A 144,179-nucleotide genomic window follows, 5' to 3' on the forward strand; every position below is an offset into this window, starting at 1 on the left:
AGGCCTCTTTGGCAGTAGTGCAAGTATTTATCAACCTGAAGACATCTTTATCGACACCGTTAAATATAGCATTTAGAGCACGGGAGTTACCAAGGGCCGCCTCATCTTCAGTGAGGGTCCAGTCCTTTTTCGGGTTTTGTGCCAGTACGAGCTTCTTTGTCATCAGTCGTCATAGGAGCTTCCCACCCGTGTATCACAGCTTTCCATGTTCGGCTATCAAGGGACTTCAAGAAAGCGGTCATGCGTGCCTTCCAATATCTATAGTTGGTTCCGTCGAGTACTGGAGGGCGATTGATAGAACCTCCTTCTCGGGAACTATCCATAATAGGCAATCAGAAAGAAATACAGGAAACCACCTAAGAGATCAAGGTGCCTGCTCTGATACCAATTGAAATTCTGATTAGTTGCAAAGGCAAGATGTCGCACACAATGTGTTGACAATGTGTCCGACAACTTGCTTGAACACAGATATGGATAAACAACAAAACAGTGCAGTAAACAAAGTACACAAGATATGGTTACCCAGTTCGGTGAAACACACCTACATCTGGGGGCACGCTGCCAGTGGAAAGGATTTTCACTATCTTGTTGTCAATAGTACACACAAGGTTTATATCTGATTACAATCAACAAATCAATAAAACCTAGAGACTATTACTACCAGTGATCACCTAGACAGGGACTCCCCCTGAATTTGAGCTCCGTCTCAATTCCACTCTTCGAGCAACCTCCTGGCTCGGATGACCTTAAGTCTTCAGCAGTACGTGAACCTTCAATCACGAGAACACAAGACCCAAACTCTCACATACACTCAATCTGTGGAACAGTGTTTGAGAGAATACACCACTTAAAACCAAAACACACAGCCTCCCAATCCGCCGGTCTTGCACGTCTAAGAGCTCTGAGTGTTTGATCAAAAGTCTCGAAGCTGCTAAGGGAGAGCGCATGGCTTTTATAGCAGCGGACAATCCTAGAAGATATCTCGGGTTTCCTTACCCGGCCTCAAGCGAATATCTCATAATAAAAACCTCCATCAAAGCGAATATCATGCAATGAAAAACAGCAGCGAAGGATATCTTGCAATGAAGGCTCCAGCGAGGCAGATATCATGTAATGAAGACAGCAGCGAGGCAATAACTCAGCAATAAGTCACCAGCAAAGCAATCTGTCAATACTGGAAACTTGCCAGAAATACTGTCTGCACACAGGAGGAAAGATGTCAAACCAGAAGTGAAAACATAACAACCGACATCTTTCCATACCACTTGCACTAAAAAATAAAGCCAACAAAACAACGTATCAACACGATGCACATTCCACAACAGGGCCAATGACTGTGGCAACAATCTCCATTCTTGCCTATATACTTGTCACTGGATCATTGACATTTATATTTAAAATTAAGATATATAATTATATGAAAACTCAAGTTTTTTAATATAACCAACTTTTAGTAAATTTGAAGTAAATAGTCAAAAGATTTTATTAACAAAGTTCACAAGTCATTAATAGTTGTAAATAATCTATAATAATTGTAAGTAAATCAACAAACTCCAATGACATAAATAGAATGCTAAAAACGTTCAAACAATACCACATCACTATAGTGACTATTTACTTAAAATTTACAAAAAGTTGATTATTTAACAGACAAAAAATTAGGTAACTAGCCAACTAAAACTTTTGGAATTGCTATAGAGCCAACGTTTCGTAAATCTTAAGTAAATAGCCACAAACATGACGTTGCATTCCTGATTTCCTCTTTCATTGAAATAAAATGGTAGAGTATTTACGTCAATTTACGCGTGTAAATATATGGATGTGACTATTTACCTAAGATTTACGAAACGTTGGTTATATAGCAATGTGAAATTGTAAATATGGCTATATACTTAATGGACCCAATCTCCAAATTTTGAGGGCTTTATTATAAATTTGTTAAAGTAATACCTTAGAACTTTTAAATTGCTTAGCTTTAGTTTATGTTTTTGGGGTAAAAATGTAATTTAATTATTTTCTTTCAAGATACTAATTGGTTTGTAAAATATGTTTTTGGTGTTGAATTTCATAAATCAATAAAAGTAAAAATAAACTGAGTAACTAGCTAAAAAACTTAATGAGTTTTGTACCATTTTATGCTCAAGAAAGATTAAGGACAGAATGGCACAATCATATATTGAAGGACTATTTGTTTCACTAAAAAAAAGCCTAAATAAGTTCAAGAACTTACAACACGAATATAAGTTGATTGTCTGATGATTCCCAGAAGGTATACATGTGTGGATCACTGCGAATAGGGAAGAAAAAATATGACATTTAAGTTCATATCTAATAATATGCAACCAGGACACATTTAGGTAGGGGTCAGAAGGAGCACTCAACTAAAAAATCGAGATAAAAAATTAATTTATATGTATTTTCATATAATTATGCATATTGTTTTAAGTATTTGCATCAAATACCACAGTTTGACATTATTTATCCGTTCATTAACGTAATTCTCTTGAATATATTCTTAAAAGAGTATTAGTAATTATGAAGTCCCTTAGCTTTCAATCTTTGGGGTCGTCGCTTCCCCTGAAAGACAAAGACTTTGCTAGTCTCGACTATTGGAGAACTCTCGATGTAAGGGAAGGTACTATTTATCTTTTATTTTATTCTTCATGTTTTGCTTTTTTTATTTTTAATTATTATGTTTCAATAATCTAGACATATTAGATTTGGCTTTTGTACCGCTCGATCTTTAATCGGAGTGGTTTTGAATGTTTCTTCAAATCTGAATCTTAGAATTAAGATATGATTTTCTTTGGGCGTGGATATCAGTCGGGCAAGACCCCTTATACAACAATCTGCAACAGACAAAGACCAACGTTTCCGCTCATGATTTGTGTAATAATTTGATAATGACTAGTTACTTGTATAGACGAGTAACCCACAAGTTATTTTGTTGTATTTATGATTGTTTGTGATCTACTTTTCATCTTCTTCTTGTAGAAGTTTTTGAATTTTCTTTGCACTATTCTTGTAATCTAAGCAAATGACTTTTATCAATGATGAGCCATTTATCAATGCAAAAAATTATGGTCTCCTAAGTATGCAAACAATCAAATAATAGGATCATATTAAATATTAGTGGGAGAGCCTATTGTTTAATTTTTTTTTATTCAAATTGGAATTCTTCACAGCTTCTACGTGCTAGCCCTCTTCTGGACATCCTCTCTCCATGCTAGCCCTCTTCGTACGAAGTCAGCTTGGGTTCGTCCGTCATCCCCTCCACTTTGGCAACGGTCTCCTCTTGTACTTGGACCTACATCTTGTGATTCATAGGTGGCTCGGTGGCTCGCGGTAGGAGATATTTAGTTCAAAAAATTGGCTACGTAAGCCACCTAAACTATAAGAATTGTAAATTAGCCAACCTTTGGTAAATACTTTGTAAATAGCCAACTTGCATATGTGGCAGCCTATTAACTACCTAAAATATATGTTTGACTGTGTTATATAAGTCTTTTATTAATTAGTTAATAAGTTTACTTGGCTATTTACAAAAAATTAACCAAAGGTGAGCTATATCTCAATCCACTATATTCGTGTGGCTATATAACTTAATAACCCTATTTAGTTTCTATCGGTGGATTGTTGTGTGTGGCACGCAACAACGAGGTCCGAGTGTCTCATTGAGGGATCTACAGTGGTGGGCAAAGGTGTAGCACCGGCGAGCATGGGGATGATAACTTTACCCGCGTATGGCATAGCCACGTAGCCGCAAGACCCGATTTTACCCTAATAAATAGGTAATGGGTAGGGTACAAATATTACCCATTATAAAAATAATATGGGTATGGATAGAATATGATTTTTAAATACCCTACCCCGAACTCTACCCATACAATACCCAATATTTATGAATTTAAGCAAATTTTGGCATATGCTTTTAATAATTTAAGTATTTTTATTAAATTTGCTCTTAAAAATACAATATTAAATGGGCAAAAAATGCATGTGAGTTACCTTGAACCCTATAAGGTCTTACCCACACCCAGACCTGGACTCATTACAAATAAATGAGTATGTGTATGGTATAATTTTTTCGTGGGTAGGGTCTGATTTTGCACGACCATACCCATTGTCATCACTAGGGGAGTGATGGTAGATCACCGGAAGTGGTATTGTAGTGACGCTCATTGGCGGGAGTGTTGGGACCTTGGTTCTCGTCGCTGGTGTTTTGGCGAGATTCGCCCCCGGTACTTGTATGGCTACTAAATCTCCATCTTTCACCAGCATTCTCTATTTTTATTCATGTTTTTCTTTTATGATTTCAATTTAATTTTTTTTATTGGAGATAAATTAGACGCCTATTCATTATCTCAATTTGGATTTCCTGTAAAATTGTTATCTATATAAGCTGAAGAATCATAAGTTGGAATATTTGTTAATGAAGAGTATTTATTAACATATGAGTGGATGATTTGTGGCTCATATTTGAGTGGGGTCCACACATTAGAATTGAATAGTTCCAACATATTCGTAATTCTCATAGCTGAGGGGGATAAGATCGAATATTTATTTTCCAAAATCAGAGTTAAGATGAATAAGAATGATTCTCTAAGTGTGTTGGAAAACTGTAAAAATTGTGAAGTAAATATGAAAGTGTTGTAGTTGGTAGTGCATTTACAAAATTCCTATATGTAAGAGATACGTGACTTTTGTAATGCTTGTACGTGGAAATATTTAATAAACTTTGGGCTCACGCAGAGTGACCCAGTTTTGTAGAGAGTATAGGGCGTAAGCAAGTCCAAGTCCACCATACACATGCGCCGCTGTCTGGCCGGGGTGGGCGGGGTTGATAAAGTTGGCCTAACTAAATTGTGTCCTTCCATAATTTTTTATTTTAATAAAACAATATTCTTTGTATTAAAGCTACGGTTTGAACGCGTAACCGAGCAATTATAAGTATCAGTTGGAAACGTAGATAACATGCGTTAACCATGTAATAATTCTCTGAACGTTTTTGTCTATTTGGCTCTGCCTATAAAAGGAGATTCTAAGCTTTCACTTTCTCCCTCCTAAATTGTTGTTTTTTCCCTTTGTAGTACGGTGATTTATTCTGACCATGGTCCTATTTTGCCAAAGTTGAACCTTGTGGTGCAAAGCTCGCTTTATACATCGTTGCCAAATTGTACTTAATTATACAATTATAAAAATAAATTAAAAACTAAAAAAATTAGTAAAACGTGGTTCCCATTTTCAAACCTTACGCAATTTTTATAATAGACCGGTCTTAAAAAATCAATCGGACTGGTGGTATGAAAAAACAAGGAAGACTGATATGATTTACGATTTGTTTGCAATTCTTCTCAATTTTAGTTTTTCATCAATTGATTTCGATTCCCTCTCATATTATTTGTAATCATGCTAGCAAATAACTATCTAAATTAATTGAGAGTAAAAAATAATAATAAATTATCATTATATAGATCACGAGGTGTATATGATAATTAGGCGATAGAAGTATGGCTGACCTTATTACTTGTTGACTTGTAGATCTGCTTCATAGCCTCTTCTTTATATAGTTCTGTTACGATTATCGATTTTGAAGAATCAAAACTAGAACTTAGCTGCAAAAATAACAAAGTCAACCGACCGATGATTCTGAAGGACTTTGGATCACGATCAGCTGGTGAAGAAATTACTGAAGAAACTAATTGCGAATCACTGATGAGCTGAAGAAAATATATGAAGAACTCAAGAAGCGAATCACTGATGAGAGAAACACAGGCTAACGGAAGTTCCAATATACATATTTATGTATACACACACGTATATATAGATAAATTTTCTGAGTGACATTAAATTATTGTCATAAGTTAAATTCACGTAAGCTGTTCCCGAGCCATTACTGTTATAATAAAGACTAGCCATAAGGCCCATAACTGTTATAATGAACAGCTGTCATAAAGAAAGTCAACATACCACATCAACATGTATACATGAAGAGATATAAAGATTACATATATTTATATATATATATATATATATTATATATTATTTTCACATGTCCTTAAATTATTATTTGCCAAAATTAATTAAATTATAATGTAAGCTGGCGAAACCTATAAAGAACCAAGGTTCAAGATTATAACAGTTGTTATAATAAAGAAAGTAAAACATACCATGTACATCCTCATGTATGATGTCGTGGAGACATACACATGTGAACAATCAAATATTATTTCATCAAAAAAAAAAAAAATTCAAATTCAAATTCAAATATTATTCAGTGCTTCATTAGGCGTTCAGAGAATTTGCATTTTCCATAATCAGAATAAGCAATTACGGATTTCTTAGCCGTATGCTAAAAATAAAATTTGAACAAAATTACCATTTTCAATTTAGGAAAATAATATGCAGACCAGCCATTGTAAACCAAGATTTTATAACATATGACAAAATAGTCAATTCTAATTCGGAATGACAAACCTATCCTTCCTTATTACTTTTTAATCCCACCAAAAGAATATTAACCCCAAGAATCACCAAACCCTGGCCGCCTAATTGGAGTTCCCGATCTCCAACCCGGACGAGAAACCGCACACCCTTCCGGGCGATTGATTACCAAGTCTAGTTATAATTTTGTGTCTTTTATGTTCTCTTTTTGACCTGGTAACCAATATTTGGTTGAGATATTAATATGGTTTAGAAAAATAAATCGATTTATATACAATTTATTTATAATTTGACTTGAATAAGAGTTTCTTTAAAAAAAATTAATATAAAAAATCGAACTTTTTGGCAAGCAACTACCATAATATCGGACAAAACGATCTATGGGACATAGCTAACTCATGAGTAACCTTATTTTATTGAGAAATTGCCTCAATTACCACCATTTGATAAGTTTTTTTCCAATTTCCCACCAAAAATTTAATTTGACCAAAAATACTAGTAAACCACTTGTACAAATACAATTTTACCCTCAATATGATGTCAACAATTGACGTATATTGTTCACATATATGAGTTTTGGGTTCTTTGTTTGTTGATATAGATGTCAACAATCAACATCTATTTTTACTAGGGATGACAATTTCGTTTTCGTGTCGTAATCGTGTCGTGTTAATCATGTTTGTATAAATAATTGCTAGAACCAAATCCGACCATTTATTAATCGTGTTTGAAATCTAGATCCAAATCCGACCGTTTACTTCTTTTACAGATACATAACCGTTTAAATTAAACCGTTTAATAGTCGTGTTAAATGGGTATTTAACCGTGTTTTAACCGTGTTTAGACATTCGGACTCAATTAGTTGCGATATAATTATAAAAAACATAACACTCATAAGATCAGAATTGTCCTCCTTATTTTTGTACTAACTTCCGATACATCGACACTGTTTGTTCAACTGATTTAGAATCACAATCCATTTATAGCATGTAAAAAAATAAAAATAAAAACACTTACACCAAAAACAAACTGTCACGACCCGCGACCTCTCGTCGGCGGCTCACGGGTCGAGACGGTGGGGTTACGTCTCAGATCTCAACATCAACATATATATATATAACAATATATCTCATATCAACATAATCAGAATAAATACTCATAATACTCATAACGCTTATATTAAACATATTACGATGATATATAATTGTTAGAAGTGGTTATACGAAAAGTTGGGTAAATTTTTCTCGTTTAGAGTTTAGGATTTAGAGCCTTATAGCGACTCTTATTTATACACAAGCGCCCGAATTTTAAGTATATATACGAGAGATAGTTTGGGGAGCATAGTTTACGGAAGGGGTTCAACAAAATATAGGTATTATTATAGAAGGGTTTGAACCCGGGTGAGTTCCCATTAGCCCAAAGGTCAAGAGATACACGTCTCGTCTTCATCTTTAACTTCCTTGTTCACATCGACGCCTTCCCCTTTTCTACATTACCAAGGGTCATAAAACTATGAGTCGATTGACTCAGTAAGTTGGAGTCTAACCTATGAAAGGAAAACATCTAATGCAGAGCCATGTGACGTGCAAACAAACACATAAGAATGCAATGGATGCAAATCTAACCATTCTAGAGCATGACTAATGTGTGCACACTCTAACTAGCACTTGTCGTCTTTAAGGTTACACACATCCCCCGCTATAACCTCTAGAACGACAAGAGACCAGCCTTAGACTTCGAGCAGCAGTCGTCCGGCGGCCTAAGAGTTTTAACGTCTGTCTGAGATCCACTAATGGTACCACTTCATTCGACGTCGGCGCCACCCCCAGGCCCTCATAGCCCGTCAAGGTCTTCAGGCCTTCATAGCCTGGCAACAAAGTCAGGTACGACTCATGGTCGACTCCCCAAGATATGAGTACTCAGCGCCATCCCCCAGGCCCTCATAGCCCGTCAGGGTTCAATTCCTTTTGGTACCATCGACACATCAATTCATTAGGTTCGGGTACTCTGCAGCACTCAGAGTACACACCTATGCTACTTACAGGAGAGCGACTCGGGACAAATCCCGAAAGAATTATCATTTCCCTTTTATGCTCGTTAGTTTTTTAAGTTGAAGACTCGGGATATGACTCCCGGTACTTCTACCCTCGGCTTGAATCCGAGAGTCTAACATGTTCTCCTGTCACCTCAGATCTAGCTAAACTCTATGGTTAGCAGAGAGATCTAACTACAACAAAGTAGCAACGTGGCTGGTTCAAGTTAGCATTTGAACTTATGGGTATAAACCCAACTAAATTTTCCAAAAAGAGTGGCCGAAGCCTTAATCTTTGGTGTTTGTGTCTTTTAAGGCTTTTCATACTCTTTATTATTATTAACACGTAAATGCACGTAAACATGATTATTCCCTTGGTAAGTAGTTGACTTATGTCTCCACACTTATCTGAAATAGCTCGACAGAAAGTTCGACGACTTCCAACGATGTCTTGATTTTCACGCTCTCCGTGATACTTGACACTTGTCGAAACGTCAAAAGAAGAGTTAATCGAGTTTTAATTTTGATAACTCTATTCTTGAAAACTTCAAAATCCGGCTTCGTCACCTTTGACTCGTCCGGTTCCCGCTCGTCTGTCCAAATCTGTCATCAAACTACGGAATCCGACATCGAGTTAATTCCTTAAATCCAACTCTTATCAATTTCCAAAATTCCAAATCTGACATCTCGACTCAAAAATCCGAGTCCAACCAAGTCGACAACCGAACACGAATCCAAACTAACTTGTCACAAAATCCTTAGACTTGTCATGAAAATTTCTAGACTCGTCATAAAAATTTCTAGACTCGTCATAAAAATTTAGACTTGCCACAAAATTTTCTAGACTTGTCATAAGATTCAAATCTCAAATCTCAAAATTCAAATTCACTTCCAAATCAAATCCCAATTAAAAATCTCAATTCTCAAATCAACCAAAACATTTCCGAATCCACACCGGATTAACAAGTAAATCACATATTCGACACCCGGTAAAGAACGGGTCATAACTTCCGCTACACAACCCGAAAACCAACGATTCCAATTTCAGAATGAAATTAACATCCACATCTTTCTAACAAGGTATTACAAACCAATTTTGGACCAAAGCAGCTAACTCAAAAGCATCTCACAATTTCAGCTTATCAATTCGGTATACCCATTTTTCCCAGCTTTCAAACACAGATTTCAAAAATGCATAAGTCACTCAATTCTCAACGGATTAATCGTTCTTGGTCATTTTAGAAAGCCCATAACATCTACTTTTCAGGAAAAATATCAACAAATCCAAATTAAATCAGTACCGAACTGTCCACGTCAATTTACAGAGGCTGTTCACAGCGAGCTCAAAAATTCTCAAATCATTCAAAATCGACTCAATTACGCAAATCCGAGCTAGGAACGTCATTAATCAAGTCCAACAACCAAATAAAACCCATCAATTCCACTGATTTTAGCTCGGATCAAAAACCCCCAAATTGAGCTATGAACCCTAGATTTCGAAATCTTCACTTTAGCCCAAGAAATCCATACGTCACTTGAAGAGTCGGACCATTTGGACCGTCCTCACCCTCTTTTCCCCAGCCGGAGGTGCTCGCCGGAGCTCCTAGGACGCACGGCGACCTTCTCCTCTCGGCTGGTGGTGTGCGCGCGACTCGGAGATGGGCGGCTGGTCGAGCGCAAGCACGGAGAAGAAGAGATGAGGAGAGGGTGGTGATGTGCTTTGGTCGGCCGGAAGGAATTGCTCTCAAAGTGTTGTGGTTGCCGAATTTTTTTTTTTTTTTTTTTTTCTTTTGCAGGTGAAGCTCGCGTGCGGTCAGGAAGAAGAAGAGGAGAAGAGAAGATATAAACGTGAAGAAGATAAGGAACCCTTGATGATGTGGCAACCTAATACTTATCCTCTTATCTACAAATTAACCCATTTTCTTTGTTTTCTTTCAACTGGGTCCCTTAAAAATCATTACAACCAAGTCCTCTTCATATAATTATTTAATTAAACCCATAACCAAAGGGATTATAATTATATGATTCGAACCCAGAATTTTCTTGTTCGTTCTAAATTAATTAAAATATATTTAAGGTTTCTCGGAATTAATTCTCGTTCTTGAGAATTTATTTCTTAAATTAATTTCCGGAATATTTCCTCGGAAATAATTTATTAGTCGAGATAAACTCGATAATTCATTTATTCATTCCGAGATTTCTCCTTACCTTAATATATTTTAGATTAACTCGAGAAACTTATACGTCCATCATTCACTCAATAACATAATTGTAACAAACGGGAGCTCGTTTATTTTATTCAAATCCACAAGTCGAGCGTTACAAAAGATTGTATATTACACAAACACACTTTAAACTCAAGCCAAAATCAGAAGTTCAACAATGCTCAAGACCAGAAGTTCAACAATGCCCAAGACCAGAAGTTCAATAATACCGAAAATCAAAAGTTCAACAAGTACATAATCAATACCCAAATTCACATTCACATATTCAACAAATACACTACGAGTGACTCTCTAACCAATACTCATATGATTTAAAGAAACTGAATATGATACGTTATAATGAGACTATAGTTATTGTGACTGTCAATTATAAATTATGATTTTACAATATGAATTTAATCGAATTGAAATCAAACAAAATTGAATATGATACGTTATTATGAGACGATAGTTATTGTGATTGTGAATTGAATTGAATTAAAATCACATAAATTGAATATGATACGTTATTATGAGATGATAGTTATTGTGATTGTAAATTGTAATTGTTCGATATGAATTGAATAGAAATAAAATAAAATTGAATGTGATACGGTATTATGAGACTACAGTTATTGTGACTGTCAATTTCAAATATGAATTTAATTTAAATCCAATAAAATTGAATATGATACGTTATTATGAGATGATAGTTATTGTGATTGTGAATGAAAATTGTTCGATATGAATTGAAATAAAACAAAATTGAATATGATACGTTATTATGAGACTATAGTAATTGTGATTGTTCGAAATGAATTTGGATTCTTATTGCTCCCGTTAAGTCAATTGGTATACTATTGACTATATGTTATCATACGTGAATTGATATTTATACGAATATACTTTATTTATTACATCATGTTTTCTAATATCAATTTTATGTTTATAATTATAATTTTATGTTTGTAGTTATAAATTTATGTTTATAGTTCTAAATTTATAATTTTACATATATAATATTAATCGTGTTTAAATGGATCGTAATCGTGCTATTACTCATAATCGTGTTAATTGGATCATATTCGTGCGGGTCGTAATCGTGTTTCGTGTCGACCATTTAATAATCGTGTTAATCGGTTTTTTATCGTGTTACCGTAATCGTGTCGTTTTGAATCATTATTTAATCGTGTTAGCGTGTTCGATCCAATTAAGAACCGACCCATTTATTGAGAACCAAATCCGCTTTAAATCGTGTCGTAACCGTTTCGTGTCCGGACCAAATTGCCACCTCTATTTTTGACATCTATGTCAACAATTGACATCAATTGTTGACATCAATTATTGATGGTAAAATTGTATTTGTACAAGTGATTTAGTATTATTTTTTGCCAAATTAAGCTTTTGGTGCAAAATTGGAAAAAAAAAAACTTATCAAATGGTAATAGTTGAGACAATTTTTCTGTTTTTATTAGCCTACCATTTTACAAAAGTGAGTTTTGCGATCATGAATTAATAAACCAAATTTTGACACCATTTTCCCCTTGCCTCAATTTATAGTACTCTAAAGAAATCTATAGATACAAACTTTTTTTAGAGAATTCTCTCAATTAATTACTATCTAGCAATTACAAGATTATTCTATAATTTATTTACTCTCTAAGCACTCTATACCGCATAGGCATGTTAACAATATTCTAGATAATATGACTGGTTAATGAGGACCAAAATAGTGTAAGCTCGAACCACAAACCAGGAATAACTAGGCTCAAATATAATAATTCAAAATCAATTTAATGATTCAACAGTCTTGAATCATCTCCACATCTCATATTCTCCCACTTGTCTGCATTTGGCAACTACTGACCGTCTGATTTATCATACTCGACGTTGAGTGTCAATAGAGGGATTGATATCATCTAGCAACCACAGATAATTTATCACGCTTTTCTTTCACTATTTAGATACTATGAGAAGCACCTTTGTTGACTATTCCCGAACTTCCCTATGGAATCGCCACACATAACTAGGATTTTTTCTAGATCCGCTAGCAAGAACGAACGAACGAACGAACGAGAAAGAGGAAAAAAAATAACAGCAATTGTATTTTTAGCTTGTAATACATCTCAGGATTGCAATGTCTTGACAGGCGGAGCCGTTATGATGAAGGAGTTTGATAATTGAGCAATCTTTCCCCTAAAACCTAACCTCACTTCTTGAGAGAGATTGGATAATTTTTATTAATGAAAAGAGACCTATTTATAGATAAATCTCACTTACCATCGAGTTCTAATAAGAATCCTACTTTCTAAACAATGCATTTAATTAAATTAATTTGTAATTAGAAAAAATTAGATAAATTCCTAATGCGAAAAATATTAATCCTAACGGAATAAATTAAAGAAAAAATGGCATGAACTAGCCAATTCAAACTATGGCTTTTGCAAAATAGCCATAGCTAGTTTCATTAGGTTAGGCAAAATAGCCACCTCTAATAGGAAGAAAAAAAAAAGATAATCCACAAAACGAAGAAGAACGCCGGCACCGCCGCCGGAGGCAAAGTCCGACGAACCTTTCCAGCGAGGAAGCCCTCCTCGTCGCCGTAGCGTGACGGAGAGTCCCGAATCTCCGTCGATCTCCTCGCCTTCGCCGCCGTGACGGAGAGTCCGACGGGAGGTAATATCGACGGAGCGATCGGGAACATCGCGAGCGTCGAGGACGCAAGAATCGCGTCGCCGAAGAAGGAGATGTTTCGGTTCTGCTTCAGATCCTCGATTTCCAGATTGTCATTAAATTTAATCCTGTCTCGATTAATTTTAATCCAGCCCTCATAAACCTTACATTATGTTTTTATAGTTCGTTGGGATTAAATTTAATCCAACTTAGATTAATTTTACTTTGGCTAGTTTGTTTATAGTTGACAAACTATGGCTATTTTGCAAAAGCTTAAGTTCTATTTGGCTATATAGCCGCTTGACCCTAAATTAAACTCGACCCTTTTGTCACTCGCTCGTGGCTTAAGGCCCAAAAACGGGTTGCGATTCTTTTGTTTGTATTCTTTATCATCAAAGGAATCCGTAACGCATTGTGATAGGTTAAGCATCTTTATATCGTCAAACAAATTTATGTTATAGGAGACAAGAAGGGCTAACTCAGTTGTTAAGCACCTCCACCCTGAATGAGGAGAAGGGTTTGAGTCACCGCGAAAGCAAATTGCTCAAAAAAAAAAAAAATTGATGATATAGGAGCTAGCAAAAAGAGTAATCAATAACAAATTTGAAAAAAAGCTGTGCCGAAGGCTGACATAATAGAAATCTAGAACCCTCTGAAAAAAAAAAAAAAAAAAAAAAAAGATATATAAACTATAAAGAATTGATTTTGTGGTTCTAATTTGTAGAGAGAAGATAAAATCAGCTCTCATTGGGCAATATGAGGCGATCTTCCCCTTCCACAAGCTTTGCAGATTGTATTATGTCCCGTCTTTATCTGTGGAAGAATTTCTCTCCCAACTGTTGTATATCTGTGAAAAATAAACATAAATAATATGTACATATGATGCAATGAAATAAAAATATATTGAGTTATGTGAGATAGGTCTCTAAAGAAGTAAAAAATGAGTGGTACCTAGGATAGCCTAGTGGTAATTCCACATCACCTCTTGTATGGAGGTCGTGAGTTCAATCCCCATTGCAGCAAAGCTGCCTTAAAAAAAAAAGTAAAAAATGACATACCCAAAAACTGAAAATTGTCCATCAAATGACAGTCCCTCCTAATCCGGCCTATAAAAATGCCAAACAATGTTTTTCTGTTCATTATTCTAAAGAGAAATTGCAATTCATCGAAAAGTATATGCTTGAGAGAAGGTAGTACATTATTAAATCTAAACTTTGTAAAACGATTTATCGAAAGGTAAAACATGGCCATTTTTTTCTGTAGGGCATGATGTTTATGCAAACAAGCATGAAATAATAAATTATTCTTTGATCTCTTTTTTATTTGTATGAAAATGTCACATGTCATGTACTTGATGACACCGACAATACCGGAAAGTTTGACCAGAATAAACTATTTCCTGAATATACGCATGCAGAAATTGGACTTGCATTTCTCTTATCATACAGATAGAAGAAAAACTGGTTTGGCGATGAGTACTCCTCTGAGGCTTCACTGTGAGCCATGACCACTGCTCCGTAAACAGATAGGGGTAGAACTGGCAATTCACCGTCCTTCACACGAAAGATACAGAGAAAAATATCATTCCTTGGAATAAAATAAAATTACAGTATCTTGTTATTATATATGGACATACCTGAACATTCAATGGGGTTCGGTATAAAGGCTCGAATTGCCCGGATGGCATTATTTCCAAGGGAACACTGATTCCTTTGCTCTTATCTATCCCATCCGAGAGAATGGCTTGTTCTGTGAAGTTGAGTTTCGATCCATTGTATGTACCATCGATCACCTGAAGAATTGTGAATTCCATAACATCTAACGTGAATGCAGGTCCTTGCAAAATTTAAATGTATTCGAACAAACAAGCATGAAATTTATACACAATATGGACGAATTGGTGTGCTAAAAATACAAATGATCCATTGAGGCCGAAGTGACGTTCTGTTACGGTCGTCCGGGAGCCGACCGGTCGGGAGGCCGCTGGGGGCCCGAGACGGGCGGGAAACGTGTGCCAAGCATGGGCAAACGTCCCGCACGGATGGAAATCTCCTTAAGGAAGTCTAAGGGGGACCTCGGATGGAAGTCGAAGGCAAAGACCCGGTCACTCACGGGAGTCAGCACAAGTTGGACGGTAGGATGTTGACGGTCTCTATTCGAGGTACCTTGGTGTAAAGCTCTCCACCACCCGACAGTCTCAGTGACTGAAGTGAGCTTCCTGTGTGCCGAAGAGGGAGGCACGCGGGGCGGGCATACATAGTCGAAGTGGACTAGTGTGTCGTTCGAGTTGGGATAAGCTCGGACCAGTATTGCCATGGAGGCAGTACTGCGCACCCTCTATCCCACACGGTGGTTATTCCAGAGAGATTCCCAGGTTTTCAGTGTCGACCCCAGGGGAGTCGGATTAATCATCGAATGGACATTCCCGGTCCACAAACGGTAGGAATGCTCCTAACGCGAGGAGTCTGAGGTCTGACTCTATTCGCGGGACTTGCAGCCTAAAAACGCATGGCAAGAGCGAAACATGTGGATATCATAAGGATAAGGGCTAGGCTGTGAGTCATGTTGCTCCTTCGGACATCCACTCGCATGAGTTGTGAGGCGGGTTGTCGGAGAAAAGGAGTTTGGGTGCGGGTGCCGCCCTAAGTCCCATGTACACCTACTCGGGAGAGACATACGATAGCCCATCGCGAAGGGAACGGATGATGACTTGATCTTGGCTAAGGCATCGCACACGCAACCGAGTGGAGAGTCACGCGGGAGAGCGCTAATGCGGGATTGGCCGAGGTGACGCGAGGGAACCTAGTAACGGGGCGAGTGTTAGCGAGGCATTGCTCGGGCAAGCCTCGGCACTGGGATGCAGTTCTAGTTGCTGGGAGCGAGACTCTTCGGACGTAGTTCCCGTCAGGATATCCGTGTCCGTGAGCACAAAGTGCGCGAAGGTTTTCATGAAGAAGACCGAGGAAAGGTAGGCTGGCCTCGACTGGGAAAGTCTTGGGGCCGCACGGGTGTAGAATTCCGCAGAAAAAAGTCGGCCCGTGACACGTTCAACTACCTTACCAGCTTTGCGAAATTCCCGGCAGTTAACGGTGCTGAATAACCGTCTATTACGACCTATCATTGGGATGGTAAAAAAGCATCAACAATTTTTTTTTTTCCTTTTTTTTTAGGAGAAAACTCAAAATAAAATTGAAAAAAGGAAAAAAGAAAGCTTCTACTATGAAGAAGCAAAGTACAAACTAGAATACACTAGGCCAATCTATGGAAAGATCCGAGAGGCTGAAAGAACTAAAATCGGAATTAAGGGTCGCGAGCCAAAAACCTATGGTCCGGAAGAGGGAGTCCCAAAAACTGTCGAAGCAAACAACGGCATCTTCAAAGATACATTTATTCCGTAACTTCCAAATGGAACAGCAAACAGCGAAAAAGATGGCCTTGAAACCAAACCGTGATCTTATATCTTTGCCCACCGAGCCAAACCAAAGACTGAAATCCTCAAAAGGAACACCAACTTGAGGGGGGACAACCACGGAGAGGGAGGAGCAAATCTTGTACCAAACTCTAGAAGCGAAGCTGCAATCTCTAAACAAATGAGCGCGATTCTCCACGGCGCAACAACAGAGAGAACAGCGAGACGGAAAGCAAGACTTCAAAGGGCTGCGACGCTGAATAACATCTTCCGTGCTAAGCTTATTGGAGACGAGGAGCCATCCAAAGACATGGACTTTCGACGGGACTTTAGCTTTCCAAACCAAATCAGCAAAGGGCCACGCGGGACGAGCCGAAGAAAGGGAGATGCTAGAAGACATGGATTTAACCGAAAAAAATCCTCGGTGTTATCGAGCCAAACTCGGCGATCCGTCATCCCATTCGAAATCTTGATGTTCTCAAGCTTAGGTAGGAGGACGGAAACTTCGTCGATTTCCCTCGAAGAAAGATTCCTGGAGAGCTTGAAATCCCAAAAGGCCTTCCCAGGTTTAGACGGGTCCGGCGTGACGAAAAAACCAATCTTTTCAGATAAGGAGGGGCAAATTCTGGCCAAACCAGGGAACTTTTCTTCGAGGGGAGAATCAAAGAGCCAAACATCTTTCCAAAAACGAACCAGCGAGCCGTCGTGAACTTTCCAACTTACCCGAGAAAAGAAAGAGTCTCTAACCGAATAGACCGATTTCCAGGGGCTTCGGTACGTGGAAGAAAAGGCGAGCCCGGGGTCGAAACCATTATCCTTGAGGCCGTGAATAGCCTTGATAGTTCGATGCCAGAGGGAATCGGACTCCTTCGGGAACCGCCAAAACCACTTTGCAAGGAATCTAGAGTTCTTATCTTCAATTCTACCAAGTCCTAAACCTCCCTTATCTTTCGGGAGACAACACAAATCCCAAGACACCGAGTGGACCCCCTTGGCATCTTCGTAGCCATCCCAGATAAAATCTCTCTCAACTTCTCAATATTCTCGCAAATCCCCTTAGGCATACGAAAGATGGACAAGAAGTGGTTCGGAATGGTCGAAAGCACTGCCTTGATGAGAACCAACTTACCCTCTTTCGAGAGAAAACCACGCTGCCAACCGGAGAGACGTTTGGCCACTTTTGCAACAACGGGATCCCAAAAGTCCTTAGCTCTGGGATTTCCCCCTAGCGGGGCTCCAAGGTAAATGATCGGCCAGCTCTCCGATTTGCACCCGAAACTACCAGTCAAGGCCGCGACGGAAGGAGCAGAAATGTTGATACCGACGAAGGAACTTTTAGGGAGATTGACCTTCAAACCGGAAACGTCGCAGAAGTCCTTGACCGTGCCGTAGAGCTGAGACCAATTATCCGGCGAGTTATGACCGAAGACGAGAGTATCGTCCGCAAATTGAAGATGAGAGATAGGCAGCCTTTCCGCTCCGATGTAAAGAGGAGTGAACGAGCCCGAACCACAGTCCCGAGAGATCATCCTAGAGAGGACGTCAGCGACCAGTGTAAAAAGGAAGGGAGACAACGGGTCGCCCTGCCTAAGCGCTCTAGAACAAAAGATCTTTCACGGGGCTTACCGTTCACTAAAACCGAGATAGAGAGGCAGCCGGAAATCCACTTTCTCCAGCGAAAGTCGAACCCCTTCTTGGCTAGCACAAAATCGAGAAAACCCCAATTCACTCTATCATAAGCCTTCTCGAGGTCAAGCTTGAGAACCACTCCTTCCACGCCTTTTTTGGAGACAGCCTCAACCGCCTCGTTGGCGATCAGAATAAGGTCGGACATATGGCGGCCTTCCACGAAGGCAGCTTGTTCCTCTGCCACCGTTTCCCACATGATCTCACGAATGCGATTGCAGAGGACTTTAGAAATGAGTTTGTACAGACTCGAGATCAAACTTATCAGTCGAAAATCAGCGACTCTCCTCGACTCCACTTTTTTGGGGATCGAGCAGAGGTGAGTCTCGTTGACTCTATGATTGATGACTCCGTTATACCAAAAATCGGAGAAGACTGAGATAATATCGGCCTTCAAAACCTCCCAAAAGTCTTGATAGAAGGCCATGGAGAAGCCATCCGCGCCCGGGGACTTATCGCGCGCCAAGCTAGACAAAGCCGTTTTGATTTCTTTCTCAGAAAAAGGGGCGATCAGATCTCTACTACTCTCGGCCGAAATGGGATGCCACTGAATACCTCTGTCATCGAGATCGCTGACCGGATCCGCCCGGAACAAAGAGGAAAAGAAACCATTGATCCCGCAGACGATCTCATCGGGGTCGTCGGTAACCGCACCGTCATTTTTCTCCAATTTCCAAAACCCATTTTTGGCTTTCCTTGAATTCATTAGCAAATGGAAAAATTTGGAATTGACGTCTCCTTCTTTAGCCCAAGTGATCTTCGAGGAAAGATGAAGCTTCCTATTTTCCTAGAGGCTAAATTCCTTGAGAGTGCCTTTAAGCTCGGAGCGTTCGCGCCGGAGATCCTCAGACCAGTCCGGTCCCCCTTCTAGACGGTCGATCAACTAAAGGCGAGTCTCCGACGCGTGCTTGATACCTTTGGACTGTTCTTTGTTCGCCGCTGCCCAAGCCCGAATGTGACCCTTGAGAATGTGTAATTTGTGCATGAATGCATGACCTTCCCAACCTAGGTGAAGAAGGTTGAGATCGGACCAGCGGGACTTCACCATATCCCGGAAAGAGGGGTCGTCGAGCCAGCGGTTATCAAAGCGGAAGGGAGCAGGACCCCAAGACGGGGGGGTGGTGGAGAAAGATATCGCCGAATGATCGGAAACCCGATGGAGGAGGGCCTCTTGGTCTCCGTAAGGAAAAAGAGACTTCCAACCGCTACCGAGAAGGAACCGGTCGAGGCGACAACACATGGGGGACGTGCGGAAGGAGGACCACGTGAACGAAGCGTTTTTGAGAGGGGGATCGTCGAGGCTCAAATCGGCAATGAGGTCGTTGAAATCGGACATGCCCCTTCTCGCACGGGAAGGGCTGGATCGCTCCTCTTGAAACCTCGTGATGTTAAAGTCCCCTGCGATGCACCAATCGTTTCCGCAGATGGCGGACAGCCCTGCTAACTCATCCCAGAAGCGCTGTCTATCCGCACCGGAACACGGCCCGTAGACTCCGGAGAACCACCACTCTTTCTCCAGAGTTGACGCTGATCGAGACGGAGAACTCGCCGACGAGATTATCGGAAACCGACAACCTCCGGGAATCCCAAACCACGAGGACGCCACCTGCCGTACCGACAGCCGGGAGAAGAATCCATTCTTTGAAGCGGGAACTCCAAATACTTCAGATAAAGCCCCTAATCACCGATTCTCGTTTGATTTCCTGGAGAACCACGAGGTCAGGAGATACTTTGCCGATAAGCGCTTTGATTGCGTTACGCTTGTCCGGGGATCTAGAGCCCCGAATATTCCAAGAGAGGATCTTCATTTGGCTGCAGGTTTCCCCTTTTGGACGGCGGAGCTGAATTCCATGTTGAACTCGAGGTTCTTGAGTTCTCTCTTTTTCCTTCGCGCGAGGAGGGACGACGGTTTAGGGGCCTCGGGGGAGGGGAGGAGATCCCCATCGAGAAGCCTAGCCACTCCTTCGAGGGCGGATGCGGGCTGATCGGGTCGTCGGAGCTAGAGGAGAAAGACTCCTCCTCGGAAGAATTTTCTTCACGAGAAGAGTCTCCTTCGAGCTGTTCCAGAGGGTCCTCGTTACTGGATTCGGCATCGAGATCGAAAGACCGGCGAGGAGAAGCAGACTTCCTAACGGGCACTCTTCTTGATTTCCGGAGATACTTGATCGCGAATTTTCCATCGTCCCGAGACACATTTTCCAGATCAGGTTCGCTGGTGTAACCTTGGGGTTTGGACTGAACCCGAGAATTAGCTCTACAAAGGTCGTCCCATTTTTCAATCGAACTAGAGGTGAAGGCAGAACGAATTTTAGGCCGACATTTCGAGGATTTGGTCGATTGCAAACTCTTGTTGCTTTGAGAAGAAGAAATTAGCAAACCTAGAGAGATAGCCAGGTCCTTAGAGTGGTCTGGAGCCTCAGAGGAAGCAGGCTGCTTGTGAAGGATAGATGGGCTGGAGGAACAGGGGTCTTTGGGCCCAGCAGAAAAAGGATGAGGCCCAGAGGAAGAGAGCAGAGGAGATCTGCCAGTAATTGGCCCGAAATTAATAGGCCCAGACTGAACATTAAACTCGGAAGAGTTCTTTAATGAACCATCATTAGAGGGGGGCCCACCAGCCGAAATATGATTGGACCTTGGGGGAAAGGGGGCAAGAGAAGCGCCAGATAAAAAAGGCCCAGGCTGAGCATTAAACTCAGAAGAATTCTTTAATGAACCATCAATAGAGGGGGACCCACCAGCCGAAAAAGGTTTAAACCTTGGAAGAGGCATAACTTTTCAGCTTACGAGGAGAACATAAATTGGATGAGGAGGCGTGATAATCCATCTTCTCGGGAACCAGCGAATCCCCAGGGTCAGAAATATTTGGCTCTTTATTTCTGGCCAATGAGAGCAAAGGAGTCTCATGCACGCATGTTCCAGAGCAGAGAGACTGCTTGGGATCCGGATTCGGGTAGCACGGGCCTGGACCTCCATCAGAAATACGAAACAGAGGAATATCCAGGAGGCTTCCATTGAAATCCAGGGACATGCTATGCGGGATTAGGCCTGATGGTGGTCCGTTCTCTTTAATTTTGGCGAATTTAAGAATAGAGAACTTCTTGGTACAGCAAGCAATACCGGACATGCCCCCGCAGAGATCACCGATCATGTCAAAGTTCTCGCGCAACCAAAAGTCAGGAGGGAGCCCTGAAATTCCGATCCGACAGTTTGACGCCGGAAAATGGTGTTCTTCGAGATGATCACTATGATTCCAAGAGGAGAGACGAGCTACTCTCGAACTATCGATGTAAACTTCTCTAAGACTTAACAGTCGCTCCTTCTCCTCGATTCCGTGACACCAAAGCAAAGCTTTGTCACCCCCGAAAGGGGTATAAGGACAGATACGAGAGAAGAATTGAAAAGGAAATCCGGGGGCCCCGGAGGCAGAGGTGATTTCGGGACCGAGGGGCGAGAGGCCGAGGCTTTGAGAGGAAGATGGGGAGCATGACCAAGGATTCCAGGCGCGACCGGAGAGGCGTTCGAAACGGCCGCAGCAAAAGACTTTGTTGGGATGACCGGGCGAGGAAGAGGAGAAAGGCGGCGGGATCTATTGAGATCGCTCCAAGAGTTGAGGATAGAACTGAGGGCGCCTAACATGCATTTCCTGCCCCACAAGGATTTTCCTTCGGGAACCAGAATAGCGCGCGAATCACCGTGAGCGATCTTGAGAATGCGAAGACACCTTTCTCGGCGGTTCTCAGGAAAGTCGACGATGACCGAAAACTAGTTGCCTGAAAACTTTCTTCTGAACTTGGAAAGGTGAGCAGTTCCGAGAGCTGATGACAGGATGTCACACAACCAAGAAGCTGCGATTCTGGGAATGAATAGTGAATAAAAATGAGGTCCCATCCTCTCCACTATCTTAACGAAATTTCCATCTTTGCCTAAATCCAAAGAGAAGGATTTAGATTCAGATAAGAAACTAGAGAAGAGCTGCTGAGCCTTGGATTTTGTCATCGTGAGGAGGCAAAATTAGGACGACCAGGGAGAAGAGAGAAAAAAGAGAGGAGAGAGGAGAGAGCATTTTTTTTAATATCTTGATTATTTCTGAGCATCAACAATTTTTTTAAAACGGTAATTCGTCACCGAAGAAACGCTGGTTTAGCAATACCTGTAGTTTGGCGGTTTTTCTTGGTTCACCAGCTTCTGGCGAAAACGACGAACCATCTCCTTTCGCGATCGTGAATTCTACAACTCCTCTACCTGATAGCCTAGAAATCACTAGAGGAGAGGTATATTGATATTCTATCTATGGCGTCCCTGATATCATAAAGACTAATACAGTGCCGTTGATATGTATCGAAATTGATGTTGAGCTACACAAATTGTATGCACAGGTCTCTAATAACTTATTGTGTACAAGCCCCAAAAGCATAACTGGCTGACTCGGATCGGGAAAGACAACTATAGTTTGGGTATTTTCATGAGGTTCAGTAGTAAGACATAACTGTCTCAAATCACAAAACATTGAAGGTCCGACAGAGCTTGTTGTAATTGAACGCAGCATTGGACACGTGTAAGCCAAGGAAGCATAGCGGCTAAAAACTGTTTTAACAGTTTTTGACGCAGGTGACCATTGGATCATATCCAACAGTGACTTGTTTGCTAAGCTTTCTCCAAACGTCTATTTATAGCGTTTGGTTGGGCTGTGTTTTAGTTAGAACGTTTTCCACTGAGTCTGAATTAGAGAAAGAAAGAGAGAATTAGAGAGAAAATCGAGTTGATCTCAGAAACTCGATATGGGTTATTTCTTCTGACGACGTCGACGAGCTCGTTCCCTGGTTTTTCCGGTGATTGTGGTATCTCAGTCTCGAGGACTCAATCCGGGAATTGACATAACAATTGGTATCAGAGCCATCTCAACAATCGACATAAAAGAAAATGAGTCTAAGGCGTATCGAAGTGGATCGCTTTGATGGGAAAGGCGATTTCTCGCTATGGCGTACTCGAATGAAGGCACTGATGGATCAGATGAAGATTGCGAAGGCGCTGCAAGGAGATAAAGGGCTACCAGACTCGTTATCCGCTCCTGAGAAGCAAGATATCCTCGACATGGCGTTCAGTACGCTAATTCTCCATCTCGGAGACAAAGTCTTGCGTGAAGTGTCGTCGGATAAAACTGCATCAGGAATCTGGTCAAAGCTCGAGTCTTTGTACATGACAAAGTCTCTCTCCAATCTCATCTACCTGAAGGGGAAGCTTCATTCTTTCAAGATTCAAGAAGATAAGCCTATCTCCGAAAGTCTTGATGACTTCAACAAGATCATCCTTGATCTGGCAAATCTTGAAGAAGTTATCAAGGATCAAGATCAGGCAGTCATGATTCTGAATGCCCTTCCAAGATCTTACTCCTCATTGGTTGATGCCCTGAAGTATGGAAGAGAAACTCTTTCTCTTGAAGATGTTCAGGTTGCCTTGAAGGCCAAGGAATTGGAGTCTAAGCCCGACAGGAAACAGACCGCTGAAGGTCTCAATGTGCAAGGCAAATCCAAGAAGTCCTCCAAGTCCAAGAACAAAGACAAGGGAAAGGCAAAAGGAGATTCTTCATAACCTTTTCAATACAAATGCTACCACTGCCACAAGCAAGGGCATATGAAGAAAGATTGCCCGGATCATGACAAGACCTTCAACAAGCAAGGAAATGTGACTGTTGCTGAGCAAGGATATGACAGTGCTGAAGCCCTCACCATATCTAAAGAAGGAGCCAAAGATGTTTGGGTTCTTGACAGTGGTTGCACCTATGTCACGCCCCGACGAGTCGTTTATTTAAATGAAAACACGTGGAATTTTTTTTTTTTTTTTTTAAACATAAACGACACGACGTCATGACAAACCTTTCGTATCTACACACAACACCATCGTTTTGACTTAAAGTCTACATGCATAAACGACATAGTGAAAGAAACAATCTACTTGACCTCTAGGTCTTAAACAGACTTCGCAAAACATAACCACTTTCACAAAACATTATTCAAAACGATTTCTTATTAGGCCCATCAGGTCAAAATAGCCCATATACGAAGTCTCATCTACGTGGAAGCGCTCGCCAGTCAACCCGCTACCGTATAAACATCTTTTAATCACATCCCTCACTTGTATCACAAAAACGAATGAGCTAACGCCCAGTAAGCAGAAACAATGCATATGATATGATTTTCACTTTAAAAACTCAAGCAAGTTTTTCTCATCTTTTCTTCTTCTTAAATCTCTTCTTAATTGCGCGCAAGGTGTGTGTTGTAAACAGTTCACTCAGGTCCTCTCGCATACATGCATGACTAACGCCGCAGCTGTAAGGTGCCCAGCACTATGACATACAGCCCGGAGGTCGCAACCATAAGGTGCCCAGCACTATTCAAATGGTCCGACGTGACCATAAGGTACCCAGTACTACATACGGTCCGCTCATCAAAGTCATAAGGTTCCCAGAACTATTCAAATGACCCGATCCTTCGTGAGACCGATCCTATCTCGCGAAGTTGTAGCTAACTCCCCGATCCTAGGAGCTAGCCAACCATTCATGGACGATCCACAACACACATCCTTCTTTCGAAAAACCTCGTTTCTCGTAAAACTCTTTTCCATTTTTAGATGAGATGCACATGAATGCAAATGCAATAAATGTAACAATCACATATCATATCATGTAAATGCAAGCACATAAGCAGCACACACAACACATTGTTTTTGTGATACAGTTGAAATGTTTCTACTTACCTGGATACGATTCTTTCGAATCCTGAATCCTTCTCTTCCAACAGAAAGAGTCATTTCTTTACTTCACGTAGCTTCGTCCACGTAATATCTTTACGCTCACTGCTATCCTTGTAGCAATCTGGACTTATCTATAGAAGAGGAAGATCGAACATGGAGCGTATTCAGTATCTCATCCCTCGGCATACTAACGTACATACTTCTACTGGAAAGAAAGCTCATAAGGAACGTATTCAAACGTCCTCCTAGTCACGCTACTCAGAGCGTCTCAAACACGAGCAATCAAGAACACATGAGAACATAACAGAGATGCAAAAAAGAATCGATGCCTAAAGATAATAAGATCTTGACATAACTTCTCTGACTTAAGCTAGGAAATGTCACATACTATTCGACCACCTATTCTTTTGACTGGGCAAGACCCACTGCTTAGAATAGGTTCCCGAAGTCGAAACTAAAAGAAAAGAACGTAAAAACCTTTCATTTAAAATAAACCAAGTCGTTTATTTTAAATATCTAACCATATATAAATAATCTTGGATTCGATTTAATAAAATGTTTATGAAATAACAGAACCCTCGGTTCGTAGTCGAACCGTTCTTTTATTTCTATTTTCGTGCGTAAATAAAACATTTCTCATTGATATTCTTTTTTTTTTTCCAAATTAAAAGAGTCGAGCTTATAGTCGAACTCGATTTTTAATACTTAAGTAAATAAGAATACTAAATAATTATTTGAATAATCAACGAGTTTAATAATGATAACATACTAATTTATTTTTTCTTAACAACATATATCAAACGGGTTTGACTATAAAACATAATAATAATAACGTACTAACTCGAGCACTCGCACAACTTAATTCCAGGTTCATACTAGCACGAGTCGAGACTCGGGACAAACCCCGACTCGCCCTAACCACTCAGAGACGTCTCAAATCACCGAGTCGACAACCTCGCTGTCCGGCTCTGTCTCGTCGTCGCTCGCGCAGCACCTCCGCTAAACTTTGGACAGCCTCCTCGCCGTCCCGAGCCGCTGCCCCGAGCCCTGTTCAGCCTACCTAAACCGAGCCTAACTCTCGACGAGAAACTCGCAACAAAAACGACTTAATAACTCTATAACAAATCTGAAAAAAAAACATATATCACACTATAACCAAAATTCCTAATAAACACACTTCTCAGATTCTAATCGTCATCACAAACAATTTCACATCATTTCGATCCAAAACACAACAACAAAACGCTTAACAATTCCAGCCAACACAACACTAACAGTCTCGAATCATCAACAATAACTTCAACATACCATCACAAAATCTCCAGCCAACCACACGGCCAACTAACACACCCAAAACCCAGAATTTAATCCAAAATCAAGATTCTTAGGATCATAAAACACCAATTCGAGCACCAAACCAATTCAATGAGTATCAAACACGTTCATAATTGAGAAGCCCCAAATTCCAACCCTAACTTCAAAATCAAAACAGGGCAAGAACGAATTCTCACCTTACTTCATGAAATTGGGTCTCCTCAGCGCTCACTCCCTCTTTTCCCGGCGTCTTTCTCGGTCCGGCGTCCTTGGCGTGCTCGCGGTGGCTCACTTCCTCTCGGTCCGAGCGCGCGCGTGAGATTTGGTCTCGGTGGCTTGCTGTCGGCCAACCTTCTTCTTCCTCCTCAAACTCTCCTCCTTCACTCACTCTCTCGCTCTCTCAATCTCTCTCTCTCTCTCTCCCTCGCGTTCCCTCTCTCTCTCTCTCTTCCTTCTTCTTTCTTCTTTTTTTTCTCTTCTCTTTTTTTTTTCTCCTGGTGCGTTTGGTGTGTTTGACAGGGCAAGGATATTACTCCATGAAGGAGATAAGTCTCCAACTTGATGACGTGGCAATGTATACTTATCCTCCTATATAGCATTTAATCTTTTTTTTTCTTGTTTGTTTGTGTGGCACAAGGGTTGGCCGAGTGATTTAAATCACTTGAAGAAAATTCTAGCCCATGATGATGTGGCAAGGATAAGAACAAATGCTAAAGTTCCCAAAAACTCCCACTTGACCCTCTTTTCTCATTTTTATCTCAAATGGGTCCAAAAACCTTACAATTTAGTCCTTACCATATAATTATTATTTACATAAATAATAATTAAAATTCGATATCTTACATCCTTCCCTCCTTATAAAAATTTCGTCCTCGAAATTTCATTCTTCAAACAGACCTGGATACTTGAGCTTCATTTCATCTTCTCGTTCCCATGTAGCTTCCTCACTTGAATGATTTCTCCAAAGCACTTTCACAAGCTGAATTGTCTTATTCCTTAGTGCCTTCTCCTTCTTATCGAGGATTTTAACTGGGAGTTCCTCATAACTCAAATCCACCTGTAGATCAACAGGTTCCTCCTCCAGCACGTGAGAAACGTCTGACACATACTTCTTTAGCATGGAAACGTGAAACACGTTATGAACAGTTGACAGATTTGGAGGGAGTGCTAACATGTATGCAACCTCTCCAACCCTTTCTAGAATCTCAAAAGGACCTATGAATCTTGGGCTCAACTTTCCCTTTTTCCCAAATCTCATGATACCTTTCGTGGGTGAGACTTTGAGAAATACCTTGTCTCCGACACTGAACTCGAGTTTCCGTCGCCGTTTATCTGCATAGCTCTTTTGACGACTTTGAGCTGTTAACATTCTACCTCGAATTCTTTCAACAGCTTCCCTAGTCTTCTGCACAAGCTCAGGTCCAAGAAACTTTTGTTCTCCAACTTCATCCCAATGGACTGGAGATCTGCACTTCCTTCCGTACAGTGCCTCATACGGCGCCATGCTGATCGTTGAATGGTAGCTGTTATTGTACGTAAACTCTATCAGAGGTAGATATGTATTCCACGACTTCTGGAAGTCCATCACGCACGCTCTCAACATATCTTCCAGGGTTTGGATAGTCCTTTCTGATTGCCCGTCCGTCTGTGGGTGAAAAGCTGTACTAAAAGATAACTTTGTTCCCAAAGCTCTATGAAGACTCTTCCAAAACATCGAGGTAAATCGGGAATCTCTGTCCGATATAATAGATGATGGCACGCCATGGAGCCTTACTATCTCCTTGATGTACAACTCAGCGTACTTATCCATCGTGTACGTTGTCCGAACAGGAAGAAAATGCGCTGATTTCGTGAGTCGATCGACAATAACCCATATAGCATCGTGTCCTTCCCTGGTCTTCGGAAGTCCAACTACAAAATCCATAGTGATTTCCTCCCACTTCCACTAAGGAATCCTTAATGGTTGCAAGGTTCCGGCAGGTCGTTGATGTTCCGCCTTTATTCGCTGACAAGTTAGGCATTGCTCAACAAATTTCACCACATCATTCTTCATTCCAGGCCACCAGTAGTGCAACTTCAAATCCTTATACATCTTTGTCGTACCTGGATGAACAGAATATGGCGTTTTATGAGCTTCGGTAAGAATCTCCTTCTTCAAATCATCGTCCTCTAGAACACAAAGCCTTGTGTGGAACCTTATTACTTCATCCGAGGACACTTGGAAATCCATTCTTTTCTGAGCGCCCACTTCAGTGCGTATCTTTTCCAAATAAGGATCCGAAAACTGTCGCTGCTTAATCATTTCTAGCAATGTAGGTTGCAAAGACATAGCCATTAGTCTTGCAACATTCCCTTCATGAACGATTTCCAACTCAAACCGCTGCATATCCATCCTCAATGGCTTTTGAGTTACGATTAAGGCCGCAACCTCCCCTGTCATTCTTCTACTCAATGCGTCGGCTACGACATTTGCTTTTCCAGGGTGATAGTTAATCACACAATCGTAGTCCTTTCCCAGTTCCAGCCATCGCCTTTGTCGCATGTTCAACTCCTTTTGCGTGAAAAAGTACTTCAAACTTTTGTGGTCGGTGTAAATTTCACACTTCTCACCATAGAGATAGTGCCTCCAGAGCTTTAAAGCAAACACTACTGCTGCTAATTCCAAGTCGTGAGTTGGGTAGTTCTGCTCATACTCCTTGAGTTGACGCGAAGCATACGCGATGACTTTGCCTTCTTGCATCAGCACACACCCCAATCCATACTTAGAAGCATCCGTGTATATCACAAATCCTTGCGATGGTACCGGAATGGTAAGTATGGGTGCTGATACTAACCGTTGCTTTAGCTCTTCAAAGCTCTTCTCACAAGCTTCAGACCACTGAAACTTTATGTTCTTGCGAGTCAAACGTGTAAGAGGTGAAGATAACTTCGCAAATCCTTGTACGAATCTCCGATAGTAACCTGCGAGACCCAAGAAACTACGAATTTCGGTAGCGCTTTTAGGTTGAGGCCACTTGCTAACCGCTTCGACTTTAGAGGGATCCACAGAAATCCCTTCCTTTGAGACAACATGTCCAAGAAACGCTACATGCTCAATCCAAAATTCGCATTTCTTAAACTTCGCATAGAGCTGATTCTCTCTCAATCTTTCCAAAACAAGCTTCAAATGCTCTGAGTGTTCTTCCTTCGTGCGAGAATATATAAGGATATCATCAATGAAGACTATGACAAACTTGTCCAAGAACTCCTTGAAGACTCGGTTCATCAGATCCATGAAGGCAGCAGGGGCGTTCGTCAATCCAAACGACATAACTAAGAACTCGTAGTGCCCATATCTTGTCCTAAATGCCGTTTTCGGGACATCTTCAGCTGATGATAGCCACTCCTCAAATCAATCTTTGAAAATAACACAGCTCCTTGCAATTGATCGAACAAATCGTCGATCCTTGGTAGTGGGTACTTGTTCTTAATGGTGACCTTGTTAAGTTCTCTATAGTCCATGCACAGCCGCATCGTTCCGTCTTTCTTCTTGACAAACAAGACCGGAGCTCCCCACGGAGAAAAACTAGGACGAATAAAGCCTTTGTCCAGCAGCTCTTGTAACTGAACCTTGAGTTCCTTTAACTCTACTGGAGCCATCCGGTACGGAGTTTTGGATATAGGAGCAGTTCCGGGAATCAAGTCAATAACGAACTCGATTTCTCTATCCGGTGGTAATCCAGGCAACTCCTCAGGAAAAACGTCCAAGAAATCTCTAACAATAGGAACATCAGCTGGATCAACCTGTGGTTTAGCTTCGGAGTCTACCACACTAGCTAGGAATCCCACACATCCCCCGTCCAACAGCCTACGCGCCTTCATTGCTGAGACGAGAGGCATCCTTACTTTATTAGTGTCCCCGATATACGAGAACTCCTCCTGATTGGGTGGACTAAACGTCACTATCTTCTTTCTACAGTCTATGGAGGCATAGTGTTCAGACAACCAATCCATTCCTAGGATCATATCATAGTCTTGCATGTTTAGCACGACCAAATTCACATATAACTCTCTCCCATCCACCATAACAAAGCAATTATGAAGTACTTCGTTCGAGTTAAGCAACTCTCCTGATGGGGTCGAGACACTATAGCGCACATATAGCTTATCTAATGGGTTTTCTAACTTCCTAGCATACTTCGTTGATATGAATGAATGTGAAGCTCCAGAGTCAAGTAATGTATATGCAAGGATGCCGCATATTAACATCGTACCTGACACAACAGAAGGATTCGCATCAGCTTCCTCTTGGGTCATTGCAAAGACTTTGGCTCTCACATTTTGATCTTCCTTCGGCTTGGTGGTGCAGTCCTTTGCAAAATGTCCCATCTTCCCACAGTTGTAGCACGCTCCGGGTCCGTCCATGCAAACTCCAAAATGATACCTTCCACACTTTGGACATTTGGGTTTTGGGGTTGCAGGGGTAAATGACTGGCCTTGGTTATTGCCCTTGAAGCGTTTTGTCTCCCATCTGCCTTGATTCTGCCCTCGCCCTTGAGCTTGAACCTCCTGGTTTCGTTTCTTATTACCAGTATTCCAAGGTTGCTGGCCCCCTCTATTTTGCGAGTAGTTTGGCTTGAAACCCGATCGATTTCCTTTCTCCAGTGCTTCCTTTTCTTTGGCCGCCCTTCTCTTTGCCTCATTTTCTTTCCGCTCTTCTTCGATTTTCTTCAATGATATTTCAGCCTTCGAAGCTCTCAGAACAACTGAAGAATAAGTCATACCTTCAGTCTCGCCAACGTAGACATCTCTAAAAATCTCCGACCTCAGCCCTTCCACGAAGTGCTCAACCTTCAACCCTTCAGTGCAGACCATGTGTGGCGCAAAGCGAGACAACTCCTCAAACTTTCGCACATATTCATCGACTGACATGTCGCGCTGCTTCAGATTCATGAACTCATTTTTCTTGGCTGCTCGAGCTGCTTTAGTGACATACTTAGTCTCGAACAACTCTTTGAATGCGTTCCATGTCATGGCGGTAAGGTCGTGCACCCGGACCATCGTATCCCACCAATAGCCCGCATTATCCCTCAGATAAAAGACCGCGCATGAGACCTTGGCCTCATTAGGAACCCTTGCGTAGTCGAACATTCTTTCCACAGTTCGAATCCAATTTTCAGCCGCCATCGGGTCCGCACCACCTTCAAACGTTAGAGGATTCAACCTCTGGAACCTTTCTCCAGCCGTCTCCAAGGCATCAGGTCTCGGTGGAGGTTCTCGCGCCTAAGCCGCGCGTCTCAGATCCCGCTCCAGAAACCTCTCAACAATTGCAGCGAGTCGTTCAACACGATCTCGCTCAGCTGGGCGTGTTTCTGCTCCTCCGCCAGAACTAGGTCCTCCACCCTCGGCCATAGTTCTTCAATCAAACCCTATTCACGTATAAGAAGCGTATCTCGAAGTCTTAGACAACAAGGTAAAAAGATTCTTCCAAGCTTCACGCAAGTACAACACTTACTCAAGCTATCACACTAAACTAAAGAGCAAGCTATAATCAAAGTTCATAAACAACTTACATGGTTGACGGCGCGTCTCCATTCGACGGTACTCGTATATGGACAGTCTACAGAATCGATTTATTTTGACCTGGGCTCTGATACCAAACTTTTGTCACGCCCTGACGAGTCGTTTATTTAAATGAAAACACGTGGAATTTTTTTTTTTTTTTAAACATAAACGACACGACGTCATGACAAACCTTTCGTATCTACACACAACACCATCGTTTTGACTTAAAGTCTACATGCATAAACGACATAGTGAAAGAAACAATCTACTTGACCTCTAGGTCTTAAACAAACTTCGCAAAACATAACCACTTTCACAAAACATTATTCAAAACGATTTCTTATTAGGCCCATCAGGTCAAAATAGCCCATATACGAAGTCTCATCTACGTGGAAGCGCTCGCCAGTCAACCCGCTACCGTATAAACATCTTTTAATCACATCCCTCACCTGTATCACAAAAACGAATGAGCTAACGCCCAGTAAGCAGAAACAATGCATATGATATGATTTTCACTTTAAAAACTCAAGCAAGTTTTTCTCATCTTTTCTTCTTCTTAAATCTCTTCTTAATTGCGCGCAAGGTGTGTGTTGTAAACAGTTCACTCAGGTCCTCTCGCATACATGCATGACTAACGCCGCAGCTGTAAGGTGCCCAGCACTATGACATATAGCCCGGAGGTCGCAACCATAAGGTGCCCAGCACTATTCAAATGGTCCGACGTGACCATAAGGTACCCAGTACTACATACGGTCCGCTCATCGAAGTCATAAGGTTCCCAGAACTATTCAAATGACCCGATCCTTCGTGAGACCGATCCTATCTCGCGAAGTTGTAGCTAACTCCCCGATCCTAGGAGCTAGCCAACCATTCATGGACGATCCACAACACACATCCTTCTTTCGAAAAACCTCGTTTCTCGTAAAACTCTTTTCCATTTTTAGATGAGATGCACATGAATGCAAATGCAATAAATGTAACAATCACATATCATATCATGTAAATGCAAGCACATAAGCAGCACACACAACACATTGTTTTTGTGATACAGTTGAAATGTTTCTACTTACCTGGATACGATTCTTTCGAATCCTGAATCCTTCTCTTCCAACAGAAAGAGTCCTTTCTTTACTTCACGTAGCTTCGTCCACGTAATATCTTTACGCTCACTGCTATCCTTGTAGCAATCTGGACTTATCTATAGAAGAGGAAGATCGAACATGGAGCGTATTCAGTATCTCATCCCTCGGCATACTAACGTACATACTTCTACTGGAAAGAAAGCTCATAAGGAACGTATTCAAACGTCCTCCTAGTCACGCTACTCAGAGCGTCTCAAACATGAGCAATCAAGAACACATGAGAACATAACAGAGATGCAAAAAAGAATCGATGCCTAAAGATAATAAGATCTTGACATAACTTCTCTGACTTAAGCTAGGAAACGTCACATACTATTCGACCACCTATTCTTTTGACTGGGCAAGACCCACTGCTTAGAATAGGTTCCCGAAGTCGAAACTAAAAGAAAAGAACGTAAAAACCTTTCATTTAAAATAAACCAAGTCGTTTATTTTAAATATCTAACCATATATAAATAATCTTGGATTCGATTTAATAAAATGTTTATGAAATAACAGAACCCTCGGTTCGTAGTCGAACCGTTCTTTTATTTCTATTTTCGTGCGTAAATAAAACATTTCTCGTTGATATTCTTTTTTTTTCCAAATTAAAAGAGTCGAGCTTATAGTCGAACTCGATTTTTAATACTTAAGTAAATAAGAATACTAAATAATTATTTGAATAATCAACGAGTTTAATAATGATAACATACTAATTTATTTTTTCTTAACAACATATATCAAACGGGTTTGACTATAAAACATAATAATAATAACGTACTAACTCGAGCACTCGCACAACTTAATTCCAGGTTCATACTAGCACGAGTCGAGACTCGGGACAAACCCCGACTCGCCCTAACCACTCGGAGACGTCTCAAATCACCGAGTCGACAACCTCGCTGTCCGGCTCTGTCTCGTCGTCGTTCGCGCAGCACCTCCGCTAAACTTTGGACAGCCTCCTCGCCGTCCCGAGCCGCTGCCCCGAGCCCTGTTCAGCCTACCTAAACCGAGCCTAACTCTCGACGAGAAACTCGCAACAAAAACGACTTAATAACTCTATAACAAATCTGAAAAAAAAAACATATATCACACTATAACCAAAATTCCTAATAAACACACTTCTCAGATTCTAATCGTCATCACAAACAATTTCACATCATTTCGATCCAAAACACAACAACAAAACGCTTAACAATTCCAGCCAACACAACACTAACAGTCTCGAATCATCAACAATAACTTCAACATACCATCACAAAATCTCCAGCCAACCACACGGCCAACTAACACACCCAAAACCCAGAATTTAATCCAAAATCAAGATTCTTAGGATCATAAAACACCAATTCGAGCACCAAACCAATTCAATGAGTATCAAACACGTTCATAATTGAGAAGCCCCAAATTCCAACCCTAACTTCAAAATCAAAACAGGGCAAGAACGAATTCTCACCTTACTTCATGAAATTGGGTCTCCTCAGCGCTCACTCCCTCTTTTCCCGGCGTCTTTCTCGGTCCGGCGTCCTTGGCGTGCTCGCGGTGGCTCACTTCCTCTCGGTCCGAGCGCGCGCGTGAGATTTGGTCTCGGTGGCTTGCTGTCGGCCAACCTTCTTCTTCCTCCTCAAACTCTCCTCCTTCACTCACTCTCTCGCTCTCTCAATCTCTCTCTCTCTCTCTCCCTCGCGTTCCCTCTCTCTCTCTCTTCCTTCTTCTTTCTTCTTTTTTTTCTCTTCTCTTTTTTTTTTCTCCTGGTGCGTTTGGTGTGTTTGACAGGGCAAGGATATTACTCCATGAAGGAGATAAGTCTCCAACTTGATGACGTGGCAATGTATACTTATCCTCCTATATAGCATTTAATCTTTTTTTTTCTTGTTTGTTTGTGTGGCACAAAGGTTAGCCGAGTGATTTAAATCACTTGAAGAAAATTCTAGCCCATGATGATGTGGCAAGGATAAGAACAAATGCTAAAGTTCCCAAAAACTCCCACTTGACCCTCTTTTCTCATTTTTATCTCAAATGGGTCCAAAAACCTTACAATTTAGTCCTTACCATATAATTATTATTTACATAAATAATAATTAAAATTCGATATCTTACAACCTACCACATGTCACCAAACAAGGAATGGTTTCAGAATCTTCAGACTCAAGTTTGGGGGTCTGTTCTTCTCGGCAATGATGACTCATGCAAGGTGAAAGGGATAGGTAACATTCGTATCAAACTACAAAATGGGTCAATCAGAACCATCACTAATGTTAGATATATACCTGATCTTAAAAGAAATCTTATATCTCTCGGAACCCTTGAATCCCAAGGTTATACTTTCAAGTCTGAAAATGGTGTTTTAATTGTTTCTAAGGGGTCTAAGGTGATTCTTGAAGGTGATAGACATAACGGCCTATATTTCTTGAATGCTACTACTCTTGTTGGTGCTGTGAATGTTATTGACAAGGATAAAATGGCAAGTCTTTGGCATTTGAGACTTGGCCATGTTAGTGAAAAAGGTTTGATTGAACTCAACAAGAAAGGGTGCTTTGGAGAGACAAAGCTGGGAAAATTGGTGTTTTGTGAGGATTGTGTCTATGGTAAATCCATAAGGAACAAGTTCTCAAAGGGTACACACAGAACTGAAGGAATCTTGGACTACATACACTCAGATGTGTGGGGTCCAGCCAGGGTCAACTCCCATGGAGGGAACAAATACTATATGTCCATTATTGATGATTATTCCGGGAGGACTTGGGTCTACATCATCAAGCACAAGAGTGAAGCATTTGATAGTTTCAAAAACTGGAAAGCTATCACTGAAAACCAAACTGGCAAGAAGGTTAAAACTTTGAGGACTGATAATGGACTTGAATTCTATGCTGATGTTTTCACTGAGTTTTGCAGGAATGAAAGGATTCAAAGGCACTACACTGTGGTTCACACACCACAGCAAAATGGTCTTACTGAAAGGTTCAACAGAACCATAATGGAGAGAGTTTGATGCATGTTACAACATGCAAGACTCCCTCGCACTTTCTGGGCTGAGGCAGTCAAAACTGCTTGCTATTTGATAAACAGGTGTCCATCAAGTGCCTTGCAGCTAAAGACTCCCATGGAAATGTGGTCTGATCACAAGACAGATTACTCAAACCTGAAGGTGTTTGGGTGTACTGCCTATGCCCATGTGAAGCAGGGAAAGCTTGATCCCAGAGCTCTAAAGTGTATCTTCATAGGATACCCTGAGGGAGTGAAAGGATACAAGTTGTGGTGCCTTGAACATGGTTACAAGAAATGTATTATAAGCAGAGATGTTATCTTCAATGAACATGATTTTCAGGGTAGGAAAGCTGATGAGACAGACAAGCCTCTTGAGGAGCAAGAAGAAGTGCAAGCTACAGAGATTGAGGTGGAGCATCACACTCAAGAACATGCACAACCTCAACCACAAGTGGAGCTTCAACAAGATCTTTCAGAACAGCCTGAGACACCTGAACATCATGAAAATGAAGAGCATGGTGATGAAGAAGACCCTGAAGAACAGCCTCAGGATATCACTGACTATAACTTAGTCAGAGATAGAGAAAGAAGGGTGCCCAAGCCAACACAAAGGTTTGGGTATGATCTTACTGCTTATGCCTTCATGACAGCTTCAGAACTCCTTGAGGAGGAGCCTAGACACTACAAGGAAGCAATTCACAGCAAGCACAAGGAATCATGGAAGGCTGCCATGATAGAAGAACTAAAATCCTTAAAGGAAAATGAGACATGGACTGTGGTGGACAAGCCAAAGGACAAGAAGATTATAGGCTCAAGGTGGATCTTCAAAGTAAAGGAAGGAATTCCAGGAACTGAAGCTCCAAGGTTCAAAGCCAGATTGGTCGCCAAAGGGTTCTCACAAATTGAAGGCATTGATTACAATGAGATTTACTCTCCTGTAGTAAAACACAGGTCTATTCAAACTATCTTGTCCTTAGTTGTTAACTTTGATCTTGAATTAGAACAGATGGATGTTAAAACAGCTTTCCTTTATGGAGACCTTGATGAGGTTATCTACATGCAACAACCTGAAGTCTTTGAAGTTGGTGACAAACAAACCAAGGTTTGCTTGCTACATAAGTCCTTATATGGACTAAAGCAATCTCCTAGGCGGTGGTATCTAAAATTTGATAAATTTATGATTGATCATAGCTTCAATAGGAGTGAGTATGATTGGTGTGTTTATTTCAAATGCCTGAACAAGTCAATCATGATTTATTTGCTTTTATATGTGGATGACATGCTAATTGTGAGCCAAGATAAATATGAAGTAAACAGGTTTAAGGAACAGCTGAGGAAAAGGTTTCAAATGAAAGACCTAGGACCTGCAAGAAGGATCTTAGGGATGGAGATTGTCAGAAATAGAAAGGACAAGAAATTGTGCCTTTTTCAGAAAAGCTACCTGTCCAAAGTCCTTGAGAGATTTGAGATGACACACTCAAAGCATGTTGCTACTCCCATTCCTCAGCATTACAAGCTCTCAACATCTCAGCAACCTGTCACTCTGGAGGATAAAAATTACATGACCAAGGTGCCATATGCAAGTGCAGTGGGGAGTCTAATGTTCTCCATGATCTGCTCAAGGCCAGGTCTAGCCTATGCTATCAGTCTGGTGTCAAGGTTTTATGGCTAACCCTGGAAGGGAACATTGGAATGCTGTGAAATGGATTCTCAGATATTTAAAGGGGTCTATTGATTATGGTATTATGTATGGCTCTTGTAATACTAACACTGTGCAGGTTGAAGGCTTTGTTGATTCTGACTATGCAGGTAGCATTGATACTAGAAAGTCAATCACAGGCTATGTGTTCAAAGTTTGTGGTGGAGTGGTTAGCTGGAAAGCTTGTCTACAATCAGTTGTTGCCCTATCAACCACAGAGGCTGAATACATGGCACTCACAGAAGCCGTGAAGGAAGCACTATGGATGAAAGGTCTTGTCAGTGAGCTAGGCTTCAAACAAGACCAGGTGATCATTCACAGTGATAGTCAGAGTGCCCTGCACTTAGCCAAGCATCAAGTATTCCATGAGAGGTCAAAGCACATAGACGTCAAGCTTCATTTCGTCAGGGATGTGGTCAACTCAGGGAAGGTGAAGGTGGTCAAGGTTTCAACTGAAGAGAACCATGCTGACATGCTTACTTTAGCTCTACCAGGTGTCAAGTTTGAGCACTGCTTGAAGTTATTGCATGTCAAGGGGTTCCAGGAAGTAGAACCTTAGAGGGTTGGGTCCGATCACTATTAGATGATATGAAGATGCTGTGTTCAAGGTGGAGATTTGTTGTAATTGAACGCAGCATTGGACACGTGTAAGCCAAGGAAGCATAGCGGCTAAAAACTGTTTTAACAGTTTTTGACGCGGGTGACCGTTGGATCATATCCAACGGTGACTTGTTTGCTAAGCTTTCTCCAAACGTCTATTTATAGCGTTTGGTTAGGCTGTATTTTAGTTAGAATGTTTTCCACTGAGTCTGAATTAGAGAAAGAAAGAGAGAATTAGAGAGAAAATCGAGTTGATCTCAGAAACTCGATTTGGGGATAATTCTAGGGTTTTCTTTGCTGGTTTTTCAATTCTCAGTTGTAATCTGTATTTCCATTGATAGTAGTGATCGGAAGCTGGACTAGGTCGTTTGTGACCGAACCAGGGTAAAAACTTCGTGTCTTCTTCTCTTATTACTTCTGACGACGTCGACGAGCTCGTTCCCTGGTTTTTCCGGTGATTGTGGTATCTCAGTCTCGAGGACTCAATCCGGGAATTGACATATTAGAGCTAGATAATGCAATCATTAAGATACAAAGAGGGAAGATGGAACATAGGGACACTAAAGAGCTTTTTCCTTTCTGTTTCAGAAAAGGTTTAGAAATTGTAGTTCTTAATATCCCTCAAGTGATAACCAATATTGACAGTTTTCTTTAGAAAGAAAAAACAAATTATTCATTAACACTGACCTTGGGTATTTCTGGTATTGCTCGGGTAAAAGAAATGACAACCCGGGAGCCTGTTGCAGACAATATAAAAAGGCGAGTAATTATTTACCCACAGACATAATGACCTAAAGAGTCTTAACATCTTCAAACTACCTCCAAATATATATATATATATATATATATATATATATATATATATATATATATATATATATACTGCAGTGAAACTCGCAGCCACACTGTTGCGTACCTGCAACAGCTCAAGCTCGGCAATGGTGTCCAATGAAGCCGCAAGTTTGACCGACACTTTATCGGGGTCTTTGTCTTTGATAGACTCAATTAGAGCTTGTAATCCACCCTAAGTAATTAAGAGAAAATTCATGACATTTTGATAGGTTCTCAAGTGAACCATAACTTCAACTTGAGGGATTTTTTTTTTAACATGTTTTTTAATGCATTGATGATTTCACTCTCAAAGATAATGCTTCAGCTTCTGATTAAAGTACCTTTAATATACCTTTCCATCAATCAACGACGTGTACAATGTCGAACCCTTTTCCTTCACGTCGGAAGGCACACTTGCCAAAATAGAATCCTTTTCCTCTTTTGCAATCCGAAACAGGAAGGGATTTACACAATTAGAAAACACTCCTGGCATCAAATACTAATCATAAATCTGAATCACGAACATCGGTTCTCTCAGCTAAACATGACAAACTAAAAGCATGGGCTTTCTAAAAGGCAATCAAACACGGAAATACTTGGACTCCGTTTGGAATCCGGAAAATAAGAGAGAAAGTAAAAATAATAGAGAAAATGAAAATATGAGAAAATATAATAGAAAAAATCAAAATGTCATGGAAAATATGAGAGAAAATTGACGTCAAAGTAACGATTCTCCAACCCCCCTAAAAAAAAAACTTTATTTACATTTTTTGCCCATTTTTAAAAAAGCTTTACATTTTTTACCCTAAAAATTTACACTTTTGACCCATTTTTTTTAATTTCATTTTTACCATGAAATTTTTTTAATTAGCCCCCTAATTTTTTTTATTTACATTTTTTGCCCATTTTTTAAAAGTTTTACATTTTTACCCTAAAAAATTTACACTTTTGACATTTAAAAAAAAAAATTTCATTTTTACCATGAATATTTTTTAATGAGCCCCCTCAAATGTTTTTTATTTACATTTTTTGCCAATTTTTTTAAAATTTTACATTTTTACCCTAACAATTTACACATTTGACTCATTTTTAAAAAAAAAAATCATTTTTACCATGATTTTTTTTTTAAATTAGCCCTTCTAAATATTTTTTTTTCAAATAAGCCCCCTATTGAGCTTTTCTGGCTCGATCTCTGGACGAGACACACAAATGTGATCCCCTCGTAGACAAATTTGGAGACATTCTCATTTTCCATTTGATTTTCGAAGGAAAATGAAATTCTCATTTTAGTTATACACTTTCTCTCGCATTTTCCATCATATTTTTTTTTCCACCCTATTTTTCTCAATCTAAACAACCTAAGTAAAATAGGAGGGATTTCAATTTTCCTTTCCCTCCTATTTTCCGGGGGTTCCAAACGGAGCTTTACTGTAATTTGTTTAACAGTACTTAGATGGTTAGAGGTATATGTACCTTTAAAGCTTTCTTCACATTTCCTTCCATTGTCCCAAAAGGCTTTCTCTGCGGGATTATTAGCAGGTATGATATATCCTCAAGTGAATCTAGAAAAGATTAAAATAAAAAAAGGGAAAAGATTATCCAACAACAAATCGAATCTCAAATTACCAAAAAAGTCGAAATCTAGAGACCAATATCAACCTGAATAGTCTTCACATTAGGCTTTCGAAGTAAAAGAAACCTTTTGGAAAAACGAAGGGACTAAGAAACGGCCTGAACTTCTCGGCTCTTTGCTTGGGACCGCATTGAAGCAAAATACAGAGCGATTGGTCAGCGAGTTCGATCTCGGAGCAGAGACATTGTTGGTCACAGCGAGCTTTGGAGAGAAAATAGCTGAGGATAAAGGAAACGCCATGGACGGAATTTGGTAGTTGATCAGAAGAGGTTTTGGCGCGTCTCATCCATATAATAAAATAAATAAATAAACTCAATCCTATCTCTTGCTAATTTTTTATTTTGGTATTGGAAAATTTCGGATGAGAATGAGGCACGTTTGCGTTAGAGACAGTCTTGTTTGAAATGGAATGAAATTAAAAGGGTGAAGTGAAACAGAAAGTGGCGATTGGCTTATAGTTAGGAATAGATTATAGTAATGTGTAAACCTAATTGTGTAATATTGACTGGTTTTGAAAATCAAAGCAGCTAAATATGACTGATTTTGCTATTGAATTTGAATCGTTACAACTTCTGTTTATTCTGACGGAGTAAAGGAAATGCATTCTGTTTATTGGTTACGAAGTCTCAGCAAAAGATAGTTTCATTTATGATTTTCGTTCTTTGACTTGGTTCCAAATAAAGCATTCAAAGTTCTATAGTATTGATTCTACCGGCTTATTTATCCTGTAATGTGTTACATTTGCGATCGAGATATCAGAAGTTGTATTACTCTTTAAATACGAAGGAATTCTGGGAGAAAGGCACTGAATCATGTTGTGAAGAGTTCTTAAGAAATAATCATGGAGAGACCCGGTCTCTAGAATTACTTGGAGATTCGATCGATACCCTCCAAATTCGTAACATAATGTCTAATTTGTATTCATCGTGACAAGACTGATTTTGAAATTAAAGCTGCTAAATATGGGCTTATTTTGTTCTTAAATTATCACAACTGTTTATTTAGATAAAGTTAAGGAAATGAGTTCTGTTTCTTGGTTATGAAGTCCTTGTTTGGTCAAATCTAGGTTACTTATCACTCAATGGATCAAAGCTAGGTATAACAGAACTGGTATTTCTATTCTCTGTGGCTTCAGTGAGGCGAGAATTGATTCTGTGTTCCTTGTTTTTGCTTCGACTGCATATACTGAGTTTGTCTTTTCTTTTTCTTTCTTTTTTTCTCTTTTGTTGCAGGGTTGGACTCTTTTCGAGATATTAAGATGCGCACCTAAACACGACTGGACTGCTTATGAAGAACCTCTTAAAACCAACCCAAATTTTTCTGAAATGGTTATCAGTCGGGTTTTATATCCCATATGAGATTGGATAGCATAAGTTCTTAACATGTCCCAAATTGAATGTTTTTTTTTCTTTGTTTTGGGTAATATTCTAGTGGAATAAATTTGAGTTATAAATTTTTTTTTTGGCAGTGTTGTGAATGAAAACCCATCTTTGAGTTTGACCGTGCAAGAGCGTTCATATCAGGTCTTGTTGGTTTAACGCTCTCATTAATATGACCAGTTCTGCGAGGTACTTAGTTATCTCTAAGCAGTCTTATTCATTTGTTTTAAACTTTCAGGCACTTGGTATTCTTTATAACTAATGTTCATGATATATACTTTCACTTGGTGTTCATCAAATGATAGGATTTTTATTACCTGAAATCTTGGACTTGAAATAAATTTCTTTTGCAATATATAAAGAGATAGTGTCTCCGCCGTTGAGTTAGTTTTGTACTCCTCTCATAAATAAACTAAAATAACCATGGCATTTTTATTGGAACAACTCTGATAAAATGTTAGTTTGAGGTGTCCGAAGATGAAATTGGTGCGCATCTACTTTCAGGCACTTGGTATTCTTTACAACTAATGTTCATGATATATACTTTCACTTGGTGTTTATCTAATGATAGAATTTTTACAACCTGAAATCGTTGTGTTTTATGCTATGCCTTCACAAATAACCGATTGCTTATCCAATTTGTATCTTTTTAAACGTACGTCCAGGCACTATTTTTCTTTTCAAGACTTGTGGGCGGTTCCTGTAAAGTTGGAATATGACCAACCTTGAGGAACATAAAAAAAAACACTGTCTTTGGATTCTGCTGTATTTAATCTTATATAAAGTCAGGATTAGCCTTCGTAATTAGATCAAGGGGGTAGAAAGGGAAAAGCGCAGATCTTTGCATATTTATGCATTTCCAGATTTTGACCGTTGGATCATCTTGTAAGTGACTTGGTGTGTAAGTCGCCAATCCACAAGTCTATCTAAAGGACCATTGAGAGTTTGGTTAGGCACAACAACATTGGGAGTGTATTGCTCATTGATCATGGATTTGCTTCCAAGGCTGAAAGTAGTCCATTTCTTAATATCTTTCATTATTCTATCTTGATTGAACTATTCGATCGGAGTTGCTTGTCTTTCATTAAATCCTGTTCTTGGTTTGGTTTGTTGGGTTTTGCAGAAAGCAATTGTCACAGCAGGTTCCCTTCTCCACATAATGAATATTTGTTCCCATAAAGAAAAGACTGTACGCAATCATTTAGAGGGTCATACTTTTCAATGCCATAGCAGATGTATATAAATTCTTGAGAAACATCAATAAGCCATCATTGGATTCAGGTTTTGGGTTTCTTCAAGCGACAATCAGATACAAAACCATAAGCTATAATTGATAGTGTCATAATTCTCCATGTGAAATCTATCATTACAAAAAAGCTTAGTTCATACATAATTGTTGGTTTCGTATCAAGATCGCTGCACGAAACAGAGAATAACACAAGACAAACACACAGAGTATTTATATTTCTCGCAGGGAAAAAAAGGAAAAAAATAGAGACAAAACTTGGACAATATTCTAGTTTTGTATTTCTGTCGAACATTTGGAGTGCGTTACAATTTAAGACTGTAAACAACGAAATTTAAACTACAAATTGATCCACAAAAATCTCGCAGACCTTAACACTACGTGGCTTTAAAAACAAAAACAAAAAACCAAAAGGAATAATAAAACGCACCTCCTCAACCAATATTTTCCAGACTTGAATTTCCAGCAGGAAAAAGAAAGGAAAAAAAAATAGAGGCAACACTGGGACAATTTTCTGGTCTTGTATTTCTGTCGAACGTTTGGAGTGCGTTACAATTTTCAGAACATAAGCAGCGAAATTTAAACTACAAATTTAACCCACAATAATATCAGGACATACAAAACGTGGTTTTAGAATAAAACAAACAAAAACAAATAATAAAACGCACCAAGTCAAGGTTACAACTCACAATAATAACGAAAATGACCAAGTCAAGGCTCATTTTGCTCTTCTGTTTCACTCAATAATAATAATTTTTGAAGAGATGTTAGCGACCTCTTTCAATTTTGGACATTTGTTTACCCGACCATAAGACAAGGAATCTGCGACAAACTGAGGGCTCTTCAATTTGGGTAAATAACTCAATGTGATACTTTTCAGACTGGGAAGGTTCATTATTTTTTTTTTTGAAAAAGGAAGGTTCATTTTTATTGCATCCTCGTTTTCATATGATATTATTTCCTCCAACTCCAAGCACTGCGAGATGAAGATATCTTCCAGACTGGGAAACGAGATGTCTTTGCCAACAACAAACAATGTCTTCAATTTAGGACACTGGTAGATCTTTAGTTTCTTTAGAGAGGAGAATGCCCCGAGTGGCAACGCTGGAGAAGCCGTTCCATCGCTCTCTGGACCGAATAACGCTCGCAGGTCTGGCAGCCGTGTAAGTTGCAACTCCTTGATGTTTTGAAGAAGAGGAAACACGGCCGGAGAATCATATAACATGTACTCCATCTTCTTACAGTCTTCAATTGTGAGTGTCTGCAAGTTTTTTATGTTTTCGACAGATACGATACGGCACAAACTTTTTTCAACATTGAAATACGACACCTTGAGGTTCTCAGTATTATTGGGTACCATGATCGGGCCCTCGAGAGAGACTTCATCCTTGTAGTATATGTGCACGGTGTTTGGGGTTTCAATAACTTCGGGACCTTCATCTTGATAGGAGTGAAGTCCCATTACAAATCTGAAATCACACCATTGTGTCGTCGTTGCTGCTTTGCTAGAAATCATCCGAAGATACGCTTTGGAGAGGCTGAAATCCGGAATATTCACTTTTAAAGTCTCCAGATTCTGCAGAGCTGCCAACTCTTGTGCGCTCTCTTTTCCAGCTCCGTGTGGCAAAATAATCGAGAGGTAGATTAGGTTGGAGAGCTCGGAGAGAAGCCCTTTGGGATAATTCTTAGCCCGGATACCACCTAAGTCAAGGTGCGTCAATTTTACCAACTTTTCTAACCCTTTAGGATATTCTTCGTTCTCTGAATAGATCCCTGAATTGCACAAATCCAGCCTTATCAAGTTCCTCAAGTTTGACAGATCTGGCGCGCACGTGAGTCCACAATAACTGAGCAACAACACGGTAATATTTTCCAGACCAAGTATGGAACCAGGAAGGGTTCTGATACTCGTGTGAGATAGATCGAGAACACACAGTCCCTTCATCCATGTAAAGAAATCTTCAGAGATAGTGTCCAGCTCTCTTGCATTGACGAATAATAACGTTGATAGTCTTGGACACCTTGGGGGCTCGGTAATGAGGGCGATTTTGTTGTATCCTAGTAATGAAACCTTCTCGAGTCCCTCGTCCCATTTTTCTTCCCCTGTCGCCCCCACTAAGAATCGAGATGGAGTCTCGCGCATGATCTGTATCGCCATGTCTCTCACCGAGTCGTGGAGCTTCACACATTTCTCCTTGTCGTAGTCGACTGCGTCAATCAAAAGGCAATTACGCACGAGCTCGTTCAACATAACATGACATTTGTCCTTCCTTACTTTCACCGTCTTGCCGTGATCAACACTTCCTTGGGCTATCAACTGGTATATCAAAGAACTTCTTTCGATGAGATGGTCTTCAGGGTACAACGCGCAATGCAGAACACACTCTTTCATTTTCTCGTCCTTTAACCGGTCGTAACTAAACCTCAAAATTGTAGTAATTTCTTGCAATGCAGGAAATTCAACATACTTGAGCTCAGTTTGCGCGACTTCCCACTCTTTTACGTCCGTTTTGCCTCTCATGCTTCCAGCTACGACGACAATCGCTAGAGGAAGACCTGCACATTCTCTAGCGAATAGCTTTGCCATGTTACTAAGTGTTGGGTCATCAGCCACGTCTTGTCCAACCTTATCCAAGAACAACGTCTCCGCCTCTTGCACCGACAGAAGCCCCATTGGTATTATCTCGTCGCATTCCATCTTGTTGCAAACGTCGAGTGACCGAGTCGTGAGTACCAACTTGCATCCATTTTCGAGGGTTGGGTAGGGGACTCCGACCTTTTCAAGAGGATAATGTTCCCACAGATCATCAATGATGAGCAGGAACCTCTTGTTTTTTAATCCACTTAACAACGCCACAGCCCTTTCTTCTTCACCGTCGCCGACTAAATCCAAACGAAACTCACGCGCGACTTTATCCTGTAAACCTCTTACACCGCATTCCCTTGACGCAGTGATCCAGATCACCTTGTCGAACTCGATTCCAATCTCGTCGCCGGCGTTCAAAAGGTCGTTATGGAGATGTTTGAGCACGGTTGTCTTACCAGACCCACCCATCCCATGGACTCCGATCCTCATAACTTCATCGTCCGCCAAGCAACGCAAGATCTCTTGTTTTGTCTTCTCCGCCGGCGTATCGCCTCCAAATAACAGCCCTGTCGTCGTCGGCCTTTCTATCCCACGCTGCTCTAGTGTTCTGACCAAACTGCGTTCTTGTAACTTAACACCTTCGTCGTATAGAATATTGACTTTGGTTATCATTTCTTCAACTCTTCTCCCCAGCCTTGCCCGTGATAAGCATTTGACCCGGCTCACTTCGTTTCTGTCCAGGACTTGCGCTCCATCACTCTTCTCCACGCGTTCCAGCCAGAACTTTAGTTCATCTACCTCCTCGGTCTGTCCAGGAATGACCTCGGTTTCGAGTCTCCTTTTTATGTCTGCAGATTGACGTCTAAGTTTCTCTGATAACTCTTTGAGACAGTCCATATTCTTTTCTATGTCTCTGTATTGTTCCCATCGCTTGACTACGTCAGGCAATACACATCCTACAACAGAGCCAAAGACTGAGACAAGGAAATCCATTCCTGCGTCATTGAAATTTACTTTTACTGTTACTGTGATTCACTTTTTTAAAGTAACAATTCATAAACGAAAGATGCATGACAACGACAAAAGAGCTACTGTATCAATGTTTCATATGCTCTATATGCAGTTTTATGAATGTATCATTATATTTTAATTCAAATAATACTTAAATTTTTTGAAATTGCTCAACTCTAATTTATGTTTTTAGGGTCAAAATGTAATTTAATCAGTTTCTTTCAAGATATTTTGGCTTGTAAAATATGTTTCTGGTGCTGACTTTCATAAATAAATAAAAATTAAAATGACTAAAATGCTACAAAATTAATGACTTATGTACCAATATTTTTAAGAAAAATTATGGACAGAATGTCACAATCATAAAAATTCAAGGACTATATGTTTAAAGGAATAAGATTAAATAATAAGTTAAAGAACTTACGACACAAATATAAGTCAAGTGCTTGCTTGATGATTCTAAGAAGAACTTTGTATCGCGTTCAGTTCTCTAGATTCATAGTAGATTTCACCAAAGTATACATGTGAGGATCACTGCAAATAGAGGAAAAAAAAACAATACATTTAAGTTAATATTTTAATGTAGCAGGCATAGCTTTAGGTAAGGGCTAACTGGGGCACGTCCAAAATAAACAAATAAAATGGAGAAAGAATGAATTTACAAGTTAATACACATATATGTGACCAATCAAATATTGTTAACAATCAGATTGTTTTGCTCTATACTTAATTTTAAAAATGTATCATTATATTTAAATTAAAATAATACCTTAAACTTTTGAAATTGATTAACATTAATTTATGTTTTTAGAGTCACAATGTAATTTAATTAGTGTCTTTCAAGATATTTTGGTTTGTAAAATATGTTTCTAGTGTTGCATTTCATAAACAAATAAAAACTAAATGACTATAATGCTACAAAATCAATGAGTTTTGCACCAACATTCTTAAGAAAAATTAAGGACAGAATTTTGTGAGATTTGCTAGATTTATTTATACATTAAAGCATATGAATTTTTTGAGATTTGTGCTAGATTGAAATTCTAAATTACGATTACACTAAAAATTATTTTAAATGGTACCTATGTTGTCAATTATAACTATATATTGTTATGGGCAAGTTCGAAGTTCTCTTTTCTATGGATAAATATCAGTTGGTTTATTTAATTTCAGTATATAATATAGTTTTTTGTTTATACTGTAGTTACATTGGTAATTGGTGAGTTAAACAAAACCTATATTATTGAAGATGGATAAAGCCACACAAATCCTGTCTGGTTTGCTCTAGATAGATGATTACTTCAATAAATAAATTAAAAAAATTAACGATAACGCCAATAAATTTGAGTAGAATTTTAATAAATACTAGTATTGATGCCGTTCCCTTGTGGCACGGAAAATATTTGAATTCGGTATAAATATAACGAAAAAGTATAAGATACACATTTTTTTTGTTTATTTTGTAAAAATATTTAAAATTAGAAAATCATAATAACTAGATGTATCATATATGTCATAGGTAGAAAGATAAAGGCGTAAATTAACTAAAAAAAATAAGTTGTTGTAATGCTTTTTTTTTTGTTATTAAACATGATTTATTTGATTAAAAAACATAATTTATTTAATAACTTAAATGTTGGTTTTTTAATCCAAATGAGGTAATCACCATATACTACATTTTTTTTTGTTGGAAAGAGATGGGTTTAATGTGTTGTCTCTCTTTTGATCTATAATAATATTTATGTCATGGTTTATTTTTTGTGCATTGTACACAAAAAACCAAAAGTGATATCAAATTCATTACTCAAACACATAATCCTAAGAGACTGTTATCCATGTGTTAAATACAATATATTTCTAAATTGTACATATATTAGCTAATAATAAAGTACCATAAGAATATATTTTAAAATATTGAAAAATAGCATGACAGAAGAGACTGTATATAGGTGTGACAATTTTGAACACCTTAAAGATATTGCTTGTTAAATAATATAAATTATTAATAATCTAACATTCAAAGCTAAATTAACAAAAGATATTTTTTATTCGTTGTCATAATGATATTATTTTAAATATAAAGTTAATAAGGATACAAAAATAAACGTAAAAATTAAATTTAAATAAAAAATGGGACAAGTATTTTTTCTATGAAGTTTTAAACACTTTATTAATGAATATATGCGAATAAATTATCAAAATAATGTTGTTTAAAGAAACTTTTAGTAATATACAATGCAATAATATTTTTGAAAACAAAATTTACAAATATAACTATCGTGTGATGTATAAAGAATATACCCACACAAAAAACTGTATGAACTTTTTTTTGAAAATGTCACATGAACTAAAACAAAACTTATATATGATAGAAAAATAAAGACAAAATTGGATTTAAAAAATATTCCATAGATATATGTATTCAATAAATTAAATATTTAAGTTCTTTTTATCACAATTTACAAATATAACTATTGTATTATGTATGAAGAATATACCCACAAAAAAATTGTATGACTTTTTTTTTTAAATGTCACATAAACTAAAACAAACTTATATATGCTAGAAGAATAAAAGACAAAATTGAATTTAAAAAATTATTCCATAGATATCTGTATTCAATAATTAAATATTTAAGTTGTATTATCACAATTTACAATTCCAAAATTCAATAAACATTTTATGGATAGTAATTGTGTGTATATATCAATATATATATATATATATATATATATATATATATGAAATATGAGAGAGAGAGAGAGAGAGAGGTCTGTGCATTATGTATTTTATTGAAAAAATAAATAAATAAATAAATAAGATAAGAAAAGCCTTAAGTTGCCACGTGGCAAGCCAAGAGGAGTGACGAAAATGCTTTTGCCCCACCCCTCTTTTAGGGTATGAAATAGATACAAGGAAATGAAAATGTTGGATAGAGTAATGCTCATTAATTGGTTCAAAAAAAAAAAGTAATGCTCATTAAAGATCCAACAAAGCATCTGCTATATTGTATATAGTAAAGGATATACTATATATGCATAAATTTACTGATATGCGTAAATTATATTCGCATATATGCACATATATTTTAGGGGTGGCAATTTGGTCCGGACACGAAACACGAAACGGTTACGACACGATTTAAATCGGATTTGGATCTTAATAAATGGGTCGGTTCTTAATTGGATCGAACACGCTAACACGATTAAATAATGGTTTAAAACGACACGATTACGGTAACACGATAAAAAACCGATTAACACGATTATTAAATGGTCGACACGAAACACGATTACGACCCGCACGAATATGATCCAACTAACACGATTACGAGTAATAACACGATTACGATCCATTTAAACACGATTAATATTATATATGTAAAATTATAAATTTATAACTATAAACATAAAATTATAATTATAAACATAAAATTGATATTAGAAAATATGATATAATAAAATAAAGTATATTCGTACAAATATCAATTCACGTATGATAATATATAGTCTATAGTATACCAATTGACTTAACCCGAGCAATAAGAATCAAAATTCATATCGAGCAATCAAAATTACTATAATATCATAATAACATATTAAATTCAATTTTATTTTATTTCAGTTTTAATTCAATTCATATCGAACAATCACGATTCACAATCACAATGACTATAGTTTCATAATAATGTATCATATTCAATTTTATTGAATTTCAATTCAATTAAAGTCATATTGAAAAATAACAATTTAAAATTGACTATCACAATAACTATTATCTCATAACAACGTATCATATTCAATTTTATTTTATCTCAATTCAATTTATATCGAACAATTTCAATTCACAATCACAATAACTATCATCTCATAATAATTGATCTTATTCAATTTTATTGGATTTCAATTCAATTCATATTGAAAAATCACAATTTAAAATTGATAGTCACAATAACTATAGTCTCATAATAACGTATCATATTTAATTTTGTTTTATTTCAATTCAATTCAATTCATACCGAACCATTACAATTCACAATCACAATAACTATCATCTCATAATAACATATCATATTCAATTTTATTTGATTTTAATTCAATTCAATTCACAATCATAATAACTATGATCTCATAATAACGTATCATATTCAATGTTATTTTATTTTATTTTAATTCAATTCAATACACAATCACAATAACTATCATCTCACAATAACGTATCATATTCAATTTATTTGATTTCAATTCACAATCACAATAACTATAGTCTCATAATAACGTATCATATTCAATTTTATTTGATTTCAATTTAATTCAATTCATATCGAGAAATCACAATTTAAATTTAACTATCACAATAACTATAGTATCAAAATAACATATCGTATTCAATTTTATTTTATTTCAATTATAGTAAAATGACTTATTACCTCCATTTGCTTTCAAATTCAATATCTAATTTTTATCCAAATAAAACATTCCCTCCATAATATTCCCTCCATATTCTCCATAACATTAGACTAATATTTAGATTTGATATCCCTCCATAAAATTCCCTCCATATTTTCCATGAAACTATAAATAATTAGACTAATATTTAGATTTGATATCCCTCCATAACATTCCCTCCATATTCTCCTTAAAATTTCAACTACCTATTTTGTTTACTTTTAACCTTCATTATTTTCCCTTTTTTTTATATTTTGCCAAATTTTGTGTGTGAAAAAATAGGAAAAGAATAAAGGAAAAACAAAAGTATTAGTTAGCCACGTGACTCAGTATCGATGTATCGGAAGTTAGTGTAAAAAGAAAAAGGACAATTCTAATCTTATGACTAATATGTTTTTTATTATTATATCGCATTTAATTGAGTCCGAATGTCTAAACACGGTTAAAACACGATTAAATACCCATTTAACACGACTATTAAACGGTTTAATTTAAACGGTTATGGATCTGTAAAAAAAATAAACGGTCGGATTTGGATCTAGATTTCAAACACGATTAATAAATGGTCGGATTTGGTTTTAGCAATTATTTATGCAAACACGATTAATACGACACGATTACGACACGATCACAAAATTGCCATCCCTAATATATTTTGTGTGCATAACACAGCATACAATGATAAAAATAATTATAGCCTCATCATTAATAATGATTTAATGTATTATAGTATCCGATACAATTTTTTTTAATAAAATTTGCTAGACTTCAAATAGTGTTTAAAAAGAAAGAAAAAAAAAATATTGTTTAAAAAAGAAAGTTTATATATCAAAAGAAGTTAAAAGGGAAATTGACCACAATAATACCAATTGTTCGTTATTTATCAAAAATCAATAAAAACTCAAATATTGACACACTTAGTATCAAATCGGTCACGAACTGAGTTGATTTCATGACATATTGGTCACGAACTGGTTGCAGTTCGTTACCGATTTGATAAATATGTTAATATTTAAGTTTTGGTTGATTTTTGGTAAGTGACAAACAAATGATATTATTGCTGTCAATTTCTCAAGCTAAAATAAGAAGGAAAGCAAATAGTTTATTTTTTAGATTCACAAAATTGTCAAAACTATTTATAACAAAGTTTAAAAAGATCTATAATAACATTTAAAAGACCAATGAACAAATCATAAAACCCAACTATTAATCCATAAAAAGAAAAACAACAATTGATAATAATAATAATAATAATAATAATAATAATAATAATAATAACAGTAGAAGCCATTTGTTTTATTTTGTTTACAAAATATTCATATGGTTCGAATATGTTATATATTACAACATAATCAGCATTCATCCTTAATTTTTTTTTTTTTACAATGAGCTACATGAGGGTTGTAATATGGTTACTCACCTTAGTGAAAAGGGCAGATCCTGATTTTTTTTTTTTTTTGTCAATGATATTCTATTATTAAAAAATTAAATACACACCTATAAATTATAGAAGTTAATAAGATAAAAATAAAACATCAAATGAGTCATATGTCCTAAACTTAAACATTTTAAAATTAAATTAGATATCTATCAGAATTATAACTAATGAGTTTGGTAACATTGGTTGTTATATATATATATATGACTATATCAGTTTCAACAACGCGCAACGCGCGAGTCAACAAAATTATTATTGTTTTTAAACAAAAAAATGAAAAATAAAAATAAGGAAAAATAGAGTAAGTTGAAGACTTTTAATTTTATTAAATTAAGTTTAGCAAAATCGTTGTCAATGATTTTTAAAAAGTAACAAAAGGTAAAAAAAAAAAAAAACACTCTTTTATGAATCAAAGTTTTTCAAAATATTGCATGTTTTCCTATCTGTCAGATTTTTTATAAGTATTATGAACAAAAAAAAAATAGGAAAATGAAAATTGAAGTTAAATTTTGATAAAAATAAATTAAATAAAAAAGATATAGAGAAATAGAAATTAAGAAAAGTTTTTTATATTTATATGGGCAGTGTAGCAAAATAGCCAAAATGAAACTATGAAATTTGTTTTTAACCTATGTTTCACAACTTTTAGGAAAATAGCCAACAAGTTTATGTGGCAATAATTAAGGTCTGATTTGCCCTTATTTATTAACAAATTCGTCATTTTTTCTTTCTTACTTTTTTCTTACACTTTTTTTTCCATAAAAACTTCAAAAAAACCATATCTATCTCATATGAACTCGAAATTGACTGATTCCAAATCCTACGGATTCGTGACGCCGAGATCTTCAAAAATAGATCCATTGTGTTTGATGAAAAATCATGTTTAATACCATAGATGTAAAAAAATCACGTTACTAACTTAAATATGAAAATAATGAGAATTTTTTGAAATTATCGACATAAATATAATTTTTCATCAAATACAATGGGTCTATTTTTGAAGATCTCGACGCGAAGAATTTGTAGGATCTGAAATCACTCAATTTCGAGTTCGTATGAGAAAGATACGAATTTTTGAAATTTTGATGCAAAAAAAATTATTTGAAAAAAAAATATGAGAGATAAAGTGACGAATTTGTTAATAAATAAGGGCAAATCAGACCTTAATTATTGCCACATAAGTCATTTGCTATATCCCTAAAAATTGTCAAACATAGGCTAGATCCAAAATCATATGTTTAAAATGGTCTAGTTAGTTACAAATCTCTATTTATATTAATAATATATATTGTTATGTTAAATTGTAAAAGTGTATTATATATCAAACAATAACATATAAAATCTACTTGTAATATTAAAACTACATAGTATTTCGAAGAATATATATATATATATATATATATATAATAACATATACTCAAAATAATGTATGTTATAGATATAATATTAGTAATTATGATTATAATATACATAAAAAAATTATACAAAATATATTGACGGAAGAGGGAGAAAAAAAATATATATTAAAAATTATACAAAATATATTGATGAGAGAAGGAAAAAAAATTTAAGGCTGAAAAAAAAAAAATTAAAGGTTGACACGTGCCGCCGCTTGGCGAAGCCACGTGACGAACTCTGGATGAAAGTGGGAGAGGAAGTCATCTTTATTATCTATGTTATAGATGTATAGGAAATGGACATAACTTTTTTAAAAAATTGATAAAGAAAATAGACATAGAAAAGAATTGCAACGAGAGAGAAGTAGGTCCCACGCAAAAAAACCATTATATTATATCTATATACTAAAAAGAGAGTTCCACATAAACAATGATCTTTTTTGTCGCCATTTGTTAAAAAATATATATTCAACATTAACCGCGTCTTTGCTCTTTTACATTTGTTGCTAAGAATAACATATGTTTAGTTAGTAATATAAAAATGAGATTACCAAAAAAATAACAGGGGAAGAAACATGAATATTAACGACATTATTTGTAATCAGATAAGAAAATAATATAATTTGAAGTTCATTAAAAATAATAGTTAGTAAACTAATAATAAATTTTTATTCCAAATCACCAAACATATGTCCACTATCTTACTATATGCCAATATAAATATGTCCATTAACCCATTAGGTGAAAACCTATTATCTGTATATATATATATATATATATATATATATATATATATATATGTATGTATATATATATATGTATATATATATATATATATATATATATACATATCAATTAATCTCGAACATTAGCTTATGAGCAAATAGAAATTGTGAACTTCATACTTAGCAGAAACAAACAGAAAGTACCAATTAATTAATATATATAATTGAATCCCATACATCTTAATATAAAAAAAAAAAAAAAAAATTAAGACCGTAGGTTAAACAAGGAAAAAAGGCATTTTTTTTTTAACAATTGGGAGAACAAAAAAAATGACACACTGGAATTTTTTTAAAAAATTAGATAAATGCATATCAAGGATAAATTTTATAAATGACGTGTGAAGGTAGGAAAATGGTTGGCCACATTAGTAATTCAAAGTTTGAATATTGCTTTGAATGTAAGAGTCCATAATAATAATAATAATAATAATAGCCGACATATATTTAAAGAAATTGGACAATAAATTACTTACGTGATTTTAAGAGTCTCCTCGGCACTTAATAAGACCTCAGCTTAGAGCTTAAGTATGCTGGAAAAAAAGAAACAAAAAATTACACATAAATGAAGGTGTTTTATATAGTTATTATGTATATAAACTCTTTTTATTTACAACTTTGCTGATATGAAAGTTAGATCAAGACTAATTAAATATACATTCGACAAATTCAAGCTTAATTATATATAAGAAATTAATTATGTTTATTTTATTTAATTTAATGAAAATTAGTATAACATAAGGAAAAAATCTCTTCAAACAAACAAGTAAAATTATCATCTCATTTATCAAGAAGACACTAAATTTCTATTCTAATACATAAATTTAACGGTATTGACAATCCGAGTCAAGGTGAATTTTCGGTTAACTTCGGTTAATTGTTAGTTGAAATAAACGGTTATAGGTTAACTGTTAACATAAAAAAAATCTAATTCAATTAATTGAAATTAACCGATCAAACAAACGTTCAAGTGTTTGCTTACTTTCTATTGTTTGATCAAAAGAAAAAAAATCGACTAGAAAGAATTGAAAAGGGACGGTTAAACTAAGTTAACTGAAATCACTCGGTTAAAATTAACATGACGGTTAATTTTAACCGAAATTTTGGTTAAAATTAATTGCATAATTAATTTTATCCGGATAATTTCAATTAAAAAATAAATCAAAATAAAATCTTAAACCAAATTTTCTGCTTTAAATCCGCGGCAACAAGCAGGCAAGTGACTCGTTAAAGATAATTGCGTGTATCAACGTGGGATCAAAGAGAAACGAAAGGTGGGCCATGCATGTGTCATATTTTTGTAATATCATGTCTATGTAGGAGAGAGAAAAATGACAAGTACGTGTAAAAATGCCAAAAAAAAAAAACTCACGAAACATATTTTGAAATTGTGATTGCCTCTTTTAAGATATATTAACGATACACAAATATGTTTATGATCAAAAGCAGCTCATTAGCCGTTCTTTATTTACTTAGTAAGCCACTTTGCAGGGTTTTTTTTTTTTTTTTTAATTTTATTTTATAATTTAACTACCCTTATTTTTATTAGTTAAGTAAATAATATTTTCAAAATTAAAATATATCCGATTTATTATTCAAATTTCCCTAATTAATGGAATCTCTCTCTCTCTCTCTCTCTCTCTCTCTCTCTCTCTCCAAAATCGCAGTTTTCTCCCTCCCAAATCGCAATCTCTCTTTATCTTTATCTCTCTCCAAAATCGGTCTCTTTCTCATCTCTTTCTTATGCGTTACCGTAATACGAAGTCAGAATTTCAAAAATCAGTACAGATTTTTGCGAATAAGTAGGAATGTCTCCGTTTCGGACTCCAAAACTGTGTTTTTCGTTTTTATCCGATTTCATATTTGAAAAATTAGGACTTTTGATTTCCTTATTTTTTTCATGGATTGCTTGTTGTAGGACTCACAACCGAAGATCAAGGCTAGGGTCAAGGTTTGAAGATCGACGCAAAGATCATCAACCAACAATTCCGAATTTTTCTTTTAAATCGCATTCAGTTAATTATTGGTAATAACTATTAGTAGGGTTCGATGTATGAACTTTTTCCATCTCACTCATATTTTTCCCTCTCTGAATCGTTTTGGGCCAAGGATATCCTAATCATTTCATACTTGTAACCCTAATTGTTTTATATAAATACTAATGTAGTTGTCATTAATGGTGTGTGAAAAAATGTAGAGAGAAAATAGGTATAGAGAGAGTGAGAGAGAGAGAATGTGTAAACACCTTTCCATTCTAGTTCACAGTGAAATTTGCAATGACAAAATGGACGTAAAGCTCATGTTGAGGTTGAACGACTATAAATCTTGTGTCTTGTTATTTGCATTTGTTCTTGCGTTTCTGGGTTTGATTAGGATTTGGAGCTCAAATTCTAACAATTGGTATCATAGTTCCTCATGTGCAAGAAGAAGGCACATGGGAGGCGAAGAAGGCACCTCGCACGAGATAGGCAAGTTTGATCTCTGAGCAAGAAGTTAGAGAACATGGACAAGGCGAAGGGGATCTCCTTGTTAGAAAGGTGCTTTTGAGTCAAACGGCTGACGTTGAACGTCACGCACAATGTGGTGAAGCAGAAGACCATTGCGAGTATGATGAAGGTTCTTTCTGATATGTATGGGAAACTTTCAGCAAACAACAAGGTCATTCTCAAGAAGAAACATTTCCACCTAAAGATGAAGGAAGGCGCTTGGGTGGCTGCACACGTGAACGAGTTACACATGATCGTCAACCAACTATCATAAGTTCATATCGAGCTTGAGGACGAAATGCAAGCTCTAATCCTAATCGCCTCTCTACCTAACAGCTGGGAACCAATGCGAATGTTAGCAACTCGGAGAAGATCGAGTTGTGGTACTGTCGGCTTGGTCACATGATCGAAAAGAGAATGAAGATGTTGATGAAAAACAACATGATTCCCAAGTTAAAGTCGGTAGAACATCACACATGAGATAGCTTCATTCTCGAAAAACATAAGCGATTTAGTTTTTCGAAGACGAACAAAAAGTTGAATGCAGATAAGCTAGAGCTGGTACATATCGATGTGCGGGGACCAACTCATGTTCCTTCACTCGGTGGATCTCACTATTGTGTTACGTTCATTAATGAATAATAAAAAAAATTGGGTTTATTTCTTGAAGAATAAATCTGGTTTTCTCTACCTTCAAGAAGTGGAAGGTAATGGCGAGTTGGAGACGAGCTCGAAACTAAAGTGCTTGAAGTTGAAAAACGGAGGAGAGTATGTCAACTCCAACTTCAGGAACTATTGTGATGAGAACAAGATCAAAATGGTGAGGACAATTTCAAGAATTCCTCAACAAAACAGAGTAGCAGAGAAAATAAACCAAACTCTGAACGAGCGATCTTGGAGTATGCACATCCACTTCAACAGTCCCAAGATGTTATGGGAAGATATAATCAATATGGAAGCCTTCTTGATAAAACCGAGATTGTTTGTCCCTTTGGGTTTTGAAATTATAGAAGAGGCATGGAGTAACAAGGAAAACATTTCATATTTTAAGTGTTTGATTGTTTATCGTATGTTCATATTCACGTTTCAGTTTGAAGTAAGCTCGACCCGAAATATAAAATTATTATTTTATTAGTAATGGCGACATTGAGTTTGGTTATCAATTTTGAGATCCCGAAGGAAGAAATATTATTTAGAGTAGGAACGTCGTCTTCAACGAGCATACCATGTACAAAAACAAACTCAAGGGGAGCTTTGAAAAAAGTCTTCCGAGAGCAAGAAATCAATAGTGATATGAAGGATTTTTCAAGGGCCTAACTGAATCAAGACACTTTGATGACCGAACAGAGATCATCTTGAGCTGAACACGTTCAAAGATGAAGATGACGAGAACACCGAGCTCGATGCGAATCAACAAACTTTGATCACCGAGTTTCAGAGATCGACCAGAGTCAGTGAACCGGAGCACACGTTTCCTTTATCTCTCAACTACATCCTCATTACTAACAGATGAGAGCCAGAGTGCTACGAAAAGGCAATGCAGATCGATGACTCGACCAAGTGAGAACTCACCATGAAAGATGAGATGGATACGAACAACTAGGAGCTAACCGAGTTGTATAATAAAAGAGCGCTATGCACAACAAGTGGGTGTACTGAATAGAGGAACAAGATGGAAGTCAACACTTCAAGACAAAGTTGGTTGTGAAAGGCTTCAAGCAGAAGGAAGGAAATAAGTTCATACAGATCTTATCTTATGTAGCCAAGTTCATGACGATCAAAACTATCCTCGGATTGGTTGTTAAGGACGGCCTCCATCTCCAACAGATAGATGTGAGGACTTTTTTTTCTTCACAAAGTACTCGACCAAAAGATCTACATGAAGCAAATTGAAGGATTCAATGTGAAAGAGAAATATGAGCTCGTGTGCAAGCGCTAGAAGAGTGTGTTCAAGCTGAAACAGGCTCCAAGGCAGTATGTACAAGAAGTTCGACAATTTTATGAAGAAAGCTGAGTTTGACAGGCGTGAGGCAGACCATTATTATTACTTCAAGAGGTTTAAAGACTTCTATGTGATTCTTCTTCTCTAAGTCGATGGCATGCTGATCGTAGGTGCCGACATGTGCAAACTCGATGAGCCAAAGAAAATATTGTCCAAAGAGTTCACGATGAAATATTCGGAAGATGTGAAGAAGATTGTCGGGATGAGCATCATCGACCAGAGAGGGCCTTGAGTTCTAACAAGAGGAGTGCGTTAGAAAGGTACTCAGGCGCTTTAACGTGGAAGAGGTGAGGTCGATCACCATGCCTCTAGCAACGCACTTCAAGTTGTCCAAAGAACACTTGCCAGTGACAGAGGATGAGCTGGCGTACGTGGACAACCACCCTTATGCTTCGGCCATAAAAAATTTGATGTACGCAATAATGTGTACGAGGCTGGACATTGCTCATACAGTGGGAGTCATGAGCATGTTTATTGAGACAAGTGATGAGATTAGTTTTCAAGTAGGAAATTGTTGAGTTGTGGAGCCTAATCAAGGCCGACCTAGCGAGGTAAAGGCCGAAGTTGACCTAATGAGTTAAAGACCAATGTCGAGCTTGTTGTCAATGGTGCCCACAAGAAGAGTTGTAATCTTTATTTTGTACATTTGATGTAATAAAGTCTCATGAAGACTCTTGCTTGTAATTGCCTATTCATTCATTAATAAAGTTGAAACGTTCATTCATTCTTTCTTTGTTTGAAGCTTTATGATAAAACCTTAGTCTTTTAGTCCATAAACAAACTTAACAACTTACGAAGAGACAAATGTAGATTTGCATGAACAAACTCTTCATAGTTTGCTTAAAACGATATATTCGCAATCTTAGGGTCAAAGGACTATTGACCTCAGTACGATTGTTAGAAGAATCTATGATGTCTGGTTATGAGGCATTGCGAGTTGGGGACTCTAATAGTTCTTCTAGGTACCTTCCGAAGGTACTGAATTGACCAGTGCACTTCTAGAGACAAGATAAGAACAAACCATTTAACCTCTTATGTCTCGAAGTCACTATGTATGAATTGCATCATGCTTACCTTAATCCTGAAATGAGACATGCCATTTCACACCTTAGTATTCTCATTTGAGAAAGTCAGAGTTCGGACTCACTATGTGATTCCGAACAGGGCCTATTGGTGAAGTACTAAGTTGTGAGTATGTCATGAGTAACTTTGTGAAGTTCTCATAGATATGGAATTCATGTACAAGATTGCTGAAATGCAATGTATGTCACCTCATGCTTTGTTCCTTAGAGTGTGAATAAATGAACTGGCCAGTGTCCAAATTGAGTCCTGACTCTTTTGGATGAAACAATGTGACTTGTTAGCTCCTCGTCAATACATTGTTTCTAACTTATTCACAAGCGACAAAGGAGTTGAGGAAATAACAGCTAGAAGGGTAAAATGGTAATTTAGTAAATACCGACTAGCTGATGACATTCATGAAGGGTAGCATAGATAATATTCAGTGGATCCGCTCATTATAATTAGGTCGAATTCTTGAGTAGAAAACAAATTCATTTGAACCGAGAGATTTTCAGTGTCAGCTCTTTAGTGGAGTCAGTTGGCATTAAGCTAAACTTGGAAAAGGTTTGTGAACTTTTGAGTCCAAGTGTTTAGCTCAAGCTTTGTTCATTTGGGTCCATGAGGTCACTGTCACGAATCACATCGATATGAATAGTTAAACTGGAAGCTAAGTCAAAACAAGAACGAAAATAGTTAAAAGGGTATTTTTGTCTTTTGAGACAAAGGATGAAATGAATGTCAATAAATTTTTTGACAAGTTCATTTGATGACTTAATGTCACGCGGCCATGACTTGATCATTGGGCCTCGTGAATTAATTTCATTTCATAAGAGTTTTATTGAAAATTCTTAATGGGCCTTTTTCATGTTGTCATGAACAAATGAAGAAGCTTCTAGAGAGACTTGGGCGCCTACCCTATAGAGAAAAAGGAGAGATTATTTTGTGCATAAATGTATTTAGATACTTGCCAAAAGAAAAAGAGGAAACAAATTTCCTATGCATGGCATAAGGGAATTTCGGCCATAAGGGTCAAGAGAGAAGCAAATAAAAGAGGAAACAAATCCAAGGACTTGCTTGGCAAGTCTTGGCCGTGTGCCTCATAGAAGAAAATGGGAAATAGGCTCATTAATATGTGATATTCTATAGAAGAGGAAACTATTTTATTGAAGGTAAAGCCTCTCCTATAAATAGGAGCCTCATTCCACACTTTTCATTCATCCAAGTTTAAGTGATTTGAGAGACTCTCTCTCTAGAACTTGTGGCCGAAATCCTCTCTCTCTCTCTCTAGTTTATTTTCGATTTTTTGCTTTGGCACCTAGGTCCTCACTTGACCTAGAGTTTAGCTCTGCGACTTCGAGACTTGTTCTTAAGTCGTAGTGTTTAAAAGTGCCCACTCACTAATTCATTTATTTCGAGTGATTTAGTGATATAAACTTTCGTGGTTGCTCGAGGTGCCGATGAAAGAAAGAGAGACGTGCTGCGAGGGGAGACGAGCGTTGCAAACTTTCCAAAAGCTTCTTCAAAGTTCAAGCTTCAAGAAAGGTTAGTAAACTTCTAGCTCATATTAGTTTTTAATTACATGTACTTGCTCTTTGTCTAGGTTAGTAAAAACTGTTTTTACTTGTAAAGAAATTTTTTAAAATTCCGCCGCTTCCCGAAGCGTTTAATCTTTTTCTTAAACCCTAGATCAATTCCAACAAATGGTATCAGAGCTATGGTAAAAGATATGCATGTACATGTTTTTAAAATTATGAGCTTGAAAATCGTTTTCGAAAGTTTACTAATTTTGTGACAAGTTAGAATTGTTATCTTAGATTTTTTTTTAATTTATTGCTCTTGCCTTTAAATTAAAAAGCATGTTGTTTTTTCTATGAGTTTGGGTTGTTTTTAAAACACATTAGAATCAGTTCTAAAAGTTTTTAATTTTTTATATTGAAAAACGTGTTTTAAAGGTTTGAGAAATTTCGAGTAAAATTTTGTGACTAGTTTTGTTATCTTGCTAGTTTCTTATTTTTACTTGAATCGTTTTATGCTTGTTGTTATTTCTTTTATATCATGTTATTACCTTACTAATAAAACACAAATAAAAGCTTTAACAACCTTTATAAAACGTTCCGTTACACTCGATTCTTTTCCGCACCTAAAAAGGACCAAGCTTTAATTATTTCTTTTTGTTCGAGCTGGAGTAAACCCGCATTAAAAGTGGCATAACTCTCTGCTCAGAAATCTAAATTTAATTATTCTTGAATCAAATTAAAGCTCTGTCTGTTCTCTGTCCAATGCCACTGGTTTCGGCTCAAAAGGACATCGGAGTCGCCAGATATGGCGATTTTACTCCGAGGTGCGCGGCTGTTCCGAAACTCCAGTTTTTTAGAAATCCGGATTTTCAAACCCCACTACCATGAGTTATAGAACTCTAATGAGAAAATTTTCTTGAGCGAAAATGTTTTCATATGATTATAAACATGATGTGTAAGATTAAAATGTTTTGATTTTTGAAAGTTTAATTGAAATTGAGTTTTTACAAAACTAGTTTGAATTTTGAAAAACCGTTTTCACTTTCAAACTTGAAAATATTTTGTCATCCAAATCAAATAAGTTTTCAAAATGTTTTCAAAACTATATCTATATCACATATGTTCAAAATCTATATGCTCTTGAAAATTTGAGTGGGAGGCCTCTTTGTAGACAAGCCGAAAAATAAAAAGATGTGTAATCTCAAACTTTCAAGTGTTCGAGTGAGTTGAAGTTCACACTTCCCTCATGCACTTTCCCGAAATAGAAAATAGGAAAAGATCGAGTATGTACCTTGTGCCTTTACGCACTAATACTACTCTGAACATGTCGATCTAGGATTCTCTTCTAGTTGTCCGCTCTGTCGCTCTCTAACTAGGAAATTTGTTTCCGAACTTATAAGAGTCGATGAACCAACTCCAAAAACTAAGTGGGAGGGTTATACTTGTTGTTTGTAACCCACGATCCCCAACACTAATGAAAGAAGCAATTAACGTGGGACTAAGAGCCGCTCTTGCGACCCTCACTTAAATGGGAGTACTCCAAGGCATTATTGCTTCGATCATTGCTCAATGAGCTACGTCCGAGAATGAGACGATGATGGCAAGGCCTCCCCTTGGGGGATTGTTTTTCAAAGTTGACCTTTTGGACTAAGTGGTTGGTTGCACACTTAGGCTCAATCCCTAGTAATCCTCCCTTGAGGCTCTGCGAAAGGATGTGAGTGATCAAACCAATTTAAAAGGTGGCTAGTCAAAATAGATGTATTGACATCTTGGCTTAGCATTAATGATGTGTCATTTACTTATAAAAGGAGATTTTTTGCGGCCTTCTTTTGAGGGAGTAAATTATCGTTTGGTTTATAACACCTTTGGATTTTATAAAAGTCTTAATAAAACTTAAATCCTAAACCAAAGACTAATCATAAACTTGTTTCAACTTTTATAGGCAATATGTCTCTCAACACTCTCTCAACCATTCTTTCCTCGAATAAACTCGAAGGCGACAATTACGTCGACTGGAAACGTAACCTCGACATAGTCCTTACTGTCGACAAGCACAAATGGGTTCTCACCACCCCCTGTCCTCAAACGAATGATGATTCGACGCAAGAGGAGAAAGACGCCCTGGCGGCCTGGCTTCGATCCGATGAGATTGCGAGATGCTATATTTTGGCATCGATGAACAATGTGTTGCAACAACAACATCGTGATTACGAAACTGCCACCGATATGCTCTACAATCTCCATGAGATGTTTGGAGGGCAAGGACGTCAAGCTAGGCAACAAGCGGTCCGACAATTCATGAATTGTCGTATGAAGGCTGGAACTCCCGTTAGAGATCATATGATGCTGATCATTAGCTATCTTAACGAGATGGAGATCCTTGGATCTGAGATTGATGGAGAGACTAAAATAGATAATAGATATGATCTTGGAAACTCTCCCCGAAAGCTTTGATACCTTCAAGTTGAATTATTCCATGAACAAGCTAGAGTACACTGTTACCGAGCTCATGAAGGAACTTCAAACCGCTGAGGCACTCACTAAGAAAAAGAGGGCTCAAGGAGAAGTACATGCTACTGCCTCCACCTCTGGATCTAAGAAGAGACCTCGCAATGCCGAGAAGAAGAACCAACCTAAGGTTCAAACGAAGAAGAAGGCGCCAAAGGCTCCGAAGGTGGACAAGTCTAAAGACAAGTGCCACCACTGCAATGAGCCTGGTCACTGGCGTAGGAACTGTGCTTCCTACCTCAAAACCAAAGTAAAAGGTATTGTACTTGTTACTGAAGCTTGTTTAGTAGCTGATAATGTATCATCGTGGATTATTGACTCCGCTGCTACTAACCATATTTGCTGCTCCTTGACTGGTTTTAGGAAAAGCAAAAGCTTAGAGGATGGTCACTTCTGCTTCAAATGGGGTGATGAGAGCGTGGTGTCTGCGAAGGCTGTGGGATCCGTGACACTATCTTTTGAAGATCGAACTTTAAATTTGAATAATGTTTATTATGTTCCTTCCTTTGGGAAAAACCTAATATCTGTTGCTCAACTTTTCGAGCAAAATTATTGTTTAAAGTTTATAATGAATGAAATTCGTATTTCTTTTTCTAATTCTTTTGTCACTGATGCATGTATGAAGAATGGTCTTTTTTACATCTATCCCACTCAACCTTCTCTTTTAGACACCGAAATAGATAACGATCTAATTAGGGAGCCAAAGAGGATCAAACTTTCTGAATCCTCCGATCTAACAAAATCAACATACCTATGGCACTTAAGACTTGGTCATATCAGTCTAGATAGGATTAAGAGACTTGTGAGGGACGGTCCACTCCAAGACTCTGCAATAGGTTCACTACCTACTTGTGAATCCTGCATAGAAGGAAAAATGACTAAACGACCTTTCTCCGATAAGGGTCGAAGAGCCACTGAGTTGCTGGAACTAATACATTCTGATGTATGTGGTCCGCTCAGACAACAGGCACGTGGAGGATACGAATACTTCGTTACCTTCACCGATGATTACTCGCGATATGGGTTTGTCTATTTGCTTAAACGCAAATCCGAGACCTTTAACGTATTTAAGGTCTTTAGGGCTTTAGTGGAAAAGCAAACTGGCAAAGTGATCAAAACCCTTCGATCTGATCGAGGTGGTGAGTATATGTCTGGAGAGTTCGATGACTTTCTTAAAGAAGAAGGTATCGCTTCTCAGCTTACCGCACCTGGCACACCTCAACAAAACGGAGTGTCAGAGAGAAGAAACCGAACTCTTATGGAGATGGTTAGATCAATGATGAGTTACTCATCACTCCCGCTTTCCTTTTGGGGATATGCCCTTGAAACTGCCGCCTATATTCTGAACCAAGTTCCGTCCAAAACGGTTCCTGGTACTCCTTATGAACGATGGACTGGCCGTAAAGTGAATCTTGGCCGCATCCGAATTTGGGGCTGCCATGCACACGTGCTGAGGCAAAAGACTAGCAAGTTGGCTAGTAGATCAGAATTGTGCCTGTTTGTGAGATATCCAAAGGAAACCAAAGGTTTTACTTTCTATAGTCACGAGGACGATAAGACTTTCGTTAGCACGAATGCTCGTTTCCTTGAGGAGGACTTTGTGAAAGATGCAAAACCTAGAAGCAAAATTGTGCTTGAAGAAAAGTTGGGTGAGGAAGCTTCTACCTCATCTGTAAGAACTGTTCTTACCCCAACTAAAACACAACCTAACTCATCAGAATCTCGTCAAGTAGTACTTAGACGTAGTGGGAGGGCTACTCAAAAGCCTGACAGGTACATGTCTTATGGAGACTCTCTTGTAGCCGTTTCTGACATGGATGACCCTGTTTCCTATAGCCAAGCGATGGCTTGTTCTGAATCAAACCTTTGGCTTGACGCCATAAAAGTTGAAATGCACTTGATGTATGTCAACAATGTCTGGAAACTTGTAGACCTTCCTGAAGGGATTAAACCCGTAGGGTGTAAGTGGATATACAAGAAGAAAAGGGGTCCTGATGGGAACGTCGAGACGTTCAAAGCACGACTTGTGGCGAAGGGTTATACCCAACAAGAAGAGATTGACTATGAAGAAACCTTCTCGCCAGTCGCGATGCTTAAATCCATCCGCATACTCCTATCCATAGCTGCAGCTCTCGACTATGAGATCTGGCAAATGGATGTCAAGACAGCCTTTCTGAATGGCAATCTTGACGAGCGCATTTACATGGCTCAACCAGACGGTTTCGTGGAAGAAGGTCAGGATACCAAGGTTTGTGAGTTGCTTAAGTCCATTTATGGATTAAAGCAAGCATCTAGGTCATGGAATATTAGATTCGATGAAACTGTAAAGAGCTTTGGCTTTGAACAGTCAATAGATGAGCCTTGTGTTTACAAGTTAATACACGAAGGTAAAGTTGTGTTTCTGGTACTATATGTCGATGGTATACTACTCATTGGTAATGACGTGGGTAAGTTATCTGAGGTTAAGGTCTGGCTGGCAAAGCAATTCGATATGAAGGATCTAGGAGAAGCCGCATACATTCTGGGGATCCAAATCTTTCGAGATAGGAAAAACCGGACCCTGTCGCTCTCTCAAGCATCTTATATTGATAAGGTAATGGATCGCTTCTCGATGCAAGACTCCAAGAAGGGCCAAACACCCTTTAGGCATGGAGTTTCACTCTCTAAGGACCAGTCTCCCAAGACTGCACAAGAGATTGAAGACATGAGGAAAATTCCTTACGCCTCTGCCGTAGGAAGCCTCATGTATGCTATGCTTTGCACTAGACCTGATATATGTTTCACCGTTGGCGTAATTAGCCGTTTCCAATCGAACCCTGGACCCGAGCACTGGATTGTTGTTAAGCATGTTCTTAAGTATCTTCGAAGAACTAGGAACTTGATGCTTACATACTCAGGTACTGACCTGACTATGACGGGATATACCGACTCCGATTTTCAAGCGGATAAGGATTCCAGGAAATCCACTTCGGGATCTGTGTTCATCCTTAATGGTGGAGCTGTTGTGTGGAGAAGTATTAAGCAATCTTGCATTGCTGACTCCACAATGGAAGCAGAATATGTGGCTGCTTGTGAAGCATCCAAAGAGGCTGTATGGCATAGAAAATTCCTTAAGTATTTGGAAGTTGTTCCAAACGTCGACGAGCCCATGACCCTTTATTGTGATAATAGTGGGGATGTCGCTAACTCAAAGGAACCTAGAAGCCATAAGCGCTCTAAGCATATTGAGAGGAAATACCATTTGATTCGAGAGATCGTGCAGCGCGGAGACGTGGAAGTGAAGAAGATCTCAACGGTGGACAACCTCGCAGATCCATTCACCAAGACCCTAGCGAACAAGGTCTTCGACCAACATCGTGAGGGATTAGGCATGAAAGATTACACACATCTTCTTTGAGTCAAGTGGGAGTTTGTTGTCAATGGTGCCCACAAGAAGAGTTGTAATCTTTATTTTGTACATTTGATGTAATAAAGTCTCATGAAGACTCTTGCTTGTAATTGCCTATTCATTCATTAATAAAGTTGAAACGTTCATTCATTCTTTCTTTGTTTGAAGCTTTATGATAAAACCTTAGTCTTTTAGTCCATAAACAAAACAACTTACGAAGAGACAAATGTAGATTTGCATGAACAAACTCTTCGTAGTTTGCTTAAAACGATATATTCGCAATCTTAGGGTCAAAGGACTATTGACCTCAGTACGATTGTTAGAATAATCTATGATGTCTGGTTATGAGGCATTGAGAGTTGGGGACTCTATAGTTCTTCTAGGTACCTTCCGAAGGTACTGAATTGACCAGTGCACTTCTAGAGACAAGATAAGAACAAACCATTTAACCTCTTATGTCTCGAAGTCACTATGTATGAATTGCATCATGCTTACCTTAATCCTGAAATGAGACATGCCATTTCACACCTTAGTATTCTCATTTGAGAAAGTCAGAGTTCGGACTCACTATGTGATTCCGAACAGGGCCTATTGGTGAAGTACTAAGTTGTGAGTATGTCATGAGTAACTTTGTGAAGTTCTCATAGATATGGAATTCATGTACAAGATTGCTGAAATGCAATGTATGTCACCTCATGCTTTGTTCCTTGGAGTGTGAATAAATGAACTGGCCAGTGTCCAAATTGAGTCCTGACTCTTTTGGATGAAACAATGTGACTTGTTAGCTCCTCGTCAATACATTGTTTCTAACTTATTCACAAGCGACAAAGGAGTTGAGGAAATAACAGCTAGAAGGGTAAAATGGTAATTTAGTAAATCCCGACTAGCTGATGACATTCATGAAGGGTAGCATAGATAATTTTCAGTGGATCCGCTCATTATAATTAGGTCGAATTCTTGAGTATAAAACAAATTCATTTGAACCGAGAGATTTTCAGTGTCAGTTCTTTAGTGGAGTCAGTTGGCATTAAGCTAAACTTGGAAAAGGTTTGTGAACTTTTGACTCCAAGTGTTTAGCTCAAGCTTTGTTCATTTGGGTCCATGAGGTCACTGTCACGAATCACATCGATAGGAATAGTTAAACTGGAAGCTAAGTCAAAACAAGAACGAAAATAGTTAAAAGAGTATTTTTGTCTTTTGAGACAAAGGATGAAATGAATGTCAATAAATTTTTGGACAAGTTCATTTGATGACTTAATGTCACTCGGCCATGACTTGATCATTGGGCCTCGTGAATTAATTTCATTTCATAAGAGTTTTATTGAAAATTCTTAATGGGCCTTTTTCATGTTGTCATGAACAAATGAAGAAGCTTCTAGAGAGACTTGGGCGCCTACCCTATTGAGAAAAAGGAGAGATTATTTTGTGCATAAATGTATTTAGATACTTGCCAAAAGAAAAAGAGGAAACAAATTTCCTATGCATGGCATAAGGGAATTTCGGCCATAAGGGTCAAGAGAGAAGAAAATAAAAGAGGAAACAAATCCAAGGACTTGCTTGGCAAGTCTTGGCCGTGTGCCTCATAGAAGAAAAGGGGAAATAGGCTCATTAATATGTGATATTCTATAGAAGAGGAAACTACCTTATTGAAGGTAAAGCATCTCCTATAAATAGGAGCCTCATTCCACACTTTTCATTCATCCAAGTTTAAGAGATTTGAGAGACTCTCTCTCTAGAACTTGTGGCCGAAATCCTCTCTCTCTCTCTCTAGTTTATTTTCGATTTTTTTGCTTTGGCACCTAGGTCCTCACTTGACCTAGAGTTTAGCTCTGCGACTTCGAGACTTGTTCTTAAGTCGTAGTGTTTAAAAGTGCCCACTTACTAATTCCTTTATTTCGAGTGATTTAGTGATAGAAACTTTCGTGGTTGCTCGAGGTGCCGAGGAAAGAAAGAGAGACGTGCTGCGAGGGGAGACGAGCGTTGCAAACTTTCCAAAAGCTTCTTCAAAGTTCAAGCTTCAAGAAAGGTTAGTAAACTTCTAGCTCATATTAGTTTTTAATTACATGTACTTGCTCTTTGTCTAGGTTAGTAAAAACTGTTTTTACTTGTAAAGAAATTTTTTAAAATTTTGCCGCTTCCCGAAGCGTTTAATCTTTTTCTTAAACCCTAGATCAATTCCAACAGAGCTACCGAACTAAAGTTAGTAGTCAACCTGACAAGTTGGCGACATAGAGCTGGATACCAAACGAGATTAATGGATGTCATTTCGAGCCAAGGGTATCCATGTCATTTCATATTTTCATTTTTCAACATGCTTTTCTAGGTTAGACAAGGATTTAGAGCTCAAATCTTAACAATTTATGGAATTTAGGCCTGGCCAATTAAGTTGTAATTGTTTGTGTATTTAGGAGACCCTACATTAAGAGAGAAACTGATAATCAATTTTTTAGTATCTCACAAAGAAGGGAAGACTAAGCTTAGTGAAAGATTAAAGCTCCATTTTTTAGATCGAATCCCGGGCTGTATCAATTTTGGTATTAGAGCCGAATTTGAAGATGAGGGAAACCCTGGAGGAATTTATGGAGCAGATGAAGATGTTCATGGAAGCGCTAACTCAGCAAGCCAAAGGCTAAGCAACCTTAATTGTCTTGCGAAAGAAGAGCTTCGAGCGCTCCATATGAACTTGGAGAACCAAGGCGCAACCATGGCACCAGAGAACAACAAGCTTGTTAGCATGGGAGTAGACACAAGGCAAAATCTTGAATTAAACAACTAGTCATATCTAAGGTAGTAAACCTATGTGATTATTTATATACTAATAAAACAAATATTTAACATAATATATATATATATATATATATATATATATATATTTGAAATAATATGTAGCATAATATTGAAATTGTAGAACTCACAACACATGTAATAAGACAAGATTAATGATTCTCAGTTGGGATATTTACTTAAAATTTACTAAAAGTTAGGTATATGACAAAATTTGAGTTTTTATATAGTTATATATCTATAAAGCCCCAAAAAAGTATCATAATATTTAAGATAAAATAATACTAAAAAATTATGAAATTACTTTATTTATGTTTTTAGGGTCAAAATGTTAATTTAATTAGTTTCTTTCAAGATACTTTGGTTTGTAAAATATATTTCTGGTGTGAATTTCATAAATAAATTACTAAAATTCTACAAAATTAATGAGTTTTGTACCAATATGCTCAAGAAAAATTAAAGACGGAATACCACAATAAAAAAAAATTCAAGGACTATATGGTTAAAGGAAAAATGTAAAATAATAAGCTCGAGAACTTACTGCACAAATATAAGTCGCCTGATGATTCTAAGGACTTTGGATCACGTTCACAGTAGATTTCACTGCTAATAGAGAAAAAATAGGACATTTATGTTCATATGCAAATGTATGTACAATTTTTTTAACAAAATAATCTAGTTAGTTCCATATTTATTACTAAACTAGTTCTGAACGATTATGAATCATCAAACTATTTTGCAAAATCTTGAATTTTAGACAAGCTATAACATAATAAACGACATAATAATACTTGTTGTCGAATGAAAATGAACAACGATTTAAAGCTTCAGGCGGTTCGACCCAAAGCCGGATCAAGTGGCAGCACCCGCGTCAAGTGTGGGAAATCGAAAGTCTCGAGTTGTAGTTGGAGACGTTCTCTGAGGAGAGAATAAGTGAATGAAGGGTGTGACTGCGCTTCTTATAAGCTGCCTACGTACATGAGTCCAGCAGGATCAAGTCATAACTTAGTTCAATGCGTGTGTATACACTATTTGAGGCACGGAGTCTGGAGGGTGTGCTCGACATAGGAAATTATTGGAGAAGACAATCTTGTACTTACACATACACAATAATATTTTTAGACCCTCGCAAACAAACCAATGAAACATAAGCACATCGCATACCAAACACCGTAGCCATGTACCGCGTGGCACCGAATCACGACTCAAACCTCGATCGCCGTGACCTAATTCCCGTCTCTGATTCCACCAAACCTTTTTTTAGTTTCTTTTTCGTCGAGAAAGAATTATGTGGATTTGATTGGAACAAAAAAATGTGGGATGAAATGTGGTGAAGTGGAATGATATTATTTGATCTTGTGTGGTTTTAAATGAATAAAATTAAAGTATAGCTATAAAAAAAAGTGGAATAAAAGTGAAGACCTCGGTCTTCAGCATTCCACCTCGTTAGCTCGACGCCGGTCTTTAGCTCTTCAGCTCGGCAACTAGATTATGCTGTACACCCCAACAATCTCCCACTTGGAGACTAATCATATCATTTGTCTCCTATTTGCAGCGGCGACTCAATACACCAGGCTAGGAGTCCGACTGAGGTTGAGCACAACCTCAGTTTATCATTCGGCACAAACTTCATCAACATGTCAGTTGGATTTTGTCTTACCGCAATCTTCTCAAGTACCAACACTCAATCTTACAGTGTTGATATGATGAAGTGGTATCTCAATTGTATATGTTTCGTCCTAGCATGATACATCGGGTTCTTCGCCAACTGAATGGCACTCTAGCTGTCACTGTACAGCACACTCTCGTCATGGTCTTGATCCAGCTCCCACAAAAATGTCTGCGGCCATATCATTCCATTTGTGGCCTGGGTGATGGCCACGTACTCCACCTCGCAGCTCGACAAGGCAACAATCTTCTGCAACCTCGACGCCAGCAGATAGCCGTCCCTCCGAACATGTAGACATACTCGGAAATACTCTTCCTGATGTCGATGTCGCCTCCATTGTTAGCATCGACGTAACCTTGAAGTCCCAGCTTGTACTTCTTGAATATCAACACCGAGCTCGAGCTACCTCTCATATATCAGAGGATCCACTTCACAGCCTCTAGTGTTCTCTCCCTATATTACTCATAAATTTGCTCAGAACTCCCACTACATGAGAAATGTCCGGCCTCAGACACATTATTGCGTACATCAAGCTTTCGATGGTCGAAGTATATGAGATCTTGTCCATGTATGCTAGCTCGTCCTCCGTCATTGGCGACTACTCTTTATACAATTTGAAGTGGCTGGCCAGCGGCGTGCTAACCGATCTCGCATTCTCCATGTTTAAGCGTTGAAGCACCTTCTTCAAGTACTCCTCCTGCGAAAGCTTGATGCCCTCTCTGGTCCTCTTGATCCTCATCCCGAGCATATGCTTCGCGGCTCCTAAGTCCTTCATCGCGAACTCTTCGGACAATCTCTTCTACAGTTCGTCGATCTCGTGTAGGTTGGCACCTACGATCAGCATGTCTTTGACGTAGAGTAGAAGAATCACATAGGAGTCTTTAAGTCTCTTGAAGTAGGTCGGCCTCGCACTTGTCGAACTCTGCTCGCTTTATGAAGTTGTCAAACTTCTTGTACCACTGTCTTGGGGCCTGCTTTAGCCCAAGAGACTCTTCTGGAGCTTGCACATGAGCTCCTCTTTGTCATCGGGCTTGAAACCTTTGGGCTACCTCATATAGATCTCTACATCGAGATCACCGTGAAGAAATACCGTCTTCACATCCATCTGCTGAAGATGCAGATTCTCATTGACTACCAGCCCCAGCACAGTTCTAATAGTCATGAGCTTGACGACCAGAAAGAAGATTTCTGTGAAATCGATTCCCTCTTTCTGCTAGAAACCTTTCACAACTAGCCACGCCTTGAACCGTTGGCTTCCATTGCTCTCTTCCTTTATCCAGTACACTCACTTGTTGTGCAGAGCTTTCTTTCCACCTGGTAGCTCGGCTAACTCCTAACTATGGCAAGCTCCCACTTGGTCGATGCATCCACCTGCATAGCCTCTTTGTAGCTCGGCTCTCCTCTGTCAGTCAGGAAGATGTGGTTGAGAGATGGAGAAGACTTGTACACCGGTTTATGACTCTGGTTGATCTACGCAGTTCGGTGACCAGAGTACGCTAATTCACCTTGAGCTCGGTGTCCTTATCAGCTTTTTCTTCTTCGATCTCGTGACCAGCTTTAGTTCGCGCTGATCTCCCTTCGGTCATCGAAGTGTCTTCTACTTCCAGCTCGGTCGTCGAGAAGTCTTTCAGGTCGATCGTTGACTTCTTGCCCTCAGGAGCTTTGCTCCCAAAGTTCCCCTTCAGCTCGTCCCTTTAGCTCGTTCTTGTACATCGTCTGCTCGTTGAAGGCAACATTCCTGCTCTGGAATATCTTTCTCGCATTGGCATCCCATAACGATAGCTGAACTCAGTGTCACCATAATCAATGAAATAACACTTCTTAGATTTCGGATCGAGTTTACATCGAACATAATCATCAACATGAACGTACGACAAACAACCAAACACTTTCAGATAATAAAGGTTTACCTACTTCCAATTCCACGCCTCTTCTGGAATTCTGAAACTCAAGGGAACGCTCGGTCCTCGATTTATTAAGAAGGTTGTCGTGTTGATTGTATTTGCCCAAAACGTCTTGGGCAACCCGGAGTGAATCCGCATACTCGAGCTCGCTCATTCAGGATTATGTTCATCATCTTCGCTACTCTGTTCTGTTGGAGAGTTCTTTGGATCGTCCTCATCATCTAGCTCGAGCTTCTCCACCTTCAGCTCTCTGCTCGTATTCGTGAAGTTAACTCTTTTCCGCTTCCCAAGAATGCAGCTCTCGCACATGTGATGTTCCACTGTCTTCAGCTCCGGGATCATGCCGTCTTTCACCAGCATCTTCATCCCCTTCTCGCTCATCTGTCTAAGCTTGCGATGCCACAACTCGGTCTTCTCAGTGTTGTCGACCACGACTACCATGTCTCGACAGCTCGACGTCATGTAGAGCGTGCCAGACTTCTGACATCAAGCTACAACCATAGCTCATTTCGTCACTTTCCACGAGCTATTCCCAAACGTCGTGGTGTGACCTTCACTGTCGAGTTGTCCCGTCGAGATCAGATTCTTCATCAACTTTGGCATATGTCTGACCTTCGCGATCTTCCAGATCTACCTGTTCGACATCTTCAACCTAACGTCACTAATACCAACGATGTCAATTGGCTCGCCATCAACCAGATAGACTTTCCCGTGATCTCCTACGATGTAGTTCTCCATAACGCCGCAATGTTCCATGGTGTGGAACGATGCTCCTGATCTTAACCGATAATAATTGGTTAACAATTGTGTTGAACTCGTTCACGTGTGTGGCTACCCGAGTGGCTTCCTCCATCTTCATGTGGAAAAGTTTCTTCATGAGAAAAACCTTATTGTTCGCCGAAGGTTTCTCATACATGTCGGACAGAACCTTCATCATGCCCGTGGTAGTCTTCTCTTTCACGAAGTTGTGCGCGACATTCTTTGACAGCGACAGCCCGATGACTCCGAGCACCTATCTATCAAAGAGATTCCACTCATCGTCATCCATCTTCTCTGGCTTCTCGCTCAGAGGTTGATGAAGCTTTCTCCCATACAGATAATCTTCTATCTGCATTCTCCAGAACGCATAGTCCGACCCATCGAACTTTCCGATCCCGTGTACCGTGCCTTCTTCACCTTCCATCATCTTCTTCGCCACGACTCAACCCGAGAAGCTTTGATACCATTTGTTAGGATTTCACAACCGAAATCCCTCTCACAAACAGAAGGCGAAATCAACAAACGTGAAGAAATGACACAAGGATTTATAGTGGTTCAATCTCAACGTGAGATCTACGTCCACTTTACCGTTGCAAATCTACTATAAACCCAAATCGGGGATGGTGTTTACACTTGTTCTCTATTTTCTCTATATACCGACTTTTTATATCTCTTTCTTTTGCACCACAACAAGAGCGCTACAACATATTAGACAAACAAGTAGGGCAACAGACAAGCCTGAAATATCCTAAATACCCTTTAACCTAATTCATGACCCACAAACGACATACACACTGTCGTATGGTCTCAGCTCGACGCGGTCAACTCGTCGATCGATCCCAGCTCGGCAATCGACCTCGGTCTCCAGCATTCTACCTCATCAGCTCGGCACTGGTCTTTAGCTCGGCAATCAAATTAGGCTCCACACACCAACACATACATGTGTAAAATTAGGATTTGATGACATCTAAGTTGTGTATCATGTTAAGAAGTACGACTTCATTTGATTTGGATGTTTTCTATGTCTAACATAAGAAATCATCTGTTCGATAGTTATTCAAATGAGAACTTAATTTTCCTAACGTATGTCAAATAATTTCTAGCTTCTTTATCCTGATTCTGTAGTTTGTATCTGTAGATTAATGATGTATAGTTATTATGGTAACGTGTAATCATTAAAACTTCTGTTTATTTTTAGCTTAGAGGTGGTAAAGGAAACAGTTCTGTTTCTTTGTTATGCAAAAATAGAATATTATTTAACTTGTTTGAAGTAGTTTACATAAAGCAGTCGAAGTTCTGTTGATTCTACTCTAAGTATTACTGAACTGGTATTCTGATTCTAAAACATATTGATTTTAGTCTTCTTTTTGCTTTGCAGGGTTGGACTCTTTTGTCGAGATAACTCAACTAGACTTATGAAGAAGCTCACAAAACCAAACCAGTTTCGGTCATAATGGTGATCAGTGGAGTCCTGTATTACATAACTGGTTATAAAGCACAAGTCTTTAACACGTCCCAAGTTGAAAGTTCTTATATTTGTTCTGGGTAATACTCCAGTGGAATAAATTTGTGTTATCAATGAAGGAAACCCCGTCCTTTTTTTATTGTGTTGTAATCGTTAAACAAACAAGCCACCCCGAAACCAAAAAGAACTCACAGCACTTGTAATAAGACAACTGCTTAGTGATTCTCAGAGGGACAATTTCTTAAAATTTACTAAAGTTGAATATAAGACAAAATTTAAAATTTTTATGACTATATCTATGAAATGTATCATTATATTTAAATTAAATTAATACTAAAAAATTATGAAATTGTTTTATTTATGTTTTTAGTTAATTTAATTAGTTTCCTTCAAGATATTTTTTTTTGTAAAATATGCTTCTGGTGTTAATTTCATAAATAAATTACTAAAATTATACAAAAATTGATGAGTTTTGTACCAATATGCTCAAGAAAAATTAAGGACGGAATGCAACAATCATAAAAATTCAAAGACTATACATTTAAAGGAAAATATTAAATAATAAATTCAAGAACTTACGGCACAAATATAAGTCAACTGCTTGCTTGATGATTCTAAGGGCTTTGAATCAAGTTTAGCTCTCTAGATTCACAGTAGATTTCAACGATGTATGCATGCGCAGATCACTGCAAATAGGAAAAAAAAAGGGACATAAAGTTCATCTCCAAATCTATGTACAATTTTTTTTTTAACAAATTAGTCAAGTCAAGGTTCCACATTTTATAGTGAACTAGTACCTTGGGTGTGTTTAATTCGCATTCAAAAAGCTTTTCTTAGCTCAAGTATGGCTAGTTCTCAAATGATTGTGAATCATCAGACTAACTTGCAAAATCTTGAATTTTAGACATGCTAGTCATATCTAACATAATAAACGTCATAATAATACTGCTTGACGATTCTGTTCCCATGCTAATAATTTAAAAAAAAAAAACTCAAATATAATTCTTTGAAGTACTAATGATTCTGAAGTCTCTATTACGTTTTTCTTGTTATTTATTTGTTCTTAGAGAGATATATACAGACTATGAACAGATCAAAACACTTTCAAAGATCCAAAATCAAGTCAGCGCTTTGACTGATTCACTTTCAAAGCACACTACCAGATCAGCAATATTAATAGTCTATTAATATATTACCAATATATTACTAAAAAGTCAATACAATATATCAAAACACATATAAAAATCGGTTAAACACACAGATCTACTATTTTATTAGAAAAGAAAAGATTGAGACGATATATATATATATATATATATATATATATATATATATATATTACCGATATTCACTACCAAAAGCTACATCGCCGTTGAGCTCAGGCATAGAGGCTCTTCCACTGAGAAAATTTAGGCAGACAGTAAACATATTACAAGCTAGAATGAAAAATCAACTTTAATAGCTGCTCTATTTTTCGTCTACACCGATATTCACCAGCGTCTAATCGCTGTCAGCAATCAATGTACAAGGGACAAAAATGTAAATGTAAGTAATGAACTAGGGCCCAGAAATATGTGTGTTGATTGGTTAATGGTTACGAAAATCAATGCTCTCTCAAAATATTAATATATTTTGATTTTGGCAACCAATCACGTTGATTGCCAAAAAACGAATCTTCTTCAGACTTCCTCAAATTATTGAAGAAAACAATCCTGTACTTACAGATACAAGATAATATTTTTAGACCCTCGCAAACAAACCAATAAAACACAATCACATCGCATACCAAACACCGTAGCCATGTACCGCATGGCACCAAACCTCGATCGCCGTGACCTAATTCTTGTCTCCGATTTCACCAAACCTTTTTATAATTTCTTTCTGTCAAGAAAGAAATTCTGTGGATTTGATTGGAAGAAAAAATGTGGAATGAAATGTGGTGAAGTGGAATGATATTATTTGATCTTGTGTGGTTACAAATGGAATAAAATTAAAATATAGTTATAAAAAAAAGTGGAATAAAAGTGGTGATTTGCAACGCAATTTGGAACATATTATGATACGGATAATGTGCAATCCTTGTTTCTTATTTTGAAGACTAAAGCAGCTGCTTGTTAAACCGGGGTGATAGAGGATTTCTTCATTAAATCATTATATTTTCTGTTTATTTTGAGCATAGATGCGAAAAGAGGAAGAGAAAATGACACATATATATTTTGTATTTTAGTGAAATATCGAGTTTAACTTTTGATTTTAAAAAATATCGAGTTCATATTCTCTGTTGAACTAAAATGACGAAATTATACCTTAAAATAGACAACAGTACCACAAATCTTCTTTTTATTGAATTTTTATTGACTTTTCATTATCGTTGATTATAATATTTATATATAAACTTCAATTATCTTTATTCATTCGCGTCATATATATAATTTATTTAAAAACTAAAAAATAAACAATAGTCTCTTAATCGTGAATCACACAGAAAGATGCAAAGATGTATAAATCGATAGTTGATAGTCATTAAAATCACATATTTGAACAGAGAATTCATGATTTAGAGTTGCAATTCGAACACGGAATGAAGTCATTCGTTGAGAGATATGAATTTTATTATTTAATTTCAAGTTAAGGCTATTTTTATTTCGAAATTGGGAATTTGGACGTTAGGGTACTAGTTTGGATTTGATTCGGTTTTTCTTATATAAGAGTTAATATCAATGAAATGGAGATTTGTGACACTGTTATCGATTTCATGGTATAATTTTATCATTATAATTAAACAGAAGATATGAACTCGATATTTTTTATAACTAAAAATTAAACTCGACATTTCGCTAAAATATAATATATATATATATATATATATATATATGTATATATATATATATATATGTGTGTGTGTGTGTGTGTGTGTGTGTGTGTGTGTTATTTCCCAAAAAGAAATGAGCTCTTCCACTGCGAAAATTAAGACATACTTCTAAATGTTACAAGATAAAGTTAAAATAAATTCTAATGGCTAATCTATTTTTCGTCTTCGAAATATTCATATATTTTGGTAACCAATCACATTATGTTATGTTGTAGACCTCGAAATCTTAAGTCTCTTTCTTTTTCGCTAGAACATTAAATCTCGAGTCTTCCTCAAATTATCTCAATTCTCAAGTCTTCCTCAAACTATTGAAGTAAACAATCCTGTACTTACAGAGACACAGAAATACTTTTACAACCTAGCAAACAAACCAACGAAAAACAATATTATCGCATATATACCAAACGCCATAGCCATGTACCGCGTGGCACCGAATCAAAACTCAAACGTCGCACGCGTAAATCCAACTCCTGCAATCCGAGCCTCAATCAACCATTCCGTCTCTGATTCCGTCAAAATCGTCGTCGATTTCTCGCCACGGCGAAGGAAAGCTCCGACACGACGATGGTCATCTTCGCTGGACATTGATGCGCTTGAGTAATTCTTATTTGGGATTTTGGGAACTTTTTTAGTTTCTTGCGATAGAGAAATTCTCTTGGTTTGATTGGAAAATAAATTAGGATCGAAGCGAGACTCTTTCATCTTAGTTAGATATTTAATTTCTAGTTTTGTTAGACGAAAAGTGGAACGAAATGAAATGGGGTGAAGTGGAAAGACATTATATAATCTTGACCGGTTTCAAATGGAATAAAATCTACGTATAGCTCTTATACGGAAAAAAAATAAAGGTAAAATAATAATCCCAGTAAGAATACAGGTAGAATTGAAAAAAAAAAAAACATAACATGCAATGATGCAAAACAAGGAGAGGTTGTTTCAAAGGTGTAGAATTTCAAGGGTCTGAGTTGATATCGATGAAAGGTAGAAGAGACGAGGCTACCAGTTTCAGCTCTGGACATTCATTTATCTCAGCCAGAGACAAGGAATCCGCGACAAACTGAGCGCTCTTCAACTTCAGCAATTTCGTGAAGATGATACTTTTCAGACTGGGAAGGTTCATTATTACTGCATCCTCGTTTTCGTATGATATTATTTCCTCCAACTGCTTGCAGTCCCTGATGGTGATCTCTTCCAGATCCGGAAACAATGCCACTTTGTCAACAACAAACAATGTCTTCAACATATTACATCTGTCGAGTCTCAATTTCTTGAGAGAGGAGAATGCCTCGAGTGGCAGCGGCGCAGAAGCCGTTCCATCGCTCTCTGGACCGACTAGTGCACGCATGTTTGGCAGCGATTGAAGCACCAACTCCTTGATGTTTTGAAGCAGTGGAAGTACGGCTGGAGAATAATATAACACCACGTCAAGATAATGTACATGGGCAATCAAAAGTATCTGCAAGTTTATTATGTTTTCGACGGCTGCGAAACGGCACAAACTTTTCGTTTCAATGTGTGTCACACTGAGGTTCTCAATATTTTTGGGTACCATGGTCAAGCCATCGTGACAGCAGTCATGCTTCTCGGACTGGACATCGCCTAGGTACATGGTGTTTGGGGCTTTAAGTGGTGAAATAATCTGTCCCACTCTAAATATGAATCATCCGAAGATACGTGTTGGAGAGCTTCTTAGATACTCCAGCTTCTTCAGAGCTGCCAACTCTCCTGCGCTCTCTATTCCAGCCATCGTGACAGCAGTCATGCTTCTCGGACTGGACATCGCCTAGGTACATGGTGTTTGGGGCTTTAAGTGGTGAAATAATCTGTCCCACTCTAAATATGAATCATCCGAAGATACGTGTTGGAGAGCTTCTTAGATACTCCAGCTTCTTCAGAGCTGCCAACTCTCCTGCGCTCTCTATTCCAGCTCCACATGGAAAAATAATTGAGAGGTAGATTAGGTTGGAGAGCTCGGAGAGAAGACCTTTACGGTAATGACTAGTCCAGATGGAACCCAATTCAAGGTGCATCAATTACTCAACTTTTCTAAACCTTTACGAAATTCAATGATAGTCCATACATCCGAAAACAATTCAAGCTTTATCAAGTTCCTCAACTCTGACTGATCTGGAATGCACATCACGCGTGTTCTAAGATTGAGCGACAGAACGGCAAGATTTTCCAGACCAACGACAGAACCAGGAAAGGTTCTGATACTCGTGTGGGATAGATCGAGAACACACAGTCCCTTCATCTGTGTAAAGAAATCTTCAGAGATAATTTCCAGCTCTTTTGCATTGACAAATAACAACGTTGATAGTCTTGGACACTTTGGGGGCTCGGCAATGGGGAAGATATTGTTGTTTCTTGTTAATGAAACCTTCTCGAGTCCCTCGTCCCATTTTTTTCCCCTGTCGCCTCCATCAAGAATCGAGATGGTGTCCCGCGCATGATCTGTATCGCCATATCCCTCACTGAGTTGTGGAGCTTCACACATTTCTCATTGTCGTGGTTAAGAACTTCGATCAACAAGCAATCACGCACGAGCTCATTCAACATAACATGACATTTTCCCATTCTTTCTTTCGCCGTCTTCTCGTGACCAACTTTTATCAATGAGATCATCTTCGGGGTACAGTGCACAGTGCAGAAGACATTCTTTGAGCGTCTCATCTTTCAACTGATCGTAACTGAACCTCAAAATTGTAGTAACTTCTTTTGATGCAGAATGTGTGGCGGTCTTAAGCTCCTTCAGTGTAACCTCCCACTCCCTCATGTCCATTTTGTCTCTCATGCTTCCAGCAACCGTGACAATCGCAAGAGGAAGACCTGCACACTCTCTAGCGAATTGCCTTGCCATTTCAGCAAGTAACGGATCTGAAACCACGCTTTTTCCAACCTTACTGAAGAACAGCTTCTCCGCCTCTTGTCCCGACAGAAGCCCCATTTGTATTATCTCGTCACATTCCATCTTGTTGCAAAAGCATCGAGAGCGAGTCGTGAGTACTAACTTGCATCCATTTTCGGTTGTTGGGTCGGGGACTCCAACCTTTTCAAGAGGATAATCCTCCCACAGATCATCGATGATGAGCATGAACCTCTTATTTCTGGGCTTGTTGAATTCTCTTAACAACTCCGTAGCCCTTCTTTCTTCACCGTCATCCTTGTAAAACTCACGCGCGATTCTATCTTGTAAAACTCTTACATCGGGTTCCTTTGACGCTTTGATCCAGATCACCTTATTGAACTTGCTTCCAATCTTGTTGCCGGCTTTCAAAAGTTCATTATGGAGATGTTCGAGCACACTTGTCTTACCAGCTCCACCCATCCCGTAGACTCCAATCCTCGTAGCTTTCTCGTCCGCCAAGCAACACAAGATCTCTCCTTTTGTCTTCTCTGCCAGAGTGTCGCCTCCAAATAGCCCTTTCTTCGTCGGCTTGTCGCTCCCACGCTGCTCTAGCGCTCTGACCAAACTTCCTTCTTGGAACCTAATACCTTCTTCGTATAGTTTATCGATTTCTGGTATCATTTCTTCGATTCTTCTCCCCAGCCTTGCTCGTGATAAGAATTTGACATGCGTCACTTCCTTTCCGGTTTCTTCTATTTTGCAAGTCATATCTGCCACACTTTTCAACCAGAATTTGAGCTCCTCTACCTCCTCGGTCTCTCCGGGGATGACCTCGGTCTCAAGCCCGATTTTTAGATCCGATTTTCGACAGTTGAGTCTCTCCGAGGCCTCGTTGAGAGAGCCCATGTTCCCTCTTTTTTACGTCTCTATGGTGTTTCCATCGCTTAGCTACGTGAGGCGACGTACATTCCACCACAGGACCAATCACCGTCACAATAATCTCCATTGCTACTTATATACTTGTCTTTGCATCATTAAATTTTGTGTTGAATTTCATTTATAAATAAAAATTCAAAATGACTGAAATGGTACAAAATTAATGTGTTGGGTAACAAAATGCTCGAAAAAGAATTAAGGATAAAATGTCTCGATTATAACAATTCAAAGACTATTTGTTTAAAGAAAAAAAAAACCTAAACAATTTAATCTCTACTAATTATATTCTCTTACAATATATATATCTTACAATATATATATATATATATATATATATATATATATAATATTAAAAATAATAGAGAGCACGTTTCTTATGTGATTGTCGTCGAAAGTTTTATGTATGTAATGACATGCACACAATCGAATTTAGCATATTAAACTATTCTTTTGAGCCGCTTGTCAGCCGATTTAAGTTTTGAACAAAGTGTTTGGAAAAATTGGAATTCTATCGGATGATCAAACAAAATAGTATCAGATTGAAACAAACTGTTTTGAATCGGCTAGTCTGACTCAGTACATATTTTAAAAAAATTGTATATTTTTTTATAAGAAATTTAAAAATCTAACTAAACATTTTTTAAACATATAACTACCAGTGTAACCATGCTCGCAATTAGAAAGATAGGCTTCAACAATAATAAATGATAACAAAAATAATATTAATAATAATAGTAGAGCACATTTCTTAGAAATCTAATTAAATATAACCATACAAGTTCTAATGTAATCATGCTCACAATTAGAAAGTTAGACATAATCAAGAAAAAGAGAATTCTGTTTGGAATGATTTGACTTGATTTGACTGAGCGTTTTGAACGCATATATATTACAAGAGAGATTAACTAATCAGTTATTACATGTGGGACTTTAACTGATTGGTTAACAGACTAACCAATAATATAACTGACTATGCTGACTGTACATTGTATATCCTAATAGCCCCCTACAAGCTAAACCGGCTGAGCCAGGTTGAGCTTGGAACACAGATGAACGAAGCGAGGTATGGTCAGGGGTTTTGTAAACAAATCAGCAATTTGTTCCTCTGTGGGCACATATCTGACTTCAATAAGCTTGGCAGCTATCTTCTCACGGATAAAGTGAACATCAACCTCTATATGTTTGGTTCAAGCATGAAACATTGAGTTTGACGCTAGAGCACTCGCACCCATGTTATCACACCAAACTATTGAGGGATCGGAATCAAGAGCAACACCAAGTTCTTTGAATAACGATTGAAGCCAAATGACCTCTGAGGCTGTGGAAGATAAAGCACGATACTCGGATTCTGTACTGCTTTTGGAGATCACGTCCTACTTCTTGGAGGACCAGCTGATGAGGCTTGTACCTAGATACACACAGTAACCAGTCGTTGATCGACGATCATCAACACTGCTGGCATAATCAGCATCAGTGTAGGCAACCAGGTTGAGCCTCGGAGCAGCTTCAAACTTCAGACCTTGTGTCGAGGTACCAGCTAAGTAACGAAGAACTCTTTTACAAGCATTCCAGTGAGCCATTGCTGGTGCTTGAAGATATTGACTTAGCTTATTTACGGAAAAAGCTATGTCAGGCCGGGTCATAGTCAAGTATTGCAGGGACCCAACGATACTTCGATACGTTGTGGGTTGGTCGAAGAGTTCTGGGTCGTGCTTACTGAGCTTAATGCCGGGATACATTGGTGTTGGACATGATTGGCATCGGACATGTTAGCTTTCTTGAGCAGATCGCGGACAAACTTTTGCTGAGTCACATAGATGCACGAACTATCTCGCGTAACTTCAAACCCCAATAAAAAACTGACTTGACCAAGACTCTTTAATGTAAACGACTTGTCAAGGTTTGTGATGACTTGGGCCATGAACTTGGAGTTGTTGCCGATGACAAGGATGTCGTCGACGTACACTAGAAGACAGATGGTGATGGAGTTTCGATTATAGATGAAGAGAGATGTGTCTGTAGTGGAGCTTTTGAAGCCATACTTGACAAGAGCTTGGTGTAGCTGATTGTACTAGGCACGTGGTGCTTGACGAAGCCCATAAAGCGCTTTCTTCAATTTGCACACAAAACCAGGTTTTTGGCTATCAACATACCCTTCTAGTTGGCTCATAAAGACTTTCTCTTTCAGTTCTCCGTTGAGAAAGGCATTATTTATGTCGATTTGCTGGATGTCCCAACCAAAGGTGATAGCTAACGTGAACACAACTTTGATTGTAGATGGCTTAACTACAGGGCTGAAAGTCTCAAAGTAGTCTATGCCTGCGTTTTGTTGGAATCCTCGAGCCACGAGTCGTGCTACGTATTGTTCCTGAGCAGCGCTTTGTACTCCAAGTCCATGGCTTCTTTCCACGCTGGATCAAGCAGTGCTTCCCTAGCTGTACCTGGTTCCTGTTCTAAATCACACAAAGCAGCCACTGTTGGAATTGATCTAGGGTTTAAGAAAAGTTTAACGCTTCGTTAAGCGGCGGAATTTTAAAAATTTCTTTTTCAAGTAAAACGGTTTTTACTAACCTAGACAAAGAGCAAGCACATGTAAATAAAACTATTATGAGCATAGAAGTTTACTAACCTTTCTTGAAGCTTGAACTTTGAGAAGCTTATGGAAAGTTGCAACGCTCGTCTCCCTCGCAGCACGTCTCTCTTTCTTTCCTCGGCAACTCGAGCAACCATGAAAGTTTCTATCACTAAATCACTCGAAATAAAAGGAATTAGCGAGTGGGCACTTTTAAACACTACGACTTAAGAACGAGTCTTGAAATCCAGATCTAAAATCTATGTCAAATGAGGACCTAGGTGCCAAAACAATAAAACGAAATTGACTAGAGAGAGAGAGGAGAGGGGCGGCCAAGCTAGAGAGAGAAGCTCTCAATCTCTAAAACTTGGGATGAATCAAATGTGAAGAATGGGGCTCCTATTTATAGGAGAGATCTCACCTTCAATAAGGTAGTTTCCTCTTCTATAGAATATCACATATTCATGAGTAAAATTTGCCCATTTCCCCTTTAATTCACTCGGCCAAGGCTGCCTTCTAGAAGGCTTGGATTTGTTTCCTTTTTTGTTCCTTGTCTTGCCTTTTGTCTACTTGGCCGATTCCCTTAAGCATCCTTATGCAAATTTGTTTCCTCTATTTCTTTTGGCAAGTATCTTGATACATTTATGCACAAAATATTCTCTCTTTTCTCTTAGGTGGTGGGCGCCCAACATGTCTCTAGAAGGAGCTTCTAGAAGCTTCTTCATTTGTTCATGACAACATGAAAAATGCCCATTAAGAATTTTCAATAAAATTCTTATGAAATGAAATTAATCCACAAGGCCCAATGATCAAGTCATGGCCGAGTATTATTAAGTCATCAAATGACCTTGTCAAAAAATTTATTGACATTCATTTCATGCTATGTCTCAAAAGACAAAAATACCCTTTTGACAATTTTCGTTCTTGTTTTGACTTAGCTTCCAGTTTAACTATTCCTACTCGATGTGATTCGTGACAGTGACCTCATGGATCCAAATGAACAAAGCTTTAGCTAAATAATTGGACTCAAAAGTTCACAAACCTTTTCCAAGTTTAACTTAATGTCAACTGACTCCACTAAAGAGTTGACACTGAAAATCTTTCGGTTCAAATGAATTTATTTTCTACTCAAGAATTCAACCTAATTATGATGAGCGGATCCACTGAATATTATCTTTGTTTACCCTTCATGAATATCATCAGCTAGTCGGGATTTACAAAATTACCATTTTACCCTTCTAGCTGTTATTTCCTCAACTCCTTTGTCGCTTGTGAATAAGTTAGAAACAATGTATTAACGAGGAGCTAACAAGTCACATTGTTTCATTCAAAAGAGTCGGGACTCAATTTGGACACTGGCCAGTTCATTTATTCACACTCAGGAACAAAGCATGAGGTGATATACATTGCATTTCAGCAATCTTGTACATGAATTTCATATCTATGAGAACTTCACAAAGTTACTCATGACATTCTCACAACTTAGTACTTCACCAATAGGCCTTGTTCGGAATCACATAGTGAGTCCGAACTCTGACTTTCTTAAATGAGAATACTAAGGTATGAAATGACATGTCTCATTTCAGGATTAAGGTAAGCATGATGCAATTCATACGTAGTGACTTCGAGACATAAGAGATTAAATGGTTTGTTCTTATCTTGTCTCTAGAAGTGCACTGGTCAGTTCAGTACCTTCGGAAGATACCTAGAAGAACCATAGAGTCTCCAACTCTCAATGCCTTATAACTAGACATCATAGATTATTCTAACAATCATACTGAGGTCAATAGTCCTTTGACCCTCAGATTGCGAATATATCTTTTTAAGCAAACTACGAAGAGTTTGTTCATGCAAATCTACATTTGTCTCTTCGTAAGTTGTTTAGTTTGTTTATGGACTAAAGACTAAGGTTTTATCATAAAGCTTCAAACAAGGAAGATTGAATGAACGTTTCAACTTTTTATTAATGAATAAGCAATTACAAGCAAGAGTCTTCATGAGACTTTATTACATCAAATGTACTATATAAAGATTACAACTCTTCTTGTGGGCACCATTGACAACAAACTCCCACTTGACTCAAAGAAGATGTGTGTAGTCCTTCATGCCTAATCCCTCCTGATGTTGGTCGAAGACCTTGTTCGCTAGGGCCTTTGTGAATGGATCTACTAGGTTGTCCACCGTTGAGATCTTCTTCACTTCCACGTCTCCGCGCTGCACGATCTCTCGAATCAAATGGTATTTCCTCTCAATATGCTTAGAGCGCTTATGGCTTCGAGGTTCCTTTGAGTTAGCGACAGCCCCACTATTATCACAATAAAGGGTCATGGGTCCGTCGACGTTTGGAACAACATCCAAATACTTAAGGAATTTTCTAAGCCATACAGCCTCTTTGGATGCTTCACAAGCAGCCACATATTCTGCTTCCATTGTGGAGTCAGCAATGCAAGATTGCTTAATACTCCTCCACATAACTGCTCCACCATTAAGGATGAACACAGATCCCGAAGTGGATTTCCTAGAATCCTTATCCGCTTGAAAATCGGAGTCGGTATATCCCGTCATAGTCAGGTCAGTACCTGAGTATGTAAGCATCAAGTTCCTAGTTCTTCGAAGATACTTAAGAACATGCTTAACAACAATCCAGTGCTCGGGTCCAGGGTTGGATTGGAAACGGCTAACTACGCCAACGGCGAAACAGATGTCAGGTCTAGTGCAAAGCATAGCATACATGAGGCTTCCTACGGCAGAGGCGTAAGGAATTTTCCTCATGTCTTCAGTCTCTTGTGCAGTCTTGGGAGACTAGTCCTTAGAGAGTGAAACACTATGCCTAAAGGGTGTTTGGCCCTTCTTGGAGTCTTGCATCGAGAAGCGATCCATCACCTTATCAATATAAGATGCTTGAGAGAGCGACATGGTCCGGTTTTTCCTATCTCGAAAGATTTGGATTCCCAGAATATACGCGGCTTCTCCTAGATCCTTCATATCGAATTGCTTTTCCAACCAGACCTTAACCTCAGATAACTTACCCACGTCATTACCAATGAGTAGTATATCATCGACATATAGTACCAGAAACACAACTTTGCCTTCATGTATTAACTTGTAAACACAAGGCTCATCTATTGACTGTTCAAAGCCGAAGCTTTTTACAGTTTCATCGAATCTAATATTCCATTACCTAGATGCTTGCTTTAATCCATAAATGGACTTAAGCAACTCACAAACCTTGGTCTCTTGACCTTCTTCCACGAAACCGTCAGGTTGAGCCATGTAAATGCGCTCGTCAAGATTGCAATTCAGGAAGGTTGTCTTGACATCCATTTGCCAGATCTCATAGTCGAGAGCTGCAGCTATGGATAGGAGTATTCGGATGGATTTAAGCATCGCGACTGGCCAGAAGGTTTCTTCATAGTCAATCCCTTCTTGTTGGGTATAACCCTTTGCCACAAGTCGTGCTTTGAACATCTCGTCGTTCCCATCAGGACCCCTTTTCTTCTTGTATATCCACTTACACCCTACGGGTTTAATCCCTTCAGGAAGGTCTATAAGTTTCCAGACTTTGTTGACATACATCGAGTGCATTTCAACTTTCATGGCGTCAAGCCAAAGGTTTGATTCAGAACAAGCCATCGCTTGGCTATAGGAAATAGGATCATCCATGTCGGAGACGGCTACAAGAGAGTCTCCAAAAGACATGTACCTGTCAGGCTTTTGAATAGCCCTCCCACTACGTCGAAGTACTACTTGACGAGATTCTGATGAGTTAGGTTGTGTTTTAGTTGGGGTAAGAACAGTTCTTACAGATGAGGTAGAAGTTTCCTCACCCAACTTTTCTACAAGCACAATTTTGCTTCTAGGTTTCGCATCCTTCATAAAGTCCTCCTCAAGGAAACGAGCATTCGTGCTAACGAAAGTCTTATCGTCCTCGGGACTATAGAAAGGAAAACCTTTGGTTTCCTTCGGATATCCAACGAACAGACACAATTCTGACCTACTAGCCAACTTGCTAGTCTTTTGCCTTAGCACGTGTGCGGGGCAACCCCAAATTTTGATGCGGCCAAGATTTACTTTACGGCCAGTCCATCGTTCATAAGGAGTACCAGGAACCCTTTTGGACGGAACTTGGTTCAGAATGTAAGCGGCTGTTTCGAGGGCATATCCCTAAAAGGAAAGAGGGAGTGATGAGTAACTCATCATTGATCTAATCATCTCCATAAGAGTTCGGTTTCTTCTCTCTGACACTCCGTTTTGTTGAGGTGTGCCAGGTGCGGTAAGCTGAGAAGCGATACCTTCTTCTTTAAGAAAGTCATCGAACTCTCCAGACATATACTCACCACCTCGATCAGATCGAAGGGTTTTGATCACTTTGCCAGTTTGCTTTTCCACTAAAGCCCTAAAGACCTTAAATACGTTAAAGGTCTCGGATTTGTGTTTGAGCAAATAGACAAAACCATATCGCGAGTAATCATCGGTGAAGGTAACGAAGTATTCGTATCCTCCACGTGCCTGTTGGCTGAGCGGACCACATACATCAGAATGTACTAGTTCCAGCAACTCAGTGGCTCTTCGACCCTTATCGGGGAAAGGTCGCTTAGTCATTTTTCCTTTTATGCAGGATTCACAAGTAGGTAGTGAACCTATTGCAGAGGCTTGGAGTGGACCGTCCCTTACAAGTCTCTTAATCCTATTTAGACTGATATGACCAAGTCTTAAGTGCCATAGGTATGTTGATTTTGTTAGATCGGAGGATTCAGAAAGTTTGATCCTCTTTGGCTCCCTAATTAGATCATTATCTATTTCGGTGTCTAAAAGAGAAGGTTGAGTGGGATAGATGTAGAAAAGAGCATTCTTCATACATTCATCAATGACAAAAGAATTATCAGGAAACGAAATACGAATTCCATTCTTAATGAACTTTAAACAATAACTTGCTCAAGAAGACGAGCAACGGATATTAAGTTCTTCCCAAAGGTAGGAACAAAATAAAAATTATTCAAGTTTAAAGTGCGGTCTTCAAAAGACAGCGTCACGGATCCCACAGCCTTTGCGGACACCAGGCTCCCATCACCCCATTTGAAACAGAACTCGCGTTTCTCTAGGCTTTTGGTTTTCTTGAAACCATTCAAGGAACAACAAATATGGTTAGTAGCAGCGGAGTCAAGAATCCACGTTGATACATTATCAGCCACTAAGCATGCTTTGGTAACTAGTACAATACTATGTTCCTTTGCTTTGAGATAGGCAAGACAGTTCTTTTTATCGGTCTTGTGAGGTCTCTTCTTAGTTCCAGAGGCGGAGGCTTTTTGCTCAGTAGCATGTGCCTCTCCTTGATTCCTCTTTCTTTTAGTGAGACCTTTAGCAGTGTGAAGCTCCTTCATAAGCTCGGTAACAGTGTACTTCAGCTTGTTCATGGAGTAGTTCAGCTTGAAGGTATCAAGAGATGCGGGAAGAGTTTCTAAGATCATATCTATGACATTCTTCCCATCAATCTCAGATCCTAGGATTTCCATTTTATTCAGAAAACTAATGATCAGTATCATAAAGTCTCCAACAGGAGTCCTAGCCTTCATATGACAGTTCATAAACTGTCGGACTGCTTGTTGTCTTGTTTGACGCCTTTGCCCTCCAAACATATCATGGAGATTGTCGAGTATGTCGGCGGCAGTCTCATGTCACGATGTTGTTTTTGCAACATATTGTTCATTGATGCTATGATATAGCACCTCACAATCTCATCGGAGCAGAGCTAGGCCGCCAAGGCGTCGTTGTCCTCTTGAGTCGAATCATCATTCGTCAGAGGAGGACACGGGGTGGTGAGTACCCATTTGTGCTTGTTAAAGGTAGGTATTATGTCGAGGTTATGTTTCCCATTAACGTAGTTTTCGTTTTCGAGTTTGTTCGAGGAAAGGATGATTGAGAGATGGTTGAGAGACATGTTGCTAGATTAAGTTGAAACAAGGTTATGATTTAGTCTTTGGTTTAGGATTTAAGTTTTATTTAAGACTTGATAAAATCCAAAGGTGTTATAAACCAAACGATAATTTACTCCCTCAAGAGAAGGCCGCAAAAAATCTCCATTTATAAGTAAATGACACATCATTAATGCTTAGCCAAGATGTCAATACACCAATTTTGACTAGCCACCTTTTAAATTGGTTTGATCACTCACATCCTTTCGCAGAGCCTCAAGGGAGGATTAGTAGGGATTGAGCCTAAGTGTGCAACCAACCACTTAGTCCAAAAGATCAACTTTGAAAAACAATCCCCCAAGGGGAGGCCCTTGTCATCATCGTCTCACTCTCGGACGTAGCTCATTGAGCAATGATCGAAGCAAAAACGCCTTGAAGTACTCCCATTTAAGAGAGGGTCGCAAGAGCGGCTCTTAGTCCCACGTTAATTGCTTCTTTCGTTAGTGTTGGCGATCGTGGGTTACAAACAACAAGTATAACCCTCCCACTTAGTTTTTGGAGTTGGTTCATCGACTCTTATAAGTTCGGAAACAGATTTTCTAGTTAGAGAGCGACAGAGCGGACAACTAGAAGAGAATCCTAGATCGACATGTTCAGAGCAGTATTAGTGCATAAAGGCACAAGGTACATACTCTATCTTTTCCTATTTTCTATTTCGGGAAAGTGCGTGAGGGAAGTGTGAACTTCAACTCACTCGAACACTTGAAAGTTTGAGATTACACATCTTTTTATTTTTCGGCTTGTCTACAAGGAGACCTCCCACTCAAATTTTCAAGAGCATATAGATTTTGAACATATGTGATATAGATATAGTTTTGAAAACATTTTGAAAATTTATTTGATTTGGATGACAAAATATTTTTCAAGTTTGAAAGCGAAAACGGTTTTTCAAAAATTCAAACTAGTTTTGTAAAAATTCAATTTCAATTCAACTTTCAAAAATCAAAACATTTTAGTCTTACACATCATGTTTATAATCTTATGAAAAACATTTTTGCTCAAGAAAATTTTCTCATTAGAGTTCTATAACTCATGGTAGTGGGGCTGAAAATCCGGAATTCTAAAAGACTGGAGTTTCGGAACAGCCGCGCACCACGGAGTAAAATCGTCATAACTGGCGGCTCCGATGTCCTTTTGATCTGAAACCGGTGGCATTGGACAGAGGACAGACAGAACTTTAATTTGATTCAAGAATCATTAAATTTCGATTTCTGAGAAGAGAGTTATGCCAATTTTACTGCGGGTTTCACTGCAGCTCGAAGAAAAGGAAATAATTAAAACTTGGTACTTTTTAGGTGCGAAAAAGAATCGAGTGTAATGGAACGTTTTAGGATGTTGTTAAAGCTTTTATTTGTATTTTATTAGCAAGGTAATAACGTGATATAAAAGAAATAACAACAAGCATAAAACGATTCAAGTAAATAAAAGAAACTAGCAAGACAATATAACTAGTCACAAAATATTACTCGAAAAATCTCAAACCTTTAAAACACGTTTTTCAATATAAAAAATTAAAAACTTTTAGAACTGATTCTAGTGTGTTTTAATAACATCCCAAACTCATAGAAAAACAACATGATTTTTAATTTAAAGGCAAGAGCAATAAATTAAAAAAAATCTAAGATAACAATTCTAACTTGTCACAAAATTAGTAAACTTTCGAAAACGATTTTCAAGCTCATAATTTAAAAACATGCACATGCATTCCTTTGACCATAGCTCTGATACCATTTGTTGGAATCGATCTAGGGTTTAAGAAAAAGTTTAACGCTTCGTTAAGCGGCGGAATTTTAAAAATTTTCTTTTTCAAGTAAAACGGTTTTTACTAACCTAGACAAAGAGCAAGCACATGTAAATAAAAACTATTATGAGCATAGAAGTTTACTAACCTTTCTTGAAGCTTGAAATTTGAGAAGCTTTTGGAAAGTTGCAACGCTCGTCTCCCTCGCAGCACGTCTCTCTTTCTTTCCTCGGAAACTCGAGCAACCACGAAAGTTTCCGTCACTAAATCACTCGAAATAAAAGGAATTAGCGAGTGGGCACTTTTAAACACTACGACATAAGAACGAGTCTTGAAGTCGCAGAGCTAAAATCTAGGTCAAATGAGGACCTAGGTGCCAAAACAATAAAACGAAATTGACTAGAGAGAGAGAGAGAGGAGTGGGGCGGCCAAGCTAGAGAGAGAAGCTCTCAATCTCTAAAACTTGGGATGAATCAAATGTGAAGAATGGGGCTCCTATTTATAGGAGAGGTCTCACCTTCAATAAGGTAGTTTCCTCTTCTATAGAATATCACATATTCATGAGCAAAATTTGCCCATTTCCCCTTTAATTCACTCGGCCAAGGCTGCCTTCTAGAAGGCTTGGATTTGTTTCCTTTTTTGTTCCTTGCCTTGCCTTTTGTCTACTTGGCCGATTCCCTTAAGCATCCTTATGCAAATTTGTTTCCTCTTTTTCTTTTGGCAAGTATCTTGATACATTTATGCACAAAATATTCTCTCTTTTCTCTTAGGTGGTGGGCGCCCAACATGTCTCTAGAAGGAGCTTCTAGAAGCTTCTTCATTTGTTCATGACAACATGAAAAAGGCCCATTAAGAATTTTCAATAAAATTCTTATGAAATGAAATTAATCCACAAGGCCCAATGATCAAGTCATGGCCGAGTATTATTAAGTCATCAAATGACCTTGTCAAAAAATTTATTGACATTCATTTCATGCTATGTCTCAAAAGACAAAAATACCCTTTTGACAATTTTCGTTCTTGTTTTGACTTAGCTTCCAGTTTAACTATTCCTACTCGATGTGACTCGTGACAGTGACCTCATGGATCCAAATGAACAAAGCTTTAGCTAAATACTTGGACTCAAAAGTTCACAAACCTTTTCCAAGTTTAGCTAAATGTCAAATGACTCCACTAAAGAGTTGACACTGAAAATTTCTCGGTTCAAATGAATTTATTTTCTACTCAAGAATTATGATGAGCGGATCCACTGAATATTATCTTTGTTTACCCTTCATGAATATCATCAGCTAGTCGGGATTTACAAAATTACCATTTTACCCTTCTAGCTGTTATTTCCTCAACTTTTTTGTCGCTTGTGAATAAGTTAGAAACAATGTATTGACGAGGAGCTAACAAGTCACATTGTTTCATCCAAAAGAGTCGGGACTCAATTTGGACACTGGCCAGTTCATTTATTCACACTCAGGAACAAAGCATGAGGTGATATACATTGCATTTCAGCAATCTTGTACATGAATTCCATATCTATGAGAACTTCACAAAGTTACTCATGACATTCTCACAACTTAGTACTTCACCAATAGGCCTTGTTCGGAATCAAATAGTGAGTCCGAACTCTGACTTTCTCAAATGAGAATACTAAGGTGTGAAATGACATGTCTCATTTCAGGATTAAGGTAAGCATGATGCAATTCATACGTAGTGACTTCGAGACATAAGAGATTAAATGGTTTGTTCTTATCTTGTCTCTAGAAGTGCACTGGTCAGTTCAGTACCTTCGGAAGATACCTAGAAGAACCATAGAGTCTCCAACTCTCAATGCCTCATAACCAGACATCATAGATTCTTCTAACAATCATACTGAGGTCAATAGTCCTTCGACCTTTAGATTGCGAATATATCGTTTTAAGCAAACTACGAAGAGTTTGTTCATGCAAATCTACATTTGTCTCTTCGTAAGTTGTTTAGTTTGTTTATGGACTAAAGACTAAGGTTTTATCATAAAGCTTCAAACAAGGAAGATTGAATGAACGTTTCAGCTTTTTATTAATGAATAAGCAATTACAAGCAAGAGTCTTCATGAGACTTTATTACATCAAATATACTATATAAAGATTACAACTCTTCTTGTGGGCACCATTGACAACAGCCACTACCAGGAAAGCTTTAGGTTTGTGGATACCTAATTTTGCTCTAGTTATCATGGGATGGGCATTTTGTGGTCTGCTGAGGGTTAAAGTGGATGCAGGGTCAGGATCTTGATAAGGTACAATGGACATTTGTGAGTCATTTTGCTGAGAGGAATTTGTGGTTGTGGGAAATGGTGATGAGGAAACAGGTTGTGTGTCAGATTGTTGGTCACGTGAAGGTGTATGTGGTCTAAGGGTGTGTGGCTGTGGAGGTAAATGAGTAATCTGCTGGGTAAAAGGAAAAGGCATGGGTAGAGATGGTGACTGTGCATTGGTTGTTTCTTTTGGTTTGAACAGTTCATCATAAGGAAAATAGTACTCATCAAAGACAACTGTTCTGGCAATGTAAACTCTACCAGAATTGTGTAAACACCTGTACCCTAGGTGAGATGGACTATACCCCAAAAACACACATTTAGAAGACCTGAAGCTGAATTTATGATTCTGATATGGACGTAGGAAGGGAAAACAGGCACAACCAAAAACTTTCATGAATTTGTAATCTGGTTTTCTTGTGAAAAGGACTTCAAAAGGGGATTTGAGATTGAGACATGTGGTTGGAGTTCTGTTTATAAGAAAGACAGATGACACTACAGAATCCCACCAGAATTTCAAAGGCAAATTGGCTTGGGCAAGTAAAGTTAAAGCAAGATCAATAATATGTTGATGCTTTCTTTCTGCCTTACCATTTTATTGGTCAGTTTTTGGACAAGGATGCCTGAATTGCACACCTAGTTTGTTGAGAATAGGAGTTAGAGGTCTGAATTCTCCACCCCAATCTGACTGAAGGCACATGATTTTGGTATTGAACTGTGTTTGGAAAAAGTTAAAAAATCTGAGAAAAGTTTGGCAAGTGTCTGATTTTAGTTTTAAAGGAAAAACCCAAGTATATCTGGTAAAGTGATCAACAAAATGAACATAATATTTGAATCCATCTGTCGAAAATTCAGGGGATGGTCCCCATAAATCTGAATGAACAACTTGAAAAGGTGTTGTGGTTTTCAAATCAGTTGGAGAGAAATGGAATTGATGTAATTTACCAGAAACACACGCAGAGCAAAAATCGAGTTTATTTATTGAAAGGTTGCTTTTTATAGACTTGAGTACATGATTCAGAATAGCTTTTGAGGGATGTCCTAGTCTGTTATGCCAAAGATTTACATATGTTGTAGAGGACAAATTGCTAGCTGTGGTACAAACTAGACACTCAATCAATATTAGACTGATTACATGTACAATACTTTTGTCTCGAACAACAAAAATTACACTTAGCACAATGGACAGAGAACAAAGGATTTTGTAAACTTGACACAAAAGCATGAATTTGAGGCTTCAAACAACTCAGATGAGTTGATAAACTGTTCAAATCGAGCTGATACAAACCGTCTTTAAGAATGGCTTCCAGAAGCACCTTCTAAGTTACCTTGTCCTTGATAAGACATTTGTCATCAAAAACCTCGATTAGTATTTTATTGTCACGAGTGAATTGTGAAATACTCAAGAGGTTTTTGGTGATTTGAGGGACATGTAGAACATTTTTTAGTTTGAGGTTTTCAGTGTGATTGTCAAGCTTAAAGGTAGTGTTGCCAATATGTGAAATAGACAATTTAGAACCATTACCTACAACCAGTTTTTCCTTACCAGTGTAATCATTGCTCACGGATAGGTTGTTGATCTCAGACGTGATGTGGTTTGTCGCATCGCTGTCGAGATACCATTCTTGACCCCCATTTGACTCGTTGGCCGCCCATGTGTAGGCTTGAGGATTGTTGTTGCTGTTTGGCTGAGGAGAGCTTTGACTGGCTTGTGCTCCCTCGAAGGTAACATCGAACCGGTGGAAACATTTGACAGCAACGTGACTAATGCGACCATAGAGCTGGCATTGAGGTCTATTTCCTCGACCGGAGTTTCGTCCACCGCGGCCGCGACCACGTCGACCTCCATTTGAGCCAGATCCAACACCACTTGTGTTCTGAGAAGAGTGGTTGTGACCGCCATGACGATACGCTGCATTCGCCATTGGAGTCGTCAACGGATCGGAGTTGAACGCCGAAGATTGTGACTCGATCCTCATTTCTTGAGACTGTAACACGAACTGAACTTCTTGCAGTGAGACTTTATCAGATCGAGTCGTCAAATTGACTACGACAGACTCATATTCATGACCTAGACCACCAAGAATGTATAGGATTAACTCATCGTCGGAGATGACAGAGCCGACGGAGCTGAGATTATCAGCGATGTTCTTCATTTTGAGAACGTAATCGTCAATCGAGAGATTTCCTTTCTTCTGTGTCTGAAGTAGGAATCTCAATTGCATGACTCTAGCTCTTGAATTCATCTGAAACGCTGCTTGGAGAGTTGACCAGACAGCCGCGGAGCTTGTGCATCGATTGACATGACCTAGCATGGCTTCATAAATTGAGGAGAACAACCACGAAAGCAGAAATTGATCTAATCGCGTCAGGAGAATGAACTCCAGATTCGGAATCTGAGTTACTTCGCTGTTGATTCCAGTTGACGCCATTGTTGACTTTGGACACGAGATCTTTCCGAGAAGAAAGCCATCGAGTCTGTGAGCTCTCGTTGTGGAGAGGACTTGTGTCGTCCAGAATTGAAAATTATTTCGGTCGAGTTTGAGCTGCAATGGATTGATGTGAAGCGTGACTTGCTGGTACTATTGAGACTGAGAAGCGGAGATGGAGACAGAGGTGGGAGCAGAGATCGGAGATGAGGAAAAACCAGCTGGTAGGGAAGACGCCATTGATAGAGCTTCGATCTTGAGAGGGAAGAAAAAAAATGGGTATGAAAGAGAGAGAAACTGAGCTCTGATACCAAATCAAGAAAAAGAGAATTCTGTTTGGAATGATTTGACTTGATTTGACTGAGCGTTTTGAACGCATATATATTACAAGAGAGATTAACCAATTAGTTATTACATGTGGGACTTTAATTGATTGGTTAACAGACTAACCAATAATATAACTGACTATGCTGACTGTACATTGTATATCCTAATAGACATCAACTAACAGGTTTGAATGACTTAATAATAACAATAACAATAACAATAATAATAGCACAATTTCTTATGTGATCATCGTTGAAAGTTTTATGTAAGAAACGTAAGAACATTTTTTTTCCTGTAATTAGGATATTAATGGGAAAATTCTTTCCATAACTATGCCCATATATACATTTAATTTGACCTATTGATAATTGGTGGACAAATTACCATCAAATAAATGGCCAGTTAAAATCACTAAAAATTACCTAATGCGATCGTAATATTCTCCATCGATGTTGATGGAGGCTCTCTTTCTCTCTCTATATATATATACTTTATATATATATATATATATATATATATATTATATATATATATGAGTAGTGATAAAATACTTATGAAACCCATAAGTATCTAAATGGATCAAACTGATATGAGTAGTGAATCGAATAAAGTATATGGCTGATAGTCAGGCGATAGAAGTATGGCTGACCTTATTACTTGTAGACTAGTAGATATGCTACTTAGTCTCTTCTTCCTATAGTACCTGTTATATATATATATATATATATATATATATATATATATATATATATATATATATATATATATATATATATTTTAGGGGAAGAAACTTTTCATTCCACAGAAAGCTTTAGACAGTCTTTCAAAATAGGATCAGCTAACCACACAGGGATAGAGTCAATCCAAGCACCAGTACAACCAAGGGACATACAATGCTTAACAATAAAATCCGCCACTTTGTTACAATCCCGCGACTTCCAAGAGCACGCCACCTCCAGCCGCTCAAGACTCTCAGATATGTCGAAGATAATCGGCCCTTGGGGACCCAAGAAACTCTTCCCCCACACCAGCTGGCAGGCACGAAGGCAATCAGACTCCAGCGAAGTAACCCGGAGGCTATGCTCGTCAACAAACCGCGTGCCTTCCCGTAGAGCCTGGCACTCCGCTAGGACAGCAGAGTTTACGTCACGGAGATGGCTCGCCCAAGCTCCTACCACGGTCCCCTCGCTGTCTCTGACTACTCCTCCGACCATCGCCGTGCTGGTAGCTTCATTCCAGCTCGCATCCACGTTCAGTTTGAGCCCCCCCTCGGCGGAGCCTCCCATCTTCTGGACTTCGAACCTTGCGAGTTACCGGTCGACCCCGCTGTGGACATGTTGGTGGACTGGAACTCCCCAATGGCCGACGCTGCCTCTTCAACCCAAAACGATGCGGGTTTTGCCATCGATTCAAAGATCGCGAGGTTTTGACTCTTCCAACAAACCCACGCCAGCCCGCAGAACAGCGCCAGGTTTGCCGACGAGAGGCCTTTCAACGCTCGGAGGCATAGTTCCTCGAAAGTGGAAGCACTCGACTTCTCCGCCCAACCCGCAAAGCACGACTCCCTAGCCCGCTGGCAGTCCCATAGGGCATGGAAAGCAGTCTCCGGAAGATGCCCACATAAAGGGCAATAAGGAAGGCACGACACTCCTCGACGCTTGAGATTCCCGTATGAGGGAATCACCTCCAAAAAACCCCTCCAGATAAAATGTTTGATTTTAGGTGGGATCTTGAGGGCCCACATCTTCACCCACCAATTTCCCCGGCTCCATCCTCCGAGCACGAATGCCCCTGCTCTTTGACTTCCCTCGCCACGCGATACCCCGACTTCACAGAATAGAGGCCATTCTCCTCAAAATGCCATACCATCTCGTCGCTCCTCTGTGATATACTCAAGGGGATCTTCATAATCGCTTCAACATCATACGTGAAGAAAGTCGATTCAAGCGCCACTCTATCCCATCTTCCTTCACGAAAGAAATCTGCGACATTGAGCGAAGCCACACTCTCCGGTCTTCGAGCAATTGGCGTGAAGGAACCTCTCCTGGGAATCCAGGGCTCGGTAAAAGCATTGAGGTCACCTTTCCCAATCTTCCACCTAATCCCTTTCACCATCAAGTCCAACCCCCATCTAAAGCTTTGGCATAACACCGACGAGCGGTTATCGCAGATCAAGGATCAAAGAGTTAGCATGGTATTTGGCCTTGAAAACTCTCGCCATAAGGCATTCCGGGTTCCTAAGAATCATCCACACTTGTCGCGCTACTAGAGCTTGGTTGAAGCATTCCATGTCTTTGAAACCTAAACCCCCCACCCTCTTGGATCTCGAAACCAGCTCCCACCTTTTCCAGTGGATTTTCCTCACGTCCTCATTCCCTCCCCACCAAAACTGGGCCACCACTTTCTCTAGCTCGTCGATTAGAGTAGAGGGAAGGCGGAAAAGACTCATCGAATAGGTTAGGATCTCCTGAGCTACTGCCTTAACGAGCAGCTCCCTTCCTCATGCCGAGAAGATTTTTGCTCTCCACGCCTTGAGCTGCTTCTCCACTTTACAGAAGATCGGGCTGAAAGCTTCCACTCTCCGCCGCCCAACAGTCATCGGTAAGCCCAGATAAGTCTCAACCTCACGGTTGTGGGAGACCCCGAGCATATGGGCGAGCAACTCTGCATCCTCATCATTCACATTCGGAGAGCAGCACGCAACCGATTTAGCCAGGTGAACCATTTTCCCCGACCCTCTTTGATACACTTCGAGCACTCCTCGAAGAGCGAGGCAATTCTCGTAGTTCGCCTCGCAAAACAAGAGACAATCATCAGCGAAAAGGAGGTGGCTCACCGAAGGGGCAGATGTGCAGCACACAAAGCCTTTCATTAACCCGAGCCGCTCTTGGCTTCAAAGCAACGTGGAGAGGCCCTCGGCAACGAGAAGGAATAGGTACGGGGAGAGCAGGCATCCTTGACGAAGACCCCTAGAGGGGGTTACCAAACCACCCACCCCCCCCCCCCCCGGCTGTTCACCACAAAGGAAAACGAAGGGGTAGAAATGCACTCCAAAATGAATCTCACTATCTTCGGACCAAAACCCACCCGGGTAAGCATGGCCGCTACGAACCCTCACTCGACTCGATCGTAGGCCTTGCTCATATCCAGCTTCAACGCCATAACTCCCTTTTTTCCCCCAGTTCGTTTTTTGAGAGAGTGGATGAGCTCGAAAGCCGTCGCCACATTATCCGAGATAAGTCTTCCCGGAACAAAGGCACTTTGATTCTCGGCAATGATGCAGGAGAGAGCCGATTTGACCCTATTCGCCACCGCCTTCGTGACTATCTTGAGGAGAACATTGTACAAGCTGATCGGGCGGTATTCATAGATTTTTTTTTGGGTTTTTTACCTTAGGAATAAGGACCACATTGGTCTTGTTCCACTCGCTGACCGACTCTCCCCCATATAGCACGCCAAGGCAATCTTGGACCACTGCAGGACCAACCACATTCTAGTGTTTTTGAAAAAAGAGTGCATGAAACCCGTCGGGTCCCGGAGCCTTTGTAGGTCCCATAGCAAAGAGAGCCCCCTTAATCTCCTCCTCTGTAAAGCTCTCCTTGATGCCATCACGCATCTCGATGTTGATCCGCCTGAAATCACACCTCGTAATGGCCTTAAAATCCTGCGTCCTTCCTCCACTGGACGAGTAAATACGAGCAAAGTAGCGATAAATGACTCCCCGGATTCCGTCCTCGCTGGTCTCCCATCCACCGCGCTCATTCTCAATGCCCCGAATAGTATTGCAACTTTTCCTCCTCGAAGCCCTCGCGTTGAAATACTTTGTGTTGCGGTCACCCGCTCTTTGCCTCCAGTAATATTCCTCCAACTGCAGGAGATTATCTAGTTTCTTTGTCAACTCGCGACCCCTGACCTAGTTCTCCTCCGAATCCCCTTCGTTATTCACTCGAGTTAAGGACTCTTCTGTCTCGCGAATCTTTTTCGCTCGTCTCCCGAAAAGTTTTGTAGCCCACTCGGTGAGAAACTGTTTGCAGCTCGCCAGCCGATCCACACCATTCTGCTGGGGGCTAGCCTGGACTAACCTTGTCTACCCCTTCGCGATGACCTCCTCGCACTCCGGACTCAGCATCCACCCTGGTTCAAAGGCCCATCTTCTCCTGCCCTGCCGACCTCTCGAGTCGCTGCCTACATACACATCCGTGTCTATGAGGAGTACCCTGTGGTCCGACCCAAAGAAGTCAAGGTTTTCCACCCCCCCTCTCGGGAACAACTCCTTCCACGCACGAGTCGCACAAGCTCGGTCTAGCCGGCACTTGACATTGTCACCCCTGACTCTCTTATTTCCCCATGTAAACATCTCACCTTTGTATCCCAAATCTATCAGTCCACACTCGTCAAGAGCTCTCCCAAAGTTCTCCATGTCTCGGGGACACCTCCGCCGAGTGCTAACATGTTCAAAGTCGAAGAGCACCTCATTAAAGTCACCGGCACAAATCCACGCTTCATCTCCCCGGTGCTTCAGACGCCTCAGCAGATCCCAGGACAAGTCCCGATTTCCCGCATCTGGTTCCCCATAAAACCCTGTGAAGCGCCACCTGTCTCCATTGTCGTCGAGTATTCGCATATCAATATGGCCCCTGTTATAGCTTCTAATCTCAACTGAGATCTCATCCCTCCACAAAATACACATTCCTCTACTCAAACCCTCCGAAGGCACTGCTAAACCACACTTGAAACCCAGTAACCACTTTAACTGTTCCGCCTTTTTCCCCCGGAGTTTTGAATCGGAGAGAAAAAGGAGGGACGGACTCCGCTCGCGAATAAGCCTCCGCAAGAGGTTCACTGCCCGGGCACTTCCCAGCCCCCGGGCATTCCAGCATAACGCGATCATGGCGTCTGGACAGCCTGCCCCTTGGCGGCCACCGATATCTGTTTTCCAACCGATTGGACTTCGTCGATCTCTCCTGGTATCTTCTCCTTCCCCCCACTATCTTCAGCCGGCCCACCGGAATCCCCCTTATCACGAGTAGCCGAAGAGGATAAGGTGAGTTGAGGGTTGCTTATTGGGGACTCATTGTGGGCCTCCCCACAACGGCGTTTCGTACCCCAAAGAGTCGGGGACACAGACTTCGTTTTGGGAATGGGTGTTCTTAGAGGACCCATAGGGCGCTTCTCAGGCGAGAGGAGAATCGCCACTTCATGGAGTTTGCTCTCATCTTCAGTCCCCGTACAGATCACCGCTACCGAGCTTTCCCCGCCTGTCCCTCTCGAGCCGGTCTCCTGCTCCTCATTCGTAAAACCCAGACTTTAGGCCGCCAGGGTAGCAGATCTTTTTAATCCCGATCCAAGTGGAAGGGAATTTGGGCCTAAGAAGTCCCTTCTTTGAATTGGCCCACTTTCTGAAGGCCCGCACATGGGTTGCACGTGATCACCTTGGATATCACCCTCCCGCTTTCCCAGGTTCGTCTTCACATGTCGAGAGTATACTCCCAAACAGGTATTAGGTTTACCTTCTTTCTCCTACTTCAGAACTGGCCAGCTAACCCCACCTCCCAAAGAAGTAACCTGGGTTACCTGTCCCACCTCCGCCATCGAGCCCTTCGTCTTAGTCAACACAGTGTTCAAGCCTTCAGCGGCCTGTGCCCGGCCCAAAACTCGACGCGTCTTCTCGTTCTCCGCGCCCTCCCCAACGGTAGTCTCATGAGGTATGTCTCCTTGCTTATCCTTCTCTGGTGCCGGAGACCTCCTCTGAAATATTTTCCGGCCACCATTTGTGAAACAAGACTCCACGTTGGAGCTTGCTGACAACCACTCCCCATACATCGGAACTTCTTTGAACCCTTCTTTTTTGATGAGCGTATCTCCCAGCTTGGAACATTCAACCTGCACATGCCCGACTCCCCCACATCCAAAGCAAAACAAACCAATGTTTTCAAACTTCGCTTGAATCCAAACAGGTGGGAGTCCCACTCTGTCTAACAAGAAGCCCAGAAACAGAGGTTTGTTTATGGGCACACTCACCCTGAAATGAACCGATGAGCTGAAACGATTCGCTTTGTTCACCTTACATTCGAGGACATCCCCAAACAACCCAGCATAGTGCTTAACCCCCTTGTCGTGGATCGCCGCCGGGGGAAGGCCCTCCAGCCTGATCCAGAACGGGCACGACGGGAACCTAACCTCTCCAATGGTCAAGTCTTCCGACCAGAGTTGGAGTACAAACTGGGCTCCTTTAACCGTCCACGGGCCCCACTCCAATACTGTGTCCCGGTCACATTGCCTTTCAAACTGAAACTTAAAAAGTCCCTGCTTCATCTCATGAACCACCCAGGGACCCTTCATCTTCCACACCCTGTCTAGCACTGTTATCACTGTATTCTTGCCGAACATCTTCCTCGAAAGAAGTTTCCCGAGTAGAACATGGCTGCCTCCACCCTTCTTCTCCACATTCTGCTCGTCCTCCGCCCCTGGAACCTCCGACACCAATATAGGCATCGTTTGTGTCGCTGTTTCGTCAACGTCTCTCACCTCATCATCTTCACCCTCCTGGTAGACTCGCTCCGGCGAGTTTTCCATTGTGAACAGGTTTCAAAAACAAACCATGGACCCAAGCCGTCCCACTCCTCAGATCAACCTTATTGAACCCCAATTAACTCCGAGTGTACGGACATTAAAATTGTACGGAGAGCATCTTGTTGTATGGAGAGCATCTTAGTTTACCTGTTATATATATCCGACATCAAAAGGTTTAATGTCAAATTTAGTAAACGATCATAGATTTTGAAGAATAAAAACTAGAACTTGCTGCAAAAATAAAAAGCTAACTAACCGATGATTCTGAAGGACTTTGGATCGCGATCAGCTAAAGGAATTACTGAAGAACTCAAGAAAGCATGTTTGAATCACTGATGAGAGAAACACAGCTAAAGCTGAAAACGGAAGTTTAATGTAAGTTGTTCCCGAGCTATAACTATTTTAGAGTATTATTAATTTATTTAAAAAGACTAACAGCTGCCATAAGAAAGTCAACACACCAGATCAACATGTATACATAAAGATATCTAACAATTATATACATATAATATTTCAACGTGACCTTAAATTATTATTAGCGAGTTAAATTAATATACGTTTTTCCAAGTGCTAATCTATATATCTATATGAACTAGGATCAAGACAAACAGTTGTCATAAAGAAAGTCAACACACCATGGACTTCCAGATGTGTTTGAGAGGTCGATAGGACACACACGCACGTGAACAACCAAGTAAAAGTCGTTCTTAACTAGGCAATTAGAGCTGTATATAATTTAATTTGCATTGAATAATCAGATTTCCTAGACGTGTGTAACTTAAAAAGTAAAAATTTGAACCAAATATTTGTGGGTGTTGACAGAGCAGAGCCAATATAAGTTGTAGCCCCCTCAAATATTATTTGCAAAGGAAAACTTGTTTTTGATCGAAACTTGATAAACCAAGATTGTTTGTTGATTACACAACATTTGAAAACTAAGATTCTTTTTGTGCATAGCGGGAAGCACTAGATTTGTGCCTAAGAAAGGTAAATAAACAAATATCCTTAAATGTCATATACAAGACATAGCAAGGCCGGCCCAAGATGGAACGGAGGCCTTGGGCAAAAACTAATGATATATTGAAAGAAAATAGGGAGTTTTCCAAAAGTAGGAGTAAAAAAAAATGCAAATGACTTTTTTGGACTTTTTTTTTTTAAATGTCACAAATAGGACCTCTGACACTTTTTTCATTTATGTAATTACCATTATATCCTTATTTATTTACTTTTTATAAATGTCAATGTCTCATGGACCCCACTCTCACCTACCCCCTCTCTCTCTATTATTTGTCTTTATATGTTATAATAAAGTACACATAAATAATTAATAAAATAGACACATTTTTTTTATCACGAAATTATGAGAATTCTGAGAATTCGTGACGTATTTATCACGAAAAATGGGAATTCGTGACCTTTATGTCACGAAAAAATTAGAATTCCGTGATACTTTGATGGAATTTAATGATAAAACTCTTGTTTATTTCATTAAATACGGCGTAGAGGACCAATGGTTATTATAAATATAAAAATAAAAATTTAAAAATAATAAAGTACACACATAAATAATTAATAAAATAGATACATATTTTTTAATTTTTATGAAATTAGTTTTTAATAAATAATTAATAAAATAAACACATTTTTTATTTTTTAAAATAATTTTGTGTTAATTTTCATGAAAATAATAAAGTACACACATAAATAATTAATAAAATAGACACATTTTTTATTTTTATGAAATTAGTTTTTAATAAATAATAACACGAAACAATAAAATTTTGTGACTTTCCTGTCACTAAACAAATGGATTTGTGACTTTTCTGTCACGAAAAATGGGGATTTCGTGACTTTTCTGTCACGAAAAATGGGGATTTCATGAATTTCCTGTCACGAAACATTGGGATTTCGTGACGTAGCTGTCACGAAAAAAACTCTACAAGTCACGAAACAGTACATTGTGAATGAGGTTTACTTACCTAGAAGATTACAATTTCATCATTTCAAATGGGAAAAGAATGTTAATAGTCTAAACATATGAACATAGGTGAATGAGGTTTACTTACCTATAGAAGATTATGAGGACATAATGTGTCATGTATTGTGAAGTGTTGTTGACACACATTAATTTGTTCAATTTCATCATTTCAAATGGAAAAAGAAATCAAGTAGTCAAAACATATGAACATAGGTTAATGAGGTTTAACGTCATGTCGTCCGACATGTCGTTTTTCCCTCAAACTTATCCTTAACGTTGATTGATAACTCATGTATTAGCGTTGTTAGTCCTCCAAATCAACTCATTTAACAGTCTAGAAGCAAGTTTATGAGGACCAAACGAGAATGAATAAAAGAGAGCATGTTTCATGTAATTGCCAGTATATCTGGGAATTCGTGACTTCTATGTCACGAAAATGGGGATTTCGTGACTTTCCTGTCACGAAAAATGAGGATTTCGTGACTTTCCTGTAACGAAAAATTAGGATTTCGTGACATATCTTTCACGAAACAAACTTTTTAAGTCACGAAACAGTACGTTTTCATGACATTTCAGTCACGAAATTGGATCTTTGATGAAATTTAATGAGAAATCTCTCTTTTATTACATTAAATACGTCTTAAGGGACCAATGGTTGTTATAAATTTAAAATAAAAAATTTGAAGAAATACATGGTAAGTCAAACTCTACTTACTTAGAAGATCATGATGAAAGAATGTGTCATGTATTGTGAAGTGTCGGTGACATATATTAATTTGTACTATTTCATCATTTCAAATGGCAAAAGAATATTAATAGTCTAAACATATGAACATAGGTGAATAAGGTTTACTTACCTAGAAGATTATGAGGAAATAATGTGTCTTGTATTGTGAAGTGTTGTCGACACACATTAATTTGTACAATTTCATCATTTCAAATGGAAAAAGAATGTCAAGTAGTCTAAACATATGAACATAGGTTAATGAGGTTTAACGTCATGTCGTCCGACATGTCGTTTTCCCCTCAAACTTATCCTTAACGTGGAAATTGATTGATGACTCATGTATTAGCGTTGTTAGTCCTCCAAATCAACTCATTTAACAGTCTAGAAGCAAGTTTCCAAACGAGATCAAAGGAACGAAAGAGAGCATGTTTCATGTAATTGATACGTATATCTGAGAATTCGTGACTTCTATGTCACAAAAATGGGGATTTCGTGACTTTCCTGTCACGAAAAATGGGGATTTCGTGACTTTTCTGTCACGAAAAATGGGGATTTCGTGACGTATCTATCACGAAACAAACTCTTCAAGTCACAAAACAATACCTTTTCATGACATTTCAGTCACGAAATTGGATACTTTGATGAAATTTAATGAGAAATCTCTCTTTTATTTCATTAAATACGTCTTAAGGGACCAATGGTTGTATAAATATAAAAATAAAAAATTAAAAAAATACATGGTAAGTCAAACTCTACTTACTTAGAAGATCATGATGAAAGAATGTGTCATGTATTATGAAGTGTTGTTGACATACATTAATTTGTACCATTTCATCATTTCAAACGAGATCAAAGGATCGAAAGAGAGCATGTTTCACATAATTGGCTCGGATTTCGTGACTTCTCTTCAACGAAATTCTGAGAATTCGTGCGTATTTGTCACGAAAAATGGGAATTCATTACCTTTATGCCACGAAAAATTAGAATTTTGTGACTTCTATGTCACGAAAAATGGGGATTTCGTGACTTATCTGTCACGAAAAATGGGGATTGCGTGACTTTCCTGTCACGAAAAATGGGGATTTCGTGACTTTCCTGTCACGGAAAATGGGGATTTCGTGACTATCCTGTCACGAAAAATTGAGATTCCGTGACGTATCTATCACGAAACAAACTCTTCAAGTCACGAAACAGTACGTTTTCATGACATTTCAATCACGAAATTGGATACTTTGATGAAATTTAATGAGAAATCTCTCTTTTATTTCATTAAATACGTCTTAAGGGACTGGTTGTTATAAATATAAAAATAAAAAAATTGAAAAAATACATGGTAAGTCAAACTCTACTTACTTAGAAGATCATGATGAAAGAATGTGTCATGTATTGTGAAGTGTTGTAGACAGACATTAATTTGTACCATTTCAAATGGGAAAAGAATGTTAATAGTCTAAACACATGAACATATGTGATGATGCTTAACGTCATGTTGTCCGTTATGTCGATTTTCCGTCTAACTTCTCTTTAATGTGTGGATTTTATTGATAACGCATGTATTAGGATTGTTAGTCCTCCCAAATCCATTCATTTAACAGTTTAGAAGCAAGTTTATGAAGACCAAATGAGATCAAAAGATCGAAAGATAGCATGTTTCACGTAATTGGATCGGATTTCGTGACTTCTCTACCACGAAATTCTGAGAATTCGTGACGTATTTGTCACGAAAAATGGGAATTCGTGACCTTTATGTCACGAAAAATTAGAATTTCGTGACTTCTATGTCACGAAAAAATGGGGATTTCGTGACTTATCTGTCACGAAAAATGGGGATTGCGTGACTTTCCTGTCACCAAAACTGGGGATTTATTGATAATTCATGTATTAGCGTTGTTAGTCCTCCAAATCAACTCAATTAATAGTGTAGAAGCAAGTTTATGACGACCAAATGACCTCCAAAATATTGGGATTTCGTGACTTATTTGTTGGAATTTAATGAGAAATCTCTATTTTATTTCATTAAATACGTCTTAGTGGACCAATGGTTGTTATAAATAAAAAAATTGAAAAATACACGGTAAGACAAGCTCTAGTTACCTAGAAGATCTTGAGGAAAGAATGTGTCTTGTATTATGAAGTGTTGTTGACATACATTAATTTGTACCATTTCATCATTTCAAATGGGAAAAGAATGTCAAGTAGTCTAAACATATGAACATATATGAATGAGGTTTAACGTCATGTCGTTTGGCATGTCGTTTTACTTTCTAACTTCTCCTTAATGTGGGAATTTATTGATAAAGCATGTATTAGGATTGTTAGTCCCTCCAAATCTACTCATTTAACATTTTAGAAGTAAGTTTATGAGGGCCAAACGAGATCAAAGGATCGAAAGAGAGCATGTTTCACGTAATTGGTACGGATTTCGTGACTTCTTTATCACGAAATTCAGAGATTTTGTGACGTCTTTGTCAAGAAAAAATGGGATTTTGCGACTTTTATGTCACAAAACATTGGAATTTCGTGACTTTCCAGTCACGAAAAATGGGGATTTCGTTACTTTTCAGTCACGAAAAATGGGGATTTCGTTACTTTCGTTACTTTTTTGAATTAATTTTGTGTTAATTTTCATGAAAATAATAAAGTACACACATAAATAATTAATAAAATAGACACATTTTTTATTTTTATGAAATTAGTTTTTAATAAAATATAACACGAAACAATAAAATTTTGTGACTTTCCTGTCACTAAACAAATGGATTCGTAACTCTCCTGTCACGAAAAATGAGAATTTCATGAATTTCCTATCACGAAACATTGAGATTTCGTGACGTAGCTCTCACGAAAAAAACTCTTAAAGTCACGAAACAGTACGTTGTCATGACATTTCAGTCACGAAATTGGATACTTTTATAGAATTTTAAAGAGAAGTCTCTCTTTTATTTCATTAAATACGTCTTCGGGGACCAATGGTTCTTATAAATATATTAATTGAAAAAAATACATTGTAAGCCAAGCTCTACTTACCTATAAGATCTTGATGAAATAATGTATCTTGTACATTGTGAAGTGTTGTTGACATACATTAAATTGTACAATTTCATCATTTCAAATGGTAAAAGAATGTCAAGTAGTCTAAACATATGATTATAAGTTAATGAGGTTTAATGTGAGAATTTATTGATAATTCATGTATTAACGTTGTTAGTCCTCCAAATCAACTCATTTAACAATGTAGAAGAAAGTTTATGAGGACTGAACAAGTTCAAAGGAGCAAAAGAGAGCACGTTTCACGTAATTCACTGGGAATTCGTGACGTCTTTGTCACGAAAAAATGGAAATTCGTGACTTCTATGTCACGAAATATTGGGATGTCGTGACTTATTTGTCACGAAAAATGGAGATTTCGTGACCTTCCTGTCACGAAACATTGAGATTTCGTGACGTAGCTGTCACGAAAAAAAACTCTTCAAGTCACGAAACAGTACGTTTTCATGACATTTCAGTGCTATTGCTACCATACATAAGTCACAAAAACGACCACAATACATGCTTCCAGACTGTTCAATGAGTGAATTTTAGAATATCAACCCTATAATATATGATATGAATCAAACTTAAGATTAAAGAGAAGCATTTAAAAGATTCGCTTGGATCACGAGACAACGACATAGAGTAATTTTTACAACGTTTTAAATACCCAAATTACAAAGTTTATGAGTTTAGACTATATCTTATTATGTAAATTTTAAAATGATAACATTAGACGAATAAATGTTTGAACAAAACTTTGTAAGACATAACATCATGATCTTCTATGTAGAGGCTGACTTACAATGTTTTTGTTTTTGTTTTAGTTTTTTTTTATAACAACCACTGGTCTCCTATAAAGTACTTAACGAATAAACAAGTGATTTTTTCCCTAAATTCCCTAAAAGAGCCCCATTTCGTGACTTTGAAGTCACGAAACAATTCTATTTTCGTGAATGTAATAGACTTGTTTCGTGACAGAGTTCTCGCGTTTCGTGACCAAAGTTGCCATGAAAGTCTCAAATTTTGTGACACAAAGGTCACGAAAGTCCCAAATTTTGTGACATAGAGGTCACGAATGTCTAGAATTTTGTGACACAACAGTCACGAAAGTCCAAAATTTCGTGACACAGTCACGAAAACGACCCCAATTTTGATAAACAAGCTTACTTTCGATGCTTTTATTTCATTTGTGACGTAAATACATGTGTTTAGACTATATGATATTCTTTAAATTTTAAAATGAAAACATTATCAATGTGTATTCATGGATTATTAGTTCTTAAGTTTCTTTGTTATTTTATTATTTTAATTCCCAACGTCACTCTTCTACCACTTTGAAAACAACTATTTTCGGGTAAATTTGTACTTAAATATTTAAAGTACAAACAAGTCATAAAAATTTGATAAAAAGGTCACGAAATACATTTATTTCGTGAGAAACAGGTCACAAAAATTGGGCTTCGGTGAATTTTTGGTCACGAAAGATTGAACTTTCGTGACCACTTGATCACGAAAATAATGTATTTCGTGACCACTTGGTCACAAATATAATGGATTTCACGATCATTATGTCACGAAATTGGAATATTTGGTGACAACATGGTCACGAAATAGGGTCTTTCTTATACACTTTCGTTTGAAATAATTTGTTCCTTTGACATATATTTGCTTACGGACTAGTAGTCCATTGAAGGTTGGATTAACTTTCAATAGAATAATACATCAAAGTATCCATTAGTTTTGAATGAATTTAAAAAAAAAAAATTCAAAATTTAGTGACAATTTTGTCACGAACGTGCTAAATTTCGTGAGTATATAGTCACGAAAGTGCTTACTTTTGTGACTATAATGTCACGAAACTGAAAATTTCATAAAAAACTTTGTCACCAAATTGTAGTAGTTTATGATCCTCTAATCTACACAATTAAGAGTTAAAATTCCAAAGCTTCAATCAATGTCCATATGCCATCGCATAACATCACTTTTTTTATTTTATTTACACGCAAATAATTTAAGATAGAAAGGGGTAAGAATCGAATACAATACATATAACATTATATTTGTTAGAATGATATAATATTTTTAATGAAACAGCGACGGAGAACACCCGATGAACTCCGACACAACCATCATGCTCTTCTTTGCACCATTAAGCTCGGAACCGGCATCCGAGTCGGAGATCCCTTGCCTGCACACGATGTACTCGTACGGCGTGAGGTTCATATTTATGTATCTAATTTCATAAAAATAAAAAAAAATGTGTCTAATTTATTAATTATTTATGTGTGTACATTATTATTTTCATGAAAGTTAAATCAAACTAATTTCATAAAAATAAAAAATGTGTCTAATTTATTAATTATTTATGTGTGTACTTTATTATTTTCATGGAAGTTAAATCAAACTAATTTCATAAAAATAAAAAAATGTGTCTATTTTATTAATTATTTATGTGTACTTTATTATAACATATAAAGACAAGAATAGAGAGAGAGGGGGGTAGGTGAGAGTGGGGTCCATGAGATATTGACATTTACAAAAAGTAAATAAATAAGGATATAATGGTAATTACATAAATGAAAAAAGTGTCAGGTTTCCTATTTGTGATCTGTTGAAAAAAAAAAGTCCAAAAAAATCAAAACACTTTTTTTTACTCCTAAGGCAATTTCTAATCTTTAACAATCTCTTATATTAATGATCAAAGTCTTATATTTCTGCTTATAGATTAAAAAAAACATGTACAAATATATTTCTCTTTATATGCTTCAAAGTCTACTTTCGATACGTATACTTAATGAGTAAACAAACAAAAAATGCAAAATAAAAAAAAATGTATAATAAATATATATTTTATATACATTATACTTTTCTTACCCGTGTCCAGCTAGAGTATTAGTAAGATCTTAAAAATCAAACTCATGTTGCATGTTTTTTTTTTCAATAGATAACAAGCTACCTAGTTCAATCGTTCTTGTTACATATTTATCAAAGATTTTATTAATTTCATCATCGCTATATTTGTTCACTTATTAATCTCTTTTTCTTGAAACTAAATATTTCTTTATGAGAAATTCATCAAGAACTCATTTTTTTAAGTAAACCAATTTATCTAGCTCAGTTGGTAAGCACCCCCACCCTAAATGAGGAGAAAGGTTCGAGTCACCGCGAAAGCAAATTGCTAAAAAAAATGATGATATAGGAGCTAGCAAAAAAGACAATAACAAATTTTAAAAATAAGCTGTGCCGAAGGCTGATATAATAGAAATCTAGAACCCTCTGAAAAAAAAAAAAGATATATAAATTATAAATAATTGATTTTGTGGTCCTAATTTGTGGAGAAGATAAAATCAGCTCTCATTGGGCAATATGAGGCGATCTTCCCCTTCCACAAGCTTTGCAGATTGTATTATGTCCCCTGTCTTTATCTGTGGAAGAATTTCTCTCCCAACTGTTGTATATCTGTGAAAAATAAACATAAATAATATGTACATATGATGCAATGAAATAAAAATATAGTGAGTTATGTGAGATAGGTCTCTAAAGAAGTAAAAAATGACATACCCAAAAACTGAAAATTGTCCTTCATCAAATGACAGTCCTCCTAATCCGGCCTATAAAAATGCCAAACAATTTTTTTCTGTTCATTATTCTAAAGGGAAATTGCAATTCATCCAAAAGTATATGCTTGAGAAAAGATAGTACAATATTAAATCTAAACTTTGTAAAACAATTTATCGAAAGGTAAAACATGGCCATTTTTTTCTGTAGGACATGATGTTTATGCAATCCAGCATGAAATAATAAATTATTACTTGATCTCTTTTTTATTTGCATGAAGATGTCACACGTCATGTACTCGATGCCACGACCAGAATAAACTATTTCCTGAATATACCCATGTAGAAATTGGACTTACATTTCTCTTATCATATAGATAGAAGAAAAACTGGTTTGAAGATGAGTACTCCTCTGAGGCTTCACTGTGAGCCATGACCACTGCTCCGTAAACAGATAGGGGTAGAACTGGCAATTCACCGTCCTTCACACGAAAGATACAGAGAAAAATATCATTCATTGGAAAAAAAAAAAATTACAGTATCTTGTTATAATATATATGGACATACCTGAACGTTCAATGGGGTTCGACATAAAGGCTCGAATTGCCCGGGTGGCATTATTTCCAAGGGAACACTGATTCCTTTGCTCTTATCAATCCCATCCGAGAGAATGGCTTGATCTGTGAAGTTGAGTTTCGATCCATTGTATGTACCATCGATCACCTGAAGAATTGTGAATTCCATAACATCTAACGTGAATGCAGGTCCTTGCAAAATTTAAATGTATTCGAACAAACAAGCACAAAATTTATACACAATATGGAAGAATTGGTGTGCTAAAAATACAAACAATCCATTGAGGCCGAAGTGACGTTCAACTACCTTACCAGCTTTGCGAAATTCCCGGCAGTTAATGGTGCTGAATAACCGTCTATTACGACCTATCATTGGGATGGTAAAAAAGCATCAATAATTTTTATAAAACAGTCTTTCTTCACCGAAGAAACGCTGGTAGTTTGGCGGACAATACCTGTAGTTTGGCGGTTTTTCTTGGTTCACCAGCTTCTGGAGAAAATGACGAACCATCTCCTTTTGCCATCGTGAATTCTACAACTCCTCTACCTGATAGCCTAGAAATCACTAGGTAATGGCGTCCCTGATATCGTAAAGACTAATACAATGCCGTTGATATATATCGAAATTGATGTTGAGCTACGCAAATTATCGAAATTGATGTTGAGCTACGCAAATTGTATGCGCAGGTCTCTAATAAATTATTGTGAACAAGCCCCAAAAGCATAACTGGCTGACTCAGATCGGGAAAGACAAATATAGTTTGGCTGACTCGTTGGTTTAACGCTCTCATTAATATGACCAGTTCTGCGAGGTACTTAGTTGTCTCTAAGCAGTCTTATTCATTTGTTTTCAAACTTTCAGGCACTTGGTAATCTTTATAACTAATGTTCATGATATATACTTTCACTTGGTGTTTATCAAATGATAGGATTTTTATTACCTGAAATCTTGGACTTGAAATAAATTTCGTTTGCAATATATAAAGAGATAGTGTCTCTGATAAATAAACTAAAATAACCATGGCAATTTTATTGGAACAACTCAGTTAAAATGTTAGTTTGAGGTGTCCATAAGATGATATTGGTTCCCATCTATCAATTTCGAACGTAATATTGTTTTTTTTTTCATTTTATATTTACAAAACCAAACATTGAATGATGGATGCAAAATAATATATATGCTCTCTTTCCAATGACTTTCAAGGTTCTGAGTTGATAATTGGTATCGACATAAGGTCGAAGAGCAGAGGTAACCTATTTTAACTCTGGACATTTCGCCTTTGATAATGAAAATATATACTATCTGATCTGGTCTCATACTACCAAAAAAAAAAAAAAAAACCCCCTCAAGTTTAAAATAATAAAATATTATTTTTTTAATTAATGAGGCAATTTTTTTGTGTAATAATTTAATGATAATTTTTAGGACAGTTATTAAACCGTTTTTAATAGTAATTTGAAGATATTTTAGACACTTTAGTGGTTGCTTAGCTAATTCTCTTTTGCGACAGAGATGATGACATCAACATTAGCTTCTTACGTTTTTCCATTATTGTACTAGATCCAAAAAGAGTTGATTACTCTATTTTCCTCAGTAAATCCTGTATAAAGAAACTACTGGCTACAACTTAATTTTTTCTTTTTAGTAAAACTAGTGGATACAATTGAAATTGAAATGTCAGTTATAATATTTAATTTAGAACTAAAAACAGGGATAAAAATACCCTCCAAACTTATTTTCAATGTATACATTTCTCAAACTCCATCGAAGAAGAGAGAGAATTGTTGATACGTTATTTGTTGGCTTTATTTTTTAGTGCAATTTGTATGGAAAGATGTCGGTTGTTTTGTTTCCACTTCTAGTTTGACATCTTTCCTCCTGTATGAAGACTCTTTTTCAGGCAAGTTTCCAGTTTTGCTCAGATTGCTTCGCTGGTGACTTATTGCTGAGTTATTGTCTCGTTGCTGTCTTATTAAAAGATATCTGCCTCGCTGGTGACTTCATGGCAAGATATCTCTCGTTGCCATCTCCATTGCACGATATTCGCCTTGATGGAGTCTTTACTATGTGATATTCGCTTGAGGCCGGGTAAGGAAACCCGAGATAACTTCCAGGATTGTAAAGCTGCCATCTCCATGCGCTTCCCCTTAGCAGCCTCGACGCTTTTGATCAAACACTCAGAGCTCTTAGACGTGCAAGACCGGCGGACTGGGAGGCTGTGTGTTTTGGTTATAAGCGGTGTGTTCTCTCAAACACTATTCCACAAAGATTGAGTGTCTGTGAGAGTTGTGTTTTGTGTCCACGTGATTGAAGGTTCACGAACAGCAGAAGACTAAAGGTCATCCGAGCCAGGAGGTTGCTCGAAGGGTGGAATTGAGACGGAGCTCAAATGCAGGGGGAGTCCCTGACTAGGTGATCACTGGTGGTAATAGTATCTAGGTTTTATTGATTTGTTGATTGTAATCAGATATAAACCTTGTGTGTACTATTGACTACAAGATAGTGAAAAACTTTTCCACTAGCAGCGTGCCCCCAGATGTAGGTGTGTTTCACCGAACTGGGTAACCATATCGTGTGTACTTTGTTTACTGCACTGTTTTGTTGTTTATCCATAATCTGTGTTCAAGCAAGTTGTCGGACACATTGTTAACACATTGTGTGCGACATCTTGTCTTTGCGACTAATCATAATTTCAATTGGTATCAGAGCAGGCACCTTGATCTTTTTGGTGGTTTCCTGGATTTTCTTTCTGATTACCTATTATGGATAGTTCCCGAGATGGAGGTTCTGTCAATCGCCCTCCAGTACTCGATGGAACCAACTATGGTTATTGGAAGGCACGCATGACCGCTTTCATGAAGTCCCTTGATAGCCGAACATGGAAAGCTGTGATACACGGGTGGGAAGCTCCTGTGACTACTGATGACAAAGGAACCCGTACTGGCACAAAACCAGAAAAAGACTGGACCCCCGCTGAAGATGAGGCGGCCCTTGGTAACTCTCGTGCTCTTAATGCTATATTTAACGGAGTCGATAAAGATGTTTTCAGGTTGATAAATACATGCACCAGTGCCAAAAAGGCCTGGGAAATCCTCGCTGTTGCCTATGAGGGAACTACAAAGGTCCGTGAGCAGAAGCTTCAATATCTCACAACCAATTTTGAAGCCTTCACAATGCTCGAAGATGAATCAGTTGCCGAGTTCAACGTTTGCATCCGTGATCTTGCCAATGAATCATATTCTTTCGGGAAACCTATGTCTGATGAAGATCTTGTTCGAAAAACCCCGAGAGCCTTGAGCCCTAGGTTCAAAATGAAAATCACAGCCATTGAGGAAGTTCATGACCTAAAGACGTTAAAGTTCGACGAGCTCATGGGATCCCTCATGACTTTTGAGCTCTCCCTTCCTAAGGTGGAAAAGAAACACAAAGGGATGGCCCTCAAAAGCTCTGTTCATGAACAAAAGGAACAGGTATACTCAGACTCTGACAATGATATTGACGATACTATAGCTATGCTTGCAAAAAATTATAGCAGGGTCATGAAAAGACTGAACCAGATGAGTGGGAAAAATGTCTCGCAAGATGTCAAGGACAATTTCCAACAACGATTCCAGAAGAATGCTAATCCTCACATGAATAGTAAAAGTGGTGAATGATCTGGCAAAGGCAAAGGCATTCAGTGCCACGAATGTGAAGGTTTCAGACATATTCAAAAGGAGTGTGCCAACTTCCTCAAGAAACAGAAAAAGGGATACAACGCTACCCTCTCAGATGAGGAAGATGAAGTTAGCGACTCAGATTAGATAAGTAACTTTGTAGCCTTTACTGCCTCTGTCCATGCTCATGAGTCCACTAATGAATTTGGTGAATGCTCTCAGAAATATGTTCTAGATGAAGAACTATCTGACGATGCTATGAATGAAGCATACAATACCTTGCACACCAAATGGGTTGAGGAATCCCAGATTCTCGACAAGCAAAGTGCTCTTATTCTTACTCTGACCGAAGATAAGGCAAGGCTTCTTGAGACGATCGTGGATCTGAAGAAGGAAGTCAGTCGGCTGAATGGGGAACTTGACCAAATGACTAAATCAGTCAGAATGCTGAACTCTGGGACTGACAGGCTTGACAAAATCCTCACCATTGGCAAGCCTGCTAAGAACATGAAAGGGCTTGGATACACCCATGGAGCTTCATCATCTCAGACTACGTTCGTTCCCCAAAAGCAGACTAGCGAGATGTCGCGAAACATGCCTCAACCATCTGGTAATTACAATTCTCATAATCTTCCTCGGAATCATCTCTCTGGACCAACCAGGTCTCTAGTCAACAGACCTCGTTGGGTATGCCATTATTGTGGTAGAAAGGGCCATATTCGACCTTGCTATCGGTTATACGGGAGAAATGTCCGTCAGCAAAAGTCCAGGAATGCCCTACCTCGTCAACAACCTTCTACTCGGCTTGAATGGAGAGTGAAAAATACGTCCTATCATGCCAATATTGCTTACAAATCTCTGAGTGCATCCACCGAGAGTGACTGGTATTTCGACAGTGGGTGCTCTCGTCACATGACAGGTGATCACACCTTCCTGACCAATGTGAAACTTTACTCTAACTGTCATGTTACCTTTGGAGATGGAGTAAAAGCCAAAATTGTGGGTAAAGGTCAGCTAAACTATCCTGGTGTGTCTTGCTTGATTGAGGCGTTGTTGGTAGAAGAACTTACTGCTAATCTTATCAGTATTAGTCAGCTTTGTGATCTAAACTTACGTGTCAATTTTACTCGTGATAAGTGTGTGGTGATTAATGAGGAACATGATGAACTTATGCGAGGAACCAGATCACGTGACAACTGCTACATGTGGTCACCCGTACCAAACAACAATTGCCTCTTGACCAAGGCTGACGAAACCAAGCTGTGGCACCAAAAACTTGGTCATCTAAATCTCAGAAGCATGCAGAAGATTGTTTCTGAGAAAGCCATCATCGGTGTCCCAAATCTGAAGATTGTTGAAGGTAAAATCTGTGGTGAATGCCAGATTGGAAAACAGGTCAAGAAGTCTCACAAGATGGTGCAACATCTTACCACATCTCGTGTTCTGGAACTTCTTCACATGGATCTGATGGGACCGATGCAGGTCGAGAGTCTTGGAGGGAAGAGATACGTGTTCGTGTGTGTGGATGACTACTCCAGGTATACTTGGGTTTATTTTAGTCGTGAGAAATCTGACACTTTTGCTGTTTTTGAAGCTCTATGTAAGAAGGTTCAGAGAGAAAAAGGAGAGAGCATCGGCAAAGTGATCAGAATTCGAAGTGATCATGAGAGAGAATTTGAGAACATGAGCTTTGCTAAGTTTTGTACTGAAGAAGGGATAGCCCATGAATTCTCTGCTCCAATTACACCACAACAAAATGGAATTGTTGAAAGAAAAAATCGAACCCTCCAAGAGATGGCTAGAGTGATGATGTTGGCCAAAGATATTCCACCACATTTCTGGGCTGAAGCTCTCAATACTGTCTGCCATATTCACAATAGAGTTACTATTCGTCCAGGTACTTCCATCACTCATTATGAAATATGGAGGGGGAGAAAGCCGAATGTGAAATACTTTCATGTCTTTGGTGCTGTTTGTTATATACTTGCTGACAGAGATCCTCGGCGTAAATTTGACCCGAAAAGTGATGAAGGTATATTTCTTGAATATTCTAGAAATAGTCGAGCCTATCGTGTTTTTAACAAATGCACTAAGACTATGATGGAATCCATAAATGTGGTGGTAAATGATGATCATGATGTTACTAACAGTACTAATGATGAGGATGAAGTTTTTCCTAGTAACACAGATGTCAGGACAGATGCTGAAACTACTTTGGACGACATCACTTCTGGAAACCTAAATGTTAGGATGAATGCTGATGACAAAGTGAGCGACATTGTTCCAGATGACGAATCTCCTTCTGAAACTGAACAAAGAATTCCCTCCAGAAGAATTCAGAAAAATCATCCGGCTCACGAGGTGATTGGCGAAATCAGTGAAGGAATAAAGACTCGTCCAAAACCTCCTGTTAACTATCGGGAGATGATTGGTAATCTATGCTTTGTCTCTAAGAATGAACCTAAGAATGTTAATGAGGCTATTGATGATGAATACTGGGTCAATGCTATGCAAGAGGAACTTGTTCAGTTTGAAAGAAATGAAGTCTGGAGCTAGTTCCTAAACCTGACAATGTGAATGTCATTGGAACTAAGTGGATTTTTAAGAATAAATCTGATGAACATGGTAATATAACTCAGAATAAAGCTAGACTTGTGGCGCAGGGCTATACACAGGTGGAAGGCGTAGACTTCGATGAAACCTTTGCCCCTGTTGCGAGACTTGAAGCCATCAGACTCCTTCTTGGCATCTCTTGTCACCTGCACTTCAAGCTTTACCAGATGGATGTCAAGAGTGCTTTTCTCAATGGGTACCTGAATGAAGAAGTCTATGTAGCACAACCAAAAGGGTTCACAGATCCCAGCTTTCCACAGCATGTCTACAAACTCAGAAAAGCTCTCTACGGACTTAAACAGGCTCCTCGTGCTTGGTATGAGAGACTGACCCAGTTCCTTGTGCAGAATGGTTACACCCGAGGTGGAGTTGACAAGACTTAGTTCGTGAAAAAGGAGAATGGCAATCTCATGATAGCTCAGATATATGTTGACGACATCGTCTTTGGAGGAATGTCAGAAAAGATGGTGGACCTTTTTGTCAGACAAATGCAGTCAGAGTTTGAGATGAGCATGGTCGGCGAGCTAAACTATTTCCTGGGTTTCCAGATCAAGCAAATGAAAGATGGCATCTTTATCTCCCAAAGTAAGTATGCAAAGAACTTAGTGAAGAAGTTTGGTCTGGAAAAATCCTCTCACAAACGGACACCTGCCGCTACTCACATCAAACTTACCAAGGATGAGCATGGAGAATCTGTTGATCAAAGTCTCTATAGGAGCATCATTGGTAGTCTCCTTTATCTCACCGCCAGCCGACCAGACATCTCTTACTCTGTAGGGGTGTGTGCGCGATATCAAGCCAGTCCCAAAGCTAGCCATTTGGCTCAAGCCAAGCGAATCATAAGGTACATCTCAGGAACTGCCAATTTTGGGCTCTTATATACTTATGATACTTCCTCTACGCTTGTGGGATACTGTGATGCTGACTGGGCAGGTAGCACGGTTGATAGAAAAAGTACCTCTGGTGGTTGTTTCTATCTTGGAAACAATCTCATCTCCTGGTTCAGCAAGAAACAGAACTGTGTTTCCCTATCCACAACAGAGGCTGAATACATCGCTGCAGGGAGCAGTTGCACTCAGCTCCTCTGGATGAAACAGATGCTGTCTGAGTATGATGTTGGACAAAATGTCATGACTTTATTCTGCGACAACATTAGCGCCATCAACATCTCGAAGAACCCTGTTCAACACAGTAAGACCAAGCATATCGAGATCAGACATCATTTTGTTCGAGACCTTGTAGAAGAAAAGAAGATCAAACTCGAATACATTCACACTGAAAAACAGCTTCCAGACATCTTCACCAAGGCTTTGGATGCCATCCGGTTTGAAAATCTCAGATCCTCTCTTGGTTTATGTGTTATTGATCAATAGCAATTACTGTTTATCGGAGGGATTTTTTGTTGGAATCGATCTAGGGTTTAAGAAAAAGTTTAACGCTTCGTTAAGCGGCGGAATTTTAAAAATTTTCTTTTTAAGTAAAACTAGTTTTTACTAACCTAGACAAGAGCATGTACATGTAAATAAAAACTAATATGAGCTATTAAAGTTACTAACCTTTCTTGAAGCTTGAACCTTGTAGAAGCTTTTGGAAAGTTGCAACGCTCGTCTCCCCTCGCAGCACGTCTCTCTTCCTTTCCTCGGCACCTCGAGCAACCACGAAAGTTTCTATCACTAAATCACTCGAAAAGAAGGAATCAGTGAGTGGACACTTTTAAACACTACGACTTGAGAACGAGTCTCGAAGTCGCAGAGCTAAACACTAGGTCGAGTGAGGACCTAGGTGCCAAGACAAGAAATAATCGAAAATAAACTAGAGAGAGAGAGAGAGAGGATTTTCGGCCAAAGTTCTAGAGAGAGAGTCTCTCAAATCTCTTAAACTTGGATGAATGAAATGTGAGGAAATGAGGCTCCTATTTATAGGAGAGGTCTCACCTTCAATAAGGTAGTTTCCTCTTCTATAGAATATCACATATTCATGAGCAATTTCCTCTTTTTTCCCTTTGAGACACTCGGCCAACTCAAGGCTTCTAGAAGCCTTGATTTGTTTCCAATTTTGTTCAAGGCCTTGCCTTGTCTCTCACTTGGCCGATTCCCACTTTCCTCTTGGAGGAAATTTGTTTCCTCTTTTTCTTTTGGCAAGTATCTAAATACATTTATGCACAAAATAAACTCTCCTATTTCTCTATTAGGGTAGGCGCCCAAGTCTCTCTAGAAGGAGCTTCTAGAAGCTTCTTCATTTGTTCATGACAACATGAGAAAGGCCCATTAAGAATTTTCAATAAAATTCTCATGAAATGAAATTAATTCACAAGGCCCAGTAAATCATATTATGGCCGAGTGACATTAAGTCATCAAATGAACTTGTCAAAATTTATTGACATCCATTTCATCCTTATGTCTCAAAAGACAAAAATACCCTTTCGACAATTTTCGTTCTTGTTTTGACCTAGCTTCCAGTTTAACTATTCCTATCGATGTGATTCGTGACAGTGACCTCATGGACCCAAATGAACAAAGCTTGAGCTAAACACTTGGACTCAAAAGTTCACAAACCTTTTCCAAGTTTAGCTTAATGTCAACTGACTCCACTAAAGAGCTGACACTGAAAATCTCTCGGTTCAAATGAATTTATTTTCTACTCAAGAATTCGACCTAATTATGATGAGCGGATCCACTGAATATTATCTATGTTTACCCTTCATGAATGTCATCAGCTAGTCGGGATTTACTAAATTACCATTTTACCCTTCTAGCTGTTATTTCCTCAACTCCTTTGTCGCTTGTGAATAAGTTAGAAACAATGTATTGACGAGGAGCTAACAAGTCACATTGTTTCATCCAAAAGAGTCAGGACTCAATTTGGACACTGGCCAGTTCATTTATTCACACTCCAAGGAACAAAGCATGAGGTGACATACATTGCATTTCAGCAATCTTGTACATGAATTCCATATCTATGACAACTTCACAAAGTTACTCATGACAGACTCACAACTTAGTACTTCACCAATAGGCCTTGTTCGGAATCACATAGTGAGTCCGAACTTTGACTTTCTCAAATGAGAATACTAAGGTGTGAAATGGCATGTCTCATTTCAGGATTAAGGTAAGCATGATGCAATTCATACATAGTGACTTCGAGACATAAGAGGTTAAATGGTTTGTTCTTATATTGTCTCTAGAAGTGCACTGGTCAATTCAGTACCTTCGGAAGATACCTAGAAGAACTATAGAGTCCCCAACTCTCAATGCCTCATAACCAGACATCATAGATTCTTCTAACAATCATACTGAGGTCAATAGTCCTTTGACCCTAAGATTGCGAATATATCGTTTTAAGCAAACTACGAAGAGTTTGTTCATGCAAATCTACATTTGTCTCTTCGTAAGTTGTTTAGTTTGTTTATGGACTAAAAGACTATGGTTTTATCATAAAGCTTCAGACAAGGAAGATTGAATGAACGTTTCAACTTTTTATTAATGAATAAGCAATTACAAGAAAGAGTCTTCGTAAGACTATATGACATCAAATGTACATAAATAGACACTACTACTCTTCTTGTGGGCACCATTGACAACAAACTCCCACTTGACTCAAAGAAGATGTGAGTAGTCCTACATGCCTAATCCCTCTCGAAGTTGGTCGAAGACCATGTTCGCTAGGGCCTTGGTGAATGGATCTTCCAGAGATCTACTTCACCTCCACGTCTCCGCGTTGCGCGATCTCTCGAATCAAATGATATTTCCTCTCAATATGTTTAGAGCGCTTATGGCTTCTAGGTTCCTTTGAGTTAGCGACAACCCCACTATTATCACAATAAAGGGTCATGGGCTCGTCGACGTTTGGAACAACTTCCAAATACTTAAGGAATTTTCTAAGCCATACAGCATCTTTGGATGCTTCACAAGCAGCCACATATTCTGCTTCCATTGTGGAGTCAGCAATGCAAGATTGCTTGATACTTCTCCACACAACAGCTCCACCATTAAGGATGAACACAGATCCCGAAGTGGATTTCCTGGAATCCTTATCCGCTTGAAAATCGGAGTCGGTATATCCCTTCATAGTCAGGTCAGTACCTGAGTATGTAAGCATCAAGTTCCTAGTTCTTCGAAGATACTTAAGAACATGCTTAACAGCAATTCAGTGCTCGGGTCCAGGGTTGGATCGGAAACGACTAACTACGCCAACGGCGAAACAGATGTCAGGTCTAGTGCAAAGCATAGCATACATGAGGCTTCCTACGGCAGAGGCGTAAGGAATCTTCCTCATGTCTTCAATCTCTTGTGCAGTCTTGGGAGACTGGTCCTTAGAGAGTGAAACTCCATGCCTAAAGGGTGTTTGACCCTTCTTGGAGTCTTGCATCAAGAAGCCAGACCTTAACCTCAGATAACTTACCCACGTCATTACCAATGAGTAGTATATCATCGACATATAATACCAGAAACACAACTTTACCTTCGTGTATTAACTTGTAAACACAAGGCTCATCTATTGACTGCTCAAAACCGAAGCTCTTTACAGTTTCATCGAATCTAATATTCCATGACCTAGATGCTTGCTTTAGTCCATAAATGGATTTAAGCAACTCACAAACCTTGGTCTCTTGACCTTTATCCACGAAACCGTCTGGTTGAGCCATGTAAATGCGCTCGTCAAGATTGCCATTCAGAAAGGCTGTCTTGACATCCATTTGCCAGATCTCATAGTCGAGAGCTGCAGCTATGGATAGGAGTATGCGGATGGATTTAAGCATCGCGACTGGCGAGAAGGTTTCTTCATAGTCAATCCCTTCTTGTTGGGTATAACCCTTTGCCACAAGTCGTGCTTTGAACGTCTCGACGTTCCCATCAGGACCCCTTTTCTTCTTGTATATCCACTTACACCCTACGGGTTTAATCCCTTCAGGAAGGTCTACAAGTTTCCTGACTTTGTTGACATACATCGAGTGCATTTCAACTTTCATGGCGTCAAGCCAAAGGTTTGATTCAGAACAAGCCATCGCTTGGCTATAGGAAACAGGGTCATCCATGTCGGAGACGGCTACAAGAGAGTCTCCATAAGACATGTACCTGTCAGGCTTTTGAGTAGCCCTCCCACTACGTCTAAGTACTACTTGACGAGATTCTGATGAGTTAGGTTGTGTTTCAGTTGGGGTAAGAACAGTTCTTACAGATGAGGTAGAAGCTTCCTCACCCAACTTTTCTTCAAGCACAATTTTGCTTCTAGGTTTCGCATCCTTCATAAAGTCCTCCTCAAGGAAACGAGCATTCGTGCTAACGAAAGTCTTATCGTCCTCGGGACTATAGAAAGTAAAACCTTTGGTTTCCTTCGGATATCCTACAAACAGGCACAATTCTGACCTACTAGCCAACTTGCTAGTCTTTTGCCTCAGCACGTGTGCAGGGCAACCCCAAATTCGGATGCGGCCAAGATTCACTTTACGGCCAGTCCATCGTTCATAAGGAGTACCAGGAACCGTTTTGGACGGAACTTGGTTCAGAATGTAGGCGGCTGTTTCGAGGGCATATCCCCAAAAGGAAAGCGGGAGTGATGAGTAACTCATCATTGATCTAACCATCTCCATAAGAGTTCGGTTTCTTCTCTCTGACACTCCGTTTTGTTGAGGTGTGCCAGGTGCGGTAAGCTGAGAAGCGATACCTTCTTCTTTAAGAAAGTCATCGAACTCTCCAGACATATACTCACCACCTCGATCAGATCGAAGGGTTTTGATCACTTTGCCAGTTTGCTTTTCCACTAAAGCCCTAAAGACCTTAAATACGTTAAAGGTCTCGGATTTGTGTTTAAGCAAATAGACAAACCCATATCTTGAGTAATCATCAGTGAAGGTAACGAAGTATTCGTATCCTCCACGTGCCTGTTGGATGAGCGGACCACATACATCAGAATGTATTAGTTCCAGCAACTCAGTGGCTCTTCGACCCTTATCGGAGAAAGGTCACTTAGTCATTTTTCCTTCTATACAGGATTCACAAGTAGGTAGTGAACCTATTGCAGAGTCTTGGAGTGGACCGTCCCTCACAAGTCTCTTAATCCTATCTAGACTGATATGACCAAGTCTCAAGTGCCATAGGTATGTTGATTTTGTTAGATCGGAGGATTCAGAAAGTTTGATCCTCTTTGGCTCCCTAATTAGATCGTTATCTATTTCGGTGTCTAAAAGAGAAGGTTGAGTGGGATAGATGTAGAAAAGAGCATTCTTCATACATGCTTCAGTTACAAAAGAATTATCAGGAAACGAAATACGAATTCCATTCTTAATGAACTTTAAACAATAATCTTGCTCAAGAAGGCGAGCAACGGATATTAAGTTCTTCCCAAAGGTAGGAACAAAATAAACATTATTCAAGTTTAAAGTGCGGTCTTCAAAAGACAGCGTCACGGATCCCACAGCCTTCGCGGACACCAGGCTCCCATCACCCCATTTGAAACAGAACTCGCCTTCCTCTAAGCTTTTGGTTTTCTTGAAACCATTCAAGGAACAACAAATATGGTTAGTAGCGGAGTCAAGAATCCACGTTGATACATTATCAGCTACTAAGCATGCTTCGGTAACTAGTACAATACTATGTTCCTTTGCTTTGAGATAGGCGGGACAGTTCTTTTTATCGGCCTTGTAAGGTCTCTTCACAGTTCCAGAGGCGGAGGCTTTTTGCTCAGTAGCATGTGCCTCTCCTTGATTCCTCTTTCTCTTAGTGAAACCTACAGCAGTGTGAAGTTCCTCCATAAGCTTGGTAACAGTGTACTCTAGCTTGTTAATGGAGTAGTTCATCTTGGAGGTATCAAGAGATGCGGGGAGAGTTTCTAAGATCACATCTATGACATTTTTCCCATCAATCTCAGATCCTAGGATTTCCATTTTACTCAGATGACTAATGATCAATATCATAAAGTCTCCAACAGGAGTCCTAGCCTTCATGCGACAGTTCATAAACTGTCGGACTGCTTGTAGCCTTATTTGACGCCTTTGCCCTCCAAACATCTCAAGGAGATTGTAGAGCATGTCAGCGGCAGTCTCGAAGTCATGATGTTGCTCTTTCAGCATATTGTTCATAGATGCCAAGATATAGCACCTCACAATCTCATCGGATCGAAGCCAGGCCGCTAAGGCGTCATTGTCCTCTTGAGTTGAATCATCATTCGTCAGAGGAGGACATGGGGTGGTGAGTACCCATTTGTGCTTGTTAACGGTAGGTATTATGTTGAGGTTACGTTTCGAATCTACGTAGTTTTCGTTTTCGAGTTTGATCGAGGAAAGAAAGATTGAGAGATGTTTGCGGGACATAAAGCCTATTGAAGTTGAAACAAGTTTATGATAAGTCTTTGGTTTAGGATTTAAGTTTCATTAAGACTTTTGTAAAATCCAAAGGTGTTATAAACCAAACGATAATTTACTCCCTCAAGAGAAGGCCGTAAAAAATCTCCATTTATAAGTAAATGACACATCATTAATGCTAAGCCAAGATGTCAATACATCTATTTTGACTAGCCACCTTGTAAATTGGTTTGATCACTCACATCCTTTCGCAGAGCCTCAAGGGAGGATACTAGGGATTGAGCCTAAGTGTGCAACCAACCACTTAGTCCAAAAGATCAGCTTTGAAAAACAATCCCCCAAGGGGAGGCCTTGCCATCATTGCATCACTCTCGGACGTAGCTCATTGAGCAATGATCGAAGCAATAATGCCTTGGAGTACTCACATTTAAGTGAGGGTCGCAAGAGCGGCTCTTAGTCCCACGTTATTGCATCTTTCATTAGTGTTGGGGATCGTGGGTTACAAACAACGAATATAACCCTCCCACTTAGTTTTTGGAGTTGGTTCATCGACTCTTTTAAGTTCGGAAACAAATTTCCTAGTTAGAGAGCGACAGAGCGGACAACTAGAAGAGAATCCTAGATCGACATGTTCAGAGCAGTATTAGTGCATAAAGGCACAAGGTACATACTCGATCTTTTCCTATTTTCTATTTCGGGAAAGTGCGTGAGGGAAGTGTGAACTTCAACTCACTCGAACACTTGAAAGTTTGAGATTACACATCTTTTTATTTTTCGGCTTGTCTACAAGGAGACCTCCCACTCAAAATTTCAAGAGCATATAGATTTTGAACATATGTGATATAGATATAGTTTTGAAAACATTTTGAAAACTTATTTGATTTGGATGACAAAAATTTTCAAGTTTGAAAGTTAAAACGGTTTTTCAAAATTCAAACTAGTTTTGTAAAAATTCAATTTCAATTAAACTTTCAAAAATCAAAACATTTTAATCTTACACATCATGTTTATAATCATATGAAAAACATTTTTGCTCAAGAAAGTTTTCTCATTAGAGTTCTATAACTCATGGTAGTGGGGTTTGAAAATCCGGATTTCTAAAAAACTGGAGTTTCAGACAGCCGCGCACCTCGGAGTAAAATCACCATATCTGGCGGCTCCGATGTCCTTTTCAGCCGAAACCGGTGGCATTGGACAGAGGACAGACAGAGCTTTAATTTGATTCAAGAATAATTAAATTTAGATTTCTGAGCAGAGAGTTATGCCACTTTTAATGCGGGTTTACTCCAGCTCAAAGAAAAAGAAATAAATTAAAACTTTGGTCCTACTTAGGTGCGAAAAAGAATCAAGTGTAACGGAACGTTTTAAGATGTTGTTTAAAGCTTTTATTTGTGTTTTATTAGCAAGGTAATAACAAGGCATAAAAGAAACAACAACAAGCATAAAACGATTCAAGTAAAAATAAGAAACTAGCAAGATAACAAAACTAGTCACAAAATTTTACTCGAAAATTCTCAAACCTTTAAAACACGTTTTTCAATATAAAAAAAATTAAAAACTTTTAGAACTGATTCTAATGTGTTTTAACATCATCCCAAACTCATAGAAAATCAACATGGTTTTTAATTTAAAGGCATGAGCAATAAATTAAAAAAAAATCTAAAATTACAATTCTAACTTGTCACAAAATTAGTAAACTTTCGAAAACGATTTTCAAGCTCATAATTTAAAAACATGCACATGCATTCCTTTGACCATAGCTCTGATACCATTTGTTGGAATCGATCTAGGGTTTAAGAAAAAGTTTAACGCTTCGTTAAGTGGCGGAATTTTAAAAATTTTCTTTTTAAGTAAAACTAGTTTTTACTAACCTAGACAAGAGCATGTACATGTAAATAAAAACTAATATGAGCTATTAAAGTTACTAACCTTTCTTGAAGCTTGAACCTTGTAGAAGCTTTTGGAAAGTTGCAACGCTCGTCTCCCATCGCAGCACGTCTCTCTTCCTTTCCTCGGCACCTCGAGCAACCACGAAAGTTTCTATCACTAAATCACTCGAAAAGAAGGAATCACTGAGTGGGCACTTTTAAACACTACGACTTGAGAACGAGTCTCGAAGTCGCAGAGCTAAACACTAGGTCGAGTGAGGACCTAGGTGCCAAGACAAGAAATAATCGAAAATAAACTAGAGAGAGAGAGAGAGGATTTTCGGCCAAAGTTCTAGAGAGAGAGTCTCTCAAATCTCTTAAACTTGGATGAATGAAATGTGAGGAAATGAGGCTCCTATTTATAGGAGAGGTCTCACCTTCAATAAGGTAGTTTCCTCTTCTATAGAATATCACATATTCATGAGCAATTTCCTCTTTTTTCCCTTTGAGACACTCGGCCAACTCAAGGCTTCTAGAAGCCTTGATTTGTTTCCAATTTTGTTCAAGGCCTTGCCTTGTCTCTCACTTGGCCGATTCCCACTTTCCTCTTGGAGGAAATTTGTTTCCTCTTTTTCTTTTGGCAAGTATCTAAATACATTTATGCACAAAATAAACTCTCCTATTTCTCTATTAGGGTAGGCGCCCAAGTCTCTCTAGAAGGAGCTTCTAGAAGCTTCTTCATTTGTTCATGACAACATGAGAAAGGCCCATTAAGAATTTTCAATAAAATTCTCATGAAATGAAATTAATTCACAAGGCCCAGTAAATCATATTATGGCCGAGTGACATTAAGTCATCAAATGAACTTGTCAAAATTTATTGACATCCATTTCATCCTTATGTCTCAAAAGACAAAAATACCCTTTCGACAATTTTCGTTCTTGTTTTGACTTAGCTTCCAGTTTAACTATTCCTATCGATGTGATTCGTGACAGTGACCTCATGGACCCAAATGAACAAAGCTTGAGCTAAACACTTGGACTCAAAAGTTCACAAACCTATTCCAAGTTTAGCTTAATGTCAACTGACTCCACTAAAGAGCTGACACTGAAAATCTCTCGGTTCAAATGAATTTATTTTCTACTCAAGAATTCGACCTAATTATGATGAGCGGATCCACTGAATATTATCTATGTTTACCCTTCATGAATGTCATCAGCTAGTCGGGATTTACTAAATTACCATTTTACCCTTCTAGCTGTTATTTCCTCAACTCCTTTGTCGCTTGTGAATAAGTTAGAAACAATGTATTGACGAGGAGCTAACAAGTCACATTGTTTCATCCAAAAGAGTCAGGACTCAATTTGGACACTGGCCAGTTCATTTATTCACACTCCAAGGAACAAAGCATGAGGTGACATACATTGCATTTCAGCAATCTTGTACATGAATTCCATATCTATGACAACTTCACAAAGTTACTCATGACAGACTCACAACTTAGTACTTCACCAATAGGCCTTGTTCGGAATCACATAGTGAGTCCGAACTTTGACTTTCTCAAATGAGAATACTAAGGTGTGAAATGGCATGTCTCATTTCAGGATTAAGGTAAGCATGATGCAATTCATACATAGTGACTTCGAGACATAAGAGGTTAAATGGTTTGTTCTTATATTGTCTCTAGAAGTGCACTGGTCAATTCAGTACCTTCGGAAGATACCTAGAAGAACTATAGAGTCCCCAACTCTCAATGCCTCATAACCAGACATCATAGATTCTTCTAACAATCATACTGAGGTCAATAGTCCTTTGACCCTAAGATTGCGAATATATCGTTTTAAGCAAACTACGAAGAGTTTGTTCATGCAAATCTACATTTGTCTCTTCGTAAGTTGTTTAGTTTGTTTATGGACTAAAAGACTATGGTTTTATCATAAAGCTTCAGACAAGGAAGATTGAATGAACGTTTCAACTTTTTATTAATGAATAAGCAATTACAAGAAAGAGTCTTCGTAAGACTATATGACATCAAATGTACATAAATAGACACTACTACTCTTCTTGTGGGCACCATTGACAACATTTTTGGTCTTATCATCTGTGCTGATCTATCTCTAATTCTTGTTCGCGTGAATTTTCTCTCATGGGCCCATGTATCTGGTTGGCCCATTCGACTGTTTTGCCGGGCTAAAATGCCAATTGTTGTCTCTCTGGGTCTAAGAACGTTCAAGGCCCACTTTAAGTCACGACGTCATTTTACTCCCTGCCATGCTCTCATACATGCAGACGGTTCCATTCTCGAGAAAGAAAGGGAAGTTACCTTGTGTTCGAATTTTAAAATTTCCTGTTTTTCTTCTCAGTTCTTGAGCTTTGTTTCCCATATTTGTTCGCTTACCCTTTTCGACGGTTACCAGTGTGGCAGTTTTTTAAAAACTCTGTTGAAAATGGTTGGCACAAGAAGCGGGATCAGCACAACCACTCCCTCAGAGAAAATAAAAACCACAATGAAAAGGAAAAATGTCGCGACAAAGAAGCCTGGGGCTGAGAGTAACATGCACTGTGTTAGGGTTCGGGGACTGCGCCCCAGTGAGCGTGCCAATGGTCAGACCGGAGGTGCAATCGCTGGGTCATCGGTTCCCCCTGAGAATCCATCCCTCTCCGCCGTCAGAAACGCCATCACTACTACGAATGTTGGATTATACAACCCACTTTCTACAACGCTTAACATAAGCGTTGTAGAAACTAGGGATTCTACAACGCTTAACATAAGCGTTGTAGAAACTTAGTGTTTCTACAACGCTTATGACTAAGCGTTGTAGAATCCAGGTGTTTCTACAACGCTTTTGGACAAGCGTTGTAGAATCTGGGTGATTCTAATTTCAGATTTCCCACAACGTTAACACTATCCGTTGTAGAACCGTCGCCGCGGCATCATGAAAACTTTCTACAACGCAAGATAAAAGCGTTGTAGAAGGATGGACCTCGCCACAGCACGATTTAAACCTCGCCGCGGCGAAGCATTCTACAACGCTTTTTTAAAGCGTTGTAGAATCCATTCGCCGCGGCGATAGTCATCTCTCGCCGCGGCTAGAAATATACTCCGCCGCGGCGAGAAGGATACCGTGGCCTAGCAGTTTTTTATGAAACTGTCTCGCCGCGGTGATGAAGGAATCCCGCCACGGTGAGATGATCCTACAACGGTTATAAAATCCATTGTAGGATCTTCTCGCCGCGGCGAGGTTTTTAGGTTTTCACTATATAAACCCATTTTCAGTTTTTTTTCTCATTCTCCTCAAAATACAAACGCGAGGCAAACTATTTCGGCCGAGTCTGTCTTAATTTTCTCTTCCAAATTCCCTCGCCACGTCCTCGCCGCCCCGATTTCTCGCCGTCGCCTTGTCCTCGCCGCCATTCTCGCTCGCCACATCCTCGCCATCATTCTCGCTCGCCAAGTCCTCGCCGCCCAACTCTCTCGCGCCTCTCTCTCTCTCTCTCGCCACCTCTCACTCTCTCTTTAAAGGTATGATTTTCTAAGTTTTTAAGGTGGTTATTGATTTAATTTCGTGTGTTGATATGGATTTCGTGTTTTTGAATATGGATTTCATGTTATTTCCCCGAGTTGCATGTTGTTGTTATTGATTTAACAAAATTAGGGTTATTGATTTAAGGTGGTTATTGATTTAACAAAATTAGGGTTTTTATTTTATTTGATTATGAATGAATTTGAGTTAGAATTTGTGTTCGAATGAATTTGAGTTAAAATTTGTGTTAGAATGAATTTGAGTTAGAATGAATTTGAGTTAGAATTTGTGTTAGAATGAATTTGAGTTAGAATTTGTGTTAGAGTGGAATTGTTTATGAATTTGATATTGTTATGTTTAAATGAAGTTGGAATTGATATAGAATTTGTGATTGTTGTGACATTGTTAGTATTTAAAATGGTTATGTTGATTGTAGATGTCGAGATTGAATTTTTTATGATTATGCTTTGTGAAGGTGAAAAATGGTTCGAACAAAAAATCCGGCGGGCGCCACGGCTCCGGGCACTTCCAAAGGTCCTAGTAAAAGTAAAGGTAAGCGAGCTCGTCAACCGTCCCCTGAAGCAGATTATAAAACAAGTATCTTCACTAGCAAGGCCGCGGAGGATCGTTACGACAAAATCTCGTCGCGCAGTGTGATCCCTGAGCAGGGATTCAATGTGAGCTCTAACACTGATATAGGAGTGTCAATCCGCAACAGCATTCAAGGTCATGACTGGGTGAAGTATTGTGCCGTTCCCGAGTTCGAGGCGAACTTAAACTTCATGTACGAATTCTACGCAAACTTACCAGATCACAATGGAGATGTTGTGATGGTCCGAGGTAGACCGGTCGATGTGAGCGTCGAAGCGATCAACGATTTGCTTGGGACCCCAGATGTGCCTTTCGAGAATGAAGGCTATCGGGAATGGTTGAGAACTTGCAGCCACGAGGAGATGGTGAGGTTGCTGTGCATTCCAGGAGAGGATTGGGTCCTTGAAAAAGGGAAAATGGTACTCAAGCGTGACCAACTCACCAGGATTGCTAAAGCTTGGATTTACTTTGTTTGCGCTCGCCTCTTTCCGATCAAGCACTTCACCACTCTTGACGAGGGTCGTATCCAGGTGTTGTTCTGCATCATAAAAGGTCATTCTATCAACGTCGGTCGATTCATCTACAATTTGGATGAAGAGTCTAGACTATACTAATGAACGACACGGTTTGCCATATCCGTCGATCATTACCGACCTTTGTACAAATGCGGGGGTAGGACGCTCGAAAACGGATATGATCAAGGGTCCTATGGGGCCTATTACGAATAACATCATCGATCGCTACAAGATTAGGGAGGAACCACAAGCGGAGGAAGCGGAGGAAGAGGAGGAGGAAGGGGAAGAGGGACCACCAGTCAACGAGCCTCGATTGTTCTTACCAGTACCTCTGGTAGTCGACCCCGCCACCATCGACTATATAGCTCAATGCTCCAACTATCTGGTCGGCGGGTTCCAACACACGTAACAGTACATGCACCAACAAGCGGAGTATGGCGCCTCTCATATCAACCAATTGAACGATCTCTACTCTCGGTGGGACATCAACCAAGAGAACCAGGTGTTATTTCCTCCATATCCTCAATACTCCGATTATCCGTACCCACCACCACAGTGGCCACCGCATATGGCACCTCCTCAATATCCGGCGCACTCACCACCACCACCACCACCGAATGACGACTAAACCAACAACACCAACTTTAAATTTTAAATTTAAGACTCGCTTGGTTTGTTTAAGCTTCCTTTTAAATTTAAATTAAGACTCCATGGTTTGTTTATGTTTATGGTTATGTTTATGTTTATGTTTAAGACTCGTGTTTTAGTTAATGTGTGTTTGAGACTTGATTAATATTTAAAGATTGTGAAATCTGAATGTGTGATGGTTTTTTATTTGAATGATAATTTTTCTGTTAAAAACCAGGTTTAAAATGGGAAAGAAAGTGAAAATATGTAGGCTGAGGTGATTATATTCTAATCTCGCCGCGGCGATTTACTAAACTCGCTGCGGCGTAGAATCAACGCCGCAACGTGTTTTCTACCTCGCCGCGGCGAGGAATTCTACAACGCTTTTCAAAGCGTTGTAGAAAGTCTTCGCACGAGAAACATACCGAGAGCATGCATATTTGAAAACATACCCTCGCCGCGGCGACATGATTTTCTCGCCGTGGCAAGTTTATCTCGCCGCGGCGACATTACATCGTCGCCGCGGCGAGAGATTCTACAACGCTTTTCAAAGCGTTGTAGAAAGTCATCGCCGCAGCGAAAAGTAGACATCGCCGCGGTGAGAAACTTACTGAGAGCATGCATATTTGAAAACATAACCTCGCCGCGGCGGCATAGTTTTCTCTCCGCGGCAACAATATGTCGCCGCGGCGCAAAAACAACATCGCCGCGGCGAGAAACTTACCGAGAGCCTTCATATTTGAGAACATATCCTCGCCGCGGCGACATAATTTTCTCGCCGTGGCAAGTTTCTCTCGCCGCGGCGAAATTACAATGGCGTGACCTCAGAAACGTTGTGTAGCACATGGAGACCGTCTTGCTCCCATTCTTTTCGGTTGACACTGTTGGAATTAATCTAGGGTTTAAGAAAAAGATTAAACGCTTCGGGAAGCGACGGAATTTTAAAAAATTTCTTCACAAGTAAAAACAGTTTTTTACTAACCTAGACAAAGAGCAAGTACACGTAATTAAAAACTATTATGAGCTAAGAAGTTTACTAACCTTTCTTGAAGCTTGATCTTTGAGAAGCTCTTAGAAAGTTGCAACGCTCGTCTCCCCTCGCTGCACGTCCCTCTTTCTTTCCTCGGCACCTCGAGAGAAAAGGAATTAGTGAGTGGGCACTTTTAAACACTACGACTTAAGAACAAGTCTTGAAGTCGCAGAGCTAAACTCTAGGTCAAATGAGGCCCTAGGTGCCAAGACAAAAATCGAAAATAAACTAGAGAGAGAGAGAGGAAATGAGGCTCCTATTTATAGGAGAGGTCTCACCTTCAATAAGGTAGTTTCCTCTTCTATAGAATATCACATATTCATGAGCCAATTTCCTCTTTTTCCCTTTGAGATACTCGGCCAACACAAGCCTTCTAGAGGCCTTGATTTGTTTCATTTTTTGTTCCTTTCTAGCCTTGGCCGATTCCCCTATTGCATCCTCATGCAAATTTGTTTCCTCTTTTTCTTTTGGCAAGTATCTTGATACATTTATGCACAAAATATTCTCTCTATCTCTTGGGTAGTAGGCGCCCAACATGTCCTCTAGAAGGAGCTTGTAGAAGCTTCTTTATTTGTTCATGAGAACATGAAAAAGGCCCATTAAGAATTTTCAATGAAATTCTTACGAAATGAAATTTATCCACGAGGCCCAATAAGACTAGTATTGGCCGAGTGATGCATGTCATCAAATGACCTTGTCAACAAATTTATTGACATTCATTTCATCATATGTCTCAAAAGACAAAAATACCCTTTTGACAATTTTCGTTCTTATTTTGACTTAGCTTCCAGTTTAACTATTCCTACTCAATGTGATTCGTGACAGTGACCTCATGGACCTAAATGAACAAAGCTTGAGCTAAAAACTTGGACTCAAAAGTTCACAAACCTTTTCCAAGTTTAGCTTAATGCCAACTGACTCCACTAAAGAGTTGACACTGAAAATCTCTCGGTTCAAATGAATTTATTTTCTACTCAAGAATTCGACCTAATTATGATGAGCGGATCCACTGAATATTATCTATGTTTACCCTTCATGAATGTCATCAGCTAGTCGGGATTTACTAAATTACCATTTTACCCTTCTAGCTGTTATTTCCTCAACTCCTTTGTCGCTTGTGAATAAGTTAGAAACAATGTATTGACGAGGAGCTAACAAGTCACATTGTTTCATCCAAAAGAGTCAGGACTCAATTTGGACACTGGCCAGTTCATTTATTCACACTCCAAGGAACAAAGCATGAGGTGACATACATTGCATTTCAGCAATCTTGTACATGAATTCCATATCTATGAGAACTTCACAAAGTTACTCATGACATTCTCACAACTTAGTACTTCACCAATAGGCCCTGTTCGAAATCACATAGTGAGTCCGAACTCTGACTTTCTCAAATGAGAATACTAAGGTGTGAAATGACATGTCTCATTTCAGGATTAAGGTAAGCATGATGCAATTCATACATAGTGACTTCGAGACATAAGAGGTTAAATGGTTTGTTCTTATCTTGTCTCTAGAAGTGCACTGGTCAATTCGATACCTTCGGAAGATACCTAGAAGGGCTATAGAGTCTACAACTCTCAATGCCTCATAACCAGACATCATAGATTCTTCTAACAATCGTACTGAGGTCAATAGTCCTTTGACCCTAAGATTGCGAATATATCGTTTTAAGCAAACCACGAAGAGTTTGTTCATGCAAATCTACATTTGTCTCTTCGTAAGTTGTTAAGTTTGTTTATGGACTAAAGACTAATGTTTTATCATAAAGCTTCAGACAAGGAAGATTGAATGAACGTTTTAACTTTTATTATTAAATAAACAGTCACTACTACAAATGTTGGATTCTACAACCCATATTCTACAACGCTTATGGCTAAGTGTTGTAGAAACTGGAGATTCTACAACACTTAAAATAAGCGTTGTAGAAACTGGGTGCTTCTACAACGCTTATGGCTAAGCGTTGTAGAAGCTTGTTATTTCTACAACGCTTATGGCTAAGCGTTGTAGAAGCTTGGTGTTTCTACAACACTTACTATAAGCGTTGTAGAATTTCACCATATTTCAGATCTCCCACAACGCTTAGATTATCCGTTGTAGAAGCCTTGCCGCGGCGATGTGTTTTTCTCGCCGCGGCGAGAACTTTCTACAACGGATAATCTAAGCGTTGTAGGATTAGTGAAATTTAATGGACCTCGCCGCGGCGAGAATCCTTCTTCGCCGCGGCGAGAACCTTCTACAACGGATATCTATCCGTTGATGAAGGTTCTCGCCATGGCGAAGAAGGATTCTCGCCGCGGCGAGAAGAGTTCCAGAAAGCCTTTTTTTGGAGAAGATTTTCGTGCCGCGGCGAAGGCTAGCTCTCGCCGCGGCGAGAAAATTCTGGGCTTACTTTAGTAGCCTCGCCGCGGCGAGAAATAGTCTTCGCTGCGGCGAGAGTTCTACAACGCTTACTCTAAACGTTGTAGAAGCGTTTTAAAACCTAAAAATTTAAATTTTTTCAAAAGGCCCGCCCGAATTTCAGACTTAGTCAATTTTTCTTCTTCATTCTTCATTCTTCTTCGTTCTTCATTGTTCTTCATTCTTCTTCTCCACCCTCTCTCTCGCTCTCTCTCTCTCTGCCGTCACTCTTCTTCTCCGCCCTCACCCCATCTCCGCCTTCACTTCTCTTTTTCTTTCTGCCCTCACTTTTCTCTCTCTCCGCCCTCGCTCTCTTCTTTTCTCCCTAACTCTCTCTCCGCCCTCACTATTCTTCTCCGTCCCCACAAAACACAAACCTCAAACCAACAAAAGCCACAACCACAAACCCATAAACTCCTCCACCACGTCAAACTCACACAAGCCTAGGCATCTCCGGCGACAACTCCGACTCTCTCTTTCTTCAACGCCTCCATGCTCCACATCTACACTCGGGGTTAGTTTTTGGTTGAGAATTATGTATAATTTAGGTTGAAAATAAGTGTTTGTTTGGAATTGAGAGTATGGATTGAGATATTTAGGTTGAAACATCATATTTGTTTGATACTTTTGTTGGAATTGAGTTTGCATTTGATATTTAGTTGAAATTGTGGTTCTTAGATTTCACGTCATCCATTACTACTAGTTGTAGCGGTAACGGTAAAAGAAAAACTAGAAGACGACCTCAAAATACACATCGTCGCGAGGAGAATTGGGGTAGAACCCAGATATTTCTCGCCGCGACGAGATACTTCTACAACGGATATCTTATCCGTTGTAGAATATCTCGCCGCGGCGAGAAATATACATCGCCGCGGCGAGAATTCTGGAATTTTTTAAAATTGGACAATGGAACTCTATCGTTGTAGAAGCTTCTACAACGGATGTATAAGCGTTGTAGAAGCCAAGCTTCTACAACGGATATCTAAGCGTTGTAGAAGCTTCTACAACACAGGATTCTACAATGCTTAATAAGCGTTGTAGAATCATTCTACAACTGTTTTTAAGCGTTGTAGAATCTCAGTTTTGTAGTAGTGAGTTACAAGCAAGAGTCTTCGTAAGAGTATATGACATCAAATGTACATAAATAGACACTACTACTCTTCTTGTGGGCACCATTGACAACAAACTCCCACTTGACTCAAAGAAGATGTGAGTAGTCCTACATGCCTAATCCCTCTCGAAGTTGGTCGAAGACCATGTTCGCTAGGGCCTTGGTGAATAGATCTGCCAGAGATCTACTTCACCTCCACGTCTCCGCGTTGCGCGATCTCTCGAATCAAATGGTATTTTCTCTCAATATGTGTAGAGCGCTTATGGCTTCGAGGTTCCTTTGAGTTAGCGACAGCCCCACTATTATCACAATAAAGGGTCATGGGCTCGTCGACGTTCGGAACAACTTCCAAATACTTAAGGAATTTTCTAAGCCATACAGCCTCTTTGGATGCTTCACAAGCAGTTACATATTCTGCTTCCATTGTGGAGTCAGCAATGCAAGATTGCTTAATACTCCTCCACACAACAGCTCCACCATTAAGGATGAACACAGATCCCGAAGTGGATTTCCTGGAATCCTTATCCGCTTGAAAATCGGAGTCGGTATATCCCGTCATAGTCAGGTCAGTACCTGAGTATGTAAGCATCAAATTCCTAGTTCTTCGAAGGTACTTAAGAACATGCTTAACAGCAATCCAGTGCTCGAGTCCAGGGTTGGAATGGAAACGGCTAACTATGCCAACGGCGAAACATATATCAGGTCTAGTGCAAAGCATGGCATACATGAGGCTTCCTACGGCAGAGGCGTAAGGAATTTTCCTCATGTCTTCAATCTCTTGTGCAGTCTTGGGAGACTGGTCCTTAGAGAGTGAAACTCCATGCCTAAAGGGTGTTTGGCCCTTCTTGGAGTCTTGCATCGAGAAGCGATCCATTACCTTATCAATATAAGACGCTTGAGAGAGCGACAGGGTCCAGTTTTTCCTATCTCGAAAGATTTGGATCCCCAGAATGTATGCGGCTTCTCCTAGATCCTTCATATCGAATTGCTTTGCCAGCCAGACCTTAACCTCAGATAACTTACCCACGTCATTACCAATGAGTAGTATATCATCGACATATAGTACCAGAAACACAACTTTGCCTTCGTGTATTAACTTGTAAACACAAGGCTCATCTATTGACTGTTCAAAGCCGAAGCTCTTTACAGTTTCATCGAATCTAATATTCCATGACCTAGATGCTTGCTTTAGTCCATAAATGGATTTAAGCAACTCACAAACCTTGGTCTCTTGACCTTTATCCACAAAACCGTCTGGTTGAGCCATGTAAATGCGCTCGTCAAGATTGCCATTCAGGAAGGCTGTCTTGACATCCATTTGCCAGATCTCATAGTCGAGAGCTGCAGCTATGGATAGGAGTATACGGATGGATTTAAGCATCGTGACTGGCGAGAAGTTTTCTTCATAGTCAATCCCTTCTTGTTGGGTATAACCCTTCGCGACAAGTCGTGCTTTGAACGTCTCGACGTTCCCATCAGGACCCCTTTTCTTCTTGTATATCCACTTACACCCTACGGGTTTAATCACTTCAGGAAGGTCTACAAGTTTCCAGACATTGTTGACATACATCGAGTACATCTCAACTTTCATGGCGTCAAGCCAAAGGTTTGACTCAGAACAAGCCATCGTTTGGCTATAGGAAACAGGATTATCCATGTCAGAGACGGCTACAAGAGAGTCTCCATAAGACATGTACCTGTCAGGCTTTTGAGTAGCCCTCCCACTACGTCGAAGTACTACTTGACGAGATTCTGAGGAGTTAGGTTGTGTTTCAGTTGGGGTAAGAACAGTTCTTACAGATGAGGTAGAAGCTTCCTCACCCAACTTTTCTTCAAGCACAATTTTGCTTCTAGGTTTTGCATCTTTCATAAAGTCCTGCTCAAGGAAACGAGCATTCGTGCTAACAAAAGTCTTATCGTCCTCGGGACTATAGAAAATGAAACCTTTGGTTTCCTTTGGATATCCCACAAACAGGCACAATTCTGACCTACTAGCCAACTTGCTAGTCTTTTGCCTTAGCACATGTGCAGGGCAACCCCAAATTCGGATGTGGCCCAAACTTACTTTACGGCCAGTCCATCTTTCATAAGGAGTACCAGGAACCGTTTTAGACGGAACTTGGTTCAGAATGTAAGTGGCTGTTTCGAGGGCATATCCCCAAAAGGAAGGAGGGAGTGATGAGTAACTCATCATTGATCTAACCATCTCCATTAGAGTTCGGTTCCTTCTCTCTGACACTCTGTTTTGTTGAGGTGTGCCAGGTGCGGTAAGCTGAGAAGCGATACCTTCTTCTTTAAGAAAGTCATCGAACTCTCCAGACATATACTCACCACCTCGATCAGATCGAAGGGTTTTGATCACTTTGCCAGTTTGCTTTTCCACTAAAGCCCTAAAGACCTTAAGTACGTTAAAGGTCTCGGATTTGTGTTTGAGCAAATAGACAAACCCATATCGTGAGTAGTCATCAGTGAAGGTAACGAAGTATTCGTATCCTCCACGTGCCTGTTGGCTGAGCGGACCACATACATCAGAATGTATTAGTTCCAGCAACTCAGTGGCTCTTCGACCCTTATCGGAGAAAGGTCGCTTAGTCATTTTTCCTTCTATGCAGGATTCACAAGTAGGTAGTGAACCTATTGCAGAGGCTTGGAGTGGACCGTCCCTCACAAGTCTCTTAATCCTATCTAGACTGATATGACCAAGTCTTATGTGCCAGAGGTATGTTGATTTTGTTAGATCGGAGGATTCAGAAAGTTTGATCCTCTTTGGCTCCCTAATTAGATCGTTATCTATTTCGGTGTCTAAAAGAGAAGGTTGAGTGGGATAGATGTAGAAAAGAGCATTCTTCATACATGCATCAGTGATAAAAGAATTATCAGGAAATGAAATACGAATTCCATTCTTAATAAACTTTAAACAATAATCTTGCTCACGAAGACGAGCAACGGATATTAAGTTCTTCCCAAAGGTAGGAACAAAATAAACATTATTCAAGTTTAAAGTGCGGTCTTCAAAAGACAGCGTCATGGATCCCACAGCCTTTGCAGACACCAGGCTCCCATCACCCCATTTGAAACAGAACTCAACTTCCTCTAAGCTTTTGCTTTTCCTAAAACCAGTTAAGGAGCAGCAAATATGGTTAGTATCAGCGGAGTCAAGAATCCACGTTGATACATTATCAGCTACTAAACATGCTTCGCTAACTAGTACAATACTATGTTCCTTTGCTTTGAGATAGGCAGGACAGTTCTTTTTATCGGCATTGTAAGGTCCCTTCTCAGTTCTAGAGGCGGAGGCTTTGTGCTCAGTAGCATGTGCCTCTCCTTGATTCCTCTTTCTCTTAGTGAGACCTACAGCAGTTTGAAGTTCTATCATAAGCTTGGTAACAGTGTACTCTAGCTTGTTTATGGAGTAGTTCATCTTGGAGGTATCAAGAGATGCGGAGAGAGTTTCTAAGATCATATCTATGATATTCTTCCCATCAATCTCAGATCCTAGGATTTCCATTTTATTCAAAAAACTAATGATCAGTATCATAAAGTCTCTAACAGGAGTCCTAGCCTTCATATGACAGTTCATGAATTGTCGGACTGCTTTTTGCCTTGCTTGACGCATTTGCCCTCCTAACATCTCATGGAGATTGGTGAGCATGTCGACGGCAGTCTCGATGTCACGATGTTGTTGTTGCAACACATTGTTCATTGATGCTAAGATATAGCACCTCACAATCTCATCGGAACAGAGCCAGGCCGTCA

The 144,179-nt window shown here is 38.9% G+C and overlaps 5 protein-coding genes across 5 annotated transcripts; all 5 read right to left on the minus strand.

The window, feature by feature from the left end:
- Positions 1-14,020: 14,020 nt before the first annotated feature.
- LOC149398164 (peptidyl-prolyl cis-trans isomerase CYP37, chloroplastic-like) lies at positions 14,021-41,168 on the minus strand. The gene is made up of 10 exons (XM_089614487.1): positions 41,033-41,168; positions 40,769-40,857; positions 39,648-39,794; positions 39,381-39,488; positions 39,152-39,201; positions 22,599-22,698; positions 16,414-16,467; positions 14,990-15,145; positions 14,784-14,906; positions 14,021-14,200 (listed from the first exon to the last, which is right to left on the minus strand). The coding sequence occupies exons 1-10, from the start codon at positions 41,166-41,168 to the stop codon at positions 14,150-14,152; spliced, it is 1,014 nt and encodes a 337-aa protein (XP_089470613.1). The 3' UTR covers positions 14,021-14,149.
- On the minus strand, positions 29,825-35,075 carry LOC149398165 (uncharacterized). The gene is made up of 3 exons (XM_089615255.1): positions 34,634-35,075; positions 33,127-33,254; positions 29,825-31,920 (listed from the first exon to the last, which is right to left on the minus strand). Exon 3 carries the CDS (start codon positions 31,676-31,678, stop codon positions 29,825-29,827), a length of 1,854 nt encoding a protein of 617 aa, XP_089471381.1. The 5' UTR covers positions 31,679-31,920; positions 33,127-33,254; positions 34,634-35,075.
- A 2,546-nt stretch (positions 41,169-43,714) lies between the features above and the next one.
- LOC149398166 (putative disease resistance protein At1g61300) lies at positions 43,715-78,245 on the minus strand. The gene is made up of 9 exons (XM_089614488.1): positions 78,103-78,245; positions 77,340-77,446; positions 71,505-71,566; positions 55,693-55,749; positions 47,576-47,685; positions 44,531-47,135; positions 44,056-44,137; positions 43,924-43,938; positions 43,715-43,723 (listed from the first exon to the last, which is right to left on the minus strand). Exons 6-9 carry the CDS (start codon positions 47,131-47,133, stop codon positions 43,715-43,717), a joined length of 2,709 nt encoding a protein of 902 aa, XP_089470614.1. The 5' UTR covers positions 47,134-47,135; positions 47,576-47,685; positions 55,693-55,749; positions 71,505-71,566; positions 77,340-77,446; positions 78,103-78,245.
- A 3,935-nt stretch (positions 78,246-82,180) lies between these two features.
- Positions 82,181-83,386, minus strand: LOC149398167 (disease resistance protein RPS5-like). The gene has a single exon (XM_089614489.1). The coding sequence runs from the start codon at positions 83,384-83,386 to the stop codon at positions 82,181-82,183; it is 1,206 nt and encodes a 401-aa protein (XP_089470615.1).
- Positions 83,387-114,172: 30,786 nt separating this feature from the next.
- Positions 114,173-115,730, minus strand: LOC149398168 (peptidyl-prolyl cis-trans isomerase CYP37, chloroplastic-like). Its single transcript, XM_089615788.1, has 6 exons — positions 115,643-115,730; positions 115,500-115,553; positions 115,180-115,335; positions 114,972-115,094; positions 114,617-114,666; positions 114,173-114,514 (listed from the first exon to the last, which is right to left on the minus strand). Exons 1-6 carry the CDS (start codon positions 115,709-115,711, stop codon positions 114,403-114,405), a joined length of 564 nt encoding a protein of 187 aa, XP_089471914.1. The 5' UTR covers positions 115,712-115,730; the 3' UTR covers positions 114,173-114,402.
- Positions 115,731-144,179: the final 28,449 nt, after the last annotated feature.

Source organism: Urtica dioica, chromosome 5, assembly GCF_054948205.1.
Source record: "Urtica dioica subsp. dioica isolate 48M chromosome 5, U.dioica_male_clone48M_v1_H2, whole genome shotgun sequence".
Classification (NCBI taxonomy): Eukaryota; Viridiplantae; Streptophyta; class Magnoliopsida; order Rosales; family Urticaceae; genus Urtica; species Urtica dioica.

Coding starts and splice junctions, on each gene's coding strand:
- LOC149398165 (XM_089615255.1), bottom strand. CDS start 31,678: ATGGCGGCTGAAAATTGGATTCGAACTGTGGAAAGAATGTTCGACTAC.
- LOC149398164 (XM_089614487.1), bottom strand. CDS start 41,168: ATGGCGTTTCCTTTATCCTCAGCTATTTTCTCTCCAAAGCTCGCTGTG. Junction 16,468..22,598: donor GAAAAACCGCCAAACTACAG/GTATTGCTAAAC, acceptor TCCCAATGATAG/GTCGTAATAGACGGTTATTC. Junction 14,907..14,989: donor GAACCCCATTGAATGTTCAG/GTATGTCCATAT, acceptor TTTCGTGTGAAG/GACGGTGAATTGCCAGTTCT.
- LOC149398166 (XM_089614488.1), bottom strand. CDS start 47,133: ATGGATTTCCTTGTCTCAGTCTTTGGCTCTGTTGTAGGATGTGTATTG. Junction 44,138..44,530: donor GAAGATATCTTCATCTCGCA/GTGCTTGGAGTT, acceptor TTAAATTTGTAG/TTTAAATTTCGCTGCTTATG.
- LOC149398167 (XM_089614489.1), bottom strand. CDS start 83,386: ATGGGCTCTCTCAACGAGGCCTCGGAGAGACTCAACTGTCGAAAATCG.
- LOC149398168 (XM_089615788.1), bottom strand. CDS start 115,711: ATGGCAAAAGGAGATGGTTCGTCATTTTCTCCAGAAGCTGGTGAACCA. Junction 114,667..114,971: donor ATCTATATGATAAGAGAAAT/GTAAGTCCAATT, acceptor GCATTTTTATAG/GCCGGATTAGGAGGACTGTC. Junction 114,515..114,616: donor GGACAATTTTCAGTTTTTGG/GTATGTCATTTT, acceptor TATTTTTCACAG/ATATACAACAGTTGGGAGAG.